This window comes from Rhea pennata, chromosome 2, assembly GCF_028389875.1.
Source record: "Rhea pennata isolate bPtePen1 chromosome 2, bPtePen1.pri, whole genome shotgun sequence".
NCBI classification, from domain to species: Eukaryota; Metazoa; Chordata; class Aves; order Rheiformes; family Rheidae; genus Rhea; species Rhea pennata.
Genome location: NC_084664.1, coordinates 162,653,956 through 162,796,533, shown reverse-complemented (window position 1 = coordinate 162,796,533; position 142,578 = coordinate 162,653,956). Strand labels below are relative to the sequence as shown.

General features: G+C 47.7%; 2 protein-coding genes across 4 annotated transcripts; one reads left to right on the top strand and one right to left on the bottom strand.

Moving 5' to 3' along the window:
* Window positions 1–70,086: 70,086 nt before the first annotated feature.
* RHPN1 (rhophilin Rho GTPase binding protein 1) lies at window positions 70,087–111,684 on the bottom strand. 3 transcript variants are annotated; one of them, XM_062570703.1, is made up of 17 exons: window positions 111,610–111,684; window positions 110,512–110,697; window positions 109,976–110,028; window positions 99,275–99,390; window positions 93,750–93,878; window positions 90,438–90,513; window positions 89,854–89,931; window positions 88,475–88,599; window positions 87,805–87,971; window positions 86,788–86,975; window positions 85,448–85,604; window positions 81,723–81,842; window positions 78,007–78,201; window positions 77,546–77,622; window positions 75,646–75,792; window positions 74,127–74,285; window positions 70,087–73,374 (listed from the first exon to the last, which is right to left on the bottom strand). In XM_062570703.1, exons 4-17 carry the CDS (start codon window positions 99,307–99,309, stop codon window positions 73,180–73,182), a joined length of 1,848 nt encoding a protein of 615 aa, XP_062426687.1. In that variant the 5' UTR covers window positions 99,310–99,390; window positions 109,976–110,028; window positions 110,512–110,697; window positions 111,610–111,684; the 3' UTR covers window positions 70,087–73,179. The 3 variants fall into 3 exon arrangements, with proteins under 3 accessions (XP_062426687.1, XP_062426688.1, XP_062426686.1); XM_062570704.1 differs by lacking the exon at window positions 111,610–111,684 and having other exon boundaries at window positions 110,512–110,728; XM_062570702.1 differs by lacking the exons at window positions 109,976–110,028; window positions 111,610–111,684 and having other exon boundaries at window positions 110,512–110,690.
* Window positions 111,685–126,793: 15,109 nt separating this feature from the next.
* TOP1MT (DNA topoisomerase I mitochondrial) lies at window positions 126,794–135,836 on the top strand. The gene is made up of 12 exons (XM_062568454.1): window positions 126,794–126,874; window positions 127,261–127,383; window positions 127,934–128,121; window positions 128,918–129,062; window positions 130,241–130,384; window positions 130,904–131,089; window positions 131,477–131,545; window positions 132,648–132,762; window positions 133,255–133,382; window positions 134,104–134,198; window positions 135,135–135,284; window positions 135,734–135,836. Exons 1-12 carry the CDS (start codon window positions 126,809–126,811, stop codon window positions 135,834–135,836), a joined length of 1,512 nt encoding a protein of 503 aa, XP_062424438.1. The 5' UTR covers window positions 126,794–126,808.
* Window positions 135,837–142,578: the final 6,742 nt, after the last annotated feature.

The window sequence follows — 142,578 nt, the reverse complement described above, 5'->3', positions numbered from 1 at the left end:
GGGAATTTTCGAACCTCAGTTGGTCAATGCCCTGAGCAACCTAATCTAACTTCAAACTTTTCTTTATATTGAGAAAGATACTGGGCCATATATCTCTAGAGATCCCTTCCAACCTTAGTTATTCTATTTGTTTGTTTGTCTGATTGTTTTTTTTTTCATGGTTACATGAATCCATTAGGGAAATGAAATAACAACATAATTTGTGCCCATGGTCAAAACTATAGAAAATAGGGAGCATGAATGCTTTTCCTTAACAGATTATGGAGGAACAGTAGTTTAGGATAGAACTAAACTCTAAAATGAAAATGGATTCATTTGCCAAAACATAAGCATCTATTCCCACCAAAGATGTCCTATGAGAGCTTGCCTGGCTTTCAGACACTGCTCAAGAAGAGCACAGGTCTTCCAGATGTTCGGTGTCATATCAGTCAACCTAATACTGATGTCCTAGGCATCTCCAGCAAAGATTAGATGGATACTCTAAGGAGCCTTGGATGGTGTTAGAAGTTTGTCTTAAGGCAACTGAATCACCTATGTGGCACTAGGAATACAGTTTATGGTTATTTTTCCAGTTAAATATGTCTGAGCAGTGGCAGCTTACAGATGCTGATCGTGTTCTGGCAATCCAGAGAGCCCAGTGCAAATGGTAGCTGGATCTAAACTGATCAGTTCTTGCAGTCCTGAGTCCTCAGTGACCACAAGTAGCAGGAAAGGAATTTCTAACTAGATATGAGAAAAAAAAAATCATTTGAGTGGTTAAGCAACGGAAAAGGGCCCAAGGAGTTGGTAGAAACTCCATCACTGGGGAACTGAACTGATCAGGTCTGCATGGATCTTCTTTTAGGCCTCCCTTGCACCTCACTTGGTTTCTTACTAGAATATTTGGATCCAGGGGGAAAGCCTCCAGTTTTTTTTCAGAGATATCATCATGCATATAGAAGCTCTGTGACTTTATTTCATGGCTCAGTTTTTTGTCTGAAGATGAGAAGTTAAGAAAGTATTGCAGAAATATATTCAGAGGGAAAGAAAATATCTCCCTTATGGAAGGACTCCAGTGTTTCTGTGCAATATCCAGCCACATCCTTGAAGTCCCTTCTCCTGGGACGGGGTGAGATGCAGTCAAAAACTGGGGAAATTTCAGAGGAGATTGTTCCTAGGAAGAATAGGCCAAGCAGAGCAAGGTGCAGTTATTTCTCTGCTATGTCTGTTAAAGGATGGAAAGGGAAAAGGCAAATCTCCTCTTCAAGGGAAGTGACATCAAAGAACAGTCAGTTGTCCCCTGGTAGTACTTCGTGTCTTCAGCTCCCCTGATAAATGGGCCCCTAAGACTCTGATTGACCAGAGATGTACAGGGAGATGAATGACTCCTAGTTCCAGTCAAAGAGCTACTTGCTGTAGATCTGTAGCACTGGAGGCTTCTGGCAGCAATGAAGCATACATGCACTCAGCATGGTCCATCCTGAGATGGCTGGTGTGGAGGGGAGGCATTCAGGATGGTTGCTGTCAAAACAGCAACTGATTTGGAAAAAGTTCCCTGAGTAGTCAATGTGGAAAAGTTTCTTCTCATGGGAATGGATCAGTGATATGGCTGCTGCTTCTCTCATCCATCCTTAGCATCCTTAGCCTTCTCTCATCCTTCTTGCTTAGCAGCCTGTGGGAAAAGGAAAGTAGGAACCCTACATCTTAGCTGTGAATGTTAAGACAAAGCCTAGTGAAGCACTGACTGTTCTTACAGGGGCCTGACTACAGGTTGAGAAACACCACCTTTGAGAAGAATTTGCCCCAGTGAAGCTGTGCTATCTGTTCTTCTATGAGAGATGAGGTTCAAACAGCCAAGGGCCAAGGCTTTTTGGTAAACTTTATATCCTTCCCATCTGTCTCTGTGCTCACAAGCATGGTCCTGAAAGCCTGGTGAGCAAATCTGCTATAGGCCATGAAAGGGAGACGCAATGCACACCATGGCTGCATGTATTGCCACCTCAAGCAGCCTCATATTCTTGGTTGTACCGTAAGAGATGAGAATGGGGGACGTTTTGATGTGGTTACCAAAGGCCTCTTGAATTGCATATAACATACTGTTCTTCTTTCTAGCCAAACTTGTTAGGTTGGCATCACATGACCCAAGTCTGCACAAATCTGAATGTAAGTAACATGCCTAACGTCAGCGAGAGGATTTGTAGCAGAATGGGAAACATGCCCTCAGGTGTCTGAATGATAGTCTTTTGCAGACAAAGTTTCTGTTCTGTGTCCTGCTTGCTTTTCTCTTCTTGTTTACATGGAGCACAGTGGGTGAGGGCCCTTACCCTGCAGGCCAGGTGCCTGTTTTGCACAGGCAGTGGGAAATCAGGACTCCAAGGGAAGTGTAGAGATCGACTGTCATCTCAAAAGCACCTTTTTCCTGTAAAAAGACAAGGTTTCTGCTCTCTCGCTTTTCCAAGAAATTTTCAATTTTCTTCTCTCTATTCAGGCATTTTCCTTTCACCTAAGCTGAAAAATATCTCAGACTGACAACACGTGTCTGCCAGATCTGGACAAACACTGAGCTGGAAGTTGCAGAAATGCAATATATTATCAGACCTTGTTCATTAATATATTGGCTTCATTAATATATCTGCAAGCATTCTCTCACAGCTTTCCCCTTGCATCCATCAAACTCACTCTCTGTATTGATGATAATTTGAATGACTCTTCCTCTTTGTTTTATCCATTGGTGACACCCGATTCTCCTCCTTCCCATTATTTGTTCTTCTCTTCTGCCTTTTAGTCGGTTCATTACCCTGAGCAGGCCAGAGGGACATTCTGGGTAGCATTTCAGCACAAGCAAAATTCAGAAAGTGTTGGTTATTCCCAAATTCATCTCCTTGCATGCAAACCAACATTTTCAGAAGCAGAGACTTCAGGAACTCACAGAGCACACACCCACATGCACATATGAGTGCACACTCAAACCTTCAAGCTGCTGCAATTAACAGGACAGCTTTTAATTGGCAATTACAATTCCATTAAGCTGGGTCTGGCAGATCATTTGCTCTGTCAGGAAAGCCCTGAGGCAGGAAAGATTAGTGGCTGGCAGGATCCGGGCTCCTGCACTGGAGCTGTGGAAGAAAAGAAGACAGGTAACAGCTGTGCTTTCTCAGCCGGGAAAGGTGGGAGGAAGAACTGTGATTGCTTGAAATCCACTTGTCTTCTTCATCTAGGGGGGCTGCTTCTCACAGAAGCTCTTGGGAGGAAAGCTCAGGGGACCGGGGACATGGGAGGAAGTGAACAGACCAGGATTTGTGAAGCAGAATCAAATTCATCCCTGAAAGTGCCAGTGAAACAAAGCCTGGTGGTTGCTGTTTGATAAAGAAAAGCACATGTGGATGGCTGTAGTACTATGGCTCCAAGCAAAGTCTACTGCTAGAAGATTTATGAGGTCTGGATGTAACATCTGGGCATTGCTCTGTGGTGGATGCCTTCAGGCAATGGAGAATTAATTGAAGAAGGTTGTCCAGGAGCTTCCCAGGTTTGGTTTCTGGCTCTTCTGCAGACCATTGATCTCTCATTAACCTTCTCTGTTCATCCAACTCCACTGGTGGAAATCAAATCCTTACCTTTGCAAAGCACACTGCCACCATGGTTTACAGAGCTCCAGTGCTGACCCTGCCTTACTCCACAGATTCCTCTGAGCCCTCCGCCACATTCTACTTTCCCACCCTACTCCTGGCTGAAGGCTCTTTGACTCTCCCTCATCAACTGGCTCACTGTGCTAGGTGTGTCTCTGGCAAGTTGTGTGTCACGCATGATGATCTGACTGTGGGTGATGTGGTATGCTGACTTGATGCTTGGTTCAAAATCCTTTGGGATCCAGGCTTTTAATGAGAAATATTCTCAGTATCTTGTATCTACGTACCGTCAAGCTTCTCTTGGTTAAGACCTTTATTTTCCTGCTGTTTTCATGTGAAAACCCGACCCTGATAACTTTATAATAGGTCATAGATGAATACTGATCATGAGATCATCCTTAGAGCGGTGGGCAGGGAAGGACTGCCAGAGGGCAATCCAACTATACCTTTTCCCTACAGAGTCCTCATTTAAAGGGAGAGTCAAGAGGCAAAACAATATTTAGAGTTGGGCTTCAGAGTTTTCAGGGCAAAGATTCTCTTAATGAGATGATTCAGAAGGGCTTCTCTGAAAATAGAATTCTGGCATGGCCAGGACAAGGGAGCAGTTTCAGTCCCAGGAAAAGTCCTTGCTGGTTTGCACAGAGGCAGGCAGAAACTCATTGTGTCTGTTTTCATACTTGTCTATCTCTTGGTTATCCCCATACTCTGTAAGTCCCCTGTAAGCCCGATAGGTCACGTTTTGATCAGGCTTGAGAGAAGATGATGGTTAAATAAACCATTTCTTTTACACTTTTCAAAAATAAGTAACTAAATGAAAGAACCCATGATGCCTCCTTGGAGGTAAAGGCTGCACAAACTCCACAGAAAGAAGAGGTGAAGATGACAAGGTCGAAAGGTAGAGTAAGAATCATGGATGCACATCCCTTATCAGACTTCAGAGAACCCAGGCAGGGGTCAGGAAACCAGAAAGAATGGTGGCTACAGTCTTGTGTGATCATCAGACATAGAGTGACTTGCTCCGTACAAGGCAGCTTGATTCTGCAGCCTGTAGTCAGGTGAGTTTATCTATCTTGCGTCTAGCCTACGCAGTGCTGGATCCATGCTGGTGCCTCCTCTGACACAGCAAACACCAGCTTCGTTCAGGCTGGGGTACTTGCCAACATCAGCTGGCAGCGATTGCCCTGAACCCTGGGTCTTCAGGTGTAGTCAGCTGAAATGCTAAATTTGTTGCTGATCCCTGAAAGAAAGGGAAAGGAGTTTGCTCTACTAAAGCTAAGTTGGTTCAGCGGGGATAAAACATTTTTTTTCCACACAGCTGGACTTCTCAGGGATCCCATTCTCCTTTTCTCTGCCCAGTCTAGCATTGCTCATGTCCACCCATGTGGAGCTGCAGCGGTCACTCTCTGAACCTCTCTTTACTCTGTCCATTTGTTTTCCTCTGTCATTAAAAATATCAACAGCTTGTTTTCTCTGTCAGGGCTCTTAATGGTCTGTCTCCATCCTGCTTCCCATCTTCCGTTCACAGTTAGAAGACCAGTTCTCCTCTCTGATCAACCCAAGAGTCCAGCTGCTATTGCTTTCTTAGTAGATTTTCATGCAAACAGACTGCAGAAACCTGTCTCTGGCAGTTCTCTGACTTGGGAGAAATCTCTCATAAACATCTGCAGAGTGACTTTGTACTCTGCTTAAAATTCTCCTTTACTGAGATTTAGCAACCCCCCTGGTTACTTTTGAGATGTACAATTGCTACATCATCCACTTTTATGCTATTGCTTCAAACTGCCCCAGCCGCCTAGGCCAGCTGGATGCTCTTGGGTGTCAGGCCCATCCTATTGTCCTGCATTTCATGTTTGTTCTCAGCATGGGTGAGTGCCTCTCCGTGATAGGATGTCCACCATTTATACATATATATATGCATTTATACACAAATAAATAACATGAGCAATGATTTTCTCTCCTGCTGGCTGACCTAACTCTGCAGATGGATGGGAAACAGAGCTGTCGAGCAAGAATTCCACTTTAATATCTCATTAAATAGTTCTGGATGTCTCTTCTGCTTCCTCATCTGCCAGACACACAATTGTATGTTACCAAACCTCTGACAATATAAGAATATGCAGATACTATTGACTTCTGCTAAGGTCAGTTTCAAGATTTATTGACCTGAGAAGGGAATATTGACCTGCGATGAAACTGAGGTCAATATGTGGATCTCAGGGGACCATAAATTTTGAAATTGACCCACCAAACAGAAGTCAATAAATGAATGGTTAATATAAACATTGTCTTACAAAAATTAATTCTCAGTGACATGGGTTCACATGCAATTTTTATTGTGAAATATGGAGGGCAATATTGGTTGCCATGTCTGAAGAATGTGACTCAGTGTCTGATTATGGAGAGTAATGAAACTGCTGGGAATGGGAGGAAAGGAATTGGATGTGATTATAATTTAATCTCCAGTCTGTAATGGAACAGCCTGTTGTTAGTCTGAGTAGGGTTATGATGATAATTCTGGAATGTGCTTGGCAGCATAATGTTTATGCCTCAGGGTGAGAGTTTACAGGAAGTGGCTCATGACATGGGTTCTCATGTGTTGGGAGTTCAATGAAGGCAGTCGGAGATCTTTCACCGTTTTCAGTGGACTGAGATTAAGCTCCCTGGATGCAGTTTGATGTTTGTAAACTTATGCATTCTACAGTCAAGACTCTAAAAGCTGGGCTTTTGGAGTAGAAATGTGTTTCAGGACACTTGATGCAGTTTGTGATGTGTAGAGATTTATGGAGCAGATGTCCTTGGGCCTGCAGGTCCTGATGGCCGTAAGTACTCTCTTGCAAGGCTATGATATTAACCATGACCCCCCTTGCCAATCTTTTAATTGATTTCTTCGTAGGATTTCCATGTGAATGTCTGCAATTTATTATTATTGTTATTGTTACTATTATTGTTCACAAACGATTTGAGAGTTCTGGAAGCATGTAAAAGTGCCTGTAGTACTTCTACTACAGAATTTAAAACTTTATTCCTCACCTTCTTCTTCCACAATGCCGCACCTTGGTCTGATACCTCTATCTATACATTGGCAGTTTTTCAGTCCAAGCTTGGAGAACAAAATACTACTGAAATTTGGGAACTCATTATCTATGCAACAGTGCTTTGGAGTTCTTGAATACGAATGGTAGACTGGGTCACCATTTTTTGGATTTTTTTTTTTTTTTTTGAGATGAACACCTCACTGCCATTATTTATAGCCTGGCAATGTCTACACCCAGCAGGTTTGAGAATTTCATTGTGCTGGGACTGTTTTCATCCTCAGATCAAAACTAAGACCAGTAAAGATAAGCAGTAGAAGGTAGAAACTAAGAGATCAGAGTCTTGGGCAATTTCTGTGAGAATTAGGGCTGTCAGGAGAGACAGAAACTGGATTAGTGATCTAAATAAAACAATAGTGATACTGATCTCCTCTGGGACTGAGGATGGGTTTCATCTGACCATTCTAGATGCCTGCAGCACAGATATCTCAGATGTCTCTCTCAAAGCTAATTTAGCTCACCTTTCTTTATAGTTAGTGGAGAGAAACTGTCTCCTACATGATGTGGCTTGTCCCACTCTAATGATCAATTAAATCACACCCAAGATGTACCTATTCCAGAAACACAGGAAATATTCTGGCTTACAAAACTAGAAGGTCAATTTTCACAGCAGAGAAACCTGGGAGCTGTAAATTCACCAGCATTTGGATCCTCTAGCAATGTCTCTGCATTCCACTCCAGACCTGGTCATCCACATTACCACTGTTTCATACTGACATGTGGATCAGTTCTGGAGATGCTCAGCGCAGAGTTATGTCAGGTCTGCAGCCTTCCAGGTACTATGTCAGTCTGTACTGCACAGACAAATTGAACTCAGCTGTCGTGGCTTTAAATCACTGTCCAGATTGAACCTCTTTCAAATTTTTAAACCACTCCAAGGATTTGAATTGCAGGGCATGTTTAAGAGTAACTTAAATTATTAAAGCCCTTAATGTTTAGGGGATTTTTAAGATGCATTTTGGAGCTGTCAAGCGAACAATCTTAAATGACAGATTGATGAATTCATTGTCCCTTACCACTGCTCCAGGAAGAGAGGGGATTGTAGCTCCCACTAAAACCAGCTTTGCTAACTGAGGTAGTGGTTGCTCTTTGCTTCTTGGCCTCTTGGGTCATAAGCACGCTGCTGGATGCCCAAGCAACATACCAAGGGCAATGTCAGCTGTGGCCTCTCTATTTCAACCTACTGATGATGAGAATTGACTCTGGGTAGGGCTCATCTTCTGGTGGCTGGGCAGCTGTTTCATAAAAAGGTCTCCATTCTTGCAGAGATGTCTGCTCTGCCAGGCAAGCAGCTCTGCTCCATTTTTGTAAAACCAAGTCCAAACCCAGACACCAATGTTATATCATCAAGTGCTGTTTTGACAGTCATGGGTTTTTCATCCTGTACAAAAGAAATTAGTCACATACTACTAGGATTTGTGAAAAAAATGAAGGAGAGGTCGTATGAGGAGTTCTGTGGGGTTTCTAGGTTTAAAAATCAGTTCTCTGGCTTATGACTCAATGGATTATTACCTTCAGCCTCTTCCTTGGGCTCTCAGTCTGGACTGATCATTTGATCACTTGCATGGGTTATAACATGTTAGAAATATTCCTCAATCACATTTGCTTGGGTGGAAAGGACAAAGTCACTAGGAGCACTCTGATATTAGTAAATTTAACAGTTCCATGAGAATGTTCCCAGTGCTGGAATCAACTGTAAAACTGGTCAACTGTTAGAACAGTCCTGGGTATACTAGTGATATAGGATAATTAACACTGTTTTCATACGATGCCCATGTACATTACAGGAGTCATGACCACCCACAAGACATTAGGCAGATGTGGGTATCATCTCACATAGAAAGTAAGAGAGAAAGAAAGTAATAGTGTGTTGCAGCTTGTTCATTGATGGCTGTCTTCAGGGCCAGAGGACAGTCCAGGCATTTTTAATGCGTAAGTGCAGGCTAAGAGTGTGGGCAAAGCCCCTGCTTGTTTGTTTTTTATTTGCTTGTAAATCTCAGCTCCCAGTCAAGAAGCCACTTCATGAGCAGAGCAGCCTTCTGCAAATAACGAACAGCGGAAAGATCAAAAATCCCGGAGGGATGGCGGAGCTTCAACGTTAATGTACATGGAAAGTTGTGCTCATTTCTGGGCTTCTTCTTACGAGACAGATATTGTCAAATGGCAGGGAGTTCTTATAAGAACAACCGACAAATGACTGAGGGCTGGAAGGATTGATTTACAAGGGCAAGTTGAAAAGAGCTGAATCAGTACAGCAGTGATCAAGACGTGATGTGACATCTCCCTAAGTATCTGAAGGGCGTAAACACTGAGCAGCAATGTCTTTGTGGGAAATGTCTTGTGTTTGCTTAACAGCTCACTTCATTGAGATGTAGCAGGCTACTTGCTGTCTATTAAGGAAGTGCCACTTGATCATTATCAGTGTATTTATGGAGGGTCTAATAGCTTTAATAAAGCGTGAATTGCAAAGGTAAGGAGCAGATGAATCAAAGTCTTGTCCCTCTCAGGTGAGACCAGCACAGCCTTGGTTTTTCCTCACAAATCTGTAGTTTGGGATGAGGTCATACACCTGTGAGCTGGCTAGTTAACAGAGAACTGAAAAGAAGCTGTTTGGTATGCCCTGCAGTGCAAATTACTTGCAAATGCCAAACTTTAACATTTGTCTGCAAATTCACAATGAAACAGGGATGGGGAGTTGCAAAGTCGAAGTCAGTCATTGCTTGTTTTTGGTGAGTATAAATCCATTAACATATCACTAGTTTAGGTTTTTCTGAAATGGTTATTATTCCTATAGGGGGCAAGAGTCTTGGGTGAGTGTCCCAAGGCACAGAACAGAGGACATCGTTGTTGCCTGCCCAAGAGAGGGGAGATTTTTGTTCTTTCCAGTCCATGATTCCACTTCCAATGAAGATTATAAGCCTGGGGTTCACATGGCTGAATGTGGGAGTCTGTAGTGGATGTGCTGATACCTGGACATGTCAGTCAGTGCTCCCTTTTTAGTCAATAGAAGAAAGTAAATAGAATCAACGGAATTTAATGTGTGAATTATCCCATCCTAGAGCAGATCAAAGGAGCCCTGGTCATAGATCACTGGTTATTCTAGGATTTCAGACAGCTAACTCACAGATAGGCGCTTAGTTTTCCTAAAATTAGGAAATGCTAACTCCACCCTTGCAACTGGTCCACACACCAGGATAAGATTTGCTCTGCAAAAAGAAATCTCTTCTTTAGCTGGATCATGCACCTCATATTGGTAAAAGCCTGGCTTCCAACATCTCCGTGGTGCATCCTCACTGTGTTTGCTTGCAATACAAGGAATTGGTAAGAACTGCAATGGGAGCTAATGTTGGCTGCTGTAGGAAGGGGTGGTGCTGGGGTTCTGCCATCTGACATGCCCATGGATTGTGCTGGATACTTTAATAGCATACAGAGGGTGCTAATTCCCTCTGGAGGTGAAGCTCATCTCTCTATTTTTCCTTCTCTATCCTTAGCCTGCCCCCAGGCTTTAAAGAGAAGCCACCTGGCTGTACTCCTCTCTTGCACCTGCTTTGCCCTGGATTACATATCGGCCGGAGCAGAGACACAAGTAACTTAAGAATGTTCCCTAATGGAGACAGTGCTGCCCTTATCTTCTCACGGCAGAGGCAGGCGAGTGTGTGAAATGTAACTCCCTGCTTGCCGCCAGCATGGGCAGGCCCTTCATGCCTGTGTGGAACCGGGCTGGTGTCGGGCAGCCAGAAGGAAACTGCTGACAGATACAAGAGCCAAGGGCATCCCGATTTGGAGCTGTCTCCAGCTTTTAAAGTGCTAGGAACTGACAACAGCACCCCGGGCTCATATCACAGGAGGATGAAAGCTCCTCTTACTTTTGCCCTGAGCCACATTCCAACCCAGGATCTCTCCTAGAGGACATTCAGCTTGTTGCTGAGATAATTCACTGCTGTTGCAAGGCCAGCTGCACGCAAACTCAGAGAACACAAGTTCTTAGGCTTAGGATCTCATATGGCCTGATCTGTCTTGTAAAAATTCAAGGGAATGTCCATCCTTTGCAGAGTGGTAATGCATAATTTGATCTGCCCATCTTACAATGCAACAACACACTTTAGAGCACAAGTCTCTCCGATTAATTCTGAGACAAATCCATTTGCCCAGATGGGATGCACCCGTGGGCACTGAGGAAGCTGGCAGATGTTGTTGCCAGGCCACTCTCCATCATTTCTGAAAGGTCCTGGAGAATTGGAGAGGTGCCTGAGGACTGGAAGAGAGCCAAGGTCACTCCAGTCTTCAAGAAGGGCAAGAAAGAGGACCCAGGCAACTACAGGCTGGTCAGCCTCACCTCCATCCATGCAAAGGGGATGGAACAGCTCATTCTGGATGTCATCTCCAGACATATGGAGGAAAAGAAGGTGCTCAGGAGTAGCCAGCATGGATTCACAAGGGGGAAATCCTGCTTAACCAATCTGATAGTCTTCTGTGATGGAATGACTGGCTGGGTAGATGAGGGCAGAGCAGTGGACATTGTGTACCTTGACTTCAGCAAGGCTTTTGGCACTGTCTCCCATAACATCCTCCTAGAGAAGCTCAGAAAGTGTGGGTTAGACGAGTGGACAGTGAGGTGGATTGAGAACTGTCTGAAAGGCAGAGCTCAGAGGGTCATCATCAGTGGCTTGGAGTCTAGCTGGAGGCCTGTGGCTAGTGGTATCCCCCAGGGCTCAGTCCTGGGTCCCATCCTGTTCAACTTCTTCATCAATGACCTGGATGAGGGGACAGAGTGCCTCCTCAGCAAGTTTGCTGCTGATATCAAGCTGGGAGGAGTGGCTGACACACCTGAATGCTGTGCTGCCATTCAGAGAGACCTGGACACACTGGAGAGCTGGGTGGAAGGGAACCTCCTGAGGTTCAACAAGGGCAAGTGCAGAGTCCTGCACCTACGGAAAAATAACCCTAGGCACCAGTCCAAGCAGGGGGCTGACCTTGTGGAGAGCAGCTCTGCAGAGAAGGACCTGGGAGTGCTGGTGGAGGACAAGCTGACCATGAGCCAGCAATGTGCCCTTGTGGCCAGGAAGGCCAATGATCTGCTGGGCTGCATTAGGAAGAGTGTTGCCAGCAGGTGGAGGGAGGTGATCCTGCCCCTCTCCGCAGCCCTGCTGAGGCCTCATCTGGAGGACTGTGTCCAGTTCTGGGCTGCCCAGGACAAGAGAGACATGGAGCTACTGGAGAGACTCCAGCGTAGGGCTACAAAGATGATCAGAGGGCTGGAGCACCTGCCCCATGAGGAATGGCTGTGAGAGCTGGGCCTGTTTAGCCTGTGAAAGAGAAGTCTGAGGGGGGATCTTATCAATGTGTCCAAGTACCTGAAGGGAGGGTGTCAGGGGGATGAGGACAAACTCTTTTCAGTTGCCCCATGTGGCAGGACAAGGGGCAATGGGCAGAAACTGAAGCACAGGAAGTTCTGCCTGAGTGTGAGGGGGAATTTCTTCCCTGTGAGAGTGAGAGAGCACTGGCACAGGTTGCCCAGAGAGGTTGTGGAGTCTCCTTCTGTGGAGATGTTGAAGGCCTGCCTGGATGCAGCCCTGTCTAAAATGCTCTAAGTGACTGTGCTGAGCAGGGAAGTTGGACTAGATGATCTCCAGAGGTCCCTTCCAACCTTACTGATTCCGTGATTCTATGATTCTAATGATCTGAAACCACAGTAGGGGTCCAGAGACTTGAATTTTCTGCTATTATGCTCATTACATTTCCTCAAGTATATCATATATCTTGCCTATATCTGAGCTGTTTGGTGACATGGGGATTTATCCCCATGAGAATCACGTTACCCATCCCCACAGGAACTGTGAAGTCCATTATGTTGTTTACCCCAACTTCAAACAGACCTCTAGCCCCATCTGCTGAAAGGGTGGTCTGAAGCTTACTGAAAGCAATAGGAGAATCTCAGTGGCTAAAGTGGGTTTTGAATCAAGTCTTTGTAAAGGAAACTTGGTCTTCTCCAAGCCTGTAACTGAAAGGCAAGTGAACTGCACTGAAGTGATGAATTCTCTGCTCCCTGCCACCGAGAACACTATGAGATTATTACAGTTTACATTTCCATGATGAATCGTTGAGATTCCAGACTCTACAAAGAGTCTATGCAAAGAGAGATACTGCAAATCCACACAGAAGAGCCACTGGATTATTTCCAGCCTGATTCTTCAGAGTCAAACTTCTAGGCTGTTTTTTCAGCCACGGTGTTGAATAGCTAAATTTAACATGATCAGCTGCAGTGTGGGCTGCTTTCCCTGAACAAACCATTGCCATTTCCAGCACTGCCCAGGAAAAAAATCTTACCATGGCTTGATATAGAGATATAGGCCAGCTTAAAGCCTAGGGAGCCAAGTAGCCACTTGCCTTCTCCTGAACTTGTGTACAGCCTGATGCTTTGATCTATCTGACAGCGATCCATCTGTGCCGAGTGGGAAAGGAGATACTACCTGAAACCAGTGTCTGGCCATGGGCACTTGGGGAGTCAGACCCACCCCATGAACAGGAACAGTGTTCAGAACCATGGACAGAGGCAGGACCAACTTGGGGGGGCCAAAGCCAATGCCAGGACAAGGATGTGAACCAAGGTCCTAAACTGGTCCTGATACTGGAAAAGCAGCTAGCCTGGGTGGCAAGTGACACTGACAGTAATGTCTCATGTCTCAAAGCTCAGCATACAGGCAGGGTAGGTAATCACTTTTTCTTCCTTGTGAGAGGTTTCCTCTTGGACTTTGGAGGAGTGAATAAGCAGAAAGACTGTGACTGCAAAAGTGGAAGGGTACGATTGGAGTTTGCGAAGTTAAGCTTGGAGCCACTCCTGGGTTTAAGAGAAAGGATGAAACTTGATACTTAAATATCACTGCAGTTCTGCCTATCCATCCTTACTATTCCCATTCATCTATCCATCCATCCATCACCATCGATCACCTGATGTTCTCTCTATCCATTTCTTGTTAACTCATAAGCTTGTCTTTGCAAAAGCTGTTTTTAGTGTTGGCCATGGCTTCAGTTTTGATAGAGCTCTGTCACTGTAATACAAGCAATACACAAAAGCCAGATTCTACCTGTTTGGCCACACAGTACCAGCCCCTCTGCTCTTCTGTCTGTCTGATACAGTACAAAAACATTCATATTTCCATCTAATCTGACATTTTCTAGGTCCTTTCTGCCCACACTTCAAACTTAATCAATGGGATTGAAGAAAGAGACTTACTGCTATACTGGGACCTGTGCCTTCTCCTGCCGGTGCTGTCCCATTTTATCCTCATCTTAGGTCAGCCTTATAGCTCATCAAAGACCTCAAATCATTTTCCCTTCTTTGACTTATTTTCTTCCACTCTCCTTTGCACTCTTTTTCCTTTTGCTCACCATCAGGATGTTGGGGAAAGGCAAGAGAAGGCAGAAATGCTCAGTTTCTCAACTCACCAAAGTTCTTTGGAACCACATTGCTGACTTCAATACCAGATTTCTCCCATTAATTTTGCTGCAAGCACAGTGACTGCAACCCCACTTCATGCAAAGGGAAGTTGCATTGCCAGCACCTGCCAAACACCAGCCTAGCACTGGTATATAATTTAATGGTCACTGTGGGGAGAAAGGTACAGGCTTCCCCCCACCCCCTTTTTCCTTTAACAGAACATTATCTAAAGAAACACACTCCAAAACTGCTGAAGCGCAGGCAAATAATGACATGGGAGCAGGAGCCAGGCATTAAAAATTCATGTCGGCGAATATTAAAACTTTTTACTTCATCATGTCAAGGCACCAGGCAAATGCAAACAAATGAGACCCACTGAGCGCTGCCTGCATGGGCCAAGACAGAGATGAGCCACTCACACTGCTGGGGAGAGACCTGCATTGCGGTCCCTGTCTCTCCTGAGATGTCAGGCTCAGAGGGGGACGGGGGAGCTGGCGGAGTAGCTAATTGCTTGGTGTCTCTAAATGAGCTCTGCAAACTGACAAGTCTGAGGAAGGCAGCTCGCTGCACAAGCTGTGGGACTGGTACATGTTGGCCGAGAGCAGCCCCATCCCTCCCCACATGCTGTGCTGTCAAGGCTCCTGAAATAGGGGAGCATCTGGGGGGACTCCAACCCCCTTGTTCATTTGGTCCTGTCTTTTCTAATTAAGGCACCAGTCTCTGTCTGCTGCTTGCTGTGTTGTTGACAACGGGCTGGTTCACCAGGAGTTGCAATGAGACCCAGCAAACTCAAATCACAGAGCTCTCCCTGCAGGCCTGGAGAAGCTGGAGAGCTCTGTGGGCTGGGTGTTGACAGGCAGGGGTGAGCTACAATCAGGAATTGTGCGAATCTCCTCCTAAAGAGGGTTATGCTGGAGAGGAAGAGACACCCCGAGAGGAGGTGGGGAGCCGGTGGAAGGATGATCCTGCTCCGTACCGCTGCTTTTCACCCATATTGTTTAGACAGAGGGGTGGTGTAACTTGAAGGGAACCTTATTGAGGCCAAGCAGTGATTTTAGTGGTCACACTATCAAGGCAAGGCATGAGTCAGGCTGCATAAAGTTGGTGGAAAGACCTCTTCAATTAATCTGTTCCAGCACCATCTATCACTAATTAGGTAATTTTCCCTGTTATGCTGCACATACTTTTAATGCACCCTGTTTACTTAATGACTCCTGTGATCCCCTTAACACAATTACTGGTAATAAGCAACTGATGAAGAAAAGGATTAGACCAATAATCCCTTGCTGTGTGGTGCTTTATTGGAAGTGCACTGAGCATCACGTTTTGATTTTTAATAGATAACTCCTCTAAGTAATTGATTAATCATAAACTCACAGACTGCAAGAACCAGAGATAATTTTATGGCACCTAAAAAAGGAAAGGATCTAGATGATGTAATAACTAGCAATCTAGAGGCAAATAAAGGAGGGGAATGTTTGATTAAACATTCCATATATTTTTATCGCTTTGTGTGTTATGCAACTACCTTCATCGCTTTATTCTGTGGGAAAAAACCATCATCATAATAGATGAGGCAGGTTTTCAAGGAGCCAGATGCACCCTTCTGTGAGCAGGGTGCAGGGCTGGAAGGCTGCACATAGAAGTGATTATAAGGAATATTTTAAATCATTTTGTATCTAGTCCAGATAAGCTGTAGAAAAAAAAATTTGCAGCAGGACTCTGGGGATATGCTGCTCAGTCACACCACAACTAACATTTCAATGCCTGGCTCCTACAGCAGAGTCTACAGCCCACTGTCCCAGACTCAACTCTCTCTGCCCTTCAGTGTCCTAGGCAAAGGCTTTTGAATTCTGAATACTTCCCATCAACTTCAATGGGCCACAGGCATGATTATATGGGTGTTCCACAAAAGTCTAATAGGCATTACGGAGTTATTTAATGATGGGTAGTGATAGAACTGGGAGATAAAGAGTGCAATTATGAGCTTTGACACACAAAACAACTTGCCACAAATTAGTTCTGGTAACTGGTCATGGATATGCTTTAACTCATTTACATGAGTTTAAATCTTTTAAAACTAGACTGCACAAAGCATGGAAAAGTCGTATTTGGACAACAACCTGTCCCTTACCCCTGCTACCTGTTACTGCTACTGCCTCAGATCACACTGCATGTGATCTGAGTGCAGTGACCATCTGGTGACCATGGCTGGAGACAGGAAATAGGGCTGGTTGAAGTAGGGATGGTAGAAATAGAGAGCCCCTAAGTTTTTTTTTCATTCCTACTTTTTAGTGCAGTTAAACCCCATGCACAGGACAGAACAATTTCAGTCTGAGCTGGCTTTGAACCCAAATGCCTTGTCTGCAGCACCCCACAGCCTCACTTTTGGAAATCAGGTGGGCTGCTGCAAGCAGTCCATTCTAGGGCAGGCCATGTGGGTTACTGAATTGCCAGCATGATTCCAGAGGTAGGAGTCGTGAATCTGAGCAGAGAGCTCCTGCTGTGCGCAGACATCTGAGCTGCAGCAGCTGGTTTCTGGTTCCTAGTTTGACTACAGGGGTTTCCACTGTGCTTGCACAGGGCTGACAAGAACTGGAGTCTACCCTGGAACTGCCCTGCTCAGGGATAGTTTGTGACTCATGGCTCCTGGCATGCTGGTACTGTCTTTTGGGAGACCTAGAAAGAAATCTATAGGGGAAAGGAGGAGTTACTGGTTGAAAATTCAGAAGGGACTCCTAAGACTGTAACAAGACTTGTGCTTCCTCTCTGTGATGGGAAGAGCTTCATGGTTTGCCTAGACCTTCTCCTGCAGTGAGCACTACACTATTCTCTGTCTCCTCTGGTTCCTAGGAAGCATTTTCTAGTCTCTCTGTGTCTTGACTGGTGGTTCTCTGCTTCTCTTGGTGCAGTCTTTCCATCTTCCAACAGGAGCTGCAGGCTCCCAGCTCTGCGCTGTGGCTCTCCTTTCTGCTGCGTATGTCTCAAAGCTTTTTCCCCTGAGCAGACTCTGCATCTCCCCCAAAACACTTCCCTCAAAGGGTGTCACAGCAGCTCTCTTTTAGTAGAAACATACTACAAATGGAGAACAAACAAATAAGACAGAAAATGTCCGTTGCATCTTCCCACACCACCGAGGGTCAGTGGCTTCTGCAGGTGACAGAAGTCACTAGTTCAGCCAAGAATTGGCTAAGGCCTCTCTTGGTTGTCCATGCAGGTAGGCATGAATCTGACAGTCATCATACAGTTTATATAGTGGCACATGAGCTTTTGCTGGCTTTGTACCAAATTCCTATAACTTGCTCCGTAGACAGAAAGGCTCTTTGGAGCCAGGCCTGAGGGCTGGATACAAAATGGGGCCTGGATCCTGCAACTTCATCTCTTTAACCTGTAGCAGGGGCTCTCATGTCCTGTGGGCATCATCTGCTTTGCTTCTGAACTCCTCAGCTGTGTTGTATCCCAAATGGAAATGCAACCAAAAGACAAGGCTCTTTTGGGGAAACTTCCTCATGCCCCACTTCATGTGGGAAGATGCCTACCAATGGTTAGCCACAGGAAGAATATAGTGTGAGTTTGTTTTTTTACAGTGTTCATTTCAAGAAGTGGCTGAAGGTGGAGGTTGTATTCTACCTGTTTTTCTCTGCCTGGGGCAGTCTTGGAACCCTAATTTAGCCCTAGACAAAGGCCAAAGCTCATAAAGAATCTGTAAAAATCGAAGTGCTGGTTCTGAGGGGTACGGATAGAAAGATAACCTGAAGCAGAGGAAGAAGAGTTAATGACTGGGATGTGGGGAAAGAGAAGAAGGGGCACGGATTACAGCACAGATAATAGATAAATCAAGCAGCAGGAGAGGATGTCTTCAGTGCCAATTTATTTATCACTGTTTTCTCCGGGCACTGGCAGGCCGAGGAGGATGGAGTGGGCAAACAACATCATCTGGCTTGATGGATGAGGCGTGGAGAAGGAAGGAGCCTCTGTCAAGCCTCCATGCAGGAGGCAGCATACCAAAACGTCTCTCCAACGGAGAATGCACTGTGTTGGTACTGGGTGGCTATTCAGTATCCCAGGCTTAGCTATCTCCTGAGAGAAGAGTTTGGGTTAGTGTCAGGGTTAACGTTAGGGTTAGAGTTAGCTGATGGGCTGGATCTCCAGAAAGAATAATCAGCCATGATGCCAGGTTTTTGGTGTTTGCCACTTATGGAAACCTCTTGCAGAGACAGGTCCAAGATCAAAGAATCCCCAGAGCCAGGATTAGCATTCTCACTCCCTAGCACCAGAGAGCTGGGCTTTTCTTAGGTCTTTGCTAAACTCTAGAACTCTTCAGAATCTAAAACCACTTTCTTTTTACTATTTTCTTGAAAATCTCAGACAGAACTGTGCCATAATCATTCTTCTGGGTGCTATGTACTCAGGGGAAGACACGAGCCCAGATCCCTAAAAGTTCCTGTCTCCCATGTTTTTTTCTATGTGTATTCCTCCTATTTAGGCTCTTTCAAAGAAGATGCTCAGCTGCCACTTGACCATGGGAATGCCTGAATACCCAGTGGTTGGAGTATTTTCTATGTTTATACTGATCTACTGAAAAATCACCAAAGTATTTAGAGCCCTGGCTCAAAGGAAAACCTTAGATATTCCTAAATCTATGTTCTCAGACTAGAGATGGGGCACCAGGCTTATGTGAAGGACCTGAAACTGGAGATGTGCTCCAGACAGAGCAATGGTGCTGCAGGGCAACAAGCCACTTACCAGAAAGCCAGGCATGGGAGTAGAGGAGGAAGAGGGGAGAGAAGGAGGCAGATCAAAAGGCAAGTGGCTCTAGATGCAAGGACCCTGGCTGAGACATTCCAAGCAGGCAGAAATACTGAGTGCATTTCTTCAATTTACAGCTGCCTTTTCTACCCTCTTGGGTTTTTCCTCCAGAAGGAGGAGGTGAGCATTTATCAGGCTTCCTCTGCAGGGTCAACATACTGCCCTAGTTTCAGAGTCTTCAGTATCTAAGAGGGTCATCTAGATATGAGCAGGCTTGGGTGAGAAGGCCACATAGCCAGGTGGTTTGGCACATTTTTGAAATAACTTGGCCAGCTTTTGAGAGCATGGCACTGGGTGAACATTTTTTAACAGTTTTTAAGGTCAGAGCAAGTGTATGTCCACTAGGCATGGGATGCATAGAGGTCTGTCTGCAAAAGGTCACGGTGGTTTTTCCCATCGCTTGCTGATGCTTGGAGTGTGAACTTAAACTGATATAACAAAAGATGGTTATGAGGTTCATCCCAAGCTTGTGGCTGTTACTCGAGCACAATCTTTATTTGACCAGTGTTACTGTTGTCTTTCTTATCTGCCAGGCACTTGTATGTCCTCCTCCCACCCCTCTCTTCAACACATCAGTGCTGGCTGGTTTAGCTGGCTACTTTCCAAAAGCCCCTCATCAAGGCTGAAAATGCCAGGAGGCATTTAATGGCATCTCATTTCCATGTCAAATAAAGCAAGAAGTCAATGTAGCTCTGCTGGCCATGGTTCAATCCCCACAGAGGAGGTGTTAAAAACTTGCCAGTCTTGGTTGTAGCTTATGCTCAAAGTTCTCAAACTGTACTTAGGATATCTTCTCGGAAGTGGTTGTTCTTTATCCATTCATCCCCATTGACCATTTGCCTAAACTTCCTGGGATAACTGTGTTCAAGCTCTTTTCCTTGAATCAATGAGGTTTCAATCCTGCTGTTCTTTGCTGAGGAATTCCACTGACAGGAAAATCTGCCAGGAGGCTTTGCAAGTCAGGTCGAAGAATAGCTTCATCCTCTGACAGAAAAACCATTGCTTAATCCCACCTAGGCTTTCCAAAGCAAGAAAAAGTCATGAAAAAGAACAAGATACAGCTGGGACCATAATGGGAACATGAATCACTACAAAGACACTGCTCTCTTTGGAGGATGATCAAACCACTGTGTTACCTATAGCCATGACCTCTATCATATCATGCCTTAGGGAACCTAGAGACACCACATCTCCCATCCTCTTTGCATCATCTTTCTTTCTTGGCCTTACTTTCTGCAAAAAAACAAGTTGCTGGAACTGTGAAAGGTGGGATTCAGTGTCATTAATGATAGGACCAGGGAATACTAGAGAAAAAAAATGTCTGGATTAGTTCTCTACACACACATATCTCATGGAAATCACTTACCGGACCTTGTGGACTTGCACCACTCATGCAGGAGTGTATGAGAGCACTAGAGTTAGTACCTAATCTGCATTAAAGGAAAATATGAGTATTAACAACCATACTTGCAATGTGTGCTGAGTAGGTTGCTAGAGAGTGAATTTACACACACCAAGTCCCATACCTCGGTTCTTTTTCATACGCATTCCTGGCTGTAGTTTGTGCTTTGAATATCTAAAGAAAAGCAGAGCTCAGGATATCTGTGGTGGGTTGGGACATGATGCCAGGCCTAGGCAGCAATTGATCTCTCTGTGTTAAGTGGACATGAGGTTGCCCTGAGGGACTGAACATCCTCAGAATATCCTCCCTTCATGACTTTGGAGCTGGGGTGGAGATAGCCCGGTAGATCTCCTGAGTTCATATGGGGGAGTCTGATCTTGAGAACAGGCTCAAATCCACACTGAAGGACTGTGTGGACAAGACCTCTGTAGTGCCCAGGACATGTTGACCCAGATTGTCTCTTCCTGGAGACCTCATCACACTGCTGGCAGTAGGGACTCTCTTTGCTCACTGGGGACCAGCCTGGATCTACCCACCTTAAACACAGAGGTAACAAGCCACAACAATTCCTGTCTTACAATAGCCCCCAGAAGGATCCCACCTCCCTATGTCAGCTTGGGCGGGCAAGGTCTCTATGACCTTATAAACAATGACAGCTGTGGTTCAGGCTCCAGGGTTTTGTTACTTTCCTCTGTCTGTTTTTATTACTTGACCCCTAAAAGCACAACGCAGCCCTATCCTTATCTGAAGATGAGGGAGAAGGACTGGGCAGGGGCTGTAGCAGACTTATTCTCATGCTTTCAGTCTCCTCAACAGTGATGGGGACTCTTATTTCTTTAGAGAGATTCCCTTCCCCCCATATCAGCATTTTTCCTGTGCAGACCCCTGTTATGCATTACTTGTCTGTGTTTGCCTTTTCCCGTCATTGGGAACCAAAGAAATCAATATAGTCCTTTGGCGGAATTAAAAATAAAGGAGAACTTTCTTTTAATGTCCCATTAAAGACCAAGGCAACATGGCCTGGCTGCCGCCTTTTTTTTTTTTTTTTTTTTCCTTTTCAGTCGGCTGTGAGGAAGCTTTTGGAATGAAGAGGGATTTCAATAATTACCTTCTGATTCTGCCCCCGATACGGTACCCTATCCCCAAAGCACAGGCCCTGCACGCCTGCCCTTCATCTGAAACTCCAAGGGAAGCAGTTTAACATGAAGCCACATTGATATTCAAATAGATTATCATGCAGGCAAATGGAGGCAGCATTCCAGTCAGCAGCGTGTGAAAGAGCAACTAATGGATTAGTATGTATGGTCGAGTATAATCCACGTTTTAGGATACTGCATCTGGAAGGGACATATTGTGAAGTCATTTTTTTCTAGCTCCCCCCACATATTCTCACCTCACCCACCCTGTCTTTTCTTCTCCACCTCTCCCTCCTCCTCTCTGGACAGAATACAGCAACCTCCTGGCACCGCTGAGCTTGGCAAAATTGATGACAGGACTTTAGGATCCATTAGAAAAACAAATTCTTAAACAGTGTCTTCTGAAATCAATCACTTTTACCTTTAGTGGGATTTATCGCTAGCCTGCCTGCCCCTTATTGCAAGATTCATGTCTCTCAAGAAGGAAAAAGGACCAAGTGGCTAAGCCCGAGGCTGGAGGCATTGGCCTCTCCTTTCCCCGCTGCAGAGGTGTTTGGAGGTGTGAGCAAGAAGGGAGGTCCTGGCTGGTAAGAGCCATTAGGGAAGGCACCTAGCTTTGCCCTGGGAAGCCTGCTCCATCTCAGACTTCCTAATGGGGACCTGGCACATCCCAAACTGGGCCTGGGGTGTGGGGACACTGTGAGCAGCAGTACTCACGAGTGGGAGGAGAACTGTGGTAAAGGTAACCAGACACAAAGAGACACGGGTATAATTACTGGACATGGAAAAGAGAGCATTAGGAGCATTTCTGTCAACCTAAGGGTTTCCTGAATTCACTCCTGCTTGCACAAGAGCTGCTCCTTTTGGTCAAATATCTCCCAATGTGAAATTTGCTGATACCTGCAAGGGATGCACAGCACGACAGGACAAGTCTATAGGGAAGTAAAACAATCAGTTAACCGTAACAGAAGGGGCTATAGCAGCCATAAGGGGCTTCATGGCACTGGCTGGAGTGTGTGTGCGTGTGTGTTTGGGTACATATGATGGAAAACTTTCTGAACAGGGAGACAGGAATAGGAGAGGAGAGCAATCTCTCCAGGAAGGGACTTCATCAGTGCAGAGAACAGCTCTCTCTGGATGTGGAGCTGCAACTGAAGAGCCGGTCCCGTCTCACACTGTCTCGTGGGTACATTTCGTTGGGCTGTGGCACTTATCCCACAGTTATGTGGGCTGTACTTCAACCAGCAGCTCTGGAAATCTCGTGGGTGAAAGGGCGATGTGGCTGCCTTTGCACCAAGGCAATCAAGCCAGCATGACATACATCTTCTCAGGTCTCCTTTCAGCTAAACAGTGCAAAGGGGTGGAGAGTTCACATCCCTGTGGAGGGTCTTGCTGGAGATACTCTAATGGTTTTTCTCCCTAAATTGTTTTCTTGAGTGGTCAGAGGAATAGTGGTAATGTGTGTCTCTTCAGTGCCCTTTATTTTATAAAATACGTAAAGTTTGCCAAAAGTACAACCTATGTTGGCAAATTTTAAGGGGCTAGACTGTCTCCAGGATTTCTTGGATTGCTCTCTCCTTTGTACAGTGCTCACTGGTAGGGGAAATTATCTGTAAAATGCACAGGCAGCTTTTCACCTGGTGAGCCCTGCCTCCAGGTGCCTAACCTTAGCTTGCACAGGTGAGGGGAGAGTCCAGCTCTTGGTTTTAACCCACCATCCTCAGAATGCTTCACAGGGTCTTTTCTCCTTATTTTGATCTGATCCAGCCCAGCACAGGCAGACTGAGCTCATTGGATGACTTAGAAACAGGGGAGATGGATAAACGGTGAAGAAGGGGGGCTGTGATGTGAGAGGTGAGTCAGAACCTTCTCAGACCAGGATCTCTGAACATCCTCCTTGTCCTCGCTTCAGGATGGGAGGAGATGATGCCAGAACATTAGTAAATTCAGAGAGGAGCTCATAATTCCTATCGATTCTCGACCAGCCAGTGCGAGGTGTATAAAAATGCTTGTTCTATCATTTAGAAAAATGGCAATGTTATGATAGAACTGATTGATTTTCCTCTTTAGGAATATTCATAAACACTGGTTCCAAGAACTGATAAATCTCCCTTCCCCTGTGCAGAGTAAATCACTTCCCAATGCTTCCCAGAGCACCAGGGGCAAGAGAGGTTGTTATTTCTAATTCCCTTCAAAGGAGATGCAGATGGGGAGAGTCCCCGGGTACGGGGGCTTGCTTAGCCCGATCACCCACTGCTCATCACAGCCGTATCCTCTTTCTAGGGGTTGTGTAAAGCCCATCCCTCTTATTACATCCCTGGCTGGGGAAAGCTGGTACAGAAAGGGTCAAGACTTTCCCCCCGGCACCCAGCTGGGAAGTACCTCTTGCTCTCATCTAATTAGCTGCACACCTTTTTGTTTTGGCTTAGTTTTTAGTTTGCCACACACATGGCAATATGCAAATCTGAACATCAGCTGGGATGTAAATCTTCCTGCCTCAATGCCTGCACCAGGATGAACCTGCCCTTGGGAGCAAGCCTTGCAGACGAACTTGGGCTAAACGGCCCTCCACCTCATGCTGCCCTGTGAACCGGGCCCAGCTTTAACATGGGCAATTCTCCTGCTCCATAGATGTACAGGCCATCTGCAGGCAGTTGCCCCAGTCTGAAGCCTGGCATGGGGTTTCTGAGGTGGAAAAGACAGGGTATGATTCTGCAACCACCTTCCTAGGGGAGCTGCCTCCCCTCTTATGGGAGAGTTGTCCAGGAGCTTCTCCAGAGGAATCTCCCCCAACCCAACATGTAAAGTGCCTGGTGCTGCTGGACTAAGTCTGAGGGGCTAAATGAGATGCCATCACCTCCTCCAGCTATGCAGGCCTGCTGTAGTTGACAGAGAGCATATCCATCCTCTTCTCATCCTCCCTGAACTTGTGGTGACATTGGCCAGTGAGCTGGTGTTTTCAGGTTACTTCTGGCTCCAGCACCTCTGGGTACATTTGTTCTGCAGACAGGTGGCTCTGGCAGGATGGCAGCAAACTCTGTGCCCAAATGAGCCACTGTCTTTGTGCTGCTTTTCACTCTTCTGGTCAAATTACCTCCAGTTACCAAGCGAAGCTCCTCATGCGCCCTGGAGAAAGCATCACAACACACGTTTCTCATGAACAGAAGAAAATGAAATGGGAAAAAATGAGAACCTCCTTCATTTCTTTCCTGCATTTCTTTCATCAAGATGAGTATTTGGAGAGGTAATAGCGTTTATAAGGTTAACTGATATGATTAGAAAAAATGGGAACATTTTCAGGTTCATGAAGTCTCTCCCTCAAAACCCTGTCTTCCTCATAACCTTTAGCTCTTCTTGGCTGCACCACATCACTACATTACCTATATAAATTACTAGAACTGCAAAAGGAGTAAAAGTAAATGCATTCCACTTGTCCAGGTCACTACTAACATCTTGTATAGAGGGTAATACTGAAAATGTGGATTTTTAGCTGGAAGCAGGATATTTGGATATCCAAAGAGGAGCTTGTTCCACTGAGTTACAGATGGGGGGGGGGGGGGAAGAAAGAAAGAAAATACATGCATGTCCTGGTAAAAATATTGGCAATTTTTATTACCTTTTAGATTTTACTTCTGCAGTAATCTATTTTAATGAGGTCAGCCTGCCTGGCACCAGGTATCCCGCCTAAGTGGAGTAGTTTAATGTCAGGATCAGGGAGGAGAGGAGCACAGAAGGGGAGGGGGCTGGCCATCTGAGACACAGGGGCCCTATATCACACAAACTTACGGCATAAAAATTGACTCGGTTTGCACATTTTTAACTGTATTTGAAATCGACAAAAAGTGCAATTATAAAAAGGGATATATCTGCTGGGATAGGTGGGGAATTTGATGAAGCCACTTTGAAAGCAGTGGCTTTTCTATAGGAAAAAATATGCTTATTAGAGCACAGTGAAGATTTATTAGATTATATGATTATTTATTAAAATATATGTTGTGGAGAAGGAACTATATTATCTATATATTTCCTGCATTATAGCTATAGGCAGTCAATATTAATATCACTGCAATTTAAGGTTAGATTTCAGCGAGCCAATTTTAACTGTGGTGTTCCTATCCTTTAAGGAGCAGTTGCATGTATTACAGCTAAATATGGGAACGTAAGGGAACCTTCCTTCTCCCTCTGCAAAACTGGATCTGCAGCAAAAAGGTCTCTCATGATGGAGAAGAGACAGGACATGGGGCTGAACATAGGTGTCACCATGAGGGCTGCTGGCTTAAAGGCTCTCTCCAACCTCTCTTCTGAGCTTGGTCCTGAAACATGCTTCATGTCTATGGTGTCTGGGCACACCGTGCACCCAGCCAAATGTCACCTTTCGAGCAGGTGCACCTTGAACTCGCTTGCAATGTGGGTGGGCCAGGCTGGCCTAGATGGGACACAGGTTTGCTGGCATGCTGTCTTTCACAGTTAGCTGAAAGAGGAGAGCCCATCTGAGGGATGTTTCTGCTGCTCCTTCCTCTTGCTTTTGCATCCACTCCTTGGCTATGTGAATGCTGAGTGCAGGCTCGGCCCGGCTACCCTGGGCTTTGGTGTCCACCTGAGGCTTTTCAAGCAGCATGTGTAACTGTATATGGATCAGAAGGCGGCATTGCACCTGGGCATATGAAAAAGGCTTTACTGCCATTGCTGTAGGGTATCTGCTAACATGTTAGGACCGTTCCTTACCTAAGCATGTCTGGTATGTGCTATATGCCTAGGGGACATGGACAAGTGAAGCAGATTGGCAGATAAAATTTGGTAGATAAATTGATAGAGATCTATAGTGAAGATGCTCAAATGGCTGATGGGAGATTCAAGAACAGATAAATATGCTTGGGAGATAGATTTGGACGGACACTATCTGTCTCAGATAGAGATCAATATATCTATACCTGCTTTACACCCATTGCTTTGCCATTGGTGGCTATCATCTGACTTATTTTATATTTAACATTTTGCATACATAAAGAAACATTTTACCTGCATGCACACACACGCAGAGGAAATCGAGAGCATCAGATGTGCAAGAGACAGATGCTACAAAAACCCTGAGCTATGAATTTACTCATTTTCCTGCTTGCTCTGCTCCCCGTTACACTTCGCTGTTAACCCAGGGTAGACACCCATAAAGCTCTTCCAGATTCACACCAGCAGGGAGATGCTCAGAGCCTGAGAAACTGAATGTGAGAAAATGGCATCAGTCTGTTCAGCAGTATCTTATCCAAAGCCCATTCTGGCACCAATTCTTGCTGTTACATATCTGTAGTGTCCAAGTAGCAGACCCCTGAGGATTTTTCAACAAATTGCTTAACTTTCTGCTTCAAACTCCATTGTCTCCCCATCTCCACTTCTCTCACTCCCTGCTCCCATATAGTTGAGATTTCTACTGAGCTTGGCTGCTTATTGCCAGAGGAATTGATTACAGAATGAAGCCCTTTGGGATGGTTTCCTCCTCCTCCCCCTTTCTTTCCTTTGCCTCTGCCTTGTGCCCGCTCTTCTAGAGAAGAGCTCCTCTCACCTCTTCCAGCCCCTAGCAAAGCCCCCACCTCCTCCCTCCCCACCTTCCTCCAGCTCTGGTGAGCCTGGCCAATTCATCACCCTGTCAGACCTGTGTGACAGCCCTTCATAAATGCACCACAATGAGCCGAAATAAGCAACAGAGCAGCCCTCTGCCCAGCCAATTTAGCAAAGCAGGCAACATCTGAGAGGCTGAGTCCCAGCATGCGGGAGACTGAAATTGGGAAATTGGTTCTACTCCTCTTCGATAGTGCAGATTTTTTCTTCTTTCTTTCTTTTCTTTTATTTTTTTTTTAATATACCTATATATTCTCTCCCTATATAGAGATATATTTAAGGTAATACTCTCCCACTTAAATCTCCAGCACTTATTACACATGGACACTGCAGTCCAGTTGCTCTCTCTCTCTCTCTCTCCCTCTCCTCTGAGCAGTGGTGGATTATGAGAGGGTTTTATTGGTAAACTTGCTTAGTCTGCAGAAATGTGCTGGCTTCAGCAGATTGAGTCTGTAAGCAGGGCTGGGCTCTGGGCTGCCACACTGAACTCTCCCCATGGCTGTCTCAGGCGGCAGCGAAGCATGTTGCTTGCCTCCTTTGGCCAATTCTTTTGCATGCTGTCAGTCATGCAAGACCCATTCCTCCAGCACTGCTGAGTCTTGCAGGAGCCGTCCGTGTGGGGTGTGAGCATTTATTTTTATTGGGGTGGAGGTATATGAAGAATGCATATCCTTTAAGGCAGCACCTAAAGACAAGTCACCTCAAAAGGCCATAGTTTTGGACTATCCATGCTGGATAGCAGCTTGCTGTGGTTGTAGTGGGGTATCTACCATGGCTAAGGGAGGTATGTGAGTTGCCTTTCATCTGACTAATGTAGCTATCTATAGTGGGAATGTCTGCATCTGACCTCATCTTGCGATCAGTCTGTAGCCAAAGAACAGCGAGTCTGCGAAATTCGTGTCATCCTAAAGCCAGGTAGATTTACCTTTTGCATAGAGTGGTTGAAAAAGGAGATAAAGATAGGATGCAGATGTTTGTTTTGAACTAACAGTACTCTAGAAAAGATGAGGCAGCAATGTTTTGAGTCCAGAGAGTCTTGAAGATCAAGAGTAGCCACATTGGCACCTTTCCCCAGGGCTCAACCTCACCTGGAGAAGATGGATTAGGAGCAGTTTCCCATGGCCTCTTCCAGAAGAAGAACAATGGGACATTACATCAATTTAGAAGGTGCCATGTCAAAAGCAAAACAGAAAAACCGGGGTGATACTTCAGACAGTACATAGCTAAGCCATGGTATACTTGTTACGGGATGTTTGGGTGCGAAAAATTCACAAGAATTTAAAAAAATGAACAAATTAATGGGGGGAAATCTGTGAAGAACTCTGAAGCACAGGACAGCCTCTGACTCAGGAAGTTTGCAAGCTGTACATTTTTGGAAGCTGGTAGGGTATTCTGGGGAGTTTTCACTATGATTGTCTTGTCCTTATACTCTCTGTGAGGCCCTGTTGGGAGAGAAACTTTTTGTCTGTCCTTGAATGACATTTCTTATGAGATAACTGAATGCCATGAGATACCTGAGGTATTCACAAGTGGTGTGAGCTCACCTGAAAGGAGGCTACTCTTACTAATTCTAATGCTATAACTCATGGCAATACCGCCACATCAGATGTGTCCAGATCTCCACTTCAACACTCAAAATAATGCTGGGTGACCACTTCTCAGCCAGATGAGGTACAAAACACTGTTGGTGTTTTTTAGAAACAGAAATTAACATGCTCTATACATCCAGCTCTCCTTCCAGGTGCCTGGCAGCAGCAAAGAGTAAAACCATTGATTTTGTAAGTCAACATGTGGGGCAGATCTCCCATGACGGAGATCAACAGAAGCACAGACCTCAGTTCCACTGGGTCCTGGCTGACATCTCCATACAGACTCCATGTGCCAATCGACATGTGGCATGAGCAGTTTTCAAAGAATGTATCGATCTGAATCACTTGCAACCAAACCAGTGTCATGCAGGGAGGTTCCTTACCAAAACTGACCTCTCAGCAGAATGTACTTCATTCACCTCTTGCTATTTTAGCCATTAGATTATCAGCTTCCCTAAGAGCCCAGCATCTCCCTGGCTATCATTCATCCCAGTAAATTGTTAAGAGGCAGATAATTAATTGTTGAGAGTCACTAAAAAAAATGATCATTCTTTTCAGAAAATTACCATGATGTTCTGCAGAAATGTTAACGCTTGCAGCCATAAAACGAATGGTGAGCTACAGAACCAGGTGCCAGGAGAGCCATGAGTTATAATCTCACAATTGGATGCAAAGAGGCAGAACTTCCAGACATTTCTGAAGAGAAAAAATGTATATTCATTGGTTAGTAGTTCAATTTTATGATTTTTTTTCTGTTACAGAGTCCACAATAGACTATTATTAACTCAACCAGGAATAACTGTTTGGGTGATACTATGCTGACACGAAGATAGTCTTAATATTTATTTTCCATCTGACTGTTGGGATTTCTGTTCAAACAGTTGGAAAGAATAAGTTGGAAAGATACAACTATCCTGATCAGCCTATCTGGAATTGTATTCTACTGCCTTCTGGAGCTAAATAGCTAAAAAACTAATTGATTGAGAACGGTATCGAGAGAAATGATTGGAGTTACCAGGTCTTTGCATACTTTCCAACCAATGTCCAGTTGAAGTAGCTAGAATAGGTGGTCTGAATATATCATTATATATCATAATATATCTTGTCCTTATATTCCAGTATATCCATCCCAGTGAGGTTTAGGAAGCTGGTGTAGTAGGTCTCCAAATGACTGTTGTCTTTGCATCCAGAAGACTTCTCATCATTCACAACACTAATGCTGCTTATTCAAGAACCTGGCTAAAATGGGCAGGTGTAAAGAAGGGCACAGAGTGTTTTTGGAAGGGATTCCTCTCATTCTTATGCTAGATAAGACCTGACACATTTATTGATTTCCATTTGTTTTGGACTGGCATTTGCATCACTTTGTTTTATTCCACAAATGGAGTAAGGAGATGACTCAGGTCACAGCTGGTTTCCCAAATATGAGTTGTTTATTGCTCAAGAATTGTGAAGTTTCCAAATAACTAACTCTTGGCTCTCCCTCTCTTGTGTTCCAGTGACTATTGATGATATCAAGATGTTCCAGTGACTGCTGATGATACCAAGCTGGGAGGAATGGCTGATAAACCTGAGGGCTGCGCTGCCATTCAGAGAGACCTGGACAGGCTGGAGAGCTGGGCAGAGAGGAAACTCCTGAGGTTCAACAAGGGCAAGTGCAGAGTCCTGCACCTACGGAAAAATAACCCTAGGCACCAGGACAAGCTGGGGGCCGACCTTGTGGAGAGCAGCACTGCAGAGAAGGACCTGGGAGTGCTTGTGGATGACAAGCTGACCACAAGCCAGCAATGTGCCCGTGTGGCGGAGAAGGCCAATGGTCTCCTGGGGTGCATTAGGAAGAGTGTTGCCAGCAGGTGGAGGGAGGTGATGCTGCCCCTCTACTCAGCCCTGCTGAGGCCTCATCTGGAGTCCTGTGTCCAGTTCTGGGCTCGCTCCCTAGCACAAGAGAGACATGGAGCTACTGCAGAGAGTCCAGTGTAGGGCTACAAAGATGATCAGAGGGGCTGGAGCACCTGCCCTCTGAGGAACAGCTGCGAGAGCTGGGCCTGTTTAGCCTGTGAAAGAGAAGTCTGAGGGGGGATCTTATCAATGTGTCCAAGTACCTGAAGGGAGGGTGTCAAGGGGATGGGGCCAAACTTTTTTCAGTTGCCCCATGTGACAGGACAAGAGGCAACGGGCAGAAATTGAAGCACAGGAAGTTCTGCCTGAGCGTGAGGGGGAATTTCTTCCCTATGAAGATGACAGAGCACTGGCACAGGTTGCCCAGAGAGGTTGTGGAGTCTCCTTCTGTGGAGATGTTGAATGCCCACCTGGATGCAACCCTGTGTACCGTGCTCTAAGTGACTGTGCTGAGCAGGGAAGTTGGACTAGATGATCTCCAGAGGTCCCTTCCAACGTTGCTGATTCTATGATTCTACGATTCTGTGACTTCACTTCTAGCAATGGGTTACCTTGATGTCAAATCAATTGCCTGCAGGGAAGTCTGTAAGTGGTGCAGTCATCTTTTTCCTTCTTTGCCAAACAGGGTCTTGTTTTCCCCTTTTTTCACAAAGATAGTGTTGAACTCATCCCCTGGCAGCAGATCCAGAGTAGATGGAAATGAACCCCTCTCTTGCAACATGAGCCCAAGACCCAAAATATCCTTGCCATATGCCAAGGAAAACCACTAGCCAGGATTTGCTGTTGCTTAGACAAAACTTGCTGAATTGAGGTTGGAACTGCACATTCATACTCTTGAAAAGTACACGGAGCAGCAGTATTTCTGCTTTAGAAGGGCACTTCTAAATAATTTTTTACTTGGCTCATACCAGTATTGGCCTGTTTGCCTCCCACATGAACTGACATCCTTTCTGTCATTGTGGATACATCAGCCTGACTGTGGAGGATACTGGTGGAGTGTCTCATTTTGGGTCAAGGTGATGAATCCACAGATGAATAGCAAGGATGATCAGAGAACTACAGGAGAGTAACTACAAGGAATGACTGAAAGAATTAGTGCTTTTTATAGCTAAGAGAGGAAAGATGCCTTCAAATCACTAAACAAGGCAGCAAAGAGGGAGGGAATATTTTTCTCTGCATGTGGAGAGGTTAAGAGGAGGAGATCTTAAGCTGCAGCAAGGAAGATTCAAGCTAGACATTAGGGAAAACTGTCTAGCAGGAGAGGGAAGCAATGTATGGGGAAGAGGGAGATCTCAAACACTGGAAGAGTTCAAGATCAGGTTAGTCAAAACACCTATCAAGAGCAATGTAGGTCTTGCTGATCCTACACTGTGAAGAAGGAATGACTTTCAGTGACTCTCCTGTCCTTGTTTGTCAGGAGGTATGGGCTCTTTTTCAGGTAAATAGAACCTCAGCTAGAAAACAACCATCACACATTCAGACCTTTGTTTGCTACTGATCAAAGCCAGACTCAGAGCACTGATTGAAAGCTTACCTGCTCAGTGGCTGATCATCCTTCAATGCTTTAGGCTTTAATGAGCTGTCTGCTAGGAGGAAAGGAAGACATGAAGGTACTCTACCATATCGAAGTAGCACAAACTTGTCACAGATGTCTCTTTTGATGGCCTCTTAGTTGGAGGATGTGCTTCAGGGAAGCCCAGCTTGTATGTGGTTTGTAATTTCTGTCCCTCATCATTATCAGTCTTTGACATGAGAGCAACAAGTATCACACTGTAGGAAAATAGTCATGCAAAGCCACACCACCAAAGAAGCAAACTACCACACAAGAAGACCTTGCCTGCAGCCCACCCACCTCTGTTCTGTGCAGGCAGGTGGCACTGTAGATGAATAGCAATGGCACGGGCAGCAGAGCCAGCAGAAATGTTCAAAGATAGAAACATGAACTGTTAAAGTCAGCTATAGTGGAGCTATTGAAAAGGAGCTTCTCTGCTTTGCTAGTCTTCTCTAAATATGGCAGTCCCATATTCCCATTGCTGTTACTTCCACAGTGTGTCTAGATGTCTTCTCTGATGTGGCAATGATCTTAGTAGCTTTTTTATTCCACTTTACATGAACAGATCCACCAGTATATTTATATAATCACAGAATGGTTGAGGTTGGAAGGGTCCCCTGGAGATCATCTAGTCAAACTCCCCTGCTCAAGTAGACATTTAGTAGCTTCCAACACAAGATTCAGAGTCCTTACAGCCTAAGACCTTAAGGAAGGACACAGGTATCTCAGGAATTTGAGGTCATACTTCCCACGAAGTCCAGAAGAAACACCACTGTGTTGCTGGTGGAAACCTACCCAGGATGTATCATAGGAAAACTCCTTGTGTGCAATACCTCTGAGGCACACTGAGACCAGGCATGCTCCAGCCAGAATTGTGGAAGAACTGAAATATGAAACAGCACAAGCTAGGCAGCAGTTTTGTGAGCAAGAGTGGAATCATTTAATTGTAAGCTGGCAGATGTAGTTTCTGGCTTAAGAAAAGGCAAAGCTGGGCAATTATAGGGCTGTTAGCCTAGTCTCAAGGGCATGCAAGGAGCTACTTATTGAAGAAATGGAGCAAATGATAAATGAAAGGAAATGCCTTTATTAAAGACAGGCAGTGTCCTTCTCTTGAGATCTTTCTTGGATAATGGTTTTTCTAAAAAAAAAAAAAAAGGATTTAGCAATGCCAGATTTAGCAATGCATGTGATGTGGCACCTCACGGATAATTAGATATGAAGCTGGAGAAGATAGGATCTGTATGAGAGCTGTGAGATCGGTAAAGAACTTACTAACAGTGAGAGAACAGTGGCTAGTGCTGAGAGGGGAAATGTAAGGCTGAAAGGAAGTTACTGGTGGAGTTCCTTAAAGATTACTTTTGAAATCACTTTTATTTCATAATTTCATCCATGACTTCTTTTCAAAAAGTAGGAGTCTGCTGATGAAATGAGGCTAGGAGGCATGCCCAGGAAAGAGCTGGTTGACATTGAGAGACTGGAAAAGGAGAAATGGGATGAGATGTAGGTATGCAAAATACAAAGCTATGAATATAGGGACTTACCACAAGCTTCTCTGTTATAACCTGGAAACAAACAAACAAACAAACAAAGATAGCTGAAATTAGTTGCTTGTTTGATGGCTACAAGCTGCCAGCATCATGTCACCATGAAAACAGATGAATATGACTGTAGGATATAGCAAGGGAAGGATTTCTCTTTGAATTGGCAAAGAGAGAATGCTTGAGGTCATCGTGGCTGAACTGGCCTTGAACTGGAACAGGTGGACAAGCAGGATTTGGGAAAATAGACAACATATGTTCTGTGAGAAACCTAGAAGACTTTGGCTTGATTAGTCAGCAAGGAGAGATCTGAGAAAAGTTACATCTCGTCTCAGTAAGAGAATATACCGGGGACAAAAACCAAAAAAGGAAAAGAATAGCTTGTGATGAACAATATCAATAACATACAGAAATGAATTCATGAATACAGAAAACAGGAAAACAGAATGACACACAGGAAATGAATTAGGAAATGAAACTAGTCAGTGGTTGCAGAGAAGATGGATCCACATTCCTCTTGGAGGTACCATGTGGTAGGAGAAGAGGCAAAGGAAATATTAATTGGATCTTAAGATAAAAAAAATGCTCATGAATGTGATTAAACATTGAAACATCAACTCAGAGGAGGTGTGGGATCTCTATCCTTGGACATATCCAGACCTCAGCTAGGTAAGGTCCTGATCATCCATAACTTTGAACCTAATTTCAATGTTCATGTACTTTAAGTAGCGAATAGGATAAGAGATCTCTGGAGGTCCTTTCCAACCTTCACTAACTGGATCCTGTGAATACAAAAGAAAGCCTGAAAATTTAAAGTGGGTTTTCAGTTGTTGTACTAATTAAGATATTCAGTATTGGAGCTTTGTGGGAATCCTGTCCTTTGCTCCCTACTCAGGGTCAAAACACATTTCCAAAATTCTCGCCTACCTCAATGTGTGATTCTGCTAATCAGTTTGCATTTCCTCAGGATGCAATCACATCTTATTAATTTTATATTACACAGATAGTCATTACCCTTGTAATTGTCTGCTTAGTAAATACACTGATCCCCAAGGGCTTATTGAGGCTTATCTATTCCTAGGTGACCTGTGTGAATATTGATTATTTACTTGTTAGTTTTCATTAAATATGTTTTTTGATAAACAATTGGAAGGTAATCAAGATGCAAGTAGAAGCTTTTCTTGAGAAACATTGGGTCTTCAGATGGGTCATTTGAATAGAAAATCATGCTCATTTGCAATTTTTTTTTTTGGGGGGGAAGACTCCTGGGTTTGATTTCTTGACTTTGTTATGACCTGGGTTGGGTTCTGCTTTATAGTGCCCTCCAGCAAAGTCCTCCAGTCAGGAAAACATCCTCTGAAATAGAACTTGTCTCACACTCTTTTCACCTTACCATTGGTAGGATGAGTGTGACTGAACGTCACTGAAGTCTTGACTCACATACCATGCTCTAAGATTAAGGCAACAGCAATGCTAATAAGGCCCTAGTGTTTGTTCCTGCTGCAAACATAGCAGATGTAGAAAAGCCTCTGCCTTGGGAGAGGAAGTGAGCTCTTATTCTGTCCCTCCTCTTGGTCAGCCAGTTCCCCATGGTGGGATTAGATGGGTAACTACCAGCCACCCAAGTCTGCAAGACATAGGTGAAAAGAAGGGAGGCTCTAATGAGTTAGCTGTACTTTGAGGTAGTGAAGGTGCTGGATGTGATTTGGGAGAGGTAGACTCAACTCATGCCTTTGCCTTTCCTCCCAGAGCACCTCTCTCCTTTTCTACCCAGGAGACTGACATTATGGACTCAGTTTAGAAACACAGGGCATAGTGTGTCACCTGAGTATCCTCAGGGAATCTGGAACATCCTCTTGAGGCTGGCAGATGTTTTATAGGACCTGTAGGAATCCCTCCTGACCCCTTCCAGACCTGCGGCTGGAGGCTGAGCTGCCAACCCTGGTGGATGCAAATGCATGGACTCCTGAGAGACATATCTTTCCTATCATTTCTCCTCCTGCCCTTCATGGTCCAACTTTTGAACATGGGCATCTCTCCTACAGGCCAGCTTGCCACAAATGCACCCCACCTCACTGGGAGGAGCTTTTGCATGTGGGATGACCTTAACAGTATCAAGGATGCATTTGAAAGCATGATGGGTGAAGGGTCTTTTGGAGGTGTATGGGATTTGCAAAACAGGTGGCAGGATGGGAAATGAGTGTGCGCATGAGAGTCAGTGGTGGCAGGACACACATGGGTATAGAGGGGCCTGGGGGCTCAGGTGAAGGAACATTTGGGCATAGAAAAGTGTGCATGAAGGGTGAATGTGGGTGCCACAGCAGTGTGACTGGCCAGGTAGGACAACAAAGGGCAGGATTTGCTAGAGGAGCTTTAGGATGTGGTTCATGTCATCCTAATAGGGTCACCTGCCTTTGCACCCATGATGTGAATGAGGCAGGGGAAGGACACAGCATCATGCTGCAAGTGAGGCTGCAACCTCTAGCAAGCACATTACTGATCTGAGAAGGTGCAGGGCTTCCTGCCTGGAGAAGGGGAGAGGTGCAAAGAGAGGATGACTGTGTGGACACAGGTTTATGGGGAACTGATTTCATGTGAGAACCAGCAGGAGAAACACATACACACAGGCTGCCAACACACTGGCAAGGGAGGATTTCTGAATGCCACTTTTCCACCTCTTCCTACCAATTGCTTTGGGAAACACTGACTTTCCTTGCTATCCAGGAGTGCATTTAAAGACAGAATTATACAGGGAGTAGAAAGAAAGATTTCTTTTTCTTTTCTTTATTTCTTCCCCCCCCCCCTTTTTTTTGGCCAAATTAATGAAAAATCAATCTGGCCTCAAAAATCCATTAATGGTCGTAATGCACTGGTTACAGAGTAGAAGCAAGAGCTACAGTGAAATCCAATAGTGCCAGTTAAAGTGGGGCCCTCACGCCTTCCTGCAGTCATGGTAATTTGTTGGGGATCGTGCAAGGGGCAGGCAGATTTGGAAGAGAGCAGTAGTCACTTCTGCTCCTTCCAAGATGTCCTGGCTTGCTGGTGCAGCTGTGCACAAGCCTCACGTAGCGACTCCTTCCCTGCCTGGAGCATGAAGCTGTTGTACAAATGCAGGAGAAGGAGGAAACTCCACACGTGAATCTGGGCAACAGTGAGGCAAGTGATTTCCCTGAGCAGAGGTAGGGCTAGGACTCCCCTCTGTAGATGAACTGCAAAAACACTTTCCTCATCCTTTGCATGGCAAAGGATACTTACTCCTTACTCCTTCCTTCTTGTTACACCTAGTTGCTTCCACGAAAACAGAGACACCTTGATGGTCAGTTAGTGTTACCAAGCAGGCAAATACATGATGGTCTTTGTCCCTGATGGTGCAGAGAGATCTTATCATTGCTGAGTAAAGATCCCTCATGGATGCTCACTCTTCTAGGCTTTAATCCTTTAACCCAACAGCCAAAATGTCCGTGAATAACTAAATGGGTGATAGGACCCATTTTCTAGAGTCCAGATAGTCTCTTCTTCCAGTGTACTAGGCTAGAGACAGATCTACCCTCCCCCCAGTTTGGGGCACTCTGGAATTTGTCACAGGCTGGATTGAGACTTTCCCAGAGTGCTGGTGTGTCCCAGACACCCTCAGAGAAATGGATCTAGGTCTACCAATTCTCCTCTACTTGTCTGACTTTGTCAGTCCCATCTTAAGGATGGAATATAACTTCAGAGGGAAGGAACCTTAGGTGGTGCGCTGTTCCTCTGTAAAGCCTTTGATACTATCCAGTGGGAAGTCTTGAATCCTCAACCATGCAGAGACGCAGCACCTTCTAACTGAGACGCCCTCTGCTAAACACAAAGAAGTGTCATAGACTCTGGCCCCTGTACGGGTCTTTGTACAGGATGCACTGGTTTGGGAGAATGTGGTCACACTCACCAGCCGAACCGGGTGCGTGGGCTCCCAGAACAGGTCCAGGACTGTCCTACATATTTGTGTCTGAGATCCAAGCTTTGGGACTCGCTGCTAGGGAAAAGGGTTGCTCTAGAGTCCGTGCTTGGTTGGCCCTCAGTCCCCACAGACTTGCACACTCACTTGCCCACACCCTCCATCCTCCCTCCATTACTGGCTGACCTTTCTAATTGCGCATGCAATGAAAGCTATCTAGCAGCTCTATACAGACTCATGGAAGTTTCCCCTTTTTTCATCCTTCCCCCAGCCCAGCCTGCTCCCCCACACCCCACCTCCTTGGATCGCTGAGATTTATGAGCCAGACTTGCATTATGAGGTGAGTGACTTATCGGTCTGTCAGGGGGAGCGTTTTAAGACAGAATTATATGGGAGAGGGAAAGGATTTTTACCAAATTAATGAAAAATCAATCTGGCCTCAAAAATCCATTAATGGTCATAATGCACTGGTTACAGATAGAGAGATACCGCAGAATCCAATAGTGCCTGTTAAATACCTCTCCTGGAATGGAGCGTCTGGGATATAACTCATTCATTAGGCTGCGTATGTTTACTTTTTAAAGTGACACCAATCTCTGTCCCTGCAGGACTCCATGCAGCATTTATAAGCTGCGTCCCCAAGTGCCCATCTCCCGGCTCAGCCTGGCCTCTGTACTGAAGGAATTGATCCTCTGTTCACTTTTCTTCCCTTCCCTGGGACAATCCCTTGCTGAGGTAGTGCTGGGCTGACTTGGTTCCTGTGGCTGATGGTTTCCACTCTTCCCCAAACATTGGCTTTCACCCTGGGCAGCTCTCCTGAGGCCCAAACTGCAGCTGAATGTGCCTCTCTTCTACTTTCTGGGTCTTAGACTAGTGCTTGACTTAATCTCTCTTGCCAGCCCTGTCCAATGCCTGCAGCAGTGATACTCTGTGTCTCTGGGGCAGGTTCTGCTCCTCGTCCAACATGATGCCCTTAGGGAGGCATAATTTTCTCCTGCCTGTGAACTGTTGGTGGCACTTTTGTGCCTCTCAGCAGACAGGGGCTTGCAAGCTGAGTCTCACAGCTCTCATCCAGATGAAAAATTTGATGTGTGGTTTGCAGGGCCAAGGTTGGCCACCTTATCTCTTGGAGAGCATACTCTGCCCTTTCTCCCTCTGCTTCTGCATGTTGTTTTTTTTTTATGCACTTTTTTCCCCCACTCTGTCCCCCCACCCCCCACACACACTTCAGGTCTCCATCCAGCCCAGTTATTCTAGCCTTATACCCTCCACAATGTGGATCTCACAGCCAGCATCTCCCTAACTGGCATCCCGGACCTCGCCAGAAGGTGGATCTCAGGTAGCTTCAAGTGAGATCCACCCTCACCCCATCTGTTCAGCTCCTGTTCACAACTGTGACTCACTGGGCCTGCTTGGTGGCAATTTAGCAGGGAGGCCAAGTGCACAGCAAGTCCGGGCCAAATTCAAACCTGGAACTACAGGTGTCTGGGGGACATTACAACCTCTCCAACATAAACTCCCACTGCAGTGGTCAAGCTAAGTGTCTAAGATTCCTTACCAGAGAGCAGTAGGTACCTTCAAACAATGGTTCTCACTAGGCCCATCTCTTCCTCCATTTACTGACATCTCTGTAGGGTGGTCAACATGCCTCTGTTCAGGGGCAATTTTCCTACAGTGAACTGCATAGTACCAGTGAAATGCATGACACTGGCTTGTTACTCCACAACTAATACCCAATATAGGTTCAAGATTCTGAGCAGTCGCAAAGGTAGAAGAGAAGGTTTCTTCTTTCTGCAGTGCCTAATCTGGGTCGGCAACTTGGCTAAGAAGCTCATTACTCAGGCTGAGGAGGTTTAGATGAACTACTCCCACTGCCCAGCATGCCCTGACCTGCTGGCAGGAACGGGATGAGATTCTCCTCTTTCTGTTAAAGCTGAGCTGTGGTGTAGCCAAGGGTGCAAGCAAGAGGCAAAGTGAAGACAGACAAGAGGGATTCCAAATCTATAGCCTCAAAATGAAGACACTTCCCTTAAGGGGGAGGTCTATGTCCTGTGTCTTGGTCTTTTCTCATGTTATGGGATCATCAGAGGTCACTGGGTAAAATACATCCAGCTCCAATTGTTTGCAGACACATCAGTATGCAGCTCTGTGCATTTGGAGAAGTATCACACATACATTGCTAGTTCTGTACAAGATCTGTAAAAAAAATGTTCCTTCCACTGCTGTGGAAAAGTGCAGAATGTTGAATCTTGGCTTATCTATGAGGCAGCAGTGATTTGTGTATTTGGTGTTATTCAGATCTCACTTCTCTTTGCTTTACAGTCCTACACCTGCCACCGATTCGCTGCTGATTTATGCTGGCCTGAGCAAGGGTGGGATCAGGACCCAGCATGTTTCAATGTGATGCCTGGATAGAGTCAGATACACATATCGACCCTGCTAAATGTCATAATGCACCAGGGTTTTGTTTCCTTTAAATCTTTTAAAAAGCAATAAAAGGACCCAGAATACTTGAAGCACCAAACATCTAGCAAAGTGACAGGCTGTCAAAGCTGCCTCACCAAGAAACCCTGGGACCAGCAAATTTTAAGCAGGAAAATTTATTCCTGTGTCGCTCATCTCTCCAAGTGAAAAATGGCCAGGGCTCCTCTTTTGCATGAAGTCTTGAAACCACCACAGTGCTCAAACGAGCGGATCGGCCTGAAACAGACCCATTCATCATCTGGAACAGGCAGCCGCGACAAGCACCACCACCAAAAAGAAAAAAAAATTAAGTTGTGGGTTTTATCCAAGCTTAAATGATCCTACCCATTAATATGACACGACAGGCTGCAGAGCACACTTCCTTAGGTTGGCCAGTAAACGACTTCACTGATATCTAACAGAGGTCTCCAGGAGAGCTGATATATTAACAGGTCACCTGTACTGCAATGTATCTGTGCATAGGATTTCCCAATTCCACTCCACCCTGTGAATTTTTCTAAGGGATTTTGGTGATAGATGCCAGCTGCCCAACTTTTGTGCTCAGGGTTGTGCTGATTGCTGGGATAGAGTTCAGAGTAGGAGTGCAAGACGAGCACTAGAGACTTCTGGTCTGGGCCTGAGCAAGCCAGAAGAAGAAGAAACGGAGGGACTATTTTCTGAGCAGTGCATTCTACTCCTGGGAGATGTGTTGGGAACAGATTTTGCTGGAGATGGTTTTGAACAAGCAGGTTCACAGATGGGTTGCATTTTTTTTCTGCCAAACTTTTAGCACATCCCTGGACATGATGCTGTGACCAGCTCATCACAGGGTTCAGACTGTCGGCACTGAAGGATGTGGCTTGGGAGGGGAGCTTGCATGGGCTAGGGGGTGAGTTGGATCCACAAACTGGCTTGTGTTAAATTGAAGTGATATATATAAAATAGACTCTGGTAATTTCTCCTCCATATTCACTGCTTATAATAATAATTTGGGTACAGTTACATTTCTTTTTGATACCTTTCTAGTAACAAATGGACATCTTAAATAGAGGACAGCTTTCTATTGCAGAGCTATAATGAAGATGTTGCAACTTATCTCAAGCCTAGCATTAATTACATTAATTATCACATCTTGGAAAATCAGTGTGTGAGATACTCATCAGCCCTTGCTACCACATGATTCAACATTGGGAGCCATTGGACCCTGTGGGGCATTTCTCAGAGGTGAGTCTACTCCATATCGTCTTCAGATCACTTATCAACTGCAGAGCATGCTGCTGTCCTATGGGTGGCCTTGTCTCAAATCCTGCTGATTTTAGTAGGCAAATTAGAATCACAGAATCACTGAGATCAACAGGGACCTCTGACAATTGTCTAGTCTGACCCCCTTGTTCAAAATAGGGTCAGCCACAGCTGGATGTCTAGGAATATGTCCAATTGGGTTTTGAATATCTCCAAGCATAGAGACTCCACAGACTCTCTGGGGACCTTTTTCCAGTGTTTGTTCATTTTTGCAGTTAAAAAAAAAAAAAAAGAAAAATTATTATGTTTAAATGGAATTTCCTGTATTTCTATTTGTACCCTTTGCCTGTTGAGGTCCCTCAGAATGGCGACACAACTACTGAGTGTATCAGTCCATCTTCCCAGTTTTGTATCATCCACAAACTTGCTGAGGGTGCATTGAGTTCCATCATCCAGGCCATTAATGAATATCCCAAAGAGTATTGGACCCTCTATCAACCCATTGATGGGGTTCAGTGTCCAATGGGGGCACCATTAATGGCTGGCCTCGAGCTGGACTTCATTCCACTCATCATAACCCTCTAAGCCCCACAGTTTGTATTTCATCAACTTGTCTATGTGGATGTTATGGGAGACAGTGTTGAAAGCTTTACAAAAGTCAAGGCAAACAATATTCACTACTCTCCCCTCATCCACCCAGGCAGTCATCTCATTGTAAAAAGCTATCAGGTTGGTTAAACTCAACTTTGTAAAGCCATGCTGACTACTTCCAATTCTTTTTTTGTGCTTCAAGTGTCTGGAAATAGCTTCCAGGATTAGTTGCTCCATCATCTTCCTAGGGATCAAGGTGAGGCTGTAGTTTCTCAGATCCTCCTAATTTCCCTTCTTGAAGACACTTTTTCCTCTTCTAATCCTCAGAAACCTCTGCCCATCACCCTGACTTTTCAAAGGTAGTCAAGAATGGCTTCACAGTGACATTGACCAGCTTCCTCAGCACTCGTGGGTGCATCCTGTTAGGGCGCATGGACTTCTGTCTGTTCAGTTTGTTTAGATGTTCCCTAGCCTAATTCTCCTCACTGAGGGTGAGCCTTCACTGTTCCAGGCTTTCCCTCTGGTCTTAGGGGCCTGGAATTGCTGAAGGCTAGTTTGACCAGTAAAGACTGAAGTGAAGAAGGCACTGAGTGCCTTGGCCCCTGTCACCAGGTCCCCTGTCTCACTCCACAGTGGTCCTACACATCCCCTAGTCTTATTTTGCTACTGATAAACATGTAGAAGCCCTTCTTGCTGCCCTTCATGTCCTCACCAGATTCAACTCCAAACTGGCTTTGGCTTTCCTAACCCTGTACCTGCAACTCAAACAGTGTCTCTTTATTCCTCTCTGGTCATCTGCCTCTGCTTCCACCTCTTTATGCTTCTTTTCTACACTTGAGTTTTATCAGAAGCTCCTTTTTCAGCTTGAAGGAGGTGCTCCTTAAAAATCAACCAACTCTTCTGGACTATTCTTCTCTCCAGGGCCAAATTCCATGAGATTTTTCCCAGCAGACACATGAACAAGCCAAAGTTTGCACTCCTAAAATCCAGGGTTGTGTGCTTGCTATTTGCCTTGTTCCCTTCTCTTAGGATCCTTATCTCCACAATTTCCAGGTCACTGCAACCAAAAGAAATGCATTCTCCATCTCCTTGACAGAATAACCATTTACTCAGAGGCTGCACTTGGCTTGTCCATCTTCCAGACCTAAATCTCAGTTCAGAAAAGGTGAAGATGAATTGAAACAGCTTTTGTCTCAGGTGCAGACTCCAAGTATCCTGCCCATCCACTGAAAAAAACCTACATCATCTGCATGCTCGTGGTCTATGTTCACTGAGATGCTGACTGCAACTCCTGAGCTAGTCACACTTTTGCAGTGACACTGGTCAGTGACGCTAAGCCAATATGGCCAGACCTGGAATGCAACCTGAGGTGCCAAGTGAAATACTAAACCAGTGATACCCTGGACAGGATCCCCTGTCCACTCTCTTCCTGTCTCATAAGTGCAGATGAAGATCACAAAGTGGTGTTTGAGATGTCAATGCCATGCTGGGACTTTGAAGAGGTATTTTTACCTAACCCTGTGTGTTGCTGCCAATGACCAGGTATAATCTCCACAGAGATGAACCAGTGATGAAACCAGGCTGTTCCTGCTGGTGTTACAAGTGAGTAGTGCTGGAGTTTGACAAGCTGAACACAGGAAAGGACTTTTCCAGGAAGTGATGATAATGGAAATAGATGGTCACAACTGCAACCTGGATACTTGACCTTCGTTCTGGGCAGCAGAGAGATAACGCTCTCCTCCTATCCAAGACAGGTCCTCACGCTCTGACCCATCACGTGGAACGCAACTGTGGCCACTTGCAGGGCAATTCCATAGGTTACAGCCGGATATGGATCAGGTTTTAATTTAGAAATGCTGACAGGTAAGGAGCTTAGATCCAGCATCATTGACAAGTGTATCCTTTAGGTCTTAATTCCCCTGGCAGTTTTGAATGAAAAAAAAAAGACACCAAGCCTTCTCTTTCATCAATAAGCCACCTGTTCCAGGGCTGTATTTAAAAGGATCATATTGGGTTAAAAACTATCTTTAAAAAACAGAATAACTTGTTGTTCATCCACCCAAGCTGAAAGGTTTGTCATTTTCACCCCATTATCTTTTCCATCTTTTCTTAATTTGCCTGAATTTGGAAGCATGAGGAAGCCAAGCAGGTGCCATTCTTACCTAGCCAGTGTTGGGCAGCAGGTCAGCAGAGACCACAACATGTTCCTTCTGGCCTCAAAATCTTTTACTCTGTCAACGTTATTTCTAGCCTCACTCAGGACTCCAGCTAAAATCGGATCCTGGCTGTTCTTGACATTGTGCAAACCCAGGTCCCAGTCTTGCAAGCTGTCCTGGGAAAGGTCACAAAGACCTGAGTGGGTTGCCAGGGGATTTACCTCCTATGGAAAACGTGGCAGATCTGCAATGATGCTGTGTCCCTCAGCCAGCCCTGACTGTCCCACGTTTTCAGCCGCATGTCGTGGCCTCTCCCTCCTTCTGCAACCTCAAGTGCAGGAGAGCCACTCATAATCTTTTATTTCTGTCTCCCTGGTCCTTTTGAACCCCAAAATTCAATGACTGCAGTAAGTTTTTGGTACAGCCTGGCATGTTGTTTGCAGCTGCCCTGTGAGGGGTACAAATGCTTCAGGGAGAGGTGGTCAAGGAATATCAGCATTTGGAGCAACATCAATGATGAGATTGCTTTTATAGAGCTCCTGGGCTGTGTTAAAGCACATAACAGTAAAAAACAGTCCAACCTTTTATTTTAAAACAAAATCTATACGTTAGGCTTAGCCAGAGCTAAGAGCACCTCTTAATTTTTCTTTAAATAACATGTTGAGGGCTTGCCAAGACAAAAGGAAGAGAAAAGGAAAAAAAAATCAAAAGCATCTTCCTAACGTGTTTGGGAAACTGAGAAGTCCCCTATTACACAGCCGCGGTATCAAACAGTCTTTTTCCCCATGCAGATAAAATAATTCCCTAGATCTAATTTTAGAAGATTTGCCATTTCGTGTGGAAGCTTAAAAAAAATTTTTAACTGGTGTCTCATGAAAGTCAAATCAAGTTGGGTCTTTTTCTTTCTTCCCTCCCCCCCCCCTTTTTTTTAAAGAATGATTTTCCCTGTAGATTTTAATACGTCTTGGTGTTCTCACTAAGCGAAACCACGAACAAAGTCCTTCAGCACAAGCTGAGCTCCTCCTAGGCTCCTTTCATGCTGTGCTCAAATACAGGAAGGAGATAGATATACTTACATACATATACATATATATATATGTGTGTGTGTGTGTGTGTGTATGTGAGAGAGAGAGTGATACTTAAGAGAGCGCTTTCCTTTTTTTCATTTATTAATACTTAACCTGACCCACCTCTACCATCAGCTTCGTTATTCATTTTATCCATTTTAGAGACAGGGAAACTGAGGCACGCTGGCTGTGTCCACATCATGAGAAATTATGCCCATTCAGCTGTGGTCCTTGCACCTTTGCTCTGCCCTCCGGCTGGATCTTGGTCTCAGAGCATTCTCACCGGGCTGGGGAAGCGCTAGGATGAGGGCACCATTCCTGTGATGGGATGAGCCTCCTGCGGTGACAAGGTCTGTGCCAGGGCATCCAGGGGAGTGTTGTGAGGCAGAACCGCTCAATGACACCGGCCCCACGTGGGAAGGTCCCCGTGGCTCCTGAAGTAATTTGGAAGCAATTGCCGACCAGTCAAGCATTTAAATACTTTGCAGACTCAATTAAAAGGGTTGGGAGGATGCTGAGTTTTGGGTTGTTTTTTCTTAAAAGCCTTTTAAATAACAACAAGAAAGTCTTTATTCATTTCTGTTACTGTGATTGGCAGAGAAAGCATGCTGAAAGTGTGGGGTCATCTGGTAAGCCATTAATCCTGCTGGACATAAGCTTTGCTAGCAATATTGCCTTCTCCAGCTGGGTGAGATCTGACTGTCACCGAGAGCCTGGTGGATTCAGACCCAGCTCTGGTCTCAAGCTGGGGGAGCAAGACATCAGCACATCTACCAAGTCGGGCATATCTTTATCTGTGAAAAGCAGCATAGACTTCAGGCACAAGCAGTCCTTTCTTCCTGGACAGTTTTTTTCTTCAAGCACTGATGCTTTCTGAGCTTGGTAAAACACAGAGATTGGGGCAAGACTTAGCCCCTGGTTCATGACAGAGGAGAGATGCTTTGAAGAGTGCTGAAAATGGGCAGGAGTCTTCAGTTGCTATCGCTACTAAACTGGCCTTGTGATTGTAGGTCTTCTAAGTGACTGCTTCAGCTTTCTCACAGACTATTAGACCCACAGACCTCTGGGGCATTTTGTGTGTAATATCACGTGTATTTCATTCTGTCTTGAACCCCTTGATTTCCTGGGAAGGAAGAACTGAAGCACCACAGCTCCGCAGAGGCTCAGATGCTGCCTACTGCCGGCAGAAGGCAGGCCAGGCTGTGCGATTGCTTGGGCTGTTGAGGTCCTCACAAGGGCCAAGAGAATCCTGGCTGGCCCTGGAATCTCCTGGGTTGGAGAGGAAGGTGAAATCTCCCCAGATCCTTGTCAATCTGCCTAGGTGAGCAAGATTCCTCCTCTATTCCCCTCGGAGGATCAGCCAGTCTGTAAGTACCACCCAGACAGCGGTAGGATGCTCTCAGCTCACCTCTGCTTTCTGACCATGACATCCTGTTTCCCACTCAGTCTCATTTCTTGCACTTGTGGCAGTTTTGGAGCATCTCTGGGAAAAGCAAACCTTGCTCCTTCCTCTCAGCCACTCTCCACCCCTGCCATCATCCTAGTCAATCCAGGATGCTGCCCAGAGCAATACTCAGCATTGTCAATACAGTCTTTGACGGCCAGGTTCACCAGCATCAATATGATCAAGATTTGGCCCAGAACATTTTATGGCAGTTGTTACAGGCAAACCAATCAATCCAGGAATCACTCATTACCAGCAAACATGCGTTAGTCTTCTGCAGCCTACTGCAGAGTGAGATTGCTAAATAACTTATTCTATCTTTTTTATTCCCCCCACCCTGCTTCAAACATTCGTATTTCTCATCTGAAGTCCTGGAAGGTGCTTCTAATGAGCCAGTTGGGCTCTATAAGCTCTTAAGCAGCTCTGGAAATGCCCACGTCACAGCAACCACCGTTGTGATAGCAGAGGTGAACCGGACAGCTTTTCAAAGAGCTCATCTTCCACCGAGATGCTCCAAGGCTTGGGCAGACGTTGGATTAGGTGCTTAGTATCCTTCACCAGTTATAGCAACACATAATCCAGGGATGATGCTTTTGACAGGCAGAGATGAACGAATGGGCCCAGCCTTTCTTCCACGAAGGCTCTTTTAGCAGCTATCAGCCTATCTCAGCACCAGCTCCGTATCATCCAGTGGTGACACTGCCTGGGCACTTCCCAGGTTAGTTTGCTTCTGGTATGATCCTCAGAAGTCTGCAGCATTGCTCTTGGTGAAGTGCTGGCCCAGCATTTCCTCAGCCCCACTGCTCCCCATTAGCCTTGTGAGAGGGTTTCCAGTGGGGCTAAGGTTTGCCAGTGGAGACAAACAGAAGGAATATGTGAGCACATTTGGGTGGGAGATCTAGCTTCACCTCCCCATGCACTCCCATCCTGGGGGGTGGTGGCTTTGGGGCTCAGTAGCAGGCTGACAACTTCTCAGTTTTTTTTTCTTTTCCTCTAGTGCAGCAACTGACTTGGCACTTTTGCATCTGTGTACTAACGAAGCAGTGATTAATTTCACTGGGCCACACTGGGATCTTATTAAAGAGAGAGCAAGCACATCCCGAAACTGTCCCGAGCTCCCCTAGAGCGGGGCTGGGCTCTCTCCTCTCCCCCCTCCTTGCTTTTCCACTCTGCCTTCTCTCTCCTACTAAATTAATCTCCATTGCTCCAAAGGTCTCTCTCACACACACCGCTGACCCAAGCTCAAATTGATTTTTTTCCCTTACCCCTCACCCCCTGCTGTTTTCTGCCAGCAAAGCAGAGAGAGGATTTTTTTTAACTAGTATTATTTTTATTTTTTATTTTTAGACGGACTAAACTTTGACCTTCTGGGCTCTGGAAAAATAATTTAGAAGTGAAAGCTAATTATTCAATGCAGGAACATGGGGAAAGCGCTCAGGGCCGGGGCACTCTTTTTAGTGACTATTTAAGGGATGAAGTTATCAAGCCGACTGCTGGGGGTTTCATTCTTTTCTGGTTGCTCCCTGCCTGCCCCAATTCATCTGTGGGCTGGGACAATTTATTTGTTCTGTTTCAGACAGCTCAGGGCAGTGGAGTCCTGTCCTGTGGCTCTTAGATGTTATGACAATCCTAGCTTTGGTAAGTCCTTCAAACTCCTGCTGTTCCTGGGAGATGTGGATGACAACCTGATTTTGAGTAGAGGAGCTGGACACAATGCTCTGATTTATAATGATGCTCGCTGACTGCATCGCCTTGGGAAAGAATCTGCCTTTCCCCCACCCTCCATCCTCCCCCTCTCATTAGCAAAGAGAGCCCTTGCAATTAGGTCATCAGCCTGGGAGTTAAGGACCCTGCTGCATGCCAGGCTCGGAGCTGCCTGGGAGAAGTTGCTCCTGACACTTGGCACTGCTTGCAATCCCCTTGCTGGTTAGTTTGCCAGCTCAGTGGAGCTTGTCTCTTACAACGTCCCTGTTTAGCACCTCGCTTCACTGGGGGCTTCTTGATGTGGCTGCAAGAGAAAGAAGTGCTACCGCAAAGCTCTCTTGAAGCAGAGCTGCTCAGAAATTACCATTAAAATCCTCTTGCAGACAAAAATGAGACTACCCTGGAAAATGTCTGCTTTTGATGAAGTTTTTCAGGTTTCCATAAAGAACTGGCAATGGAACTATCTCCTGCAAGAGGAAACCAAAAGTTTGCATGTCTTTGTGATAAAGACATTTAAAGTTTCTAATAAAAGAAGAAGAAATCTTCATGTAGACTTTCCAAATATGCAGCAGGATGGTAGGGATGTGTGCTGATCTTTCTCCATGTTCAATCATTCCTCTACAGAGATGAGCACTCACTGGCAGGGCCTGCAAAAGCCTTCATGAAAGAGAAAGAAATATAGATTAGCAGTCCTGTTCAACAAGTTGTGGGGGAAACAGACAAATAGCAGGTTTCAGAAAACCCACAATATAGATAGAAGAATAACTGGGCAATGGAAGGGGAGTCGTGATTAAGTGATTATGTTGGTAAGGATGTTACTAATGATCTAACGCTGCCACTAGCCTGAAGGGGTTGGATTTCCTGATGGTAGAAAGCTGTTGATGTTACACCAGTTGGAAGAAAACCTCCAAGGACCTTGCCCTGGTGAATTGGGCATGGCTGAAACAGGACTAAAATGCAAGGTCTCCCTGATGGCACTGGTCAACTTTGCAGTCCTTGGGTGTGTATCATCTTCTAATGGCTCTAACAGATAGATGAAAGGATGGAGTGAGGAGGAGGAAGGAACAAAACCAAGGGGCAACTCTGATCTGATGGTGGTGCCTTCCACCTTGCAGTTCAGGTACCAAGAACTTTCTCTTCCTTCTCTCAGGGAAGTGGGAGAGGTCTGCATGGATGGGGTAGCTCATGTCACTCAGCTCAGCTTGTCCTGGCTTGTGGGAGGACACCAGGAAAAGTAGCTTGACTTCATCTGCCCTGTGAGTGTCCCACCACGAATTCCCCAGCTCTTCTGGGGTCAGATATAACAAAGGCAGTGCCGGTTCCTCCACTCTCCTCTTCCTCCTACCCCTTAGCCTAGAGACAATGCAGGAGCATGTCCCAAGGAGTAAAGGACAAAATCTGGTGCCCATTGGTGCCTTCAGCTTCACAGCTACTGAGAATGAACATTGGCCACTGGCTGTGGCTGGGACTCTTCCCACTGTGCACAGCAGCCCTGTAAAGAGGTTTACAGGCTGCTCTCAGGCTTGCAGCACTCTCTTCCAACCTGTTTCTACTGGAAGGCATACTGTACTGAGAACTGCTGAAGGTGCAGGGAAGGAGTCAGTTCAGCTTAGCTGGGATGGGGCTGGGACCCTCCTGCCCTCTCATTGTAGGAGAAGGGCTTGTGTCTAAAAAAGCTGCAGCTTCAGTCTTTTCAAGTAGGCAGGTAAGTTGCCATCATGACCTGCAGATGAGATGTTCTGGAATTTTATGTGCAATGAGAGGACAGATCTCAGCCCTGAGCCTGTTACAGTTGACTCACCTTGGCAAAAGAACAGAGAAAATATGTACCCATCTGTCCACACTCCAGGGACCAGCCCAGACCCTCTTTCTTCTGGTTCCAGTGTGTGGACAGGGAGACAACTGTTCTCATGACAGGTGCACTGAGGCCTCACTGGGTAGTGTTATCTAACTCCACCAAGGGCTAAGGGGTTATGCATAGGATGAGGGTACTGAACATGATTCTCTCTGCCCTTAGTTGGCACAGGTGGGTCAGAAAAATGTGTGCGAGAAGAGTGTATGTCCAGTTTCAAAGTCCAGCATTATTATGCTGCTATGGGAGCAGTATTCCAGCTCTCTACAGCAAAACTCTTTCCTAGCAGGGACAGGACGATCAACGTCCTTCCAAGGATCAGTCTGGTGTTGGATTTCAGCTCCAGGGCCCAGGTGGGGAAGCTGGTCCCAAAATGCCTCCCTGCGTGACTGCAGCCAACACACCAAGTCAGCAGCTCAGGAACTGACTCCTCAGCAGCTTCTGGGGGACGTCTCAAGGACAATACTCTGGCAGAGGCCACATGGGGCCAGGATGCCTTTGACAGCATGGTTCAGCCAGTGTATGACAAGGATGTAGGGGAAGGAAATGGGTAAGCATGAAGTGCAGGGAGTCTGGTGTGGTTTCATCCCCAAATCAGGTTTAGGAGCAGGATCAGAATTGTTGGGTTCTGGGTTAAAGTTCCCCCTTCAAGTGTCTTGGGGCCATCTAATCACCAAACAATCTGCTTTCCTGCTAAGAACCACCTTGTCCAGTGACTGAGATGTTCAAGACATGTTCAAGACCATGTCCCTGCAGCAGGACCTCTAGGGCAGCCCTGCATGGGCATACAGTGGGGAAGAGTCTCAGCTCCAAGGATTCCCAAAAGTCTTGCAAGGAAGGAAAGAGACCTGACCTCCATCGGGGAGACAGGAGTGCAGGGACTCTGAGGCACTGTGGAGCATCAGATATGGATCACCAGGGTCCCTCCGAGGTGCTAGAGCAGACAGGGAAGAAAGGGGCACTGGGTTGCTCCCAGGCAGTGCTGCTGTCCTTGACAGAGTTGTTCCTGTGTCACTGAGCACTTAGTATCTGATGCTGTGGTTTTTCTGAGAACTCCAGAGAAGACAATCCAAGCACTTGAACAGGACCGTAATTTCTATTTTTTTTTAAGTCATAAACAGCCCAAATTCCAGCCTCTTCCCCAGATTCAGATACAGCCAAAATGGAGGCTTTTTTATACCCATTGGAAAATCAAGGAACAGCGTTTCCTGACAGCAGCAGTGACATTCACAGCTCTTCTATCCTTCTTCCTTAAAAGATGAACTCTCTGGTCTGGAGATCAGAATCATCTCCCACAGACTGCTGCCTTGCTGCACCTTCTGAGCAGTTCCCAGGCAAGTATTGAACCCAGAGCAGAGGGATAAGGAGAAGATGTGGAGAGCAGAAGGGATAGGGTTAGCCATTCCCTGAGCTGCTGATCCTTGTTCAATGTTGGAAGAAACCAGCTCCTTTTCCTGCGGCTCTCTATCATTGGCACGTTGCAGCCTGGAGGTCGGTGGTGTCAGAAGAGGGTTGAAGCATCCGTAAAGGAAATGCTTTGGGGGCTTTCTGCAGGGTGAAACAGATCCAAGTGGTTATGTTGTGTCCTCAGAGGCTGCTCAAGTTTCTTCTGCTTTGCTGTGCAAAACAGCCTGGTGTTGGATCTCAGGGAAAGCGAGAGGCAGTGACTGGGGAGGATGCTTCCAGCAGCGCTGCTGAGGGGGTAATGGGTCCAGCTGTCGTGCAATATTAGGATTCAAATGACTAGGCATTTATGGCCCACAGATTAGAAGATTCAGCCACTGACTGCACAGGTGTGGAGTTTGAGGGGCAGGAAGGGAGCTGTGAGCATCTAATGGGGCACGGTGGGGCTGGAGGTGTGGGTGTCATGTTTGCTGGCCAAGGTGTGTCAGGTCTGCTGTTCTTCCCTGACCCTGCCATGTGTACCAGCATATACACAGCATCCTACTGCCTTAGACTGGTAGAAAAATAGACACAGATCCCTGCCAGACCCATCAGGGAGTTGTGCAGGTAGGAACCAGCCCATTATGCCACAATCTTTTCGGATATATCAGTGTAAGAATGACCTTCACCTGCCCGTTGTCCTATAGGGTTGTGGAGGCAGCTGGCGGCAGGGTCAGAGCACTTGACTGGTTGCCTCCAGGGCTAGGTTAGAGAAAGAGCCGTGAGCTCTGGGCATACGAGTCCCTAGGTATCAAAGCAGGTCTCTTCTGTTCTTTATCACAGCAGCCTGATCTAGGCCTTCTCCTGGGTCAATGGGATCTGCTCAGATGCCTGCAGCACACGCAGAAAGGTGAAACCAAAAAAAAAAAAAAAAAAAAAAAAAGAAAGAAAGAAAGAAAAAAAATCTAACAACACAACATTTACTCAAATGAAACATTTATGTGCCCATTTGATCCTGGAATGTAATTACTGCTGCTTGCCCATTGATTGCAGCGAGGCTTATTGACCAGCCCTGGTGCTTGTGGAGTCCTTATCTGACTCTGCAGGGCAGCGTATTACTGAGGACTGTGCCTGAGCTGGCTCTCCCCAAGGCTCCATCCCCTGACAGCAACCCCACCTTGATGTACATCTCCCTGGAGAGAGCATCCACCTTTTTGCCCTGAAAAAAGGCTATTGTAGGGCATAGACCTGTTTGCTGTCCATCACTATCTTGGCTATCCCTTTACAGGAAGATGTGTTTGGTGCTAGAGGAGAAATCCAGTGGCTTCACCACTGGATGGTGCCTTCACCGTCAACCTGCAGCCAAGGGGCCATGGTGACCCATGGTGTTTGTGCCCGTTCTGCTGAGTTGGTTGTGCTCACAGCTGTGCGCTGGCGAGGGGTGGCAGTGGGAAGAGCAGCCAGTTGGTCCAGGTGCTGTGAATTTGTGCGGAAGGTGCTCACTCCCCATGCATGTACGTGTGCGTCAGGACACTCAGATTCAGGGTGAAATCACAGCAGACCTCTGCCCCACTCTGGCCACCACTTCTGCACTAGCCTGTGTAAACCTTTGGCTCTGCCTTGGCAACACACACCCACACCCACATCTCATCTATCTGAGTGCACTGAGTTGTGTGTGCACACACTGACCACCTCGATCCCCAAACAAATACGCCGACCGCTTCTGTGCGTGCACACAGTGCTTCTCTCTTGCTTTCTAGGTTCTTTCCACCTAGCCCAGTCTTTGATCCTAGATTTGGGAGTATAACCACTGCTTTCCAAGGGGAAAACTCCAAGGGAGTCTAGTCTCTATGCACACACCAGGGCTGGAGACCAGCTAGGTTTGTTGTTCCATCCCTTTCCTGTGACATCCAGGGGAGAAGCAAACTCTGCAGCCAGCTGGCTGATTTCACCATGTGCTTAAGTAAATTTTGTGGGTCATGCACCTGCCAGCCCCAAATTGCGGTGTGATCACGAGCACAGGGAAAACTCCCTGATTTTGGGGCTGGGCACAGTGTGGATCCCACCCAGCATGGATCATATCAGCCACTTTTTTGCACCCTGTTTGTGCTACTTAAATAGTTTGCTGATCCTGTGAGAGGGGCATGAAAATCTGATTTTTCTAAATAGGACTGGAGTTTTCTCTGATCCATGATTACTTTTGTTGAAATTTTCTACATTTTCAGAGAAAACAAAAATGAAAAACCTCAATTCAATATTTTCCGTAAATGAAAACACATTTTAAAAAGCAACCAGGTTTGATGGTTTTCAATAAATATACCTAGGCAATACCTTGAGGAGGGCAGCAGGATTTTAGATTTAAAAGAACACCATCCAAACACACCTAAAAATTTTTTTTTTTTTTTTTTTTTTTGGGGGGGGGGGGGAATTCTTCATAAGTAATAAATTCCATTTCCCAACTCCTTCTTCTCTGATGCAGGTTTACGTGGGCTCTACTGTGCTTTCCTCTTCTTTTCTTTTTCTTCTCTCTCTTCTTTGAAAGAATAATAAACTTTTCATTTAATATTTCTGAAGGAAACCTACCCAATGCTGATACTGTTAACCTGTCCGAATGCCACGAGTAACGGCCACCCGGAGCACGGTAACGGCCGTCTACCTTACAGCAATAAGGCTGCAAATGGATCCCCGTGGTCAGGTGAAAATACTGATATAATATTAGCTGCGAATCCCCTTCAGCGGGAGATGTGGCCACTTTATAACCAGGCAGGATCACGGAGAAGGGGGGATCAAATTGGAAAATGATGAGCGTGGGGACGTGCACGTCGCCACTCCATAAATACTCAGCAGGTTCGGGGAGGAAACGAGGCTGGGGTGGGTGTCCAGGACCTCCCTGGGGTTTGCGGTGGGGGCGGGAATAGGAGCCAACAGCATGTGGCGTGTGCAGGGTGGTACCGGGAGATGCAGTTCAGCCTCTCCTGGCTTAAAATCGTGGAAGTCTTGTCCATCTCACTAAGCACAAATTTTATATTGAGTGCAATATAAAAGCCCTGTGGGAAGGGCTAAGATGAACGATGCCATGAGCTGGGATGCCAGTGGGGAGAAGGTAGGATACTGGGATTGGTTTCCCCGGGTTGCGTCCCTCCCACCACCCAAAAAAGAAATGCTGCTATGGGATGCTTTGGAAAATGGGCTTCATCCTGGCTCTGTGCCTCACTTTCCTGGCTGCAGAGAAGGTCAAACCCTTGGCCCTCCGTGACGATGAGGAAGGAATGAAGCTGCGTTGCACAAGCCCTGTGGATGCCTCTGGTCTCCAGAGTCTGACCTCCATCCCCTCTGAGCCGCTCCTGAAGCGAGGGAGCCCTGGGGTGACCATGGGGGAGTCCGAAGTTTTGCAGCACCCCCAGGACCATTCCCAGGCACAACCATGCTGCTGAGCTGTACCTCACTGGAGGAGATGGAAAGGAGTGTTGCAGGAAGAGTTTCCTCATGCTGGGATGAGGAAGGGGTGAAGAGGGACGAGGTGCTGCTCAGGTGTCCCCACGGCAGGGTTGGCAGCCTTCTGTCATGATCTCAGGATGAGGAGAGAAGACAGAGGGGGACTGCAAGCTAAGGACACTCCGGGGAAGGTTGCTTTTGACACGATCCATTTCAGCAGGCTTTTTCCAAGCCTTGCTTTATTTACCTGTTCAATATCGGAGAGCAATTCCCACTGCAGCCTTAACACTGCATGCTACAAAGTGCTAACGCCGCGAAACGCAGCTCCCTCTTAAAGGAGCGCGTGCTGCAAGGCTCTGCACTCTCCTGTGCCTTGTGGAGCACATGCAAACATGCCCTGCGCCGTGCCCACGGGCTGCAAGTGCCATGCATGCAGCACCTCCCCACACACACACATGCAAGCTGAAATCCATCCACGGGGCAACTGTGATACACGCTTGCATATGTGCAGGCAAATAGAGGACGCTTGCACACACGGCGATGAACGGCGGTAGCACGTGCACGCCTGTGCAAATCTCTGCTCATGCTGTGCTGCAAGCTTGCACTGCACACGCACGTGCACACACACATGCAGACCTAGAGGGTAATTTGCTCCAATGTTGCCTGTACAGGAGCTCCTGGGCACATGTCCCTTGCCCATCCGGCTTCAGATCTGCCTCTTGGAGGTTATCCGGCAGGTGCAGAAATAGGAGCCCACTGCAGCAACCAAGAGTGAGGCAAGAGCAGAGGTCGGCACAAGAAGGCGCAGAGAGACTCAGTCCAGAGCTCTTTCCACTGCCGTTCTTCTCAGTGGGGATCTGGGTGAGCTGCTCAGGCACCAGAAAGGGCACCAGAAACCACTGCCAGGATGAGAAGAACTACAGAGCGGAGGGTCTTGTGTGGCTGGTGAACAGGAGCAGTTTGCCAACTGTGTGGCCACCTGGATTTTGGTGAGAGAGGCTGGATCTCCGGTATCCCACATCCTGCAGTTTCATAGTATATGATGCTCACCAGTCAGAGCACCATGTATTTCAGGTCGGGGCAGGCTCTCCCAGTGATCACCTTGTCCCTCTGCAAGCAGCAGAAATGTGCCCCAGACCCCTTGAGGAAAACACACTTCCCCAAAGCCCTCTCTCAACCCCTCATACCTCCTGCCCCATCCTCAGTTTGCCCAGCTGCTTGGAGCAAGCCTGGAGGTGGTCGGGGAGGGGATGCAGCCCTGGAGGCACCGGCAGGGCCCGTCTGCCAGCGTGACGGGCCAGATGAGCCGCCGTGACATTCCCGGCTATTCCCCCCCATCTCTGCCTCTCCGATTCGCTCGGCTCTTTTCGCGGCCCCGCTTGCTCTCGCCTCCAACGTGGCACTGGTGGATGAGGCGGTCCCGAGCGGGCGCCAGAGGCAGAGGCAATTGGTCATGCCGGCAGGGGTTAAGCTCACGCTTTCCCCCTCGCCTGTCTCTCACGGTGTGTCTCCCATCTCGGGCAAAATCCCATTTCCATCCCTTGATTCATCCCTCTGTGGCTGCCTTTATTTCAACCCAGCTCACATCACTCCCCCCCCCCCATCCCTACTATGGAGGAAGGTTTCCACAAGTCCAGCTGAACCCTGGTGGGCACCTGGGGACAGGGAGGAGTTGGAGGGGACATGGTGGGAAGGGACAGCCAGGGTCTGAGGACCATCACGGCTTGGCTGGAGGGGTCCAGCTGATGGCTGACCCACTGGGACAGGGACAAAGGTGCTTGGATATCACAAGCCACAATTCCTTCTGCATCTGTGGCCACAAGCTCCCTTGCTGCAGACCCACCCCTTGTCCATGTGTCCCAAACATTTACAGTGCCTATCCCCAAAGCACGAGATATTGTCAAGACACCTGGGCTGTCCACAGTCTTGGAGTCCCTCCTGCCATCAGGAGACAGATGTGCTCATCTGCTGGCACCTTGTACTGCCAGTGGCTCCCCTCCTCATGCTGGAGTGATAAATGGATTTACCCAGCGTGAAATTGCTGGCAGCAGCACGGCTGATATGTCAGCTGCTCCCTGCTCACTACTTCAGCAACCCAGGTGAACCCACAGCCCTTCCCAAGGCTCAGAGAACCAGGGGACAAGGATGGGACTGGGGATGGGGGGTGTAGGGGCCAGGGCAGGGGGGACATCCTGATGGGGTTCACCTGGCCTGGCGCTACAGGACATCCAGGGTTTGGTGCATGCTTTCAGTGCTTGCAAACCAGCCAGAAAACATCTTCACACCCATACAGACTTTTAATGTGAAACTACACTGGATACCACCCTTGACTGGGCTGAGGTATGAACGGGTTTTGTTCCTTGGCCCCTTCGAGAACCAGATCTGGAGGCCATCTCTGCCCTGCATGCCTGAGGCTAGCAGAGGGATGGGGGAGACAGGCCATAGTGTGGTGGAGCCTTATCATGGAGGACAAGCAGAGGTGGGGGAAACTGTAGATTGGGAATCAACACAGCAGCACTGCTTTCTGACTTTGCCTGCCTTTGGCAAAGCTTGGCTCTGTGGAGTCCAAGGATTAATACTTGTTCTTGCATTTCTGATTAAAAGTTGGCTGCACTGGAGCAGCCAGCTCACCTGGTACTTTTCCTGCTGAAGCCAGGATATGGGGACAGAGGAGAACCTCCTTGGTGGGAGGTACTGTGAGGAAATGGGCAATGTGGTGGGCTCCAAGGAAGCAACTGGCCTGGGGTCTCTGTGCAGACGGCATGCACATCCTCAGGGCAGGCTGTGCAAACCTCATGGCATGGAGCAGCAGTTGTGGATGTTGGTGCAGTGCTGACATGGACCTGGATCTGGATGTGGACCTAGATGTAGACCTGGACCTGTTCCCTTCTTCACTCGCCCTATACCCATGTTCAGACACCTCCGGCCAGGGCTGGGCACCGTTTCTTCCGCACACTCTGGTCTAGAGGTAGATATGGAGGAAAAGCAAGGGGAGGACAAAAGTAAGAGGTGTTACCAGCACAGCTTATGGTCCAAGGATTGCACAAAATCTCAGCTCAGCTCCCATTCTCTATGGATGAGGTCTAGGAAACCCTTGGGCTGTGTTGCAACCCTATAAGAGCAACTTGGTGCTCTTCAGGACATAATTCATCTGACCAAGGGTCAGTGCACTCAACAGGGTGGGATGAACCATGTCCTGAGGTCTCCTGCCATTGCCCTGGTTGGGACTGGAGCTCAGGGCTGCAATGCACTCGTACCTCAAATGCAGAAGATGCTTCACCTCGTTAGCAGACCACACGGGCTAAGTGCATGCGACCACCCCTCTGAACCTCTATTCACCCAAATTGGAGACACTCCGGGGTGTTGCCACTGAGCAGGCACCGCTTCTCACGACCGGCTGCCGTAACGCGGCGTCCGTGCCTGAATCGATAGCACTGGAAATAAAGAGCAGCAGCGCCGGGGCCTCGGGGAGGATAATGGATGGGAAAAGCCAGTTCGCCAAGAGGGAAAAAAAAATCAATGGGCAGGATTGGGATGACATCATATCGCCATTATTATATCATCAACTCCTCGCCGCTGATTTATAGCCCGGATAATCACTCTCTTTCCGCATCCATTCTCAGCCGCTCGGCATCTCCTGCCGTATTTCCACCAGAGCTCTTAAAAGGAAGCTCTCAGGTTAAAAAGCCAGCAGGGTAGAGATCGAGGCTAAGGTCCGGGACTTACCCCCAGGAAATGAGTCCCGTGATGCTCCATCAGGTCTCTTCTTCCCCCATGGGGTGACTGGAAGTGTCCAGGGCTAAGGAATTTGGGGAAAATAATGCTGCTGGTTCTCTGCTATTTGTCTTTTTGCCAGGACATGCTGGTGAATTATTTAGGGATGATCCTTTGTTCAAAGGCTGCCAGAGCCACAGGATCCAGCACTAATCTCTTTTCCTTTACCGTGTTTTCACTGCTTGCTCTTACTGCTGTGGAGAGAAACATGGAAAGGACACCCCATACCTCCTTTGTATGGCCAGATCCTTGGCAGGGGGATCCAAACCCTTGTTTTAAATCTCCCTCCTATGCATCGTCTTTTATATCTGTTCTATGACTAGGATAGAAATTCAGCTCGTTGAGTTTCCTTCTTTCCTAGTCTCATTTCCCTTCACTTTCTGTTGGATTTGGAGCTCAGTTGCTGCTCCCGGCATGGCACGGTGCTTGCAGCCTTTGGTTACAAATGTGGCAGGGAAAAGTGCATGGTGAAGATGTCACCTCCAGCTGCATTTTTCTTTTAAATCACAGAAATAACTACGTTGGTCTCAGTCTGATTTAAATAAAAGACAGAAAAAGGTCAGGAGAAAGTAAACACACCCCAAATCGGGTAATTAAGAAGTTCAAGTCTCTGTAGAAACATTAGCTCAGTAACATTACACATCTATGGCAATTTTTAATGACTGCTCAGGCAATTTAATATGCACTTTAATATATCTGCATTCTCTAGAATGCAGGGGCATGGGCAGGGAGGCTGATTTCGGCTCAGCAAGGATTAAATGATTTGATTATATCACATAAGCAGCTAAAGAAACATCAACCTCCTGGTCCTCTGCCTCGTGATTAGAGAGGAGAACAGGTAGCAGTGCTCTCTGGCTCTGGAGAAGGCTCCGTGGGCTGAGGTTGCTGACCTCATGCCTCAGTTTCCCCTCTCCATCCAATGAACTGAACCCTCCTCTTCCCTTGCAAGTGCCGACATGGGCCTTGAGGCATTTGGGTATTTGCAAAAGCTGTCGGATGTTCAGACAGAAGCAAGAACACATTGGGGGCCCTGTCCTGAGCCACCAGGATGGACCGTTCCTGCTGGCCAGATGTTGAAGCCGGCCCCAGATCCCCAAACTTTCAGCCCCGGACACCTGGTGTTAATTTTTGAGCCCAGCTTTGCCAGGCAACGAGTCACTGGTTCTGCTCAAATCCCACTCTATCATATTGCGGCCATTGCTTTCCCTCAGTCACTAATTTTGTTGCCTTGTTAATAATAATAAAACTGAAGCAATTGCATTTGTTTGGCAGGATTTATTCCCCAGGAACTCTCTTGGCCTTCCTTACTGCCGTGTTTCCATTGCAGCCTGACTGGGGGGCATTCCCCCCACCTCACTGTTAAGCTTTTACTTATTATTGAACTTGGGGCAGAAGTTCACCCGAAGGATGGTCACTGTTGACACAAGGAACTTGCCATGACATGTGTGTGATCCTCCCGTCCCTCAGACATCCCTGGCATTGTGAGGAACCATGCCTGGACCTCACCTGCCTATCCCCAAACCGACCTCTGGCGTACAAAACTCAGCTTGCTCCAAGCACTAGACACTGCTGCCTCCCACTGGGTGATAGGTTTGCTCCAGCCCACATCTACTCCCACAAGAGAGAGACTGCTCTCTGGAAGAGTCCTTAGTCCGTCATCTTTGCAGAGGGTGGCAGAGGCACATCCCCTCCCCATGCTGCCTGTGGGGCCTAAAGGCAGCAGAGCTTTTATGGGACACCTGCAGTCTGAGCTCTGCTCCCTCTTTGGGCACGCCTCTTGCCCCCCTGTCTTGTCTGGCATCTCCTCATGCCTTGATTTCCCTGTCACCAGGGTGCAGATAAGATCCTCCAGCTGGGAAGGGAGCAAGCACCGCTGCAGGTGCTTTCGTGGGCCAAGCCATAGGAGTACAGAGCCTTCATCCAGAGCCCCTCTCTTCCTCACACAGCTGTGAGTTATCTCTAGGGGAATCATCCAGAGAAGCCACATGGGAACACCACTTCCTCTACGAGAGTGCTTGAGGCAATCCTTGTTGACAGCAGTGTGTTGAACTGCTAAAACACACAAGGGTAGGTTGGCTCAGGTGCAGATGGGCTGCCTAGCAGCTAGAGCAAACTGCTGGTTTGTCTTCTGTCGTTTGCAGATGGGGAAACTGAGGAAGGGGGAATTTGGAGGACATACCTGCAGGTAGGTCTGTGGCAGAGGCAAGGGCTGAAGGCACAGGTGGTCCTTCCTTTGGCTGGTGCTCTGTGGCATCACCAGGCACCTGCAGTTCACCTGGAGGGCACTTTCAGTAAGATAATGCGGGATGCTGAGCAGACAACCTGGGCAAAAGGGAGGAGTGAGGCTCCAGTGCTGGGAGCCCTGTGATGGGCAGCGCCTAATGTCCAGCTGTGCAAGGCTCAGCACCCCTGTGCAGGCTCAGCGTCCAGCTGTGCAGAGGTCAGCATCCATGTGTACGGATCAGCATCCAGCTCTGCAGGGCTCTGCACTGAGTTCAGCATGGCTCAGTGTCCAGCTGCACAGAGCTCCGCTCCAGATTTAACAGCGCTCAGCGTCCAGATGTGTATGGCTCCACATCAAGTTCAGCATGGCTCAGCATCCAGCTGTGCAGAGCTTGGCATCCAGGTGTGGGACTTGGAATCCAGCTGTGCATACCTCAGCATCTCGCTGTGCAGGGCTCAGCATTCAGCTGTGCAGGGCTCTGCTCCAGGCTTATCAGTGCTCAGCACCCATTGGTGCAGCACTTAGCGTCTGGCTGTACGGACATCTGCACCCCTGTGGATGGCTCAGCATCTGACCACCCTGGGGCAGGGTGGTTATGTGAGGAGAAAAGCCTGGGGCTATGTAGGTCATCCCCATGATGCAGGAGTCCAGTGAGAGGGAAATATAATTCATAGGTCTTGGCTGACAGCAGGGACATGCTCCAGGAAAAGGGCAGGGAAAGTCTGAGTTTGGTTTTGTCTTAAAAAGGACTGAGGCAACAGAGGGGTCAGACCAACAATCCAGCTGGTCTTTTCCTTGGAAACCTGGATAATTGCCCAGTTTGGGTCATTCTCAGTGTCTTTTATTTACCTTTCAGTGTTTCAGCCCCATACCAGTGTGCAGAGGGGGCTGCCCTGTTGTTTGAGTTTCCCCGGGGCAATTATCCACCCCTGCCAGCAGCCCCGTTAACAGGTAGCCAAAATCAGCCGCAGGGTGGAGGCAACCGCAGGGATGTTCCCGTCACCTCTATCAGAGCCCCCACTGCTGCGGCTGGCCGCCCCCCTCCCGCCGGCACCGCGCCAGGTCTCTCGCCTCTCCCCGTCGGGGCGCGTTTCTGCTGACCCTGTAATTTTCCGCCGTGTGAGCTTTTCCCTGGATGCTCCCCGAGGCCTGTCAGGTTGTGTTTTCCCCAGCTGGCAGCTCCCAGAAGCTGCAGCCTGGGGTGGCAGTGCCCACGTGGCTCAGCGACATCTGCGGGGGGATGGGGGTGGGGGTTGGATCAGCAGGGATGGGACGTGTCGGTGGAGAGTGATGAGGGTATTGAGTGAGTGGACTCAAGAGTCTGGCTGGGTGGGAAGAGCAAGGCCTGCCACTGCAGTACTCAGTCTTCAGTGGACTGGGTGGCTGGGGAGGTCCTAGACCGTATGTCTCTGGGATACTGCAGGGTGGCAGGTGCTGCACAACAGCATATGCCTTGACCCTGATTGCAGCATCTGCATGGCCACTGTTGACTCCTTGCACCACCCTCAAGGGGTTAAAGCAGACAGAGAACACTGAAACATTGCTGAATGTGTCAGGGCTGGAGCTCATCTCCTGCCGTTTGCCCAGCACCTAGCACGGCGCGGGAAGCCAGCCGTTGTGGGGACCTATTGCAAGAGCATTTACAGCCAGGCAGGATGAGGCCCATCACTGCAGACCCCATCGTTGGAAGGGACGCTGGCAAGGAGGGAGAGACCTTCTGGGAGCTGAGTGACACTTTGAGGCCCCTCCAGCTCACTGAATGGGCGCCAGCAGCTCGGCAGGTCCTCCGTGCTGGACTTGGTGCTTACAGGTGGCAGATGCCACCACCCTGCCTGGCCTTCTGCATGGCTTTGGAGGTAGTAATTTCCCTGGGGCCCGGCAGCGCAAGGTTATGGACTCTCTGATTTTTAATTAATGCGATTGACTCAGTGCGTGTTGGGAAAGGGGAGGGCCAGGGACGGGAAATTGTCCCTTTGAGGGACAAACCCTGACAACCTTGTCATCCCCAATTAGCGGGTAATTACCTCAATGACGTACATCTTTATTAATCCAATTAATAGAGCGGGTGGCATGACCTCGCAGATCTGCTGACTCAGGGTGATGCTCGCCAGGAGAGGATGAGGGGATGCTGTAGGGGAGGAGGAAGAGGATGGAGGAAGGATTGAATTTCTCCTCTCTCTACCCCTCTTCATCACTAATTAACATGGTCATTTGCAAGCTCACACACTGGCATGGCACAGAATAGACAGGGGTGTATCCCAAGCTCTTTTTTCTTTCTTTTCTCCTTTCCCTGCCTGTCATCCACCCATCTTCTTGTCTGTTTGTCCTCTTGCTCCTCCATCTCTCTCCTTCCAACAATCACTTCTCTTGGAAGAAATAGTCCCATCCTCAGGGCATCTAGCCCCAAACTCTGGTGATCAGGACGCAGAGTTGTCTCTCAAGTGGTGTGCTGGGCTCATGTCATCCCAGATGATGCCCTTATAGGGCTCAACACACAGAGGATGGAGGGAAGCTCAATGTTGGTGACAGGAAAGATGGATGGATGGATAGATAGACAGATAGGTAGAAGGATGGATAGATATTTGTGGTGTTGGGCCAAATGGATTGATGATACAAGTAATATATATTTATATGTGTGTGTACATATATAAGAACAGAGTATAGGAGTCTGGGGATAGCTGGATGGATTGAGAGATAACTGGAGGGAAGCATGTAGGGTGGATGGGTGGGGATAGAGTCAGACTGATCGCACAAGCAGTGCATCTGGCCATGTCACTACTGAGAGTGGGCGGTCAATACTCCTCCGTACAGATCTCTGCATTGATCCCACTCGCTGCCAGGCCCCCCAGGCAGCTGTCGCTTGGCCTGCCCGATTCCAGCACCCCTCTTCCAGAGTGCATGAGCAGCGGACAAGGGTGCAAGGTCAGAGGGGATGGACTGACAATGGGAGTCCCTCCTCTCTCTCTGCAGTAAATGGTCCCTGGAGACCTGGTCTCACTCGGGAAGGAGACACTGCGAAAGTCTCACATCCCTAGGGCTGCTGACAAGAGCTGAGTCTTGCTTCCAGGCGCTTTCTACCCAGTCTGCCTTTGCAGGGCAGGAGAGGGGGAGGCGGAGGTGGAGAGAGTTCTTTTTTCATGGCTCTCTTGTGGAGCGACCTCTCCTCTGTCTTTCCCCACAGATGGAGCCTCAATTAAATTCGGAAATACATTTTTTAATAGGACTTTCACCTCAGCTCCCTCCCGGGCTATTAAAGCCATTATGGCAGAGTTAAGTAAAGAACTAGCAGCCAGGCAATAAGCTTGAGAGCCTCTGTTGCTGTCATCATATGTTTATGGCCCAGGCAATGTTTGCTTTATTAAAGATTCAGGAGCCATTTCTGAACGGCTCAGTTCTGTCCCTTCCATTAAAGACTGGGCCCTGGCGAAGGAGGCCCTTGATGAGTGTGGGAAAAAGAGGAAGACTACTCCCAAGACAGGAAAAAATGGGATGAGCTTGTTGGGAGAGGCTGAAGATAAAGGCAGATGGACATTCGAGTATCGGACTCGGACGCCTTTGGTCCATTTATCTGTTGGCAGACAACAGCCTGAGAGAAAGGTGATGGAAGGGGATGTAGATGAGGGCTGCAGACTCCAAAGGGTTGGGAGAGGATGTCAAAGTCTGACTGTTTGGCATCTCTTCCAATGGAAACCACTCCAGGACCTGGAGGCTGTGAATAGTCACAGGCTGGGAAGCACGCGAGGGAGCACAGATACATTCGTCTATGCTCCTCTTCTCACCTCAAATACCCACCTACAACTCAGATTGGAGAGTGGGGCGCTGGGGTTGACAGTCCCTGGGCTGAGCCTGCTCTTGGTCCATCTATCTGTCCATCTGCAAGAGCTGCTGGCCAGCCCTTCTCCCTCTACCTGTAGGGCTGTAATAGCTCTGTCCCCCTCCTGCCACTCGTGCAGTTCAGAAAGGACTGCGAGATGTGACCCGTGGGCTGAGCTGGCGTGAGGTATCCTGTGATGAGGTTTCATATTTTGTGGGTGGGGTGCTATTTTATTGAGAAGTTGGAGGGGAGAAGTGGACCCAGCAGCTGGACCCGCTGTTGGGTCTCCAGCAGTGTACCTCTGATCCAGCAGGCCCTGTCAGGTCCGGCAGCACACTCAGGGCTGCTTCTCATCCAGCCCCCTTGCCCCATAGCATGACCTCCTTGGTTTATAACATAATCCCCTTGTCCTATGACTCTCTTGACCCATAGAATGGCATCCTGCACCTTAGCATGACTCTCCTGCCCCATAGCATGGCCCTTTTCCCCCACAGCATAGACCTCTTCCTCATAGCATGATCTCCTTGCTTCATAACATGATTCCCTTGCCCCATGACCCATAGCATGATCCTTTTTCCATGGAGCATAGCCTCTTCTCCCCTAGGACAACCATTCTGCTCAACAGAGTGACCATCTTCACAGAATCACAGAATGGCTGAGGTTGGAAGAGACCTCTGGAGATCATCTAGTCCAAACCACCTGCTCAAGCAGAGCTCATTTCACAGGATCACATCTAGGCAGGTTTTGAATATCTCCAGAGAAGAAGACTAGACAACCTCTCTGGCCAACTTTTTCTAGTGCTCTGTCACCCTCACAGTAAAGCTTTTCCTCACATTCAAGTGGAACTTCCTGTGTTTCAGTTTGTGCCTGTTGCCTCTTGTCCTGCTGCTGAGCACCACAGTTGCTGGTCCCATCTTCTTGACATCCTCCCTTCATATATTTATATACACTGGTAAGATTCCCCCTCCGTCTTCTCTTCTCCAGGCTCCATAGCCTATCATGTCCCATAACATGCCCCTTGCCCCACAGCATGACCCTCCTTCCTCAGAGCTTGACCCTCCTGTCCTTTCTTGTCTTAATTGCCCTACTTGCTCAGTGTAGGGCCGGTGTAGCCCTGTATGCCTCAGAGAACGGCCTCCTCCGCTGATGGAGTCCGTGCCAAAGCAAGAATTCGCCTATCTTGTGCTACTGCCATTGCACAGTGACAGCCGGAGGCAGCTCCTTGCATGGGGACATGGACCCCGCATCAGAGTGACTTTCTATGCTACATCTGGGGTAAAAATTTTTGCAGATCAAACTAAGGGGGTTTGTGGGAAAGCTGTTGGCTTATAAAAGCAGAGCCATAACAGGTCCCAGGGCAAGGCCTAGGGATAAAGTTAATGGAGAATCCTCCTCCTCCTCCATCTCCTATTGGCTACCAGGGCAGAGACCCATCAGAAACACTCACAGTCCATAGAAAGTAGAGTGGAAGGGGCTGAAGGAGGTCCCCTCTGCATCCCTGCCCTGTGGCCATACTGGATCCAACCTGCTCTGCTCAGCCAGGCCTTTCCTGCTCCCACACAGGATGTTCTTGCTTCCATGCATAGAGAGGTGGGAGATGGCTCATTGGAGACTGCACAGGGATGAGGTTGTCTCTCAGTCACTGCTTCCAGTCCCGGAAGGAAAGAGCTGGGGCTGACAGGCCCTGAGGATGGCCACAGACCTGGTAGGGTCCTGCTCCCAGCAGCTCACCTTCTCTCCTCTCCTGGCAGCGTGCAAGGAGGGATCACAGTTAGGTTTCAGCATTGAGGGCGTTGCTAGAGCAAGAGCTGAGTTGGGAGAGGGTGCACGTATTGGTTTGCACACAGCTGGGTGCATCGTGGTATGTGCATGGAGACGTGCAGTTTTGGGGCCTGAGCATCAGCTCACCACGTCCTTTGCCTGGCAGAGGGCAGACAGCAGGGGTGATCTTGAGTAACAAGGGCTCAGGAGAGTCACTGTCCCACTCAGGGCCAGCGGCAACCCTGGCCAGGCTTCAGGGAGCAGGACTCTGCGCGTATCTACTCCGCCCTCTAGCGTGATGCTGCTGGCTCACATGCCCATCGGGAGCTCACCAGTGGCTCTTAAAACCTGCTGTTTTCTTCCTTGGAACCCCGGGTTTAACATCTCGATCCCAAGGATGCACTTAGTTACCCTTGGCTGGCAGAGTGGGAACACGGAGAGGGTGTGGGAGGGGGTGTCAGCCTCCCTCTGCAAACACGGGGTGCTGATGCTGCAATAACTGGGTGCTTTGGACAGGGAGCTGCTGCCCTCCAGTGGGCTCAGGTTGGAAGGAGGGTGGCACCAAGCACCCCGCTCCACGCCACAGGCGGGTGAGCGGGATGCATGAGGCAAGTGAGCAGGATGCACAAGGCAGTCCAGCACCCCGAGGCTCAAGAAGGCCCAAGGGGATACGTGGGTCTGAGCCTAGCAAAGCACAGCTCACATCACAAGGCGGCAGAAGATAAAATGCAACAGAGCAGCAGGAGATGATGGGCAGCGCTGTGTGTTCTTCCCTTGTCTCATGCGAAAAGACAGCAAGCGGAGGTGTTTCATGCCTGAGCAGGGAGAAGATGGCTGATGGTCCAGGGCAGGAAGGGGACATGCATGCAGAGAGGAAGAACAGTCAAGTGTTACCCCCAGAATGTACCTGCTCTTCAGTTATGTGGATTAAAGTACAGGTATGACCATCAGCATAGCCAAAGAAGGATGAAACCCTGCACATGAGCATCAAGCAGGCACAGTTTCACGCGGACAGAAGAAACTCCATTCCCCACTAGGAGCCAAGCTCTCAAAGCAGATTTGCAGTAGAGAGAGAAGAGGCATTTCTGTTCCCAGCTGCCAAACCTCTCCTCCTGCTACTCCGCTTCCTCTCCTATTTCAGCTCCAGTTTTAAATAGGGGGAAAAGCCCCATTTCCAAGTCCCAAACTTTGAAACCATTGCACTGAAACACTCACTACCAGCTTGCTCCCTAGCTTGGAGTATCTCAACTCCTGCTTCCCAGGTCCTGAATACCCTTGCCCTTTTCACCGAGTGCTTTACACCGAGCTGTACAAACCTTCACACTCGCACAGCTGAAAGGACACCTTTCACAACAGCGTCCTCCTTCGCTCCCTGTTGCCATTCCTGCCCTCATTAACTTTCTCCAGCCAGGACAGATCAAGACAGGTCCTGTCAGGCCCTGCTGAAGTGCCTGCACATGTTGCAGCAGGCCTATTAATTCACTGGCTGGGGACGGCTCCAGCAGAGCCGTTATGGCTTATGGCATCAATGAGCCATGAAGTGAGGGGACGGGAGCGCTGCCGTGGCGCAGCGCAGTGGAGCAGCCCCCGTCACTGCATGGAGACATGCCAGTGACACATGCTAGGTACTTGTCCTCTTTCTTCTATTGAGCCAGTCCTTGTGTACTCAGGGGAGGAGGTGTATTTATTGGCGGGGAGACTATTGTCAAGCATGAGCCTCTTAAAGGAGGAAAATCCAGTGTCAAAGCTGGGAAAGTCTGAGAACTGAACCCTTACAGGGTTTGCTGGGTTCTCCCTGATGTGGTTTCCGAGACAGTGGCCACTGCTTTTTGTCTCAAAGATGCTAAAAATTGAGCAGTTATAAGGTAAAGAAAGCTCCTGTGCTTTCCATTTGGAAAGCTCCTTTCCATTTGACTCATTCTGAGGGAGGTACCTTCTGGTACTACCAACGAAGAGCCCTCTTTGCATCTTCCTGGTCATAAGCTGTTCCCAGGAGCCACATCCTAATATTGGAGACAGGGCACCCAGATGAAGAAATGTTGTACTAGAACATGTCATACTCACTCCAGGCCAGCCTGCGTGGGACCTCGTAGGAGGCAGTAGCACCAGGGGTCTCACCTGGCTCTTGCACCCACATGGCTCCTTCCTGGGTGTTGCAAGAGAAGAGCATACTGCTTTGCAGCCTCAGCTCCTAAGCCCACTCAGAGCTCCTCTACATGGGGACAGAGGTTGGAGATACCTCAAGTTCACCATTACTGTAAAAGCATTTTGCAATAGCTCTTTGTCTCTCTCTGCCCACTCTGTCTTCCCTCAGTTCCTACAGGATACCCTCCAACTCCTTGTTCAGATTGAGATGAGCATGGAGTGACCCAGCTCCCTCGATGGAAATTAGTTTTCTGCTCCTTTGAATGATCTGTGCTAGGCTAGGAAAGTGAAGGCAAGGAGAGTCTCTCAGTATGGCAGTGCGCTGCAAACAGGGAACACCACAGCTTGGTTAACTCCGAGTTAGCCAATGGGCTCCAAGAGCTTCTGCAGCCCCTTTGGAGAGAGAGAGAGAGAGGTTGGAGTATCTGAACCTTGTTTCTGTGAAGGGGACAGGTCTCCCCTGAGGAGTCAAGGGGACAGTTTGCAGTTGCATTGACAGGACCAAAGTAAGCACATAGTGGTGTGGGCACCCATGCCTGCTCAAGACCCGTAAGGCTGGCTGGGCTAGCAAGTCTACTCTGGTAAAGGAGGGACTGCAGTATTTCTCCTTGAGCAGACTCCTTGTGAGAGGGCATGAACTGTCATCTCATCGGCCTTTTAGCCCCTCTCCGCACAGTGGGGAAGGGGAAGCATGAGGCTCTTGCTGATGGAGCATGTCTTATTCCTTCCCCTGTCATCAGAGCAGGAAGCAGCCCTGGCTATGGAATCACGTGTTTCCACATCCACTGAACATAAGTGGGAAAAGGATCTACTGCAGCAGAATAGAGTTGTCCTTTTGGGATAGCAGGGAGGTGGGACCCAGCAAAACACAGACATCTGAGGGAAAGTAGTGTGCTGGGGATCCCAAATCAGGGGTTTGCTCTTTACCAGCTTACCAGAGAGGCAAATCAGCTCCTCCAGCATGAGTGATGCCTTAGGTGCCACCAAGGAGCTCTTCTAACAACACAGTGGAAGCATGATCAAAATACTTTCCTGAACGATTTTTTTTCCAGGAGAAACCTCTCTCTCCTCTCCACCCCCAGCCCTGAGGTATCCAGCCCAAACCGTGCTCCCCACCTCCTGCTTTATTTCCGTAAAATATCTAGTGTGATCTAGCCACCAGCTCCCATTACAGAGACAGAGCCAACAGCTCCCTGAGGGCTGTAGGACTAACAAAACTCATCTGCTGACCTGGACGTTTAGGAGCTCAGTTTGTCTTTGATTTTCAGCTTGTTCAGAGCAGACCATACTAGAGTCAAATAATCTCTCCCAATCTCGACAGCTCTGGACCTATGTAACACTGACCCATTTGCAAGCCCAGCCCACGGCTTGTTCCCACCATGGCTGATGCACTCTGTCCTCCTTCAGTCAACAACAGAGAGATACACTTTTTCAAATCAGTGCTTTTTAATCCATAAACAGTGAAATTCCACATACAAGTTAAAAAACCCAAACCACTGGTGTTAGGAAAATATCCAACTCGCTCAAAGCAAAACTCCTCTGACAACGCAAATGTAGGAATTTGGTGATAAGGGTGGAAATGCAATGTACAGGCACACTGCTTGCTCTCATGCACTTTTCTTTTAAATAAACAAATCTCTGTCTCAGAGACCTGTGTTTTGGTAGCACACACAACACATCCAGGAGCTCCAGAGTTTCTACCAAGATATGTTAATGGCAAGCCTGCCTTACATGTAAACCTACATCATTTCCTACCACTTCCGTGCCAAACAGCTGGCAAGATTACATAGAAAATCTCATGGTACCAGATGGTCTCATGCTCAAAGCCAGACCTATAATCCTGTCTGACAACGTCTAGCTCTCAGTTACTGCAGAGGAAGCTGCAGAAAATGACAATTATGAAGGGCTCCTCCTGGGGGAAAAGAAGGGCTCTTCCTTCAGCCAGGGGAGGGGCAGCTTGTGCCCAGGGGCCTGGGGATTCATCACGAAAACACAGGGCTCCCCAGACCCCACAACCATACACAAAGACAAGAGCGAAGAGCGCGAATCTCAGTCCATCTGCAGAACTTGCTGAAATGATGAGAGGCAGAGCAGGATACGTTGCATGAGCTGTCTGTCAGTAACTAATGCGCTTTGGATATTATACTTTCTATAATTAGAAATCTTCCTTTCATTTTCCATAAATCAAAACAGGACCAAAAGGTTGGCACATGAGCACCGAGTTACCTAGAACAGATCAAGGTACGATTGTACCTCCTCCAAAGGGAACCAACCTAATGTGAAGATATTCCACTGCCAGCCTCAAGGGACCTGCGTGTTCAGTTAATTTCATTCAACTACAGTTACAAATTTGTCACAACTTAAAAAGTACAAAAATACAATTGAATCTCTGAAGGGTATTTTATACCTACCAAGATCATCCAAGCACTCAAGATTAGACAGCTCCTTAGCCTTCAGAAAAATAGTGCACAATGCAGAAACGGAATTGAGAAAATTTTGCCAATATATCTAGTGTATATTCTGAGTCTTCTAGCATTTCCAGTACAATTACCAAGATGCATGCATCCATCAGCCAAGCTCTGTTATGAATGCTGACAGCACAATGTTAGGGTATTAGCAACGTGTGCAAGATCCAATACTAGCACAAATTTAGTAGTTTAATAATCTGGAGGAGCTATCTTCCTGGAATTTTAATCTCATACCAAGAAAGAAGTAAGGTTCTTAGCTATTAATCTACTCACATATTTAGGGCAATCCACCTCTACTGATTAAAAAAGCAAGACAAAAAATACGTACTAAGTCTTTCCCTTTTCCTCCAGAGAAGCAGGCTATGCATTCTGGCTGTATTTGCTGGGCAAACCTGTGCACCCATTAAAATAAAAAGTGCACAAGCCCCTGTTCAGCACAGCACAAGCATATGCTCAAGTTTATATCAGCTCTAGCTTACCAGCTTTGCTAAATAGTGACCCAACCACATGCTACTTGTGAAACTCAGAGGAATATGTAGTCCAAAATCTTCCTCCCTGCTGATGACTTGCAGCTATGGAGGTCTGACATGCTGCCTGCTCTGCTGGTGGAGATGTGACCAACCCCATCTGAGCTTTAACCTATTTAGCTGGCACATTGCTAACCCAGATTGCTGCCTAACCACCTGGTTAAGCACTCAGGCCCTCCAGGGCTTCAGGTGTCTGCACTGAACTCCACAATACTGTCACCACATGTCATCGGTACCTGAGCTATCCCCATGTTTATTCCTCTCCCAGTAAACGGGAATCGAATGTAATCTGAGCTCAGGCTGAAAACCTTGATCTGACAGCTTGGCCAGTAGGAGGTCTCGCTAATCCATTGGTTCAAGGCTTGCAATACTGAAAACCCTAAAGCCTTCTGGTACCAAGGTGTTAGGTACATCTCCATTCTGTAATCACATGGAGATTGTCATGTCAATGTAAACTAGAAAGAGTGAATACATACACGTACGGCTGTTCTGCTCTTTAGAAAAAAATCATGTAGGACAGTAGGAACTGTCCTCCCTTCATGCTCACACAGAGGCAAATGGGCCATCTCAATCCACCTACTCTGCTCTATGTAACAGCCAGCCCTGCAGGCTTAGTGGAACAGAAGTCCCTTGGCTACAGTAAGATGCATGCACGTGAATTGAGACTGCGCTGAGAGACTGGCTCATAAGCCAGCTGGCTTAAATTTACTCATTCAGACTCCCATGAGTATTTCTTGACCAGAATGCTTTTCTCCACAACCTCAGTACTCACAGGCTGGACACTTTTAAAACAACAAGGTCCAATTTTTCCCCTAAAGAGCTGCAAAGTATACATGGAGAAACCCTGCAACCTGCAAACTCCCCAGGCCAGCCTGTCTAAGCATACTGGGCTGCCCAGCTGCCCTAAGGGCTGAAAACCCTCAGACCACCCAGTAGCTTGCTCACAGTAGATCCAAATACCTCCCTCTTGGTCATCTTCTGACAGAGATGCTGGGCTGGAGTTGCTGTGTGACCTGGCTACACCAGCAGCTCCTGGTGAGCAGCGTCAATGGTGGTGTCTTCTACATGGCAGATAAAGCCTAAGAGACACTAAGAAATGTTACAGCTTTCGCTTTAATGTCTGGGCTTGGTTTGGCTGCTCATTGCACTAAGCAGAAGACACAAACCAGTCCCTGCTTTATACCAAAGTACAGGTCCCTCGTCCCCTTAAGAGAAAAAAAAAAAGTTTCCCAACACTGTTTAGCTGAGGACCACTTATGTAGGAGCTGGGAGATGGAGGAATCCAACATACAGCAGCGACAGCGACTACGTGTCATTCGTCTCTTTGAAGAGAATCCAAACAGCGGCATGTCCCCAGACAGGTTCAGCACTGGAAGCCTGGCCTGCCCTGAAAGAGGAGCGTCATGCTGCAATGACACCAGTGTACCCCAAACAGACTGCCTGCGCTGCTGAGAGTCTGTCATTGCTAGGATACAATGTTAGTCAGGCCCAGAGTTTGAAGAACATGACGTAGGCAAGTGCTGTCTCAGTACATGGCCTCGTTGTCTCCCACCGCAGTGAAGGGGACGCTGTAAGTGCTGTTCTTGCTCCGTTTGCTCTTCTTATTCCAGACCAGCAGTGTGCTGGCACTCTTGCTGTTCATTAGACTTTTCCGGCTGTTCTCCTTGTTGTTCTTCAGCAGCCCACCTCCTGAAGACATGACTGCTGCCTTCTTGTCTGCCTGTCAGTAAAAGGAACAGAGACCAGCATAAGGTCCGATGGCAAAGAGGAAACCCACATAAATGGTCTCTGACACTCAAACAATTCCTTTCTATAGTGCTTCTGCTGGTTCCTTGCATTTGAATATTTTCCTGTATAACAGGAAGTCCTCATGTGGCCAGAGAGCAAAACACCAGGGTTGGGAAGCCTAAAGACGAAGCTGAAAACAGAGTGGCACCAAACTAGAGCGAGGACAAGAGCTCAAAATGTTTGGCTTCAGCTATCAAGTGCAATCCACAGCCAATGCCTCTGGTGTTGTTTAGGTCCTCAACACACACTAGTACAAGCTACGGGCACATAAGTAAGGAGCCTCCATCTCAGGCAGAACAGGTCTCATTTCATTTAAAGCCTCTCTGCTGCACTGGCCACAGGAAAAGGAAGCTTATGCAGCAAAAGGAGGCTACTATTCCTCATTGCCCTGCCACCTCTGCCCATTACAGCCCAGTAAGGAACCTCTGTCCTCCATAAAGCAGCTGCTAGGTCAGCTTGCCTGGTGACTATTTCGAGGCTAAGAGTGAAGATAGATGGCCCTCCTCCCCCGGAAGCAGCTACCAGTGCTTTATATTTGCCAGGCCAGCTGTAAACGAACCTGCCATGCAGGAGACAAAGCAGAGCCTCATTTTAAGCAGACTATAGCAAATTTCTCCCCAGAGCTGCAGTTTCCTACCTAAGGATTTTGCCAAGCTTTGCTTGCAGAACGCCCTCATGACTTACGGCTTTCTGCCCCTCTGAGCCCTGGAGTGTTATCACACCAATCTCCACTCCTTCCTCCCCAGTGCTCTTCAGCAGCTGTACTACTTCGGCGTGCTTGGACCACTTGCAATCCTTGCCGTTCACTGAGATGATGTAATCCCCTTCCTTCAGCCCAGCTTCCTGCAAGGGAACGGAGAAAGTGCATATGTTTGAGCTGCAGCGTGAGGCTGCTCGGTTTTTCATCCAAGAGATTTTACATTTGTTTTGCAGCATGCTTGCGAAGAGGGGATGCTCTATAGACTATGGATCTATTTTGTAGCTGCCAGCAATGGCTGTGCTTAACATCCAACAAACACACTGTACTGTGACAAGAGCAGCCTTATAAAACACACATTCAACTCTAACCTGCCTACTGCCAGAGGCTAAACACAACATACCTCCAGAAAAATCACCGTCTGCAAGTCATAGAATCATAGAATCAGTAAGGTTGGAAGGGACCTCTGGAGATCATCTAGTCCAACCCCCCCGCTCTGCAGGGTCACTTAGAGCATGGTAGACAGGGTTGCATCCAGGTGGGCCTTGAAGATCTCCACAGAAGGAGACGCCACAACCTCTCTGGGCAACCTGTGCCAGTGCTCCATCACTCTCACAGGGAAGAAGAAATTCCCCCTCACGTTCAGGCAGAACTTCCTGTGCTTCAATTTCTGCCCATTGCCTCTTGTCCTGTCACACAGGACAACTGAAAAGAGTTTGTTCCCGTCCCCTTGACACCCTCCCTTCAGGTACTTAAAGTCTTGACCCTCAGAAAAATAGAGCAGGCCGAGTAAGGTCCTACAGTACATGCTTTACATGTTAGGCTTCAGCAAGGCTCTTTACAAGCTTAAACCAAAGCATGCACCAGCGTGGGGCTGTGGGGCCAGTCCAGCTCCATGGAAAGACTCCAGGGTAGTTTTCCATTTCAAATCTAGTTCTTCCACATGCACTTAGCTACTGATACAGGCACTGGAGACATAGCTGATACCATTACTAGAGCTTGGAGAAACACAGCATGCCAGCCAGGGCACGCAGGACCAGCTATAATAGAGGTTTAGAAACTTGTATACACCTGGACACCAACATTTCAATATCTTTATCTGGAGTAAAAGCCCACTCCAGAGTTTTCAGAGATGATTTCAGTATTAGACTTGCCATCTTGTTCCATCCACCCTCATTTCCCCAAATCGGGGATAGGGGAGCCGAGTCATTGGTGAAAACAAGAAGCTCCCAGTATTTAGAAACTGAGCTAACCTCTGTATTTTTCCTTAGTTATCTCCTCAAAACCACAGCTCAACTCTTTTGGAAGAGCCTATCTGCAAACCTCAGGCAGAGATTCAGCAGGGTTAAGTCTCCATCTAAATAGATCAGTGTCGTTGCCAAGTTACACAGCTTAATGTTAAGTGCTAAAACTGCCAGGCAGCCCTCAAGACAACCCCAGGCAACCCCATTTCCAGCATCCCTGGCAGAGCGAAAGCCTTGGACAGCGAATGCTTGGGCTACTCACAGCAGCACAGCCCCCAGGTATGACACCAGCGATGAGGACGGGAGAGTCTCCTCGAAGCGTGAATCCAAAGCCATTCTCACCTCTCACCAGGTGGACTCTTCGCACAGGGTACCACTTGTTTTTGGCTGAGAAAACTGAGAGGGGCCCCTAGGGCAAAGCAGAAAGAATGAAAACACCTTTCAGTGCAAGAGCAACTCTCTGGAGACCCTATGCTGCAACTCTACAAAACACTTGCTGTTGGAGATGAGGGAGAGCAAAAAAATCCTATCTTTTGCAATGTGCTGACCTATTTTGAGCCTGCCCAGTGCTTCAGCCTGCCTGCATGTCAAAAAAGCAGCAGATTTATGCACTGTAAGGCTAGAGGAGTTAAGAGCACTTGTTAGACTCTGGCTGTGTGTGAAGCAACACAGACTACGTGGGTTGGAAAAGATCCCTGGAGGTCTCTGGTTCAACCCTCTGCTCAGAGCAGGGCCAGCGTGGATCAGGACATCCTCCCACACTACAAAGGAGGAGGTCTCACTATCAAGATCAAGGAACCTGGGTCAGTTTAAACACTACAGCCCTGGATCAAACAACTCAAAGCTCCAGCATATCGAACTAGCTCCTTAATTCCCTCCTTTAAGGAAATAAAACCCATCATCAAAGGATGCGGGTTGAGGTTTTCACTGCAGCCTGAATGCTGCACTGGGGAATGCTGCCAGCCAGGGTTGGACTGCATCAGGATAGGTCATCTCTTCAGGATCAGACCACCCCCAAAACTCCTTCCTATTCTCACAGAAGCAGGCTCTGACTGTCTGCCCTCCACACAGGTTGTTCAAAAATAGCGATACTGGTTACGTCCTGTTAGCCCAATCACTTCCCAGAGTGCTATACATCACTTGGGACGTCCACAGGCAGCTGTGCAGAGATTGCACTGAGGAATGGGGACAGCAGAGGCAGACCCCCTGACAGCATCCAAGGCAGCTGCTAAGCTAAGTCCTGCTCCCAGGCACCTGATAAGTCCAAGGAGGTCAGAGATAAAGGCCAAGTCACACTTTCCTGTTGGTTCTTACATCTCCTGCCCTGCTGGTCTGAGAACGGCTGGCCCAGGTCATGCAGCTAAGATGGAGTGAATCATAGAATCATAGAATAGGTAAGGTTGGAAGGGACCTCCGGAGATCATCTAGTCCAGCCCCCCTGCTCAGCAGGGTCACTTAGAGCATGGTAGACAGAGCTGCATCCAGGCGGGTCTTGAAGATCTCCAGAGAAGGAGACTCACCACTTCTCTGAGTGGTACTTTCCCAGATGGTAACACTGGCCACAACCTGCTCCGTCCCCTAAAACCTCCACTAAAGAGTCCCTTCAGTCTTTACTAGGTAAAGCCCACCCAAAATGCTGCCCACCCAGCTCCGCCTTTCATCCAAGAAGTTTCATATTAAAACCCATGCTGATTTTCAGCGACTGAATACAGATATGGACTCCCTTGCCCCTTCTCCTGCCAAAGCTCCTTCCTGTGAGGAGGTGGCTCATCTCATGCTGGAAGGAAGCCCTTGAGGGAAGCGCCTGTACTAGGAGGGAAGAATGACTCACAGTCCTGCTGCTTCTTACAGCAGGATGAAAGGACACACTTGCGTGCATGTGCCTGCTGCCTTCTTGGGGAACCTGGATGAGAGCCCTGCTCCTCAGCTAACTAACCTGCTGCTGCTTCTATGACTAATGAACTAATAAGAGAAGAAGGCAGCATTTGCTCCCCAGACAGCATTTTGGAGAGAATATAGAACCTGCACGGACATTCTTGCCCCTTTGGATGCTCCTAAATGCTGCCTGGAAAGTTCCCCTGCATGCTGAGGGCACAAAGAACTTTCGTGCCTGACCTTGCCCATAACCACAAAGTGACACCTCCCTCCATATCCATACATACCAGTCTGTGGAAGAGATCGGTCACCTTCACCTGGGAGAAGTTGGGGGATTTTATCTCCGGTTTCTGATGAGTTTTGGCTAGTATTAGAAAGAGAAAGCACACACACCAGGATCATGCAATTGTACCATGAGCTAAGTGGCAGCTGTTTTGCTGCCTCACTGCGGGCACAATGTGCTCCCTAGGCAGGGGCAATGTAACCCGAAGAGCTTGGACCTCTCAAGGAGCTGTCAAACACGAAACCCAGAGCTCCAACCCACTCATATTAGCAGTACTCCATTTCGGTACAGGGAGCCCCGTTCCTTTTACACATGCACAACTCTTTGCTCACAGCTACATATCACAAATTAACTGCAAACTCCACAAAACCCTGCACAATTTGCCTACTTTGTATGACCTTTGCAAACTGCATCCCTTTCTAGATGCACTCTCCCCCATGCAGAATACCCCCCAAAACCACTTACGGTGAATATCTGGGGCATCTCCGGTTTCAAAGAAGTCCTCTTCGTGGTCAATTTCTGAGTATTTGCTCAGCGACCGTTTGTGAGCAAAGGAAAGGACCTCCTGGAGAATATCCATCTTCCGCAAGATCTTGCATAAGCTGTGGATTCTCATAGCTTCCTCATGCTTCATGATGGCTTTCTTCAGATGAGCTTTGCCTGGAAAAAACACAGAAATCACAGCCTGGCTGCACCAGCAGGAGATCCGCACAGCTCTACTGTCACTCCTTCTTCAACACCAGGCAGTCTTGCTCGCTTGGCTGCCCACGGATTAAAGGAGTTTCAATTGCTGTGTCACTCGACGTGTTTCAGGGACAGCCCAGTCACGTTAGCAGCCTGCCAGGCTTTCAACGTGCGTTAAATGGAGTAGGTCCCAGCCGTCAGCTTAACGCCTGAATGTAGGGCTAGAAGGGACCTTGAGGGGTGACCTACTTCACTCCCTGGCAGCAGACAAGGCTGAGAATACCTGGCAGATGTTCTCTAAAACCGCCGGCAAAGGAGCTGCCATCACCTAGCGAGGGAGACGGAAACCGTGCTTCACTGCCCTTGCAGTAAGCAAAGTTTCTCCTAACGTTTAACCTATATCTCCTCCATAAATTAACTTCTCTCCATCTCCCTGTGTCCCTTGTGAGCACAGAGGGCAATCAGATCCTGTCCTCGCTGTGACTGCCTTTCAACTATGGAATGGTTTGACACTTCTCCCTCTTTTCCATGCTAAGCAAACCCAGTTCCTTCACCTTTCCCTGCAGGTCCTGCTTTTTGCCCTCTTTAGTGCCCACTCTTGCTCCTCTCCTCTTAAAGTACCTTCAATTTGTTTTCACCTTGGCAAAAGCACAGTGGCTAAAAATGACCGGAGAGATGTAAGCAACACCAAATTGAACCAGATACATCTGGGAGATTAGGAGTGAGGTATACTGATGACCTCTGAGTAAGCGACCTATGAATACCCATCCAAACATCCCTGAGAGACAGCAACGAAGGTCCCCATAGCCAATCCTAAACGATATATAAACAACTAAATACACACATACATAATAAAAACACACATGCCTCTAGCAGTTCCAGTTTCAAGACACACGGTGGCAACATAATCCAGGGAAATGGCCAGGATTTACTCCAGAGAGTAAGGAGAGACCAATCAGTTGCCTAAATACCTCTCCTTTACTCCCCTTAGAAGTAGGGGTTAATATCTGTGTTACAAGTTTCAGTCAAGAAATCAAGGAAATATTTTGAGGCTGAGTATAAAATTGAGAGGAAATGACTCTCCAAAATGATTACTCATAGTTTCTTGCCAAATACACAGATCTTATTTTATCAAAGTACCCACTGCCACTCACAGAGGGAGGAAAGCACAAACACTGGATTGCCTTGACTTTATGAGGCTTGGTAATGACTATCACTGATTCCTGCTATTTCGGCTGATGAACAAATGGATAACACGAGATCACAGGAGATACAGGTTGAGACAGGTCACCTGAGAACTCTCAGATCATTATCTCTTTTCTAAATCATCATCTACTTCGGATACTGATGCTGCCTCTGTCTCCCTGCAAGACTGTAAATTCACATTTCAAATGACAGTCCGTGTTCAGCCAGGTGATCAAACAAGATTTGACCAGGAAGTTATGCAGTCTTTTGGCTTCAGTTTAGTGAAGGTGGAATATGTCACATGCTGATATAAATAACGTTATCAGAATTTGTAACAAGAGAACAGGAAAAAAAATCCTTTCAGGGAGATGGTTTTAGTGCTGCAACTTTCTTCCTTTCTTATAAGCTGAAAATGGAGCTGATGCTGATGTCTGCATGTTCAATATTTACAAGGAAATGATGAATAGAGATTGTTTTCTCCTAGGAGAGCAGGCAAAGCTGGAAGCTGAGGTGATGCCAATCAAGAAACCAGATTACAGCAGCTGAAGGTGTCAGGGTAGTTTATCATAATACTCTAGCTTTGGGGCTCATTTAAGAATTGCTGAGGAAGCCTCCCTATGCCTTGGTGAGGAAAAGAGTGCATAAATGTCCTCTGCCTCCCACTAGCTAGCAGCAAAAGGAGGCAAAGCAGCCGGGAGGACTCTGCTTGGGCTGGCTACGTGACAAACTCATTCCTGGTAGAGCCTGTTTCATTTCACACTTCTACAATTAGGGAAAAGAGCACCAAGAAACAGTTTGTGTGGGAGGCAAACAAGATGACATCCTAGAAGTACAGAACTGAACTTCCCATTGTTCTAGGCTCTTTGGGGAGGGTTGTTAAAATTCAGCTTTAGCTGAATAAGCAAATGCTCCTATCTTTTCCCTTAAGTTGAAAGTCAGCATGGGAGAAAGCTCTCATCTCTCGACCCTTTTGATGTATCTAAAAAGATCCACCCCCAGCCTTCACTGCATCTTCTTTTAAGTCAAGTTAATCAGCTGAAAGCCAAAGCCAAACACCTTCCAGGAGCTCCAGGTCCAAAAATATTTCTCTTTTCATTGTAGAACTTTACCTGGTGCAGGAAGAGCCCAGGTTTTTCAGGGCCACCATCAAACTCAGCAAGGCAGATCAGGACAAGCTTTGTGGGCTGGTTTTTATCGTGGACCGTTGAACTGTCCTCCCTAAACATTCACGGCTGCAAGGCTGAGGGCCCTTGTCCCATCCCCCATCCATGAAAATGCTCCTTCCCTTTAATACTGGGGCTGGACTACACCATTGAAGTGAGATCCCCTTTGGAAACACCTGAAAATTTTTTCCAAGGAGCAGGTAACAGAGTACAGAATCCTGGAGATAGCTTGAAGCTTGCTTTTGTCTCTGACCACTACATGGGAGTCACAGCCCCTCAGTGATACAGGTAACTACGTTCAGACTGCAGAATCTTTACTGCTGGCAAGGAGTGATCCAGAAAGAGCTCAGTGCAGCTCTGCAGTTCCAGGGGGAATCTGCAGCACTAGCAGTTACAGAAACACCCACCCAGTGAACAGGCTTATTAAGAGATCATCGAGAAATGGAAGTATTAAAAAGAAAAAAGAAAAAAAGAAAAAAAGGAATTGTGAGGAGAAAGTGCTGTCTGTTCACTACTCCCTTCAAGTGTAGCTGAAATGTCTTCTGCCTTCACAGCAGTGACTTAAAGGAGCCTCAATATTTTGGGAGTTATGCTCAGCCTCAGGTACCAGCTCTGTCCGCAGGCTAACGAAGGAAGTGCTGCACTTGGTCATAATTGGAAGGAGCTCTGCAATGACAAACGCTGATGGCTTTATTCCACTCCTTCCTCCTTGCTCACAGCACAGTTTACTGCTTACATATATATTATCCCAGAGGGGAAAAAGTGAAGCCTTGCATTTTTCATAGGTAGTCTCACGTTTGAGGTATCAGTGTAAAACAAAAGGAGATGGAGACGAGAGAAGTAAGATGCAACACACTCAATTAGACAGGGCATTGTCTGTCTGTGACTGACAGAGCACTTAAACATCCTTATAGGGAAAGAGGGAACCATGACACTTTCTGATCACTGCCTTCCTCTTTTCTTTTCAAAGAGAGGCAGACAAAAAGTGTCTTTGCATAGAAAGGCCCTTTTCAGCCTTTGATTCACCTCTGTGGATACAGTTCCTATAGCACAGTGCCTGGGTTACAGCAGGGTTTGCTCTGTTGGTGTATCAGGTTTTATCACACCTTTGAGCTGTAAACCCAGATCTGCCACCAAGCATACACTTACCTAGCTTCCTTCTCTCCTCAGGATCCTGCAGCAGGATGCGGAGAGATGGCCCGTCTGGCATGGTGACATGAAACTGGACAAAAGCTTTCTCATGCTCTGGGAGCTCAGCATCAGATGCCGCTGTGCGAAACAGAGGTGGGAACATGCTTAGAGAAAGTGAGAGCACTGCTCAGCTGCAGGTGGGCAGGGAGTCCCAGGTGGCGAGAGGAGAAGATGGAGAGCGAGCCACATCCACGCTGCTGTGGACATGGCCCTGCTAGCTTCAGTGGTAGCTTTCTTTCATCCAACGGGGGCTTGGCTTTAGCAGCAACAGTCTGCAAAAACCACCAAGAAACAGCTGATGGAGAGAAGATTTAGTATATTAAAGGCCACATCACACTGAAGTTCAGTGCAGGATTTGGGAGTCAACATCACTTCAATATCTGGCTCTTTTGCCTCCTTCCCTCCTTTGCTGTTTTAGAAGTAGGATTGAAAATAAAAAGCCCTGAATATTCCTACTGAAGGTTAGTGACATGGAGCTAAGTCAGATGATAACTAGAGCACAAGCGCAGAACAAAAATGACAGGCTAGAGTGTAAACAGGGAGCTGAATCGCAAAATCTGCTCCCTCTTCCTTGCTGCATTTGGGACTCCACCTACAGCCATACACGCAAAAATGACAGAGATAACCCACGGGGGAACAAGACCAGAGGGGTTTGCCCAGTCGCAACCAGTACAATACCAAGGCATTCCCCTACTCCTTTCTTCCACTCTAAGACTTTCCCACTGAAATCTAGACCCCTAGGCACCCACCAGATGCCCTCCAACACAGGAAAGGAAGGCTGCCCAGATGGAGATGCCACATCAGCTGCATTGGTGAGGCTGTGACGGAAACACCTTGCACGGGCTCTCCAAGCACTAAGCTAGGCTTTGCTCTGTATGCATGATTTTTACCTAATTATTTCCAGGCAAATTGCTCCTAATCCCCTTCAGTTCAGAGGCCCCTCACAACTCATTGCATCCTCCCCGCCTGGAGACAGGATGGGACAGCAAGGAATTAAGAGGGCTATTGGACTCCAGTATTAGAATACTAGGAACTTGCTGATTCGAATTCAGGCAGATGCAAAAGCCCAGTCAGTCGCCCTGACACTGGCACCCTGCAGGCTGTGAACCAGCAGCTCCATCAGGCTAACTCTGGATGCCAACTCTCCCCATGCAAGTACCCACAGGGGATTAAACTTCAGCATAAAGAGTTTATTGACGGTCAGTTACAGGAGCAAGGAATTTGTTATTCTCAATAATGGGGCCAAAGCATGCTTGGAGAAGCGACAAAGTTGGCACATGAGATCTGACCAGGCAGCCCTTCAAAAGAAACTAAATAAAATAAAAAAATCAGGAAATGTGCAAATTCATGCCTCCCTCAGTGCCTAATGTTATTGGGACAGGCAAACAACCACACAGTCTCTGAGGAGAGGTTTGTCCTGTCCCTGCTAACCTGATCTCATCCCTGTCCTCTGCTGTCTCTACCATTTCTGTCTTCAAGCCTCTTCAGCCTTACACCATGCCTCACTCCTGTCTCTGACCCAGCATCTTTTCTTGCTCAGCCCTAAAAGCCTCTCTTGGTTCTGCAACGCCCACACACCCCAAGCCTCGTGACAAGAGTCTGGGCAAGTTACAGAGCAGGGGGGGGAGGGCAGATCCACTCTCCGAGTGAGCTGCTGATGGCTGCACCTCCAAGAAGGGCTGCAAACCTCCCTCCTCTCCACTCCCGTTTTAGGTGCGAGACAGCCTGCGGTTTGAAGTCGTGACGCTGCTCTTCTCCAGGGATCAGCAACTCGGTTCAACGCTCTGCAAGGCACCCAAAATAGTACCTTCGTGTTTCTGGGACACTGGGCTTTTCTGCAGAAGGCTGCATCACATCAAGATGCCCAGAAAAATGTGGGATCCTGCAACTACCTTAGCGAGGGACTGGATGACAAGGCAAGAAAAGAAAGCAGGCAAAGCGAAGGATGTACACGGACAGTGGACAGAGGGGCCCCGGCTCTCGGCCTCTGACAGCAGATCTCCAAGAAGCAACTCAGCCCTGCTGCCTGTCGTCAGCCACCCCCACCACGTGGAAAGCCAACATTGCAGGTCACAGCTTGCGTCTGCTGATCACCCCCAAATCCTCAGCCTGACGCAAACTCACTTGTGCAAACGTCGGTGACAGCACAGATGGAGATTATGGGTCACATCCCAAATACCAGCTCCAGCTGAACTCTGCAGACTCATGTCACCCTGCCTCAGACGCAGTTATGTGCACCCTGCTGTCAGGACTTGGCCCTGCAGCTCTGATACAGTCACAGGCAGACAGCTAGAAGGCTGGCAATTAAATTTGGGTAGCCCAGACCAGTTTGTCCAGGGGAAATTCTGTTTTTTGCAACCCTTGGCTAGCCTGCCAGGTAGATTGGTGCTGCAGGACTGGGGAGGCCAGCTGAGGTGCCTTGCTGAGCTGCCTGGCATGTGCTTGGTCAGCAGACAGTGAACAGTGCCTCTCCACAGCATTTACCCACCCAACTCCAAAGTGGAGAGCACGGTGACATTCCTGTAGCATCTTTTTGCTGACCTCCTCAGAAAGACTTTGCAAGGACTATAGAAATCAGAGAAAGAAACAGGGAGGAAATCTACTCTATGCAGGCTCTTTCCAGTCTCTAACTAAACTGGCAGGAAAGACCAACAGCTCAGAGCATCCCAACTGCTCTAGGTTTTGCATCCGATTACTCTGTGTGGACATCCTTTTAGCTCTTTCCCACAATATCCCAAATACTGCTACTTGAATGAGTTGAGATAGGCTGTGCTGCCATACAGAGAGACCTGGACAGGCTGGAGAGTTGGGCGGAGAGGAACCTCCTGAGGTTCAACAAAGGCAAGTGCAGAGTCCTGCACCTACGGAAAAATAACCCTAGGCACCAGTCCAAGCTGGGGGCTGACCTTGTGGAGAGCAGCTTTGCTGAGGAGGACCTGGGAGTGCTGGTGGATGGCAGGTTGACCATGAGCCAGCAATGTGTCCTTGTGGCCAAGAAGGCCGATGGTCTGCTGGGGTGCATTGGGAAGAGTGTTGCCAGCAGGTGGAGGGAGGTGATGCTGCCCCTCTCCGCAGCCCTGGGGAGGCCTCATCTCGAGTCCTATGTCCAGTTCTGGGCTGCCCAGCACAAGAGAGACATGGAGCTACTGGAGAGAGTCCAGCGTAGGGCTGCGAAGATGATCAGAGGGCTGGAGCACCTGCCCTCTGAGGAACGGCTGCGAGAGCTGGGCCTGTTTAGCCTGGGGAAGAGAAGACTGAGGGGGGGATCTGATCAATGTGTATAAGTACCTGAAGGGAAGGTGTCAAGGGGACGGGAACAAACTCTTTTCACTTGTCCCATGTGACAGGACAAGAGGCAATGGGCAGAAATTGAAGCACAGGAAGTTCTGCCTGAATGTGAGGGGGAATTTCTTCCCTGTGAGAGTGATGGAGCACTGGCACAGGTTGCCCAGAGGGATTGTGGAGTCTCCTTCTCTGGAGATCTTCAAGGCCTGCCTGGATGCAACCCTGTCTACCATGCTCTAAGTGACCCTGTAGAGCAGGGGGGTTGGACTAGATGATCTCCGGAGGTCCCTTCCAACCTTACTGATTCTATGATTCTATAGCAACCACAACACACGAGCACTTGGCTAAATGGGAAGCCACGTCCGAGATGTAAAGCTTAATATATGCTTAATACTCACCAGGGCAGTCACAGAGCGCAATGGCGGCGAAGTAGTGGGAGAGGGCCTTGAAATGCTCTGACTTGACATGGACCATGGTGGTCCAAGAGAAGGGAACGTAATCCTTCACATGGGCCTGGGTCATCGTCTGGTGCACCAACGAGTAGACATCTTCAACCTGCAGGTATCAAAACTCAAGCTGCTGATGCACAGGCTACTTATCTCATCCATCTGGAGGCCCTGACAACAGAGCTGTGTCCATCTGTGACAGTCCTGCTAGGACTTTCCTAGGAGTTTGTGTTGTGATTCCCCTGCCCAGTGCATGGGTGATCTGTGCCCCAAGATCTGTTGACCACAGTGGGAGCTGGTGTGCTTCACTGAGGTGCCAGCTCTACTTGTCCTGCGGGGTCCTGGTGCCTCCATGACATGGGCAGCAGGGAGGCAGCCGCATAAGCTCTTCCCATCTTGCACAGTTTGGGCAAAGCCCTGCTATCAGAGACCCCATGAAGGAGGCCTGGTAACCTACGCAGGGCTTTGGTATCTGAGTTTGAACATGCTGCAGCCCAAACCCAGCACATCAGACTACTGTAACAATATTTCCTACTTCCAGGATATTTGAACAATAAAGATCTCTCTCCTCAGCTGATACGAGGCAGATTCTCTCAGTCCCTTGGCCAAAGTGACACAGAAAAATCTCTGCTGAAATCCTGCTTTAAGAAAAATAAACTGCGTGAGCTCAGCTGTTTGCCCTGCTCCACCACGGCCTTAACAGAGATGGTGATGCTCTGATTGCCATAACTCCTGATATCGCACTGAGCAGCTGGTACAGCCTAGAGATCTCAGGAAGCCATTTCAGTGCAACTCTTCAGAAGACCTGGCAGAAAGAGCATCTTCTGAAGCCCAGGTTTATTCTTGGCCTGGGCCTGGCACTATTACAACTACATAGAGAAGGCAGCATTCCCAGCAGGGCAAGGTGGAACGATTAAAGGCTTATCTCCGAAAAGGACTTGGACTAATTCTATTCATAACTCAAGGTTAGGAAATGCAGTTATGTCAACAGTGTGCGTGACTTCGCCCCTAAACCACTGACGGGATCGTTTCTTTTCTTTATGGCTGGATTAACAACCGGCAATATTTACAAACAGCTCAGCAAATGCACAGAGGCAAGCAATGCCCAGAAGGTTGCTTCCTCCACCTGTTCATTCTGCTCTCCAGCTGCTTCATGGTGGTCAGTGGGGCTGTCACACAGCTCATAAGGTCGCTCTTGCTTGCTCCACCAGTGACAGCCCCACAAAATTCTCCACTCTCTCCCCATGACACCCTCACCCGGCTTTGCTGTGGGACCCAAAAGCAGCACTTACCCTGGCTGCTTCCTGGGCAAGTTGCAGCTGCGTGAGGAAGTCACTCTGGGCTCGGAGCAAGGTGACCTTCTCAAAGACACACTCCTGCACCTGCGCAATCATCAGCCGCACCAGCATGTTCAGGGAAGAGGCACTCATATCCAGGCTGGGGGCATTGGAGAAGTTTTCCTTCAAGTAATTAAAAGCACCTATACAACAGAAAAGCTCCAGGTAGCTATTTTGTTTGCAATTCTGCAGTTGAGTTGCAAATAGATTAGCTTTCCTAGGACAAAGATTCTCCAGCCCAAGCTCCAGTAGCACCACAGGAGGAAAAACAGCTCTAGATCCAGCTCCAGGATGCTTATGCAGATACACAGTGCACCTCTCAAGTTTCTTACCATAATAGGCAACAATTTTGATATTTGTGCCTACAGCTTGCTCTTAAAAGCCCTGGATGACAGTAATTCCAGGCAAGTCAGTTTTTCCTAGCACCTAACATGAGTTTTTGCTGGAGTTTAAGGCTATTATATTCTACCAACTGTTAACGTGAAGAAAAAAACATTCCCTTCATCTCTGCACCAGTCATATTTGCTTGCAGGTTGATCAGCATTTCTCTAGAAAGATAACTGGAAGGCAGATCATTCCCTTTCCCATCCCCTCCTTTTTCCCAGCTCTCTGATTTTTTTTTTTTTTTTTTTTTTTTCCTTTTCTCCTTCAGACTCTTATAGGTTGGCCCAGCTGAGACATCACTAGCGTTGTGCAGCAAGAAAGAGGCCTTTGGGTGGCTTTCAGATCACCCCAACTCCTCTTTACACTGCAGCAGTACCATGACTTGTGGCCCATAAGAAATCCCCCCATCCTTTCCGCACAGCTGCCCTCTGCCTGCTTGCTCCCATCTTGCATTTGTGCAGCTGATTATTCCTGTTCCAGCACAGGCGAGCTCAACTCTGCCCCTGCTAGATTTCAGCCTGGCTCAAAACACTCCCTCCTCTCCCTGCTGGAACAGATGGGGAAGGAGAAGAAGGGGAGACAACCTACCGGCTGCCTTCTGAAATGCATCGATAGCCCGGTTGACTCCCGGCAGGGAGGTACGGTCCTGCCGTGCCCCAATCTGGGTGTGCAGGGCTCCGATGTTGAACAGCACACTCCCTTTCTCAAAAGCCAGTGCCCGCTGGTGGGAAGGGACTCCTGTCAGAGAGTCATACCTGGAGAAGGGAAAAGCTGCTTCATATGCAGCCCCTGATCCATTCCCCCCCCACACACACACCACAATCCTTGCTATGTGCACTAAGAGAATGCTGTTCTCCAAGGAATATCACCAGCTACGCCCCTTCAAGGAAGAGCCTTGAGTTTTTTTTTTTGCCATTTTGCATGGACTGTCTGGGACTTGAAGTCCCAGGTCCAATCCATTCCCAGGCCCCACAGAGCACACGCTTCCATATGCCTCTTTTAACTTATTTGCTCAAGGTGATAAGCTGATATTAAGCCAAAAGCAAGAAGGAAACTCAGCTCTTCAAGTCAGCTGGCCCCTGTATTGCTGTCAAGGTCAAAAAAAAGGACAGGTTGGATCTTCCAAATGTTACAAGGGAAGACGATCCCTGAAGACAGTCAGGAGGCCTGCTCCTATCTACCCCCTGATGCCCACATCAGCCCCATTTAGGAATGCATGTGGAAGTACAAAGGTCAGAAAGGAAAAAGCTTCACGAACCAGTGAAAGACGACACCCAGGTTTTTACTGGGAGGGAAGAAGCGGTTGTCAAGGAAGTACAGCTGGTTGTAATATTCCATGAGGAGTTCGAGCCCCGCATCGTTCCGGCTCGGTGTCCGCATCGCCTGTGGAGAAGCGGGAGAGGACAGACAGACATTTGGGTAAGAAGAGAGAGGGGACAGGACAAACATAAGATTTACATGCTGGCCAGCAGGACTTAACAGCTCTATGGGCTACAGCATTGGCTTAAGTGGGAGAAACTCCACCCAAAAGGCTCTGTGCAGAGTCCCTCTCCTTCCAGGCAAAGGATTTCAGCGAGTAGGAGGACAGTATTTGGCCAAGACCTTCAAGACTACTACAGCATAGGCAGACAAGGGGGCAGAATTTCAATAATGTGGCTAGCATTAATGCAGCCCAGCTTTTCAGCATTGCACTTGGTGATTACACAGCAGGGGGAGGTGGCCTCTTGTTTGACAGCTAATACGGATTTACCTGTGAAAAAGGCTGGAGAGATAAAAAGTCCAAGCCAGGGCACACAGACTGAAACCAGCAAACTAAAAGCAGATAGTGCTCCAGTTCTGCTTTTTTTCTGCTGGCAATGCTCACCTAAACCAAGCTGGGAAATTTTTTAATTATTATTATTTTAGAGAGAGGAATGCATGCAAAGTCTGATGAAATAAATGGTAGGGAAGAAATCCATCTGATTTTTGCTTATAATAGAAAAGACTGAGGGAGGGATTTTGATTTGACAGGGGAAAGAGTAACAGAGCTCTCTTATTAACACATAGTTTCAATCATGAGTCCTATTCCAGGCTCTGACTTTCCAGCATTTCCCTCTCGCAGCCTGAAGAGTGGAATTGAGACCTTTATAAGCCTGAGAAAGGATTTTCTTCCTGCTCATGAGATCAAAGCTTTATGGCAAGGTAAAAACTGAAAATACTTTTGAGAGTTATTTGATAGAAGAGAATAAATTTCACCTTTATCAGATTGCTCTATATTTCCTCTTCTCTGGCTACTATGTTGTGTGTTAGCTGGACAGAGAGTAGTTACTTAGCCTTTCTGGTGATGAATTATTATTCATAAAGCAACAATAACAGATCACATTATACTTTTACTGATGTTCAATTCTAGGTTGGTATGGCATTAAAGGACTCTATTATAGGGAAAGAAAACAATTATTTAGTGGCCTATTATAGCTTGTAACCTATGAACTGGAGCTAAAGTGTTCTAATGTATGCTGCAGGAATCCAGTAGCCAAAGACATGAGGACAAGTGTGCCATCTGGAAGGAGCATTGAGGGATGCAGAGAAATATGCAGCACCTTTGGTGAGACTTCTCAACAAGCCAGAGCAAGATTTTGCAACTCACGGGACACAGACCTGCCGCAATTCCATGAACTCTTTTATTTCCTTTTCAAACAACGTACTGTCCTCTCCATAGTGTTCGCTGATGAGATCCTGGATAAGGGAACAAAAGAAAATCCACAGGCACCCATGAAAACAGACATTCAAGATCTGAGAGGTGACTTCTGACAATTCTGCATAAGCAACGTGCCAGCTTTCTCAACACAATCTTTGGAAACCTGCACCAAGAAAAGCCAGGAAAGCGATCCCCCCTCCCCTGCTAAACCTGCACAGGACACCGCCAGCTCACACATAGGGACGTTGCAGCCCTGACAAGTATCTGCCCTCCAGTAGCCTGGAGAAATTGCAGTCACTTCCCCATTGCCCCACTCTCAAACCTTGCATTTCTTCCCGTGTTTCAAGTCCACGTCCTTGTCCTGAACTTATTTTTGCCAGGCACTAAAAGCAACCATTCCAAAGAAGAAAATGTTTTGCAGCTGCTGCAGAGTCCCCTCTACAGTTCTCAGTGGTGCCCATGCATGGAAATATCCCCCAAAGGGGGCATTTGGTTCCCTAATGCAGTCTAAATTACATTGAGTGCGCAAACTTCCAAGGCTTACCTTTAACGGTGCCAACAAGTCCAGCTCCTTCGTCTCCTTCAGTCCCAAAGGAATCATGGGGACACTTATGGACTCGCTGGAAGAACAAACAGACAAGCTATTCAGTGACCATTTCATAAGTGTTGGAAAATCCTTGTGCTTCAGGGACAAAGATGAATAAGCTCCAGGCTCAGAAATAAACTTCAACCACAGGCAAGCCCAGCAAGCCGTACAATGCTGACATGATGGGAATGTCAGCATAATGTCATCACCCACGTCGGAGACTGCATGGGTCCCCAAAACCAATCCAGTGCTGTATCTCCTTTTTCTTTTCTGCCTGTGCCAGCAGTAGCTTACAGGTTATACAGGAGAACACTCTTTGCCCTAGGTATAATCTGTTCCTACTGAAGGGCAAAACCAAAGAGGACCAGACTCTGCTTCGGAAAAGGAAGCCAGATGTGATTTGTGCTGGTAGACGTGATGCTGGGAACAACAGTGCACTTCCCACAGGCAGAAGCAGCAATTCTGCACTGCCGGTCACCGGGAAAGGTGCACAGGGATGACAGCCTGAAATTATCAGTCTGTTATTACTCCAGCTTCTGCTTTTATCTCCGTAACAAATATAATAGCAACCAAATTGGCTGCAGTGACAGATCTGTTTTAATTAACAGCTCTTGGGAAATGGGCATGATTTGAGTGCAGGTCATGGATTCATGAACTCCCACATGCTAATCTGGGCTTCATCACTGATAAGAACTTGCTCAGAGGTGCAGTGCTATGTCTAATATTGAAATTTTCTGCATCTATTAAAACCAGTTGTCTAATAATAGCCCTTATCACAGAGCTGGCTCAATACTTGTAAAACACTAAAGACTATGAAGACTCTGGCAATACCCAGCTGAGTAGTGGTTTGTATTTCAACACTAAGGAAAGAAAACAAAAGAGGTCATCTATGGAGCAAAGCAGCATTGCATGGTTGTAGGATGACAGCCAGGAAGGACCATCCTTTGGAGGTTTTAGCTGCTATTTTCATCTTCTGTAGCCCAGAAATGAAGTGGTCTGCACCAGCAGCAGGGCCTTGAGCACATGGAAGATTGCAGCTCTTTCACTCTGCAGCAGGAGCAAAGAACTTATTCCAAACTGCATATAGAGACCTGCTGCATCCAGACTCTTTGCCCAGAAACCCACATTCCCATAGCTCAGCTCTGATATACTGAGATGAGAACCTACCTGCAGCTCATGTCAGCCTCAGGAACACAGACACAAATGATTCCCAACACTTGCTTATTCCACAGAGGTGTTCCTCACCCTACGCATTAAGCCGTGTTACGAAGTCCCTGAACACTTGGTCTTGCAGGGGGGAGAAGAGACAAGAGGGGCTTAGCAGAGTACGAGATAGGAGAGGGGTCAGGAGGCCCTCACCAGCCTGGCTTTACAGCAGGTTGCCTAAACACCTCTCGTTAGCTCTAGAAATAACCAATGAGCCGTTAGCATGTTACAGTCCAGGAAAGAGAGGAGGTAAAAAAAGTTGCAAAAATCTGGCAATGGGAAAATACTTGGCCTGTTCGTCCTCATTTGGTCACTGAATAAACAGCCTCCTAAGAGATATAATTAGTATGAAAAAGTGGTTATCACTCATTCTCTAATGAGATTTCAGCTTGAATTGAATACGACAGAGCAAACAAAGGGGGTTTTGTTTGGCCTGTGCTGAGTTTTGGGGTTATTGCTGTCGCTTGCTCTTTAAGCCACAGCAAACACGAGGTAGGTTAGAAAGGCCAAGCATCCCTACTAGGAAACAGCTTGGGGAAGAAGCCTGCTTCACGGGAGAATTCAGCCCTGCAAGTTAACTTCCCCAAACTATTGCTGGGAAGAAGGAAAACGCCTAGGATTATGCTCAGAGGCTCCGGCAGATCCCCTGGGCACAGCGAACACTTAAGGGTGACGGAGAACCTGGTTCCCTCAGCTTTTTCTCCATACTAAAGCTAGCCCTTGCTCCCCTGCATCCCTTGTACATCAGTTCTACATCCAGATTGCCTTGGTTCTGCAGTCAGTAGCACTGCATCAAACTACAGGACGGAATCACCGAAGTTTTCCTAGTCTTTCCACACAGTGACACCTCCTCCTCTCCTCAGCAGCACAGCAATCCTTCCTGCGGACCACCGTGTTTTGGGGCAAGATGCATCTCCTATGTACATCTACCTGCCACACAGTTGTCTTCAGAAGGGAAGGAGTGTTTGCAGCTCCCACATTGCTGCAGCGTCCCTGATCTTTTCTGCCTCGGGGATCTCTTCCTTTCTCACCCAGATAAATAGCTCTGCTGAGCCGTCCTGGCACGTTAGCTTGCTGCTGGCTAGCGTGCTAGGATTACCACTCCGGTGAGTCAAACAGATGAAGTCGTTGGGTAAGCATTTCAAAGAAACAACACACTTCGATTAATAAAAGGTCTAACCTTGGAAAGAGAGAAAAATGTAACACCCTCTATAGGAAAATAAAAACAAGTGAGTAACCCATTTCAGGAGCAGTCAGACCAGGAGGCTGGGCACCTAAACAGCCATGCTTTTAATTGCTTCTGTTAAATACTCAGTTTTACCTGCTGGAAAAATCATACTCTGGGGGGCTCATCACTCACGTGGTACTTCTGTCCCAAAAATGCCTATTTACCCACTGCTCCTGGCTTTGGGATATCAGAATCCTGAGATGCAGCACCCATCCCAAAACACGTCCTAAATATATACTAAGAAAAACAGTCAGGGTCAGTCTCCTTGCAGTTTTAGAGATTAAGCAGTGGAGGTTTCCAGGAGGAAAGAGTAAATACTTTCAGCTTGTAGCTAGTGCTTTATCCCTTTCCTACTCTCCAGCCACCAACTCTTGCTTCCTGCTAGAGCATCAAACTCTGGTCAGATCAGGGAGGTAGACCAACAGGCACAAGGGGAAGCAGTGAGGGGTAGAAGCAAGATTGTGCTGTTCCTTGCTCTTCTAGGAGGAGCTGCCCACAGCTTAGCCCAGGTAGCAGGATGCTTAGCAAGCATCCAGGGACCACATCTCCTTCCCACCACCACAGTCCAAGCCTCCATCCCCATCAGACAGCTGCAAGACAAACTTCTCTCCAAAGTGGAGAAAATTTCTAAGCTTTTTCTCAGCAGATGCAGATCCGCTGCAGCCCAAACACCTAGCCTGACTTTAGTGTTGATAGGACATCAGTCCTGCAATGCCTAGAGGGGAAAAGAAATAGCATGCAAGGCAGAAAGGAAAAGAAGAAAGACATCCCAACTGAACAAACCACTTTTCCCACGCCGAAGCAACCTCCCTGGCCTGCTTGGCAGCTCCACGTACCTGTCATTCTGGTACACGTCCATGCAACTGTTCAGCTCTTCCAGCTCCTCCTTCAGTAACTGTAGGTTGGAGTTCACATAGCTAAGTTCCAAGGCAACTGTTTCTTTTACTTTATGGTTACTGGTAGCTCTGAAAAACAGTAACGCACAGATCAAAATTCACCCATGAATCTAGCCTGTGCTGATAAATATCGATTAACTTATCTGACCATAGGATGCTATTCCTTCTTCCGTGCCCCATGCAGCACCTGTCCAAACCCTCCCAGAGGGCCACGGTTTCTCCACTGGTTTGGAAGTGCTTTCTGATGTCCTTAAAATCCCACTTGCGCTGGGTGGTTGAGTGCTTGGCATGGCTCCAGGGTAGAAGGAGAAGCCCCAGATGATAACTTTTGTTTGTTCTTACAGTCTGTTTCTTTCTCTAAGTGTCCCCAAACAAGAAAGCAAGACAACCTCCATCAGGCTCTAGGGAACTGTTCCGCTACAGGAAGCTCCCAAACTACCCGCAAGAGAGATGCACATGTGACCTCGAATTCGATCAGACTTGTTTTGAAGAGAAACACTGGAAAGGACAGGTACTTAATCCCTCTCAGGCTTCAGAGTGCCCTGGGATTTATGGTTCTGATTGGCAGCAGAAGCACAGAGGATACTAGAGTTTGCAGGAAATAAAACAGTTGCTTTTCCCTCCATCACGAAAGCAAAGCCTCATCAGTGAGGCGCAATGCTGGGCTCGAACGGGTTTGAATGTGACAATAGAGATACTTGAGAACTAGGGAAGACAGAGAATCAGGGACAACAGAGAAACATCTTTACAACTAATTAAAATGCACGGCAAACACTACAACCCCAGCTGAATCCAAAAGCCCTTAGACCCTTGCTAACAAAGGCATAAGAAGATGCAGCCCAGGTGCGAAACTCAACCAGGGATGGGGAGGAGGAGTGGGCACAAGGTGACAGTTTCCAAATGTTTCCTCCTCATCTTCCTAACTATCACTAATGGTGGGGGCCAATAATCAGGATGTTTAGTATGCAGGAGCAGCCAAAACTTCAGTCAAGCTGTCAAACAGGCCATCGCAGGATCTCTGCTCAGAAGCCCAGAGATGGAAGAACAAGCATCCAGCACTCTAAAGGTCCCACATGACAGTCAGTCAGCTATTTCCACCTCACTTTTCATGCAGCTGAGAAAAACTTACGTTCTTCTCTGGGTGCCTATTCCAATATTTCAGTTTGGCCATTTAAAAAGTTGGGGTAGAACTGAAATCAAGGATAACAGAGGCTGGGGGCATACAAATGGTACAGAGCACTAGAGTACAGATGTCGAGGGAGAGAAATCAAATCTCAGCAGCATGTTTTTGGACATGTTTTCTGCCTTGTTCACTCCGTGCTATGGAAGCTGAGGCTTTGCACAGCTCATAACAGGACTAATTCCTACTTGGATTAATCTGACGCTTCTTCCACCAGACCAATCGATAGTGTCTGCACTGACCCTTCACTCTACTCCTCCTATCTCTGCTCCTAGCTACAGTCATGGCCAGCATAGGTTCAGATTTGATTATGAACACTCCTCTGTATCAAATAAGGGAAGCCTAGGAGGCTAGGCCTCAGTTTCAGCAGGAAAAGGCTCTCTTTGGGTGCAAGTAACCCTTCTGCAAGAGAGGCCTGCCGTGTTCACCCATGAGTAGTGACAGGCCCTACCCTCCCCCCTCCTCTGTTGGGTGTCAGGGGATATAAACACCAAGGATTGATTTCAGCTGCAGTGAGTTGCTTGCTCCAGCAAGACAAACTTCCAGGCTGATTATACCCTTCTTATCTGCTCTGAAAGAAAGCAGGGAGAGATAACCCAGTGGCAGCAGAAAGCTGACAGCGTGCAATTGTCTGCTGAAATGTGCTCTAGCCGCTTGCACTAAATCACACTGGGTCCCAGCGGAGTGCAGTAAAAACACCACACACACGAGCTTTGCTTGGCCAGGGTAACGCTCTCCTCCGGCCTTTGGGGACCCAATAATGAACGCATTACCATCGACTCGTTCTTTATTGATAGCGTCCTTCAGTGGCCTTGCCCTGACCTGGCTCAGGACACTCTACGGGGCTGTACCATTTTTCTTTTAAAACTCTGGCCCATTAGTATCCCTCTCTTTGCCCCTCCTTTACTGGGATTCCCAAGAGACCAATACATATTTTTTTTCCCTCTTTTAAATAAACAAAACCAAACCAGACCAGGTCTAAAGATCTCCACAGCCACTTTCATTTAAACATCCTTCAGCATTTCTGCAATTTCTTGTACAGTATCAACACAGTGGCCATCCCCTTTCCACATATAACAGTATTTAGTTACCATTTTTGTCCTTCACATATTGTAGTTCCTCTAGAACGCAGAGGCACATCTCTTTCATTACAGGGTTGAATAAAATTCTTCCTTTTGGCTCTCAGCCAGCAACATTTTTTTTAATGTTAACAAAAGCTATGTTTTCTATGTGCTGTTTTATAACTGACTCATATCAGTTACATCTGTGCATAACCATTACATATTTCTAATCAGTGCTTTCACCCCCTCCTTTGAAGCAGAAGAGAGTCTTCAGCCTCAGAAGCCTGATTTTACTCTGCAGGTTTATGCATGTGCATATATTTTATTTATTTATTTATTTTCCTTCCAAGGCAGCTTTGCTTGTTATCCAGTTCAGACAGTGAATGTTTGCAAGTCTGGACTTTGACTTTAGGGTCTAGTTTTGCTTTAGGCATTTCAGTTTGCCTTCTACAAGTGCCATTTGCAGGAACTGAGAACACAGTACCTTTCACAGAGGTAATTTAGTGAGCAGTCATTGCTTATCAATGGTGAAGTTTGCTTGGAGCAAATTTGCACTTACCTAGGCTCACGCTGTCTGCACAGCGCACACACTGATCTCCTTACAAGCACATAGAGTCCATATATCTTAATCAACCTCTTTGTTAAAGTCACTAAAGATTTGCTTTGCTAACTCTGAACTTTTTTTTACAAAAATTAAAGAAATTGGTATACTGGCGACACCTTTATCTCCCTGATTACTTAGCTGAGCTGCAGTATTTGTACAAGAATGGAAAGGGTTTCCGCTGCCTCTGCCCATTTATTTATCTAGCAAACAAAAGCCCTTACAGAGTTGAGCAAATACCACGTGCATTTTTCCAATACACCATTCATAGCAACCTCTTCAGGAAAGGGGACTGATATACCAAATAGAATCACTCAGAAGTGGAGTTTTTCTTTTTACATCTGTTTTTTTTTTCCCGCCTCCCTGACTATAGGTTGAACACGTTGGTTTCTTTGCCTCCCCATTTCCAGCTGCAAACTCTGCATTAAGCTTGGCAAATTGGTTTTCTCCTGTTTGCATGTAACATTTGCCCAGATAGATTTAAAGGAAATCTCAGAGCAGCCCAAGCCTAGAATTCTTGAACAACCACCCTTTGAGTCTTACAACATAATTTCTCCTCCCGCCCCTTCCCTCCCCCCCCCCCACACCCTTAATTTCAGGGACAAACTTGATTCTTCTCCAGATTGCCCAGTTTCACAAGCTCTGAAATGTGAAGTGCCCAGAAATTCACATATTACTTGGCCAGAGTCAACTTCTGAGAGAAAGAGAAGCTGCTGCTACCAAAAGGGACATTCAGACTGCTGATCCAGCAGAAAAAAAAATAATAAAATAAAATGCCTCATCAGTACATTTTTCCTCTGCCCTGCTAGGGGTGTTCCCTTCCCTCCTTGGACAAGTAATTAAGATGCCCATGTTTTGCATTATTCTAAGCTCTCCTTCGCACTGCACGGGAGGAGGGAAGCCGCTTGCTGCCCACATTCCAAATCCTTCATGGAAAGCAGCAAGCACCGTGCAGCTCTGATTCATGCTGTTTACACCAAAAACCATAACCAGGCTCGCTCCTGCTAAGGCAGCACATTTCCCCTTGTTTTTGTAAAGGGGAGTTGTGTAGAATGGCTCACACATCAGGATTTCAAGGCCTTTTTAATTAGATGAGGCATGGTAGTTTTACAGTTTGCAAGTTCCCAACCAACTAAAGCACTAGATGCAATGGGGCAGCTGTACAGCTCCAGAACCTGGCTTTTGCAGGTGATCAAGGCCGGCACCTCAACTTCCCCAGGATCAGAGCTCTTCAGGGCACCACTGCTGACTTCATTTGCCTGTAAGATGAGGTCTCCTGCTGAAGGTCATTGGTACAGCTATAACTTCCTTTTTTTTCAGGTGCAACAGGCATGCATCAGTAATGCTATCACTCAAACTGATAAAATTGGGGAAATAAAATTAGATTATTTTTTTTAGGAAGAGGAAAGTGATACCCAGGGTGGTATAAAATATACAACTGGAGAGTCTGTTCATAAGCAAATTTAGAGCAGCCTTCTGACACTATCTTGTATTAACACAGACCTGCCCTGTGTGCACACATGGGCAGGTCTGCTCAGATATCCTATATAGACATGATGTACACAAAAGCAACAACAACAAAAAAAAAATTCAGCTAGAAAAGACAAAATAGCTTGAAAAAACCCTGCACATGCATCATGCTTCTATCATGACCACTCTGCAGGGGAAGGCAGTAACCAATTGGATCTACCTGAGCTGGACCAGCTGCAATCTGAAAGCCATTCAAACATTTCAGCTTTTGCACAACCTCATGCATGCATCCTCCTAACAGGAAAGAAGAGCTCCTGGCTCCCACTGGACTAAAGCTATGTAATATGTGAGCTTTCAGACAGATTCTGCCCTGGTGGAAGTACCGGGACAATTTTTGCTACAGCTGAATTTGAGCAACTTGCTGGGGGTATCAAACAGCACCTACATATTCAGAGCTCAATCCCAATTCAACATTTGCTTCCACTATTTCATCCACTTGCACCCTGATATGTAACAGGCTTCCAGGAAATTATAGTAGCTACTATTCAATAGCATGGTAAAGATGCTTAACATCAGTATTGCACTGAAAAAAGTGCAAGCGCATTCAGGAAAGTTGCTGCAAAGTCAAGGAAAAAAATAGAGCAAACCCAGAGCAAGACACAGCCACAGGAGTGACAGCATCCATCACTTCCCAAACACTGATATAATGGAGTGTCTTCTAGGTAACTTGGATAAGTTCTTCCTAAAGCCTGTGGGATAGAAGCAAAACAGCTGAACAGATCGGAAGAAAGGAGATCAGGCATGCCAAAGAAAGCAGAGATAAGTCTGTCTATAGTGACACTGGGGCAGAGGAGGGCACTTGGAAGACATAGGAGAGTTATCAGAGTAGAAAGCAGCTGTTTCCTGTGCACTTTGGGGTCTGACAGTCTGCCTCATCCAAGCAGGAGATGAACTTGCGTCTCAAAAAAACGAAAAGCAATAAACTAGAAATTTCCTCTCTCCCAGAACAAGCATTAAAATAGCAGGTGCTGTCTGGACAAACGACGGCTTACACAGCACAGTATGACACAGTTTTGCATCCCCTTTCCCCCCTGCAGCGTGAGACCATGTTTCCCCCCAGGACCAGACCAACACTCTGGGCGGCAGGACTCACCGGAATAGGTTCTCTGCCCCTGCTCGCATCCTCATCTCCTTGTTGATCTGCTGGTTAATTCGGGCACGGCGGTGCTGCAGCTTGCTGCGCTGGGTCTGTGCAAAGGGATCGCAGCCCTGCTGAGAAAGAGTATCACAGTCTCACTACAGCACAACAGCAGCTTTCCCCATAACCAGGCACCTGTGGGCCTGCCCGGTTCTGCATCGTCCCCAGGCAGCACCGTGAACACATGATGCACGGAGGCTTTGCGCTTCTTCCTGTGGACACGGATCATCTTTCTTGCTGTCTCCCACAATAGCCAAGACAATGCCATTAGGGGATAAAAAGTTCAGGGTGACAAGGGCTGCAGGCTTGTGATACAACCCTCCCACACTCGTTTCCAAGCTGTGGCTGGGAGCAGCAGCAAGCTCGAATTGCAGCAGAACAGAGCCAGGTTTGGCACAAGGGAGCAACATGCGTTGTTGAAGCCTGGGGACAGATCGCCGCACAGCAGCCAGCCGCCGACTCTGTAGGGGGTTTAGATGCGTGCTGCAGGAGAGCACGTGGCAAGACCCTTGCTATAGCTAGGGACAGAAGAACGTCCTCTTCACCCTGATTTCCTCAGAAGATTTGCTACCCCATAGCACTAGACCAATGCCATTCAGACAACTACGCTTAAGAATGTCGCTAGTAGTGCCATATTTCAGATGCGCTGTTGCTTTATGCAGTTGTACGGCCCTGGAGAGCTGCATACCAAAGGTATTTTGAGTCCAGCATCCCAGGAAGCAGCACAGCTTTTGAGAAAGTTTTTATCACCTAATATTGCCTGTTGCTTCCAACAATCTTAGGTACTTGGAAACAGCTTCCCAGATACAACAGTGAAGCAATACAGAAACTAGACATCTCTTTTCCAGGGTCTTAACATTTGTGCTGTATCCAGATGGCAAGACAGCCATCCTGAGGACATACTGCAAATGAGCTCAACAAAACCCTAGAGCTTGGAAATAGATGTGATCCTGGAAATAGATGTGATCCTGCCATTTACAAGTGCTCACAACTCTTGCTGGCTACAGAGGAATCAGGTCTAAGCAGCAAGTCAAGAGTTCACGTGATGGAGAAGCAAGTCACACAAAGCAGTAAATTAATTCCATCCCTGCCTCATTTGCTACAGCTCAGACTTCCTGCAGACAGGGAAGTATGTTTAATCTCTAACTTCAGGAAATAACAGATGGTAATATCCTTCTGTCTTGCAAGGGCAAAAGGTTACTACGGGATGCCCCAAGCAGAAACACTGCTGAGAAAAGGGCCTCTGAAAACAGTGCCACAAAAGGTCTACCCAAGCACAGACGATTTCTATTGTGCAAGGAACAGCTCAGACAGCTGGAACGGACCCCTAAGAGCTCCCTGGATAAAAAGCCCATTTGGAAGGGTAGAAGGCTGGTCAGTTTAGGTAGATGGAGACCTTGGAGCCTGCTTTTCCTCACACCACTGCAAAGTGCATGCCTTTGATGCTGGCAGTATTGCCAAGACCAATAGAAGGATGCAAAATGCTCTATGTTAAGTGTCTGAGGAGCACAGCAGCCTCACCCCGATCTGCTGCAGAGCCTCCTCTAACTGTAGGCAGATCCCTTCAAGGCAGTATTAAGGACTCACTATAGCACTAAAACTGAGCTACTACTAGTTAGAGCTACTACTCTAACCTCTAATTTCCCTTAGAGAACCTCAATCCTCAGTTTGACTGACACTATGCTTTACCTCCCTCATCATTGCTGGGGACCCCTTCACCTTAAGAAGGGATTTTGCCATCTAAGAGACTCTACAGGGTGCTGCTAGACTACTGTTTCCAATAGTCCATGCTCTTGTCCAGTCCAAAACTAGCATCTCCGCTAAATTCATCTACATAGAGGAAACCCTTGGTGAGATTCACCAGGCCACTTTTTCCTACCATGCTAAAAGGCAGTGCTGCTTGGGAAATCCAGCAGGATGGGTTGCAACAGTCTCACATCCAATGGCTTTGGCAACACTTGGTCACATTTCTAGGAATACTGAGGATCTCATATCCTCCCAGGGAGATTCTGGGAAGAACAAGTAATTTCTTAGAAAGGATTCAAGTGCTTTTTCTAGAATGCTAAAATGGTAGGAAAGGAAAAAAAAAAAAAAGAGAGAGAAAAGAAACCCACACTCTTCCTCACTCAAAAAAGAAAACATAAGAGACCTGCCTTGATTTGTAGGGAATGAAAAATTGTGTTTTAAACATGATTCAGGCTAAACATCTGTAAGAAACAATTTATTTTGAACATATTCACAGTCAAACAAGAGGTGTCCAGTTCAAAAGTGTTCCTGGGATAACACGGAAATTTTCATTTAAGTGTACCAAGTATGAGGTCAAATCTGACAATAGAGACTGAGGAATCAAAGTCACTCCATCTGGTCTTTAAATCTACAGGCTTAGTGTTTTCCAGTAATCCATGAATTTGTTGCAATTACTTGAGGCTGAAGGAGCAAGCTGGAAGCACAACACTGTGATTATTCTAGAAGAACAGTTAAATAGGACATTAAGGGTAACACCAACTGCTGCACAAATCTCAATTCTAAGAGTCAGAGGAACAAATACTCTCATCTGAAAGGTCCAATTTCTAGATACACTATGGGGGAACCCATCCATCTCCTGCACACATTCAATTTCTTGAGTTTCTCCCTGGGGAAAGAAAGAAAAATAGAGAAGGATGAGGAACCCCACACCAATGGTAAATCATACCAGGTTTTCTCAAAAGAGAACAAGTTGGATGATAGCTGAAAAAGGCACTTGCAAGCAGCAGGCAAGTGCTATTCAAATCCAAATACCAAGCAGCAAAGCAGACAGCACAAGCCTCTCTTGGCAACCATGTTCAAGAGAACCTGCAAAGAATGAAGTACAGCCCATTTGAGGGGTGCAGAGGCTCATGATTTGGTTGAAAAGGAAACTCAGAACTTGCGGATGCCTCAACATGAGTGTCAGAGAGTGGTTTTGTTCACTGACTTACTGCTTTTAACCAGCAGGCCTGCAATCAAAACAGAGGTTCAGTTTTCAAAGCAGCAGAAGCAGGACAAGAACAGGGTAGGAAGGCTGTTATACAGGCAGCAGAAAAGGCTGAGCTCAGAACTAACCTGGTCATGCACACTGAGAAGGATGGCTGGAAAGGAGCTCTTCATACAAACTTATTCCAAGGCATTTTAGGAGTGCTTCTTTCAGCATTTAAAGATTGCAAACATTGCCTTCAACCCTGTTTCCCCATACAGCACACAACATTAAACTGTAATTTGCTGTATGTAGGTTCAAAAGGGGGAAAAGGAGTAGTAAGGAAAAGGCTGCTTAAGGAAAAGGCTGCTTATTAGTCTCAACAACCCATCACATTTATAGACGACAGCTGCCTTGTGCTTGTCAGCTCCAGAGGCATGCAAACCAAACGGGTGTACACAAACATATCCAAATACATGCAAGTGAATGGGATCCAAACCTCCTCTCTCCCCAGAGCCTGCAAGTCTCCAGGAGCCATTAAAAAAAAAATCAGAGCAAAGCAGGACAAGCTCAACAGCAGTTTCTCAACCTGTTGGAGAAAACCAGGCACTGGCCATCTTGCAGCACTGCTGGAAGGAGAAAAGAGCCAGCTGTGCTTCTGCAGCTCCAGAGTCCACCTGGAGAAGCAGAGACCTTGTACTGAGCTTGGAGAGGACAAGGAGAAAATCTCTTACTGGGTCAAGCTAAACTCTGGATTTGCACTAACAGCCATCCTCAGCAAATCCTTGGCACGGAGGGGGAACGATATATACGCTGCTCAGAGAAGCAAGCTAAAAGCCTGTTCCTTGCAGCATTCTCCCCCATACCACAGTAACTCCAGCTCCCTGCCTGCAATCTCAGTGGCAGCTCCCCCACACCAGTAGCATACAGAAATGCTGTGGTCAGCCCAAAGCCTGGAACAAGGCAGCAGAACAGAGATCCTGCCTTCCCTTGGCCTGTGTGGGAGGGAGGCGGAAAGCATCTTTTCTTCTCAGCCTCCAGTTCTTATTCCTCCTACAGGAATTTTCATCATCTTTGAGACCGCTCTAACACTTCGAAAAGTTTAGTTGGAATCAGTCAGAGGATTTTAGGATTTATTGGGGAAGAGAAGCAAAAGCTACATGAGTGTATGGGCATGAGACCCAAAGAATTGTCAAGGACAAATCACGGAAGAAAAAGGCACAAGTAGAAGAACAACCCCAAACCATGTAGGAGTGCCAAGCACTCGGCTGCAGACAAGATATTGTCTGGAGGTAAGACAAGAGTACAGGAGGAAAACTATGGCAGAACTGAGATGCAGAATGGCATGAAAAGCCATCAGGATGGCTCCACAAGACATTCAAAGAAAGCATTAAAATCTCTTCACTACAAACAATTAAGGGGTATAATTAATCAACCTGGCAGTTTCTCACTTTTCCTGGATGCAACTTGAGACAGCACCAAGGAGGAGGGCAAAACTCAAGTCACTAGTGTCAAAGTGACTTTGGAAGGCAAAGCTGATCAGAGAGACCATTGCTCAAGTATCTGAACACAGAAGCACTCATAATAATTCAATCACTTTGGCTTTCCATGCACACACAAAGGAGTTGCCTTCCAGGAAGGCTTGCAAGCCCTGGTACAGCTGGGGAGCAGACACTCCAACATCAGGGTGGCACTGTGTTCAGATCTGCCCAGACTTCTCCCCACAAGAGCCAAACTAAGCCATTTGTACAACCACAAGGTTTTGTTCCAGCTGAACACAGCCTGTCTTTTCAAACAGATTTAATGAGACAGTTATCAATTCCCATGCAAGCTTTTAAGCCAGCAGCAAAAAGCTACCAGAAAGTCAGGTATTAGAGCATCTGATGTAATATCAAAGCCTTGAGAGGATGTCAAGTCAGGGCCTTCAGACTTGCTGCCTTTAGGGACTTCACTTGATCTCCCCACACTCTGCTTTTTTTCCACCTACTTGCTTGCTTAATTCTCCTCTGCACAAACTCTTGAGATAAACCCTTCAAGATCAGGAGAAAAAAAGCATGCTATTTTCAAACAGTTTCTTGGGCTTTCAGGCATACCTGTGGACATTGGTACAAGAATAAAGTTGGGTGCCTGTGAAGCAGCCAAATGAAAAGCCAGGTTGAACATGACATTTTAGAACTCCATCTTAAAAGGCTTTAAACTAGGTAAAGTGAGCACTGAACTCCTCCATCAACAAGAGGCCATAAATTGTGTAGCACCTATAAAGCAGTCAGAACAGCACAGAGTGTATGTGCACTGAGTGCAACATATGTTAAGAAAGCCAGGAAAACAAATGAGGTGTGGGTCATTAAGTTACACAACTTGTATCCCGCTCTAAAGTTTATTGCTTCTGACAAAGGAGGATTAGAGCCAGTATTACTGTAGCAAGGCCATTCTGTGCTCAGAAGAAATCTGCCAAGTAATACCACATCGAACACTCAATGTGCAAGGACAACTATGTTACAAGAAGTGCTCAGGCTATACCTTCAGGCAAGGAGGAAGAGGTGAGAGCCTCTTCCAGAGGAAGACAAAACAAGTTTGTTCCCTTACAATCAATCTTAAAGTTTCTGACAGCTTAAACTCTCTGCCTTTGCAGGGAACATACAATGATGCGGTTGTGCTGCTAACTCCCAAAGCTAACACTTCTTCCAGTTTATGAATGTCCATGTGAGGTGTTAAATAGGGCAATTACATGGTTAGGCTTTCTCTTATAAAGAAGTCCTTAGGGAATGTTTGTTGAGATGATTGTCACATGTACTTTGCACTTCTGGTCTCCAGTAACTGTGAAGAGGAGACAAGATGCGTCTCATGATGAGGCACACCTAGTGTTTAATTTGTGCCCTTGGTGCAAGAGGAAGGCCACTGCCTTCCAGCTTTGTTATTGGCACTCAACAAATTTGCAATCACCCTTTGGAAGAGGTGGATGCCAGCAAGTCCAAAGAGCAAAGCCAAGCACAAAGGGACTGATTTCTGCTGTAGCATTTCTGCTATGAAAATAGGCACTTGGCAGCTGGAGGCAACTTGGGAACAGCAAAAACCAAGCATATTAAGCAATCAAAGGATGGCTGTGAGCTGTCAGCATGACACATCTGAGAAAGGAAAACATGATCCTCGGGTGTGCTGCTACAGTTACAAGCAACAGAAAAATGAAAATGCAAGTTCTGTTACTGAAGTGGCCACTGAATCCTTGTCTGCAGCAGTGCACACAGTTCAGGATCATGCTTGTATAAACCAGGCATGGACCTACTCAATAGAAATCAGAAAGGGATATGTTGCTATGAGATTAGTTACAACCTAAACTGAAATCCAGCAAGAGCTACTTGTAAAGCTATAGTTTGGCTGCATCATGAAAGGTCTCCATAGCACAACTGTTGGAGCAGGGACTGAAATGGAAGAGCTGGAAGGACCACACAGCAATGTTTAAGACTTTTTCCAGTCACAAAACACTCATCACCAGGAGTGTTACAAATTAGAAAGGCTCAATAGTGTCCACAGAACAGCTGGTGAAACCAAAATGTTTAATTCACATGTACGAACAGGATACATCCAAGATACCACAATAAGATGAGACATGTAGTGCCAACCTAGGCTGCAGATTCATTACCAAGTATATAAAACACATGTGCCCAAGGACAGACATTATAGGATAATGCTGTAGGATAGTGAGGCACCAGCTGGTCCTGTATCACTACCACATGATATAAACACACACACACATATATTGCACTGACCAGCAGTATGTGTCAGCAAGGGGTGAACCAGAGTTTCAGAGAAATCAGGCATTTTCCATAACTCCCTCCTTTTTCAGTGGGGTAGCACCCATTCTTAAGATAAGAATTATCTGCCCTAAGATTTATAGTCAAGATCACACACCGCACATGTGTGGCAGCGTATCTCCACTCGGAGCCAGACAACACAGGCTCGTAACTTCACTCACTCTTGGTGTTGATCCAAAAGTTGGCCTTATCAAATCTTACAACGAAGATCAACACAGTTTACGATGCCAAAAAACAGAGCTCAGGAAATCAAACAGCAGAATTAGTCCGAGCAGTGGAAACGGAGAGGGCCTGACTCAGAAGATGCCAAGCGCTTCAGCATAGCCCAGCTGGATTTAACGAAGTGACCCAAGATGCTCAGCTTACATTGCTATACCCCCTGAAGCTCTCCAACTCCCTTCAGCATTTTCATTATGCAGCAGTCTAGGACACGACCCTCAGTCTTGGGGAATTTTTTCTTAAAAAGAATCTTATAAATTATCCCTTCAAGGGAACAGACAGGTTATTACATTTTTTTTTCTTTCAAGGGAGGCAGTCATGTAGCATCAAAGTGTTACTATCCAACCTTTCCCCAGGGAACTAACAGGATGTGGTTCACTTCTACCTTCAGACAACCTGTGATGATTTCATTCAGTTGACCTCTCGAATATTGTCTTGTTCCCTCGTCATACTGATCAGTCACTAAAAGTTAGTTGCTCCAGGCAGAAATACCCCTCTTGGACAAAATCCCAAGAGATCTACTCAAGTCTGGCTCTCCATGACTCACCTCCGTCTCATCTCCTTTCTACCCCTGCTACTTCCAAAAGCTACCCCAGGTGCTGCTTCTGTTTGCACAATACGACCAGCACAGAGAAAATACTGCGGAGGGAGCTCGGCAGCAAGGATATAAAACATTGAGCCAAAGCAAAGCAGGCTACAAAATGAGCCTGACAAGTCAGTTTGATTCGCCATGAGGGAACACTTCAAATAATAGCATACTCCGGCAGCCACAGCAGATTTTGTGGACTGAACGGTTCATGTCATCTAAATTCCCTGTCATCCAAGAGGGAACTCCAGATAGGACTGGGGCTCAGAGGCAATGGAAAAACTGTGCCAATGGTGTACTTATTTTGTTGCTAACTCTAAAGGTCTCCAACTTTCAGAGCTCTCAGTTCAGTGAGTCTCAGGCACAAGCTCATACAGAATTCAACACCACAGAGCAACTAATCTTTCCAGCACTGCTGGTTTGCATATTCCATGCAATTAAAATAGCATGCAAAGGAGTGCAAGTGCACAAGGAAACCATCAATTTTTGCTCATGAACCATTCCCAGGAACTCCAGCAGGAATGATGAAGGAACAGCTGAAGCTCAAAGGTTGGAAGGGTCAGGAAACAGAAGTCAAAAGCAAGTGTAGTTCAGACAACATTCAGAGAACAAATGCAAGTTTTCCACGTGAAAGACACCTCTTAACTCTATTTGCTCTTCCTTCTTGAATCCTGTGCAAGCTGGCCAAATTACACATTACAGAATATCAACACTAGCTCTATACTTTAGAAAAAGTCAAATTCCTGTATGCTGACAAGTAGGAGCTCAAAGATGACACACCAACTTCTACAGAATGGAAGTGTGGAAGGCTGTATTAGGATGTGCTGACACTCTTCACTGCTGTGGCATACAAACCACCGCTGTTATTAACAGAGATACACAGCTTGTGGGATTGGGGTCACAGATCAAGGGTTTGCAGCCCTCAGGCTGTAACCTCAGCACACTCCTACCTTGCAAGTTTTATCAAGCAATTGCTTAAAGAGCTCTGACTCAAGGCAGCAGGTACTCTCTTTCATGCACCGTGAAGACACTCAGTAGCAGTAACGTTTTTCAACATACGCACACGTAAAGTTTTTCTTTTTGTCTCCAAAAGGGATGTTTCCAAGCAGAGTCTGCAAAGATAGTCCAACAGATGGAAAACTGACAGTGAAGTAGGGCAACTTACAGCAGTTTCAAACTCTACACTGCTATAGTATTTCCAAATCATTCTGAATAGTGTGAAAGCATTACTATCTCAATAGTCAGAGCTGTCAGCTGGGATTACTATTACCCTTTGCAGTCCATGAGTTTTTGAACAAGGCCCACACAGAACAAATGGCCAAGTGACCCTGGTTTAGCCTGCATTAGTGAGTTGGAAAGAGAGCAAAACAAAAATCCAGGAGACTGCTACATACACAAAAAGAAAACGAAAATACTTCTTTTAAAAGATTATGGATAATTTCCTCCCAACCATGTTCATTTTAAGCATGTACGCTGTGACTCCTAGACAACAGGTATATCACAACAGACACGTTTCTCCCCCCACCTCCCACATCTGTTTATACATAAAAGTCACTATCATGAAACTAATCTCATAAAGCACTCCAGCTGAATGCTGTTTTCCTGTGGGAGACATTACCAGCTAAGACTTCTAAAACCTTTATTGAGAATATGGTTACATCACACAGCCTTTTAACAAATGAATGGAGGATTAAGGTTTTAAACTTCCCAAAGAAAAGTCCTGGCTGTTGGCTAACATGTTGAGCAAAAGCGGGTGGGGGAGAGGAGGGGAAGAAGGGGAAAAAGAAATAAGAGTATTTGGCTTTTCAAACAGCTCAACCTGCACAAATCTGAAACCACACCTTTCATTTTGGGAACTTGCAACAGCCCCGGGGAGATCACAGGGGGAGCACAGGGCTGCCTGCATGTCATGAAAGACAGGGCATGGTGCCAGCTGCATGGGCCAGCAGGAAACAGATGTATTAAATCTTTGGCTACAGAATGTTAACCCCAGCAAAAGATAACCACCACAGTGATATCTAATCCTCTGCAAAAAGAATAAACACAGAGCAGTCACATCCACAGCCTCCAATGCATTCAATGTAAAAAGTGACTAGCAAGGACGACAGTAATTTCTTTCCTAAACTGATACCACTAATAGGAAATCTAATCAGGTGCTTTCTCAATACAAAATAATCATGTTATGACAGATGCTGCATATCCTCTGCCAGTTTCCCCCCCTCCCCCAATGGTTTGCAACATTTTCCTATGCCATTCTTTTCTGTGTTACTATCCAAGAGAATCAAACTGTGTAAACCAACTGCTCGTACAAGGAAAACAGCATGTCCATATGTGGACTAGATTGGAAAAGATGTCCTGCTAATCAAGTAGCACCTGCTATTTAGACAAGGCTCTGGGTAAGCTCCAACCTGGTTTAAGGTTGCAGTCTCTTTAACAGAAGTCAGAAAGGCCAGACATTAGCACAGGTGACTCAAGATCAGATTGATCCTTGTCTAGCAGAGGCTGCAGTTTCAACCCTTGCTCAGGAAAAAAAACTCCTGCAGAGCCTGAGCAAAGTTTTCTTTTTTCTTGCCAAAGAGCTGCAGAAACAGAGTGCTGCACAGCAACTCTCTGTTGGAGAACAAGTTTTTAAAATTATATTCTTGTAAAGGGGATCAGATTACAAGGAAAATTCGCTGCAGGTCTACAAAGCTCCCTCACGGGGGACAGGGCTAATGGGAGACACTTAAAATAATTCTAGAAGCCAATGTTTACCTGCCTTACCACCACTGTACAACAACCAGTGCTCTTTAAAGCCCTCTCAGTCACAGGAGCGTGCAATACCCTGCCGAAACCCGAGGGACACCAAGGAAAGTCACAGGGAGCACCAGGAGCGGTGGCAACCTGTGGACAATCCCTGCTGACTTCACCCTGCCGTTACTAATTAAACGAGTGACGCCACGGGAGTTATCAGCCTGATCTCACAGGGCAGCTCGCTCACACACACACACTAAGCAACCAAAAAGCACAAGTGTACAAAGTCAGGCTGTGGGCACACAGACTTTCCTCGCATGCAGCTTCAGCCTGTATGGGAAAGCCATGCCTTTGAACAACACTCTGCCAGTTACCTCCAACAGCAAGAGGGAGAACAGACGACGCTCTGCTGGGCAGAACTGGCTTCCTACAGGCAAAAGGGAGGAAAAAAGCCAAAATAGAGGAGCATTAAACATAAAAAATAAAAAAATTAAAAAAAAAGTCACCAGGAGGCTTGCGAAGGAGTTGGCAGAGGAAGCAGTGGTGCAGGAATGAGTTTTAAGAGATGACAAACCATGTAACACAGCCATGCAGGGCTGCCTCCGTAGATGGGCTACTGGACCAGTTTTCATCCTGCATCAACACGATTGCACCAAAACAGCCCAGAGGCCATGGAAAGGCCTTTCCCCAACATCCCAACAAGGTCGGACGACCAGAATGGACCTGCACCACCATCCATCCTTGCAGCACCCATAAGCACTTCCACCTGCCCCAAAGACAGTCCCTGTTTTGTTAGAGGAGGCAGGTAGAGCCCAGGAAGCAACACAGAGCTCCAAAACTTCCCAAGGAGCATCAGCCAGTGCTTCTCCTCCCCTCAGCCCCTGCAGCATCCCACCACCCCTGTCCTCACCTTCCGGGTGCTGCTGCTCTTGAGGGCTTGCAGGAGGGCGAAGCTGCCGTCCCCATCCCCTCCGCCAGCCAGGCTCTCCTCGGCGGGGGCCAGCATCTCCGGCGGCACAGCATCCGCGGGGCCGGGGCAGAAGGCTGACGGCTCCGGCCCCCCCAGGGCCTTCCCCCCGGGCAGGGGCAAACCCCACTGCCCCGAGACCCCTCAGTGGGATGGGGGTCACCCCAGGACAGGGGTAAACCCTGCTGTCCCAAAACCCCTCAGTGGGATGGGGGTGGGGGCGGGGGGGGTCACCCCAGGGCAGGGGCAAACCCCACTGCGCTGAGACCCCTCGGTGGGGATGGGGGTCACCTCAGGGCAGGGACAAACCCCACTGCCCCGAGACCCCTCAGTGGGACAGGACGGAGGGTCACCCCCAGGGCCCGATCAAACCCCGCCGCCCCAGAACCCCTCGGTGGGGGCGGGGGGTCACCCCCAGGGCCCGATCAAACCCCGCCGCCCCAGAACCCCTCGGTGGGGGCGGGGGGGTCACCCCCAGGGCCCGATCAAACCCCGCCGCCCCAGAACCCCTCGGTGGGGGCGGGGGGTCACCCCCAGGGCCCGATCAAACCCCGCCGCCCCAGAACCCCTCGGTGGGGGTGGGGGGGTCACCCCCAGGGCCCGATCAAACCCCGCCGCCCCAGAACCCCTCGGTGGGGGTGGGGGGGTCACCCCCAGGGCCCGATCAAACCCCGCCGCCCCAGAACCCCTCGGTGGGGGTGGGGGGTCACCCCCAGGGCCCGATCAAACCCCGCCGCCCCAGAACCCCTCGGTGGGGGCGGGGGGTCACCCCCAGGGCCCGATCAAACCCCGCCGCCCCAGAACCCCTCGGTGGGGGCGGGGGGTCACCCCCAGGGCCCGATCAAACCCCGCCGCCCCAGAACCCCTCGGTGGGGGTGGGGGGGTCACCCCCAGGGCCCGATCAAACCCCGCCGCCCCAGAACCCCTCGGTGGGGGCGGGGGGTCACCCCCAGGGCCCGATCAAACCCCGCCGCCCCAGAACCCCCTCACGGAGCCGGCCCCAGCGGCCGGGCGAGCCGCGCAGCGCGGCCCCGGGCTCACCCCTCGGCCGGCCCCGGGCGGCGGCAGCACCGGCAGGGCCCGAGCCCGGCGCTGCCGGCCAGGAGCGAGCGCGGAGCCGGCCCCGACCACGGCGCGGGGCATAAGCTGGGCGGCGGGGCGGGGCGAAGCGAGGCTGCGGCCAATGGAAAGAGCGCGGAGGGCGGATCGACGGCGGCGTCGCCCAATGGGAGCGCGGGGAAGGGGGAGGCGGAGGGGAGGGGCAGGTGTCGGGGCGGTTAGAGGCGAGGAGGGGCGGAGCGGGGAGGGCGGCGGGGGGGGGAGCGAGGCCTTGTCGCCCGTGGCAACGGTGGGAATTAGAACGCCGAGGACGTCACGGGCGGGGGCGGGGCCGCGCGCGCGCGCCCCTCCCCAGCCGCGCGGCCCCTCCCCTCGGGCACATCTGGGCGCAGCCCCGTCACACCCCCCCCGCGTGTGCGCGCGCGGGCGCCCCGCGCCACATCTGGGCGCCTCCCCTCGCCTCCGCCACATCTGGGCGCGCCCCCTCATTCAAGCCTGGCGTTGAACCCGCGCTCTTGCACACCTCCTTGCGCAACATCTGGCCTTGCCCCCACCCTGTGCAACATCTGGGCTGCTGTGGCAGGGAGGAGGCGGTACGTTAAAGCAGCACAGCCCACGCACCCCCACTCAGGCCAGGGCTCATCCAGCTCCTGATTACCTTCTACACCAATGCAGCATCCAAGCTGCTCCCCTCCTTTGGCCACATCGTGCCCCCCCGCCCCTCCCCAAAACATCTGGACCACGGTGTAGCAGCTGGATGCTCATGGGGCTGCCAGACCCTGCATCTGCCTTCCCCGTCAGCCCTGAGCTGAACACGGTCACACTTCTGCAGCATGCGGGCCTCACAGTGCCCTTGCCTCTGCTGCAAAGCTGTTCCTCTACAACCACAATCTTTTCAAACAAACAAACAAACAAACAAAAAAAAAGAGCAAAAAAATCCCCGCCTCCTCTTTGCCTTCTCCAGCCAGAGATGCAGGCAAAACCTGTCCCACTTTTACTGCCTTCGAGATATCTTGCAAAGCCATGAGAGTATCACACCTTCAAGTATACTTGTAAAATAAAAACCAACCTAATCGTTGGTGTTCAAGCAGGCAAAGTTTTGTAAAAAAGTGCCCAGAGAGTGAAATACGCCAGTGCCCCACTCGCATGCTCAACACGGTGCCTCTACGTGTACCCTAACGCGTGCAGCGCCCGGCACGGGGATTTGAGCTGGATTCTCCCACTGCCACCAGGCGCCGGCTCAGCAGTGAACACCGCACACCAGTGTGTGTCATCCCGAAAAGGTCCCGTAGCCTTTGCTGGGGTCTGCGTTTACTTCCGTAATAAGGTTAACGAGACTGAGCTTGTGTGCGATGAGTTGTATTCACTGCTGACAGGGCGGGTGCAGATGCAGCCATTTAACAAGGGTTCGGAAACACAAAATCAGCGCAGCACGCGTTAAACCGTTTCCATTGCATGCATTTATTTCAGAGCAGTCCCACGGAAACATCGCTTTTCTCTTCCTTAAAACACACTCTAAGGCAAAAACACCCCGTTTCCCCGCGCAGTCGCCGTTAACGGTTGCAGGAGCCTGACGCTGTTTGGCAAGGCAGCAAGTTGCAGAGGAGAGGGCGCGTTTCTTCGGGGAGGATGAGTCCCTCTCGTTCGCTTTCTGCTGATGAGGAAGCCGTCGCGTTTGACCCAATTTGGACTGATGCCTCGCAGGCTATTCTCACCAACACAAACCTTTCTGGTTGCCAGCAGCTTGCCACAGCGGTGATGCCATGCAGGGGACCTGTTTGCAGCCTGGCTCAGCTTTCCCTGCGGCAGAGCCCTGGATGGAGGTGATCCTGCTCCTCATCTCCCACATCGCCTCCTTCGCAAAGAGCTGTGGCTTCTGCAAAGGGAAAATATTGTATAAAAACATCTGGATTATCAAGGGGGTTGAGCCAGGTTATGTTTTGGTGAGACTTACAGGCTGGCTAGAGCCAGTGTGGGTTAGGGAAGGTTTCTCCCAGCTCTTATGCCATGCACACGCTGTCCTTTCCCCTCATAGACATCCCAGCTGCGGTGTGACAGTGTGGGAGAAACTCTCACCAGAAACCAAGTGGCATGGCTGAATAAACCTCTATGGGACCCAGGGCAAAAATCCAGCAGAAGGCGAGAACGTGGAAGAAAACCCGCAATACGCCCAATGCTGGCTTTGAGACTCTGTCTCTTGGCAGAAGGAGGCCGAGAGCGAACAAGCCCTGGCAAGAAGTCCTTGTCTGCTCCCTGCCCTGGGGCTGGCTTCCATCCCTTGACAAATTTTACTCATCCAGCAAGAAAAGTGGCTTGGATGCATTTTCCACACATGGTGCAATTGGGATCAAAGAAGCCCTCCCAGAGCCAGCCCTGCCCAGGAGGACTTCCGCTCCTGGCCGGAGACCAGGTTCGACCTTGGGACAGGGGAACATGCAACCCCACTACTCATCCAGGCTGGAGATCTGGATACAGAGTAATGCTTTTCCCGTTCTTTTTTTCTTAAAATCAAGCTGACCTGGGAAAACTTGCATCTTGCTTGCCAGTGGTTGCAAGTTCACAGTGCTGTGCAGGGAGGGCTGGTGCCCAGGAGAGATTCCCTTATGGAGAAGAGGCTTGGAGGGCTCCTTGCTTTGCACTGCTGTGCTTGCAGCCCCACGTACTGTTTTAAGAGCACTGATTGAGGGCAGAAAGATCTGTTTTGAGCCTCCTGCTCAGCTGCTAGAAGGTATCTGATGGCAAACACAGGCAGGTGCAAGCAATAGACTCCTCTGTATGAATAGGGCTGGAGGAGAGGAGAGCAGAATGGTGCCAACAGCTTAGTGGGAGAGCAATGGGGAGCAGCAAGCAGCCACTGCCTGCAGGATGTGGCCTCTGTGCTGGGTGTCTGTGCTTGGAGACCACCCTGAAGTGCAAGATGGGGCTGGTGCTGGGAAAGAGGCAGCTGTGGAAAGTCTGGCTTTTATGAGTAATTTAATCATCTAACTCTGGTGGTAATATCTCCCCGAAAGGAGAATTCTCCCAAGCTGCTTCCACCATGGCTGTTTGGTGCAGTGCAACAGCTCCTCTTTGGAGGTCCCAAATCTCCACTTGAGCTGTGCAAAGCGCTTTCCACCTAGCAGCTCTGCCTTGCAGAAGAGACGCTTGCCAACAGGTCTCCTAAAATGCAACGTACAGGCTAAAACTTCATTTCCCAGGATGCATCTTGGGCTGGGGGCCTCCAATCAGGGCCAAGGGAGTCTTGAAATAAGCTCCCTGCAAGGGGGCATTGCCCTTAGGGAGTTTGCTGAGGAGGTCTGATCCACCCCGAGCAGTATCAAGGGACTATGTCAGCCTGCACCAGGTGAGTGTGGGGGCCCACCAGCAGCTGCAAGCACTTATGGCTCTGAAAGGGCTTGTAAAACGTGAAGGTTTTCAGGCTGTTTCCTGTTCTTTGAAAAGTTTGCAGTATCTTTCCTTTTGCTTCATGGCTTGCACTTTCATCCTTGAAATTTCTTGGTTTTCTTAGCAGAGTGAAGGTCTCCTTTGACCTTCATGGATGCCAACCACCCAGGTGTTGTTTCAGTTGTAGCTGTGTTGCTTGCATTGCCTATGGCCTCCAGTTTCCAGGCAGGAACAGTATTTTGGGAGGGGGAGAGAGTGTCTAGCTGCTCTGTATATACCTGGGGAGATGATGAGTTCAAGTCCCTACTGCTGGGAAGGAGGTGAGAGGAGAGAAGAAGTGATAGCTAGGGCATGGTGTGCTTTGAAGGGAGTCAAATTCTTAGTTTTACTCTTCCTTATATATATATTTATTTATATATATATTTGTCTTCTGCTGTGGTGGCTTTCTGGCTGTTGCTTTGAGGATGCAGATCAGTTCTGGTACGAGACCCACATCAGCCTCCAAGGAAGTCCATGTTACGGAGTCGTGCGTTCATGTGCTCTTTGAGGGGAACGAGTTTATTTTCACAGCTGTGGCAGCAGCTTGGAGCTGAGCAGGGCTGGTAGTGGCAGGATCCCTACATGTAGCTGCAGACTTCAGGATCAAGCCTGAAGCAAGCCCCTGGCAGAGCCATCTCCAAGAGAAAAACCTCAGCTCTAACGGCTGTGTCTTGTTTGCAGTTGTCCTTCCTGGGGATGGTGAATTAGCCCCACATCCGATCACGAAGAGCAGGTAGCTGGAAGAGCCATGGGGATCTCGAGGGCTAGCGGCACGAAGACATCTGTGGAGATGAATGACGTCAGCCGGTGGGCACAGCCAGCTATTGCGAGGGGGATGCGAGCTGGGGAGGCTTGGGGTCTCCAAGCCTTACATTACTGTGCTTGAAGTGATACATCTGAAGGGCAACTCATGCTTAAAATAGGTGGCTGTGAGATCACTGGTGTAGATGCTCCTAATTTCCTTTTGAGGTGTTTTTTTTTTTCAGTGCTGCCAGACATAAGGGTTTGGCAGTGTGGTTTCATACCCTAACTTACCTTGGCAGTATCTGCAGCTTTGTCACAAGACAGCTGGGAGATGCTGGTTGGTCGTGGTGATGGTGGGATGACTTTGCTCTTTTTCCAGGAAACGCAAGATCGAGTCGGAAAAGGGGCAGGATGTGCTAAAGATACCCAGAGGAAAGGCCATGAAGAAGGAGCAGGAGGAAACTCCATGCATGGATCAGGTAGGATGTATCCTACTGGCCACCCTCCCTATGTGTGGATCCTGTGGGCTTTGGAGGTGACCCTCGAGCTGTTCCCACCAGGCTCAAGCAGGTGAAGTTTTGTACCCTGCATGCCTCGGGCCCATGGCACAAACTTTCCTCCTATTAAAACCATTTCCCTGTTCTGACCTGAACGCAGCCCCGTGCCTCAAAAGGGAAGAAGATGGCCAAAATCAAGGAGCAGCCACTACAGGAAAATGTCATCAGCAGGTAACTTCTCCCACAACAGCCTTGCTAGGAGCAGGGCTGAAAGGGGCAGCCAGGGAGGAAATGGGAGCCCTTGGGCAGAGGGTTGTGTCCCGGGGAGCTGAGGATGGCTCTGGATCTCTTTTCCAGTGCTTGTGTTGGAAAGTGGAAGATGTCGTCACCCGCTTTTGTGCAGAATGGGGTGGAGTTGTCCCAATTTAACCCATAGACATGTTTTTCACCCTGCCCCAGTCAACGCAATTTCTCAGTGGGAACGGGGTCCCAAGGAGATGTCCGAGATCTTCATCTAAAGAAAAGCTGTTGGAGATCTAAGGTGCTGCCTGAAGAGAGGAGATCTTTCCATTCTCTTTGGGTTGCTTTAATTCACAGAATCACAGTATTGTTATCAATCTTTTTTTTTTTTTTAATCAGAAAAACTAATGTTCTCTGTCTCCTTTTTTACTAAGAAGCTCTCTAAAGCAAGAGGCTGCAGAAGGCAAAGGTCCTAGCTCAACTCTGTGTGACAGGATGCAAGCAAAAGAGGAAGCCATGTTTGGACTGGTATGTGGTAGTGTCTGTGCTGAAGGATTAAAGAGCATCATGTGGTTTGCTTTTGAGGGAGCTGCAAGGGTGGTATTTTATATCTTGCTTAGGAGGCAAGTAGAGTGCACTTGAGTCTGATCCAGACTTCCATGATCTTCATAATGCTTCCCTAGCCCAGGATGAAAAATGTGCTTTGGGAATCACAGAATGGTTGAGATCATCTAGTCCAGGAAAACCTTGTGAATGGTAAAAAGCAGCTTCCTGAAAACTTAAGCCTAATCTCCCTGTGCCATGTTGGTTATTGCAGTGTCTGGGTTAAATTGGACTGGTTGGCAGTAGCCATGGAGTGGAGTTGCAGCAGATGAAGTGGCCACATCCAGAAAATTTCAGGGTCAGATGAAAGGAGCTGTGCCTATTTCAGCACAGATATGATATAAATAAAGGACTGCTCAGCAGATGGGGTTCTCACATCTGTCCCGTGACCACACTTGTTTAAGCAGGGAGTTTGCCTCCGTTGTTAAAGAGCAAGTTACCGTGAGCTTGTGTGGCACACCAGCAAACACGCATGGCATTGGGGCTGAATCAGTCATTTTGAATGTCGGACCAAGAGTGAGAGCTGGCCCTAACGGGGAGCACAGGGACCTTGGTGACTCATCCCTTCCAGAGACATTTGGTCTTTGCCGCTGTTGGAGCGATGGTAGAGAGCACAATAACGTGGGCAATGCAAAATGGACGGGGAATCAGCCACAATAACATACCACGTTTGTCCAACTGGTGTGTAAAACCAGCAAGGCTGAGGGACAGGGTTAACCTGCAGCTGAGACAGCTCCAGACAGACAGACAACGACAACATGGCTATGGCAGCGTGTCCTGGCCAGGCCAGGCAGCCAAAAAAGGCTTTGCCCCACAGAGCTGATAGTAGCTGCGGCTTGGGCAGGGGCTTCGTTGCAGATGGAGCCCCAGGTGAGCCCACTGGGGCTTTGCGTGCCTGCAGGCAGGACCAGAGGTCCGTCCACGGGATAGCTTCCTGGTAACTTGGCCCTTGCTGAGCGCTTTGCTGCTTTGGAGATGTTTGGCATTTGCTTTTCCATTGAGTCAATGTCCTTCTTGCAAACTGTCCAAAATATCTGAAGTCTCTCCTAGATCAGTGTTTGCAGCTCTGCGAGGGCCAAGAGCTGAGCTGCATCCTCCCAGCCAGGGTCCTAGTGTTGTCACTCTTCTCATTGCAAATACCTTGTGTATATGTGCAGAATTTCTTTGAAAGATTGTGTTTGGTTACTGCTGGGCACCCTCCTGAATTTACCACTCTTATTTTTGACAGCGGCTGAAGGATTGTGAATTCAAGAGCAGGCGTATTCCCAGGGACTGAAAGTGTATGTTGCCATAACCAACCTTTAATTAACTCATGGGGTTTTTTCCTCCTTAATGAGTTAACACAGCTGTTTCTCAGCAGAAAGAAATCCCTGTGTGGTTTTGGCCTCTCTTTAAAGCCTTGGAAAGGAAAACTCGGGGAGTCAGAATTGGTAACTTGCCAAAGCTTGGCAAGTGTTGGCTAAAGCTAGGATCAATTTCAGGGCACTGCACGGCGAGACACATCCTTGCGTTTTGCTTGGCAGTGTGTGCAGACCTCAGTACCTGCAGAATAAGAGATTTCAGCTTTTAAAACAAGTGCACCAACGTGATAATGTTTCTTGTTGTCTTTGCAGGCCAGCTTTTAGGGCTTTGAAATAACAGAAAATGAGCTCAAGTGGTACTTATCCCAGCTGTTGTCCCCTGCTTCCATATCTGTTTGCTTTCTCTACTTCTGCACTTCTCCAATTCTTTCTTCCTTACTGTTTCTCCTTCTTGTATTTCTGCTTCTGTCACCCTGGTGGTTTTGCCCCCGACCTCTCTTGCCATCTGCTACAATTGTCATTTAATCTGCTAAGTGCAAAGCTATCACTAATGCACAAAAATTGTGACTCGAGGGATCATCTTTCTGGAGCCCTCCTGAACCTTCTTGCATCCTGGGCAAGTCCTTGCATTGGATGTCCCGAATAGCAGCATTGCATCCAATGGGTGGTTAATAGGAGCGGGGGTAGTTTCCATGTTCTGGCTCCAAAAAGTAGTTTTTTAGTGTTGGTAGAGTGTGAGCTGCCCCTATGCTTTGAAAAGCCTAGCTAATCTTGGGTGGTCGTTCTGGGCTTTGCTGTTCCTGGTTTCCATCCAGGCTGGTTGAGGAAGGGAAAGGCGACGCCACCATTGGGAGCATCGTGGCATTTCCCACGGCTCCGGACGGGCCCGATCTGACGCTGCCGTGCTTTTTTTACAGGAGCAGCCTGAACCTGTGCTCTGCCAAGGGCCAACTCCGGGGCAGGAGGGCACCTCGAGGTAGGTTCGTTGGGCCGCTTTGCCAGGTCTATGTGCTTTCGGTGATGCTGTACCTGCATAAGGTGGTGGTGGGGAAACACCACAGGCGATGCTTGGCTCCCCAAAGCCTGGGAACCGGGCGTTTCTCTCTCTTGTTGCGTGTCAGATCTGGGCAAAGATATGAAACTAAATTCGTAAGCAGGCTAATCCTCTCTGCGTCTCGGAGTTGGGGGCTTTCATGTCTGCTGAGAGGCCTCTAATAAGACCTTCTGGGGAAGGAGCCGATCCCCAAACGTTGCAGGACTCGGCCACCTGAGTCACGAATTCATTGACACCAAGCTTGCTCCTTTGGGCCTGATGAGACTGGGGGAGCTGAGCATATTTTGCAGAGCACGCTGGGCTATTTACCCTAATGAGTTTGGTGGAAATTGTGCAACGCTTGCTTCAGCTATGCAGAAAAATGTGGTCCAACCCCCAGACCTGGTGGTTTCCCCAGAGTTGCTTCCCCCGCACCAACGCTGCTCTTGCAGCCAGAGTAGCTGAGCTCCCCAAGGGAAGGAAGCTGCAGACCCAGGGACAGAGCTGTGGGAAAGTGAGTAGTGCCCAATGATTTACTTGGCCACAAAACCATGTTATGATGGCCTGCATTTTGCCAAATGAGCCTCACTGACAGAGGATCCTGGTGACATGGACTCCTGGATTCCTGGACATGGAAGGGTAATTTTTATTTTAAATAAAGCTTCCCTTTGGGGCTCTCCTGAGCCCTGCATTGCGCTGAAGTCTTACCACTTGGCAATTCAGCTGCTCCTTACACGGTCTTTTAGACAGGGACCAAATTCCCCCTTCCCCTTGTGGAAACCCTATCTGTGGGATGCTTTGGCTAAAAGCAATGTGACTCACTCTGCTTTGGGTGAGAAACGCAGCTGGCCTTGGGCTCTTCTTCCAGGCTTGTGGTGGCATTGAGTGAGATGACAATATTTCAAAACTGCCCCCCCTTAAATATTCCTTTGGTTCTGGCAGGGTGTTTGGTGGCTTGTGACCCTGCATGATTTTTTCTGTGGTTTCAGGAAAAGTTGCTAATACCTGGTGTGAAGAGGTTTTTTGGGAGGAGGAGTAGTGTGTCTTTTTTTTTTGTTTTTTTTTTTTTTTTTTTTCTTTTTGCAATTCTTCCTATTCTGGATGGCAATTGGTCCACTTTGGTAGTCTGCACCCAGCCCTGTTTGCCCTATATCTGCTGCAGAGCTGACAGTTAGCTGCAAAGCCATCGACAAACCGTGGTCTTGATCCTGTAGAGATTTCGACTGACCCTGCCTTGGCACAGGCTGCTCTTGCCACTCCCTCACCGATCTTTCGCTTTGCCTTTTTGCAGCATGGGAAACCCAAAAGTGAGGTTCCCAGTTCCTCTTCCGGCTTGGAGCAATTTTGGGAAAAGTGATTTTTTTTTTTTTTTTTTTTTTTTTTAAGAAGAGCAGCTTCGTGCTTTACGATGCTGCATATGCCACAGATGGAGCTCCCAAAAATTCACCTGTCCTCTCAGCTGACTGGGAGAAGGCTCCCAGTTTCCTCATCTGGCTACTCTTGGAGAGAACAGACCCAGCTGCTTGGGCAGACTGTTGCCAGGAGCAGGCCCTTGGTTTTTCCTTGCTTTTTTCCAGTGGATATTTAACAGTTTCTTTTGGTGAGAGCTGGAAAGCTTGTGCAAAACCTTAACCTTCTTGTTGCTGTGCAGGTGGAGTTAAGGATCTCCTAGCCTTAAACTATGATTTCTGTTACAATTTTTTTTAGAAAGTGTTTTTAAAAAAGTGTTTTTTTTTTTTTTTTTTTTAACCTTCGTTGCGTTTGTTTGTTCATGCCATTATGGTGCTTTTCAGCCTGTGCTGTCGCTAGGCTCTGCCTTCTCCATTCCTCTTCTCTCTTCTGCATCCAGCCAGCTTCTTCCCCATGTCAGTGCTGAGGGATTGTGCAGGCAGGGCCCTGCCTGCAGCTCTAGGATGGCCACACAATTTTGGCCAGAGCCAAATCCCTGCAAACCTATTCCCTTCTCCACGCGGGGGGAGTTCCCAGGAGGCTTCTTTGGTGCATGTCCTATTTGGTCACGAGACCTTCATGGTCCTGCTCTTTGAACTTCATTATCCCCTAACCTACAACCCAGGGCCACACCATTGAGGATGGGTCAGGTCTCTGCCACTTTGGGATATCTCCATTGGCCGCAGCAGCCAGGATGCTGCCACATGAAGGGAAAGGTGGGCTTGCTTGGGAGGCATTCCAAAATACCAATATATTGAAACCTTATCGATATTTTTGATGTTGTTATTTTGCATTTTTGGCTCATGCACAAGGTGGAGGCTGGCACTTGCAAGTTCAGTTAAAAGCAGCTGTGCTGTTTGTTGCAGGTCAGAGTCTGAGCCCCAGAAAGCAGGAACGATGGCAGGATGGAGGATCTCAGCACCCCAGGTTAGTCTGGGTAGGAAACTTCCCGGTGGTCAGGGAGGACCATGGTGATTATGCCTTTCTGTCACTCACCACTTCTATGCATCTGAACTCTTGAGTTGTCCTTTTTGACTTCAGTCTTTTTTCCTTTTTTGCCATTTCAGAAGGTGGCAAGGCAGCAGGAGGTGGGATGGGATGGTGCTAATGTCAAGGCCATTAGCGTGTCCATCCATGAAGAGCCAGGGGATTCAGGGGAGGCAGTCAAAGGAGAAATGGGTTTGGACATGGAGGAGAGAAGAGCAGAGAAGGAGCCAGGCTCCCCTTGCCCAGAACTGGGTGCTCAAGATCTGAAGAGGAAACGAAGAGGAAAAGGAGAGAAGAAGCAAGAGCGAAGGAAGCAATGGGAGAGGGGACTGATGAGAAAAGACGCCGACGAGGAAGATGGGTTGGAGGAAGAGATCCTGGAGATGCGAGGAGGGGAGCAGTGTGCTGGCAAGCGAAGGAACGGGGCAACAGAGCAGAGGGAAGCTGGGAGGACAGCCAGGAGTGCCAGCCCTGTCCCAGAAAGGGGCAACGAGGCCAGTGGCAATGGGGAAAGGACTGGGAGAGGGGATGGGGAGAGAAGGGATGAGGATGGATGGGGGGAACGAGATGGGGCCAATGATGGGGAACAGGCAGGGCCGAGCCGGGGGAAGAAAAGACCTGAGAAGGTGAAGGTGGGAAGGAGCAAAAAGGCAAAATCAGAGCAAGGAAAGAGCAGGGAGAGCGAGAAAAAAGAGGGAAGGAAAAACATTAAAAAGGAAAAAAAATCAGAGGTGGAACAAAGAGTAGAAAGGGTAGATGAGGAACAGGAGAAACAAGAGGGAGATGGACCAGGAGAGAATGAGGGGAGAGTTGGGAAAGGGAAGGAGAGAAAAGATGTAAAGGGAATCAAGCAGGAGGAGGAAGAGGAGGTTGGGCAAGGGGGAGAAGGACAGGGAACGATCTGGAGCATGGAGCTTGGGCAAGAGGTGAAAGAGGAGGAGGATGTGGAGAGAGGAGAAGTGCCACAGAAAGACAAGGAGTGGAAAGCCAAGGCAAAAAAGCCAAAGGAGGAAACAAAAGAGAAGGGGAAGAAGAGCAAAGAGAAGAGCAAGGAGGCAGAGACCTCGGAGAAAACCCGGAAAAGGAAATCCAAGGAAGAAGGAGGAGAGAACAGCAAAAAATCTAAAAAGGACGAAAAAGAGAAGAAGAAAGAAGAGACAGAAAACAAGTGGAAGTGGTAAGTGTTCTGTGTGCTGCTGCAGCCGTTGGCCTCCAGGCAGGTTCAAGTCCAATGCAGCGGGAATTGTACTTTTATTTCTTACCTTCTGGTAAAACTCTGAAAAATGTTTTCTTTTTTAATTGATCCTTTTGTGTTTTCTTGGATACGAGGGAGAGATGAATTTTTCTCAGTGTTCTTGCCTACTATAGGCAAGGCTTTGGGGGACGAGAGCTGCAGGAAAGGGCATTCCCGTGGGGCCAACAGATGCCATCTCTGTAGGCTGACAGCTCTTGTGTTGCCCAGGGTAGGTTCAAAAATGCGAAGATGCCACCCTTCTCTTAACAATCCCCTGTTGCACTGCTTTTACCCCCAAAACGTGCCTGGGACGGTTTCACTTGAAGGCTCTGCTGCCTCGGTGTGGATGGAGTCCCATAACCTGGACCACTAGGATGGCGTGCTCACATTTTCACCGTGATGGTGCTGGAAATGCCGTGGCGTGCCAGGAGCTGGAGGTGGTGCTTGGTGGGGCTGGTGCAGTCCTCTGCCGTAATGCTTTGAGGGTGGCACTGGCCTCTCTGGGCCATCTTTCTGGTGGCACGTACAAGCATGAGGTTTTGCCGCTTGAACAGGGACCTGCAGTGCCTAGCTGGCCCCATGTATCTCCAGGGCTGCTCGGTGCCTGCAGCCACCAAGGGGGGCCCCAGGACAAGTGAGTGCCAGCCCAGGGCCACTGGGGTGGGTGATTGCCTGTGGCTAGGAAAAGCACCAGAGCTGTCACCCATGCCTTGCAACGCCCCTCAAATCCCTCTGGCTTTATGCCTTTCCTGGTTTTCTGGGGATGAGGCACCTCCTGGGGTGACTTATTTATACTGCCTCTCCTTCCTGTGGGGAGAAGACAGGATTGAAATTCTTCCAGGGCACCAGTAGGGCAAAAATACTGGGATTTTCTTTCCCGGGGGAATTTTTGCTGTGTTTCCTCAGAAATTCCTAGCTTCCTGAGGAGGCTGGGATTAATGGGACCATGCTCACTGTGATTTCTCCTTGTACTTTCCCACATGGGCCAATTCCCTTTTCTGTCCTGATGCACCACACATTAAAAAGTTCCTATCACAGACATTTTGAGCTGCCTCAGTTTCCCTAACTTTATCTTTTTAATGTTACTTCTCTACTATGCAGGGTAGTTTTTTTTACTTTAAAGTCAGGACTTCCAAAAATAACTGTGAGACTTAGCTATAAAAACCTAGCTGCTCCGCTGGGTGAGGTGGTGTGGGTCTATCAGCATTAGGATTGCAGGCATAAGCCATGCGTGGTGGTGGTCTCCTGGCCACGAGTATGGCATGACATGAGCTGCCTTCTCCGGCGTATGCACATGGCCTCTTTTGTGCCCATTAAAAAAAGCAAGACTGGAGAGGAAGAGGATGCCCCCTCTGCTCGCTGAGTACCTTCCTAGGGGTGAACTGGAGGGAAAATCCCTCCCTGCTGTCCAGAGGTGCAGCCCATGGTGGGTTGAGGATACTCTCTCATGGCTCCTGCACATGTGTTTCCCAGGTGGGAAGAGGAGAAGACAGGTGATGGGGTAAAGTGGACGCAGCTGGAGCACAAAGGCCCCTACTTCGCCCCCCTCTATGAGCCGCTGCCCGAGGATGTCCAATTTTATTACGATGGTACGTCTGCGTCGGGCAAGGAGGGGAATGGTTGTCTTGAGGCCTATGGACTATGGTGGTAATTCTCTGGGGGAAATGATCCTTCACCCAGGCAGAGGGCCAAAATATACTTTTTTTTTTTTTTTTTTTAAATCCCTGAATGCTGATTTGGAGCCATAGGATTTAGCACAGGTTATGGGTTCCTGAGAGTTATTTAGTGCTAACAAGCCCACAATGCTTAGAGATCTGTGTGCCAGGTGCGTACTCGCTGTCCTTGGGTAAGGTAAGGGCTCATGCATGTGTTGCAGCAGCATTCCCAGAGCTGGACATGCTGTCAGGCAACAGTTTAAGGATCTGGGACTGCAGCTCAGCTGCAGCCCTGAATTTCTCCAGGGAATGTGATGCATCTTGCTTAAAGTCTTTACGTACCTTCTGTGCCCCTTTGGGATGCTGATTCCTTACAGCAACTCAGTGCATCAGTGAGGGGCTGAAAGACTGGCAGGACAGATCCAGGCCTCTTTTGTCACCCCGGGGTTTCCCACTGCAGCTGCCAAACTGCACTTTCTGGCTCCAGCCCTGAGTTGTTTTCTGCTGGATTTAATGTAGGAGGCAAAGAAGGACCCTTGGGCTCAGCCTAAAGGTGATGGAGATGAGATGAGACGATGGCATCATTTCCCATGACGCCTAGGTCCTCCTTGGGTTCTCCTCAGGTCCTCATGGGGCTATTGGAACTCATGAAAACCCAGATGTTTCCCATTCTGTGTGCTGTTTTTTTAACATGGAAAAAAGTGGCAATTTGGGGAAAAGAGATGTCAAGCAATGTTGATGTCGCCAGAGGGCACTGCTGGGACATTGGTGAAGCTGTCGGACTTGTTCTGGTTTTGCTTTTTTTTTTTTTAATATATCATTAAGGAGGAGCCCTGCAGCTGTCTGTGCCTGAGTATCCCTGTATCCCTCTGGGACTGTGTATCCCTGTATCCTGGCCCTTGAGTGGTCAGAGGCACACCTGGACCTTGGTACAGGGACACAGCGGGTTGCATACATCTGATCTGGGAGAAATTGGCCCAGGGTCTTGGGTTATGTTAGCTCACTTGTTTTCATCCAGGAACCATTACACTTTACAACGTGTTTGTGCCCAGGCATTAGCCTTGAGGAGCAGGTGACCAAGTCTGATTGGGGGCACATAGGTTGCTGTGGGCACAGGCTTGTACAGGTCTGCTGTGAAGCTGTGACCCACTGTGTTCAACAGCTCAGCTGGATGTTAGGAGTCCCCAAAATCAGGGCTTCTGATGCAGGCAGGGTTGAACCATCCCCTGGAGCTCGGTGGGGTGTTTTTCCTGCAATTTGCCTAGGAAAGCTATTTTTAAAAAGTATCAGTTTCCAAGGAGGAGCCAAGATGTTCCTGTGAAATGAGGTGTGTGTGTGGGGGGAAATGCTGCCCACGTGGACTTCCTTGTTCCAGAGAGGCGGTGGCTTTGCTGCTTTCAAGATGTGATCCAAGATCCAGAAAACAACCACAGGAGGCTCTTACATCTGTTATCATTACACAAGTTTATTCTTTGAGCTTCCTGTGATGACACTGTCACGTTGAAAATGTTTTGAGATGAAATATATCCAAGTGGGATCCTGGCTACATCAGCATGGTCCTGTCCCTGGAAGAGTAGAAGTGACTAGGTTTGGAAAATGAGTCTTTCTATGTTGTCCTCCATCACCAGCAAAGAACAACGTGACAAAAAATTTGGGCCTTGGCATTGCATAGCGGCTGCAGAAAGGCCCATGGCTTGGTAACCTTAACATAAATCAGGATTTCCACCTGCCCGTGAAAGAAAATGAAGTGTGTGATTGCAGATTGACTGTGGCAGCAGTCTGGCAGTGCTGCACGCTTGAGGTATTGATCTGCCAGCGAGGTTGTGTGTGATGCCAGGTGTCTGCTTCAGCACTGTGAACATGGCGCACCAAGCGAGGAGACTTGTCAAATGATTGCTTGCAACTACAGGACTGGGCTGTCTGTGTAACCGATGCTAATGCATTTGTATCTTTTCCTAGGTAAACCTCTGAAGCTGAGCTTGGCCACTGAGGAAATTGCTACCTTCTATGCAAAAATGTTAGATCATGAGTACACAACAAAGGAAATTTTCCAGAACAACTTTTTCAATGACTGGAGGAAGGTATCTTCCCTATTGGGACTTGCTTGATGCCAGTCTTCAGCTTTAAAAGTGGGATTCCCAGTGGGCTGTGGTGGATGGTCTGTGGTGCAGGAGGAAAGAGATGCTTTTCCTGTGGCTGAACTTTTTATTTCCTCAGCTCTTGTGGCTTTGGGTCAGGGCTTACTGTCTGCAGCATCCTTGAGTGTTTTGCGCTGGCACTTAGTGTCAACCCTAGGGTTACTGACACTACCCAAGAAAGCAGGTGCTGGTCTTGCAAACAGTTCCACGAGCTCTTTGGGAAGTGTGTACTCATGTGTGTACCTCTGAAGAATTAATCTTGCTAGCTAGCACCTGAAATCTGTTTTACCTTCTTGCTTTACCCAGCCCCTCTGATCTTTCTTGCTCAGGAAATGACTCCAAAGGAGCGGAAGATAATTAAACACCTGGACAAGTGCAACTTCAAGGAGATCCACAAGTACTTTGTGGACAAAAGCGAGGCACGGAAAGCACTCTCAAAAGAGGAGAAGCAGGTGAGGCTCCCATGGTGTCTGGGGCTGGCTAATATGTTTTGGGCCCAGTTCATGTGTTTCCATTCTTCTAAGCCAGGAGTTTCACTGCCACCCTTCCTGGTGGGTTATGCCCTAACCTGGGAGCTCTTTGGCCTTTGACCCAGCTCCCAGCTCTCCACCACACAGCTCTCCATTAAGCTCATCTGCAGATGCCACATGTTTCCTGGCTTTGCAAGCTACCAGTCATCCTTGAACCATATTTTGGGATCATGTCCTGCTCGGAGGATGTTGCATCTTGCTAAGGTGCTGGTTGTACCCAGGCTCTGCTCCCTTGACATCTCAGGCTGGCACAAGATCACTGTGCTGGCCTGAGCATTTCCAAAGTGGCTGAAGATGAGCTATGTGTTGGGAGTGGACTTAGACCCATGCTAAACTCTTTTTGCAGCCCTTCAAAGCTCTGCCTTTCCTGGCTTGCTTCCTCCTGGGAAAGGAGGGTGGTAATGAGCAGGCTCAAGTCGTGGGGTTTTTGGCTTTGTCCTGCAAGGTGATGGTGGGATGATGCTTGTTTCAGAAGTTGAAAGAGGAGGCAGATAAGATCCAGGAGGAGTATGGGTACTGCATCCTCGATGGGCACCGAGAAAAAATAGGCAACTTCAAAACTGAGCCACCGGGGCTGTTTCGTGGCCGTGGTGATCATCCCAAAATGGGCATGCTGAAGAAAAGGATCATGCCTGAAGATGTGGTCATCAACTGCAGCAAGTGAGTTGCTGTGGGGAGAGCTGAGCTTGTGGGGCAGGTTTGCGATGGGTAAGTGGTACGTTTCCTGTGTCTGCAGTTGCTGTGGTATTTTGCTGTCTGTCTTCTGCAACAGTTGCTTTGCAGGCCCTGAGATTTAAATTCACCTGAGCTCTTCTGTCACCTCCTATTCTGGATACCTCCTTTGCAGTCAGGCCTGACTTGGATGTACAGTAGCTACAGAAGCCAGTCAACAACTCCCACCTCTTGTCAGTGCCAGCACCTTTTGTGCACCAACTGCAAATACTTCAGTGCTCCTGTGGCCTCTAAAGAAGGAAACACTGTCATCCTTTCTCCTATGCTCTCCTTCAAAATGAAGCATTCCTCCTCACTTTACAGATCCCTTATGTTGGCTGGAAGCATCAGGTTTCTCCCTGGAGGAGGGAGCAAAATTAGCAATAAATTGGGGTTGGTTTTCTACCTTTGAGTTATGTAAATTGGATTGATCTTAATCTCCCCCAAAGGAAGACTGTGAGGTCTTAACTCAAAACATGTTCTCATTCCCCCTCAGTGTGGCAAGTTCTCTAGTTGTTCTTAGCATCCAATGTGTAAAGATCTGATTGTGTTGTGGAATAATTTTTTTGGGGGGATGCCTGTTTCTCTTGTAAGTAATGCTAGAATTTCTCGACCTTTACCTGCAATGAACAAGCAGTTGAGTTGCTGACCTGTTTCTTTTCCCTCTGTGGCCTCTCCTGTGCTTGACATTGCTGTGCCTGATGCCAGAGGAATCCCAGGGCTGTAACCCTGTTCTTGCCTGCAGGGACTCCAAGATCCCTGAGCCACCAGCAGGCCACAAGTGGAAGGAGGTGCGCTTCGACAACACGGTCACCTGGCTGGCCTCATGGACTGAAAACATCCAGAACACCTTGAAGTACATCATGCTGAACCCCAGCTCCAAGCTGAAGGTCAGAGCGATGCTGCTGTTCAGGCAGAGCTGTTACCATTTTGAGACTCTGACCTTTTGCCAGGTGGGAAAATCAGAGTAAAGCAGAGATGTGCCCAGATGACAAAAACATATATTAAAAAAAGGTGGGTGAGAAGGGGGACAGGTAGACTGCAGACTAATTGGGATGCGCTTGGTAGGGAAGGGTAGGGCAGGGATGACCACTTCAAGCACTGAAACTATTTCTGGCGACAGATCCATGCTATCAAACCTGTGCCTGTGCTACACTGCTCACCTGCATTTGGGGAAGGTCACTAAAAGCTGGGCAGGAGTTCAGAGGGTCCGAGAGGGGACTGGAGCCCATAGAGGTGAGTTTGTTCAGGCCAGCAAACAGAGCTGGAGGAGGTGGAAGTGCCAACTGTTGTGCCACGTGAATTAGAAGTGGGTAAACACAGCGAGGAGGGAAAAGTAATTTAAGGATGTTTCTAGTCCTTAAAGCAAATAGGGATGCAACACAATGTTGGAGGAGGAAGGTAAATCCTGACTGCTTGGACAGCAGATCCTGCTAAGTATACCAGAGGCTGATGCACCAGGGGCTGGGACTGGGGAAAACAGGTGCTCTGGCATGCCTAGCACAGCCTCTGCATCTGTACAGAGAGACTGTTTCCAGCTCAGGTCCTGCTTAAGGAATCATTGTCATCCCCAAAGTTGGGATCTGCTGATCAGTAAGTGCCTTGTGGTCCAGCCCCTGATCGTGTTGCTTGCAACTTCTTCTTTCTTCTTCCTAAGGCCAGAAGAAGGTGGAAACTATATGGAAGTGGTTCCAGAAAACACATTGTGTCAGTCCATGCTGGTGTTTTCTGAGCAGCAACGATTATGGCCATACAGCCCTGGAGTGCTTGGCTCCTTGCTTGCTGTGTGCTGGCCTGAGCAATTGGAGGACATCTACCTCCAGACAGAACAGCTCAGATGAAGTGACGATCCTGAGTCTGGAGCAGCCAGCAGAGGGTGTAGAAACTCCAGCTGAGCTTTTTCTGCTCTAGTATTTCCAGTTCATGGATTAAAAAAAGCCCAAAACATAAACAGGGGTTATTGAGAAATATTTAGATTCTGGAGGTTGTGTCCCCAGAACAGAGCCTAGCTTGAGGGCGGGACAGGAGATGGAGTGCTAGGTGGAAATACCTGTACCTTTTTTCTCAGGGGGAGAAGGACTGGCAGAAGTACGAGGTAGCCCGGCGCTTAAAAGATGTTGTCCACAAAATACGTGCTCAGTACCAAGCCGACTGGAAGTCCAAGGAGATGAAAAAGCGGCAAAGAGCAGTGGCCCTCTATTTCATTGATAAGGTACCTGTGGCCTCATCCCTGCCCCTGGATCCCTTGTACCTGTTGGGGTTGAGGCTTAACTTGTATCCTTCCTGTTTGTGTTTTTCTTGGTATTTGCTGGAGGTGCTAGCTGGGGTTGCTCCAAGTGAGGTAGTTGACCATGGTCATAGATCATGGATGTCTCCAGCTTTCTGCTGATTCTTGTGTGAGGCTGCTGGTTGTGTGGCAATGTGTGAGCTGTACAGATCCCTGGCCTCTACCACAGCATGTGTCTTCCAGTGATGGCAAAGTCCCCACTTTGAGAGCTGGACAATTCTATACTAAGGAAAGATTTTAGGGCTTCTTGGAGCAGGTGTTGCCTACTGCTGGGGCCAGTTTCCACTTGTTTCCCAGCAGGGCTGTAGCAGCCCATTCAGTGTGGCTTTTTCTTCCTTGTGTCGTGCCTGAAGGTGTCTCCGCAGTCACTTAGTAACTATATACATATATATATAAGGGACTTGAGATGGACATCTCAGATGAGTTTCCTGTGTGCCTTTCTAGTTGGCCCTTCGAGCTGGCAATGAGAAGGAGGAAGGGGAGACGGCGGACACAGTTGGCTGCTGTTCTCTGCGCGTTGAGCACATCAAGCTGCACCCTGAGCTGGATGGGCAGGAGCATGTGGTGGAATTTGACTTCCTTGGGAAAGATTCGATCCGCTACTACAACAAAGTGTCAGTGGAGAAGCCGGTGAGTGAGGCAGAGATGGAGGCTGCAGATAGAGGCGGTGGGTGCAGCAATGTGGCGCAGGGTTAACTGGGCAGCTTGTTTTGCTCACTGGTCTGTCAGTCCCAAATCTGCATCTGATATATGTGGTGAAGATATCTCCTGTGTGTTAATCCTGTGATTGTGGCACCGCTGTTAACTTGAGGTCCTGGTAGAAGCTCTTTACATTGAATGGACCAGCAGTATGGTATGAGTCATGTTCCAGGAGAAGAGAGTCTGAGTCAGTTTGCTGGGATGGGGCCTGAGGAGGCAGATGGAGAAGAGAGGGAATATCTTGTTGGGATGGGGCATGAGGAGGCAGATGGAGAAGAGAGCTCCTTGTTCCTGAACTGGGCAATCCTTTCCTCCTAGGTCTTCAAGAACCTGCAGCGTTTCATGAAAAACAAGGACCCAGGGGATGATCTCTTTGACAGGCTCAATGTGAGTTGTAGTCTCTCTGTACCTGAAACAGTGCTAACAGCCCAGAGGGGTGTAAATAGCCCTGTAACACCCCAGTCCAGCCTGTGGGTTCCCCATCTCTTCTTGGCAGAGAGCTCATGGCCTGTGATGGTGTTGCATCCTTGTCATCTTTCATCCTGGTTTTTAACTCCTCCAGAGAGGCTGGTGCTGCAGCTTGAATCCCTTGCAGGATGCTGTGATGTTTTTTTTCACTACTCTTGCTGCATTGGCAGTGTTTCTGCTTCCTGAATCCAGATTCAGCTGTCTAGCTCTATCTGAGAGTAATTCACCTTAGTGCTGAGAAAGAGGGCTTCCTACTCATTTCTGCTTTTGTCATCTGCTGCTCTCCTGCCTGCCCACGCACGTGTTCTTTGGGGCATTACTGGTGTTACCAAACCTCACACTTTGTGATGCTTTTGTGCCTCTCTGCAGTTTAGCAGGAGTGTGAGAGGCTGCTTCTAGCATGAAAGCACTGGAGAGATGTGATGCAGCATTTCCTCCTTCCTCATGGGCCCTCCCCCTTGCAACTCCCCCTTCCCCAGTGTGGGGCAGGGGGTGCTATGTCACCTGTCTGCCTACGTCCCTTATAAAGTCACTTGTTCACCTTTTCTCCAGAGAAGCTGCTCCTCTGTAGTTATGTGGGCTTTCTCTATGAAGGTCTTTCTGAGTAAAAGAAAAAGAAAAAAAAAAAAAAAAAAAAAAAAGGTTTTTCCCTAAAGCCTAAATGATTTTGGTTTTAGCATCTTCTGTTTCTGATCTGTCTGAAGCCCAATGGGTTCTGTAAAGCAAAAATATTAGATGTGATGTATATGAGATGTGGTATTGGATGCAATGGATGCAAGAACCTCTTGGGCATAGATAAGCAGAAATGGTTGGCTTTCAAAGAGGTTCTTTGAGAATTTTGGTGGAACATGTATGAATTTGTGGTAGATAAGGATACCCAACATCTTAGGTAAATCTGCAAGGTACAGGATCTTTATGTCTATACTTGCTTGTTTGAGGGTCTGAAAACATATGCTTGTTATCATGGCTTCTGCCTGTTTTCTTTTTTACTTTTCCACTCCTCCCATCTTCCTTCCTCCAGACATCAATCTTGAACAGACATCTCCAGTATTTGATGAACGGTTTGACTGCCAAGGTATTCAGGACCTACAATGCCTCCATCACCCTGCAGGAACAGCTCAAAGCACTCACTAACTGTAAGGCAATCTTTGCAGTATCGCAGACTGTCTCGTGGGAGGCAGTGGGCTCAGAAATTTCTGTTCTTCACCTTGGAGCCCCCAGAAACACCTGCTCCTCCCTGGCAGATGGTGTACCACATTAAAAGTGATACATAACTGGGGGCATGTAGCATTTCATGAACCATCTTAAGTGAGAAATCAAGTTACCCAGTCTGTGATAGTCCCACTAACAAGACAGTCCCACTAACAAGACAGAAATATTTTTTTCCCTTCCATATATGGCTAATTGGCTGCATTATTTTTGCCTTCCTCTGCTACATGAGCAATGAGGCACAATTCACTGCCTCCCAAAATGGTTCCCAAATGCCCTTTGCCTTCTTTTGAGAAACTAGTAACACTGGTTGGGGAAAGAATGAGGAAGGCCAAGGACTTGGTGGTGTTTTAGTCAGTTTTCTCCCTTCCTGGGCTCCCAGAGAAGGGTCAAATAGTAACACTTAAGTTCATTTCCAGCTGAAGACAATGTTGCAGGAAAGCTGCTCTCCTACAACCGAGCTAACCGAGCTGTGGCCATCCTGTGCAACCATCAGAGGTCCACACCAAAAACCTTTGAGAAGTCAATGCAAATCCTCCAGACTAAGGTGACGCAGATTGATCCCACCTTGTAGATCTCTTTGTATGGAGGGAGGGGGAGGGAGTGTTGTTAACCTGATGCCTGAAGAGATAACATTGATCAAGAGTGGGTGAGCAATTAACCAGAACTAGAGGCTCTTGTTAACCAGTGCAGGGGCAGCAACAACCCAGGAGCTGGAAGGGAGATGGGGAAGCTTGAGCAGAAGATAAAGCACATATGATAGGGTGGATTCTTCATCACTTGGTATGTTCAGACCAAGCTGGGTGCCTTTTGAGATGACAGTTCAAATACAGTTGGATCCAGGACCAGGGGCTTGGGTGCTCTCATATGGCTGTTTCCAGGACCAGATGAAATTCCATCACTCTGCTCTGGAAACACCTCAAACTATTATTTTTAAGTGTCCTGAGCTTGTTCATTCCTATTCTATTGATGAACTTGGGATTTGCAGTGCCATTCTAGCACTGTCACAAACCAGTCAGTCACAAGCAGTTGTTAAGTTAACAGACCAGAGCTGCAAGTGCTTCTGGCATCAGTGCTGTGAGGTTATTTGCAAGATATCAAGAAATGCTTGAGCTACAGCAGGCGCTTCAGGTGCCAGACACTGGGGCTGGAGGAAGGTCTGATGAGAAATTAAGGAGCAATGTGACAAAGGAAAGTGAGAAGAGGAGACAACTGAAATCTCCTACATGGAGGACAAGCATGAGGTCACTTTGTATTTGTCTCTGCAGATTGATACTAAGAAACAGCAGCTGGAGGAAGCCCAGCTAGAGCTGAAGAAAGCTGAAGATGAGCTCAAAGACAAAAATGATGCCAAAGCAGAGGTGTAAGTGGCTCTTCTTTATAACACTCATTTGCAGAGACACCTGTGTGTCTGAGGCCTGTGGGTGGCATAGTTGGATCCAACACCCCACGTGCAACTCATCAGAACGGAAACGCCCATGCTTGGGTACGAGGTGCTTCCTGTTCCAGGCAGGTGGGTGGAGGTCTTGGTGGTTCCATGAAAGGATAGGATTGCAAAGAGCTCCTTTGGGGTGGGGAAGGGTGGGGAGGGCTTATTTGTGCTAGAACACATCTCTGCTCACACTTCAACTTAGAGCTGCTGGCTCAGAGCTGCCCCATAAATGCAGTCGTATAAAGGATGCCTGGCCCAGAGTCAGAGAGAGCTATGAATACACAGACTGGCCCTGGCACGTGTTTCTGTGAGGGACACAGTGTTGGATCTTGGCTCATCTGATATCCGCAGCTACCACTGTATGGGGCCTGTCCAAGTTTGCTCCCTCTCTGAGCCCAGATGTGACTCAGTGCCCAGGGGCAAGAGGAAATGGGAAGAGAAATGATGCTCGTATTTTGTGTTCTGCTGTGGGATTTCTTGTTTTCTACTCATGTCCTGTGTTGGTGAAATGCAGAGAAAGTTGGCAGAGAGTCACTGTTCACGGAGCCTGGATTTGAAGAGACAGTCTCTGGTGTGCGCTTTTGTGCTTGTCTGACTTTGGTACTAATGATATCTTAAAAATCATGTCTTGTCAAGCGGAAGAACTTGAGAAGTAGGCTAGTACTAATGGTACCTTCCACTTAGCCGTTTGCTTCTAGGCTCAGTCCTTCAGGACTTAAGGTGAATGTGGAGACTGCTCTGAGCTGAAGCTCATTAATTTCTTATCACGGTTCCAGGCAGTAGCAGACCAGGAGAAATGCTCTGCGTTTTACTTCTGCTGTTCTTTTTACCTTTGATGTGCTGTCCATGTTCTTCTTCCACCCTCAGCAATGTGCAGAAGAAGAAAAAGTTATTAGAAAGACTAGAAGAGCAGCTGGCGAAGCTGGAAGTCCAGGCCACAGATAAAGAGGAGAACAAGCAGATCGCTCTGGGCACGTCCAAGCTGAATTACCTGGACCCCAGGATTACCATAGCCTGGTAGGTCTTAGGTATGCTCTGGGCAGATACTCCTCTAGAGATGTCCTTGTCTGTGGACAGATCACCTAGCCCTGCTCATGGGCAAGAAAGCATGCTCCAGAGCCTTTGATGGAAAGGAACAGACTTTGTCATGAGTGGGGCAGAGAAACTCATCCAGCCTCTGGAAGTGTTTGGGGGAAGATGAACAAAGTCCAAAGCTGAAGCTTCCCTTGTTTCAAATTACTGTTTGCAGGATGTCCTTTCTGGGTTTAGGACAAGGAGGATCAGTCTGGACATCTTTGATGTCAGTGGAGAGGTAATTTCTTAGGGAGCTTAGGGCTGAGGAGTTTGCACTGGGGTGACACATACCTCAGCACCCTGAGCGGAGAGGACTGCGGTAGCGGGAGCCATGTGGGGTGAGTAATGTGGCAACCTGTGATGCCCCTTCACAGCCTTGTGCTCCTGTGCAGGTGCAAGAAGTTTGGTGTGCCCATCGAGAAGATCTACAACAAGACGCAGAGGGAGAAGTTTGCCTGGGCGATTGACATGGCTGACGAAGACTTTGAATTCTGAGAAAACACTTTTCCTGCTACCTTGTGCTCTTTTGGTACTGTTGGAAATTTTTTATTGGCTACAGCTAGCATTGCAGCGGCAGAGGAGAAATGTCTAATGGAACAATTTGATTCAGGTATTTTGTGCAGTTTTTGTATAAAAAACAGGTGGTTTCCAGTTGAAACAAGTACCGCTGACTTGTGACACTCGTCCTGACTGTGGTGACTTTAACATGAACTTTTAACTCCTTTCCTGTTAGAGCTGCAAAGTACTTTGCATCTTTTTCTTCCTCTTCCTCCTCCTCCTCTGGAGGCTGGGAAGAAGATTGAATGTGAGTCTTAACTGTGCAGATGAACAAGATAAAATGGCCTAATCCCATCTCCTCTCTGTACTGGAGATGTGCTGCCCTTTTAAGACTCTCCAAATTAGCCTGACAGGAAACGTTAAGCAATGACAGTGCTAAAAGAGGAGCTGCAGTATAGGGCCTGGATGCACTAGGAAAAAGGGGGTTCTCAGGGTTTTATATTACGGGATATTTTGTGCCCTTTCACCTTCAGAAGGGGAGAAAATTGCACAATATTTTTGCAAACAATCAAAACAAAAGTTTTCTGCTGGGGAGCCAATGTCGCTGCAACAGGAGAAGCTCTATCTGACAGACTATTTCATGGCAGAGGGTTGAAAATCAGCTTGCTGTGAGCAAAGTGTACTTTGCTATGTGGTGCAGCCTTGGTCTGGGAGAGAAGATCTCATCCTAGGTCCATATTTTTCCACCACTTATTTCTGTGAGCTTTAGCTCAGCTCCCTGTATCTGTAGAATAACACCTGTAGAAATAAAATTGTCCAGCTACTGATCTTTACACTAGGAAAGGATGATGCTGTCTGCGGAACTGGAATGGACTACAGAGGGATGTGGGAACGCTGGGAAGCAGCTAGCAGTGCCAATAGTCACAGCAACAGCAAAACGTGGGCTTTTCTTTGAGCGTGCATTTCTCCCTGGTCCTCTCCACTGAGAAATGCCTGGTGGTGAGCGCAGACTGACAGCATAGGGAAAGAGAGCATAAACTGTTGGCGCTTGCTGTGCAACTGGCCGCTTCTCAGCATTAAATAGTGAGATCTGCGTGTACCTGGCAGCAGTCAGCTTACGCGACAGCAAATCTTTGGCCGTGAGTGAGCCGTTGCATCAGCAGCAAAGCCTTCTCGCATCTCGGGGCTGATGTTCAGGTCGCTGTAGTCCAAAGCGTTCAGAGTTTCCAGCCTCTTTGCGGTCGCTCGTTCTTGCGTTCAAATTTAAATCAGTATTACTTTGTTTGAAGGTCAGGTGCTTGAAACAGTTCATTAAAGCTGGAAATGTTTTCTTCTGAATGTTGGTGCCTGAAGTTTGGAGGCTTTTTTATCCGACTCGTCCAAGATGCTGTTGTGATGAAAGTCAATGCGCAGAGGTCCGAGATGGAGGAGGGTGCGTGTGTAACAGGGACCCGTGTGCATAGTTATCTGCTGGGGATGAAGCTGCATAGGAAACCCTTTGCCCTCAAGCAAAGAGCCTGCCCAGAGATCTCAAACACATCGTGGTTGGTCCGCAACACCCTTGAGGGCCTGTATGCAAAACTGAGCTACCAAAATTAAACTGCTGTGTGTTAGCTGAGCCGTGACAAATGTGAAAGAAAATGCACAGGTGAAGCCAACCCAGTTTTATCGCCTATCTGCAGTGTGTTTGGAGTGTGAGCACACAAACTCTCCACAACTTGGCTGTAATGTGGCAGCTTGTGACACTGTGATAGCTGGAGACTCTCTCCAAGCCCCAGAAGCTCATGTAGGTTGTATCAAGCTACTGAAGCCTAAAGAGTGGATCAGAATTACTTTGAATATTGGCAAAAGTGAAAAGTAATTTTCCCCCCTCTTATAGTGGCCTCTCTGCCAAAGCTAGGCTGGTTATCAGCTGTAAAAATGGCAGGTAGGAGCTGCCAAGCATGCTCTGACCCATATATTGGGTTTGTTCCTGTGAACCGACGGGAACCAGTTTGGTCCCAACAAATCACAGATGTTTTTCTGCTCACCCTGCTAAATGCAGTCTGATGCTGCTGTTCTCCAGAGCTGTCTGGCTTGTAGAAGGAAGAACTGCTTAAGATGAATATTCCCTGTTAATCTTGCCACCCTGAGTAAGGGGGTGGGGGTAAGAAATTGTCAGTAATTTAATCAGAGCCCCAGAAAAACACAGATCCTCTTTTCCAGGAAACCATTGCCAGGAGCAGAATAAAGGAACAAGGTGCAAGTGAGCAAAGCCTTTCTCGATGCTTGCATTGAACCAGTGTGTGTGTGTGTGTGTGTGTGTATATGTGTGTGTGTGTGTATACATGCATAAACATATAATTTTTTTGAGTATCTTCTAGAGGAAAAAGTCGCGTAAGCCCCATGTGAGAGGAAGGAGTGGCACTGGTAGGAACAGCTGCAGGTGTCTGAACAGCTGGTGAGCAAGCAGTGGAAAAGTCATTCAGAAAAAAAGCCCTCCTGTAGCCTTGGGGGGAAATCACCTAACTTGATCCTTGGCCTCTCCTATGGCAGGTTCCCGTCAGTGCTGCAAACCCCTACCTGGGACAGCTGGCTGCAGACCTGCTGTGAGGTTAACCATATGGAAAGGCCGGGTAGTTGCTGTCCTACGCGTTCTGTTCATCCTCATCACAGTTCTCACTTCTGCTTTTCCTTCTGCTTGTTTGTGAACCCTCTTGAAACGATGGGTTTTGAACTTGCGAGCAGTGTAAGGAGCCGGGCAGTGATGGGGAAGCCTCATCTCGTTGTTCTGCTGCATCTGGAGAGAAGTGACAAAAAGCAGCGGAGTTTTTGCTGGGACGATGGGCTCCACAAAGCAAATACTGGCAATACTACCTTGATCAGAGATGCTAACAGGGCTGTGCTTTTCTCGCCAGCTCCCCTTTCTCGTATCAATACATCCTGCTTCTCTCCTAAAGGCTACACTTGAAGCAGAATTGAGGCTACTTGATGCTAGTGTGGGATGGGCTAATGCTGCTGGAGGCCCTGTGTTTTCTTCTTGCACTGCAGCAAGCAAGGAGGGCTGCCATGTCTATGGTGAAGTGGTCTCTGGCCATGTGCAGGTGTTGCACAGGACTAAGGGCTGCAAAGACCTGCTGGTGTCAGTTAATTAACAATTACTGGCTATTTTAAGAGCTTAATAAAGCATCTAGGGTTCCTCCTGAAGGGCTTTTCTATGGACTGTGTTGTCATACGAAGTAGTTCTGTGGAGCTAGGGCACCTCTATCAAAAACTTTAGTGAAATCAAGATCAGATTATATCCATGTATATAGGAGATACAAAGCAACAGCGAAGTGGAGAATCAGAATCCAGGAATCAGATACTCTGGGCTTGGGTAATACAAGATGTTAAGGAGATACTCTGATAAGTATGTGGAGCTATAAGCAAGTGAGATGCAGGTTGGAGCTGAGCTCATTAGTGATATCAGAGCAGCATAATGCAATGATGTATGAGATCTGGCCTAATTCATAATGTGCCAGGGATATCCCACCACTTGGGACTCTGTGGAGCAAGAATGTGTCCTATCACTGAAGCCTACTAGTGTTGGCCTCTCTCCTCTCAGCCCATGTTTTTGAGTTATTTGGTGATGCTAAGTCATACTGGCACAGTCGGAGATACTTAACTTGCCTGGGCTCTTCCAGAGGAGTTTTAAACTCAGCATCTCCAATGAGATCTTTCCTGTAGAAACATAAAAGCTTAAACTTTGGTGCCTAAGACATTAGGCAGCCCCAAAGTCAAAGTACTAGCTATTTGTTTTCCTATTTTTCTTTAAAATATCACATCTCTCTTTTTTTAAAGGATGTGTGTGTGAAGGGGGGAAAGCACAAAAAGGGAAGGTGTGGTCTCGCATTAAACCAGAAGTGGTTTCCTGCCTTGCAACATTTTTGGTTGCTAATGTGTTTTTCACAAAATAATTCTCTTGTTCATATTGGCTGAGAGGAGACCTCAAGGCCAATTCACTAGGAACAGAATTGGCTACTTGTACTGATGCTAAAATGGGCTCAGGGCCACTCTAGTTTCATAATGATGCTCAAAAACCTTCGGGTGAGCAACGTACCCACCTCCCTGCCTGTAGGCTGTGTAAGTCCCATATTGTGTGACAGCAGGTGGACAAAACTGGTACTGCTGGGTAAGATAAACTTCACGGTAGAGGGAAGGCAGTAGTGAGAAGTTATTTTGATCTTGTTTTGGCATCTGGTTGGATGAGTCCAACTCCATCCCAAACTACTGTTCCAGAATCACTGAGGTTGGGAGAGATCTGTGGAGGTCTCTGGTTCAACCTCCGGCTCAAAGCAGGGCCAATTGTAATCACTTTGTTCAGGGCCTTCTGCAGCAAATTTTGGTATTTCCAAGGTGGGAGATTCCACTGTCTCCACTCTGAGTCACTGTTTCAGTGCTTAACCACTGTCCTGGTGATTTTTTTTTCCCTTGTATCTGGGTGGAATTTCCCTTGCTGCATCTTGTAACTTACTGCTTGTGTACCTCTGAGAAGAGTTTGGCTCTGACTTCTCTAGACACGCTTTCTGTTAAAGTAGCTGAAAAGAGTAACAGTAAAATAATCTTTCTTTAGCTTATTCCTCTCCAGCCTGTTCTGTTGCATGGGGTTATTTTGTCTCAGGGGCTTTGTATTTGCTTTTGTTCAACTTCATGAGCTTTGTTGGATTCCACCTTCCACTGAGCACCTGCCTGCTGAGCTGCACAGGGATATGAGGTGAACTTTCTGGTTAAAGGACGTAGGACCATTTTGATCTGCAGCTTGGGCAATTGCAAGCGGTATCTCTCTCCATAAATATGCCACCTATAGGAAGTTTTTTCACCTATCTCTCAGAGCCTCTGGCTGCTATGTCCTTGCTTTCCAGCATGTCACTCCTGTATCAGCATCCTGGTGAGAGGGGAAGACAAAGACCACATTTTGCAGAAACTGAAGCCCTTGGTCCAAGCACTGCTCATCATAAATGTTTCTGTACCCTGTTTTCTTCTGAGGATGAGGCAATCTCTTGGCTAAAGGATTGTTGATCACTGTTGACCAAAACTTGCATTGCCCTCCAGTTTGATAGAGCTGCTTCCCAGGCATGATTTTCCTCAATGATCCAGCCTGCCAGCGGGATGGGCACTGCTGCTCCCCAGTGTGCCAGGGCTGTGTCAGATGGAGAGGAGGCCTGGCAGGTGATCTGAGGAAGGGCTATCAATTACAGCAGCTTTGCTGCTCTTTCTTCTGCTCAATGACAGGGCCTCTGCTCAATTGTGGGAGGTTCAGAGAGATGGGATTTTGGCTGATTCTAACTGGTGTAGATAGGGAAGTGGGTATGCTAAAACTCCTTGGTGATGAATGTTTGCTGTTGAGCTGTTTCTTATGCCTTGCATCTGTTCCCTGGTGAGCTATCAGATTAGGTGAAAATGAAACAGTTGTAGTCTAGCAGGCATGAGAGAGGCAGAAAATCCCTGAGGGGAGATGAGGAAGAGAATTATGAAGGGTTTTGAGAAGGTGTTTTTTTTCCTCTCTTCCCTTGTAGTCCAATATTGCGAATCTAAAATTTTTTTGGGGAAAAAAGAGAACAGAAAGGGGAATATGGATACTGAGAGGAAATGGCTAGAGCATTATTTAAGTGAGACTCTCACTGCTACACTGCATGTCTCTGAAAACAGCTAATGGAAGTACTCAGTTTAACAGGAGAGAAGAATGTGGCTGTGGTTTGGCACAAGCAAAGCATGTGCTTAAGGAGATCCCTTTATCATAGTTGTATTCTGCATTCATCAATAGCCAAATCTGGACTGCTGTAAGATAAGCTCAAACTGGACAGAGGTTAGCACTAGCCAGGTTTCTGCATGGGCTGTACTGTTGATGCCAATAAGACTGGTCACAAAGGAAAGTAAATAATTAACCTACAAGAAGTTGGAACTCTGTAATGAAGTGAGGGATGGTCTAACAAGGGGAAGAGGAAAGGCTTCCAACACAGGGATAAACTCCAGGATATGAGCTTTGATGTGAGGGAGACCTCCTAGTACTTGCTGAGAGCAGCTGTGGGGATGAGACCAACTTTGAGACCAAAGTCCTTTCCTATAGTGAGCAAGTCGCACACATTTTGACTCTTCCTAAGGCTTCATTTTAGCTCTAACTGTGATGCTTTTGGCTGGCTGAACACAATGTTATTTGAATTAACAGGGAAAATCTCCTCATCAAGGGCTCAGTCCAACCAAGCCCAATGCAAGCTCTGAGAATAGATTCTCCAGAACTTAATCCTGAGGCTCTGCAAGCTGGGGCATGAGGGATTCCAATAAATTGCTTAATTAATAGTCTTAATTCAATCCTGGATTAGGCTGCAATTATGAGTGATCAACTTGACTCAGGAATAAGCCTTTGAATTGCTGCCTTCATAGCTTCAAATTACTTCTACTGCCATGAGCTCAAGAGGAAGGCAACAGGAAAGATTTCTACAGGCACATAAATGGCAAAAGAAAAACAAGGGAAAATTCAGACCTGCTGTTGAGGATTAGGATAGGGAACACTTAAACTGGACATAAACAAGTCCATGGGATGCACCTATGAGTGTTGAGGGAACTGGCCAATGTAGTGAGGCTATTCTCAGTTATCTCTGAAAAGTAATTGTGGTTGTGCTTAACCAACCTGATAGGCTTCTATGATGAGATGACTAGCTTGGTGGATGAGGACAGCACTGGATGTTATTCATCTCAACTTTAGTAAGACTTTTGACAGTCT

Excerpts from the sequence above, each read along its gene's own strand:
- RHPN1 (XM_062570702.1), bottom strand. The coding sequence starts at position 110,607 with ATGCTGGCCCCCGCCGAGGAGAGCCTGGCTGGCGGAGGGGATGGGGAC. Across the intron at positions 93,879-99,274 it reads GGGGCAGAGAACCTATTCCG|AGCTACCAGTAACCATAAAG; the intron begins GTGAGTCCTGCC and ends ACTGTTTTTCAG. Across the intron at positions 88,600-89,853 it reads AGTTCATGGAATTGCGGCAG|GCGATGCGGACACCGAGCCG; the intron begins GTCTGTGTCCCG and ends GCTTCTCCACAG.
- TOP1MT (XM_062568454.1), top strand. The coding sequence starts at position 126,809 with ATGTTAGATCATGAGTACACAACAAAGGAAATTTTCCAGAACAACTTT. Across the intron at positions 132,763-133,254 it reads GCTCAAAGCACTCACTAACT|CTGAAGACAATGTTGCAGGA; the intron begins GTAAGGCAATCT and ends GTTCATTTCCAG. Across the intron at positions 135,285-135,733 it reads CCCAGGATTACCATAGCCTG|GTGCAAGAAGTTTGGTGTGC; the intron begins GTAGGTCTTAGG and ends GCTCCTGTGCAG.